This window comes from Melitaea cinxia, chromosome 14 (genome assembly GCF_905220565.1).
Source record: "Melitaea cinxia chromosome 14, ilMelCinx1.1, whole genome shotgun sequence".
NCBI classification, from domain to species: Eukaryota; Metazoa; Arthropoda; class Insecta; order Lepidoptera; family Nymphalidae; genus Melitaea; species Melitaea cinxia.
This window is the reverse complement of record NC_059407.1, coordinates 14,367,190-14,489,085: the sequence shown is the minus strand read 5'-3', so window position 1 is coordinate 14,489,085 and position 121,896 is coordinate 14,367,190. Positions and strand designations below refer to the sequence as shown.

Genomic DNA, 121,896 nt, shown 5'->3' with positions numbered 1-121,896 from the left:
ATGATGATATATGCGGCAACTGCAAGCTCTGATCTTTCTCCTACACGGGGAAAGAGACCTGTGCTCAGCAGTGGGATATTACAGGCTGAAGCGAAATAATTTCAACCATAAACTATCTCAATTTTATCACTCCCAATTGGTACAAACCATAGTTTTTAGACACATATTTTAACTTCCTTATTCTATTTGATAAATTAGATATTTATAATTCCCAGTTAACTTGTAACCTAGAACTATTCCAAGGTATTTAATTAGAGTTCCTAGAATCGGTCTGTTTTTGAGAAGCGACGAGAATTTTCGAAACCGGGATTTCCCGGTTTTTCAAACTTCCGGTTCTTTTTAATTTTTGTTGCCAGGAGTGGGGATAGAGGCCGCGACTGCTATTATCTCGAATAGGATAAAACTTAGAATGTTTAAAAAAATGCTACAGATTTATATAAGTACCTAAAAATACACTCACAGTGAGTGAATTAAACAGGAAGTTACCAAACGACCAAGAAATTATAAAAGGAAGCCATGACAACTTACTTACAAGGCCACCCACGTGACTTCATTCGCTTTAATGGTTTCTGTTGCTTAAGTGAGTCTTAGTGTGACCCTAATTTATGAAAAGTTTTACAAGTATAACGTTGATATTAAGTTTTATTGCATTTTTTTTAAATATCTATACAATACACACACGATCGTCTGTTCCTAAAGTAAGAAACTTAATGCTTGTGTTATAGGTGTATATATATTATACCCAGACTCGGGGTGGGAATCGAACCCACAACCCTCGGAGCAGAAAGCACGGGTCACTACAAACTGCGCCAACGGGCGAATATTTTGAAAGCTTTTTTGACAACCTTAACTAGAAACAATTACTGGTTTTAATTATTTATTGTTTATGTAAAGATGATTGAATAAAATATCATTCCTTGTTTGTTTGAATATTTAAAATTTATTATTATTGCTTGCAATGCACAGAGATGAGATATTAAGATAACTTATTACAAATTTTAATCGTATTTATTTTTAAAATAATGAACGTTTGTAGTGAATTAAGATACTGTATGCTTATTTTCTTAGAGGCTGAAAGAGGGAGAAAAAAATATATTATTACTCAGTTAGAAAGAGACTGCGCTTAGGACAGTGCCTCGCAAAGTTTGTTCTCCACAGATTGTTGTAGTATTAATTTATTTATATTTTATTGTACACCACAACTACAATTTAAACATTAAACACATTTAAAGAAAATTACTGACAGTTACAGACTGTGAAGTACAATGGGCGGACTTATGGCTATTTAGACATTTTTTGCCGTTAGATTAATCTCCGACGTTTCTTCTACATGGGGAAATAGTTGGATGCCCACCAGTATGATATAACAGGCTGAATTAATACAGATGTTTACGGAGGTGTTTGTATATCGAATCCATTAGAAGAAGCTCTGATCCTTCTCCTATATGGGGAAAGAGACTTATGCCCAGTAGTAGGATGATACTGGCTGAATCGATAAATAATTTATTTATGTATTTAATGTTTTTCATAATATCCCAGAGATAACTAAGGAGAAGTTTGAGGACCATTGGGTAAGGTTTTGTAGTGTGGAAGACGTAAATTTCTCTTTATCGTCGTGTTCCGGCGTTATGAGAGCTTTACCGTAAAAAGGTAATTGATTATAATCACTTAGCGTCAGGAATGGTCTTTGATTAAGTCGTAATAATAAGTCGCAAATATTGTTATTGCTTTTGAAATGAAATGCAGGAATGTAGCATATTTCTTTATTACAAACCTCAAATTAAAAATAATTGTTAATGAAAAAATAAATATAAAAAAAAACTAGGTACAAATTCCAAAACCATAAAAAAATTGTTAGAGGAAAAAATGTCGGTGATGGAAATAATTAATGAACAAACTTATATAGGCAAATATATAAAAATATACACATACATACGTACATAACTATATGCATAACATCAATTTGTGTATTAATTTGGTATAGTTAATTGTCTGTCTGAAGGTTGTGTCAGGAAGTACCAGTCCGAATTGGAAAATTCTTATCTACGAGTAAATAACTCTTTTATTAGGGAAGGTCACGTCACGGTACGGTCACACTAAGGTTACCCTAACTCGATTAATCTCTTTCATGTGTCAAAATCATACCCGACATGTTATCTATTGCCTGACACCGTGGCTGTAGGGCAATATTTTCGCAATACGGGTGCCTTTGCTATTTTCGATTATTGTGATAATAACTTTTTACTTAATTTATCTGTAAAAATAATAGTATTTTGATTATAAAAATGTTAACAAACAAATGGTTGTTACAAAGTTAAACAAGATAAAGTGGGACTGTTCTGCCGTTTAGCGAACATCACTGAAAAACTTTATCTGGACGATATTCCATTTTTATTTTAAACTATAGGTATAGACTGTTGAGCTGCGATAACATAATGATGATTTGCGGATACAGCATAAGTGCCCCATACGGACTCCTGAAACAAGATACGAATTCTAGTGGAGGCTGTTGAGTGTTAGGCGTTTAACTTATGAAATATTATATATCATATATATTATATATCAAAAAAATTTAGTAAACTTGAGTTAATTACATTAAATGATAGACAACACGCGTATTGTAACATGGTACTTTTGTAGGCTGTATTAGCAGAAGACAAAACAAGTCCTTAAGGCTTCTTTCATCTCTATTAATAAGCTAAAACTGTTGGATTCTTAGGTCTCTACCTAATTAAAATTATGATTAATAATTGTGTTTGCTAGCAAACGAAAAAAAAATCGACTTCAATTACATCGACAAGTAATACAAGTAGGTAGACGAAAAAATAGTCAAGTAAATACGCATTATCAAAGATTACTCCAAAAGTTGTAATCAGATCTCGATAAAATTTAAATGTGACCACATGATAAACATCGGCGTTCGATTAAATTAAAAATTATCAAAATCAGTACAGGGATATCTCCTTTCCAACAAAAAAGAATTATCAAAATCGGTTCATAAACGACGAAGTTATCCCCGAACATACATATAATTACGTTCAAATTGAGAAACCTCCACTTTTTTGGAACTCGATTAAAAAATATAAGATAGATTTAATTAGGTTTTTGACGATGTTTAAGTAAAATTTCATAAACTTCTACTTGTTAAATATTTTTTGATAACTTAATCAGTGACTCAAATCAGGCTATAAGTAGGTTCATCACTCAGCCATTTCAACAAAAGAAAATCAGGTATTTTGTTAAAAAAATTATCGTTGTCACAAATTTCCTTTTAACAATTGACAATAATACATTGTAGCTAAATATAAAACATTGTTAATTTATATTTGAATACAAATTCTAAATATTGACGAGAAATTTAAGAAACGAAACCTACGATTTTCAACGTTTTATCCGCCGGAGTTATTATTTGTATTGTTAGACTTAAGGTACCTTTGAATATGGACCATTAACCTTTTATAATAGAATGATTTTCCCACTGAGAATAAGCATTGGATTATTGTTATAATTTCATAAGGGTCACAAAAATTACGATTGATGTACGCTCTTATATTATGTTAGTTTGTGGAAGTGTCTTATGTTGTTTGTATATATTATTAAATAAGGAAAAAAATACACACAGACATCGCTCTTGTGCAGTGGTGCGTGCACTGTGTGGGCGCTTACACGCCGGCGACGGCGGCTTCGAATTCATTATTATTATTATATTAGTGTTATTATTTTTGGATTGATAATGGTATTTGTACAAATATTTTTTCCGATCTGGTTGTCTGTTCTTGTGTGTCTCCCTATTGTGCCTCCGAAAGAACGTTAAGCAGTGGGTCCCGTTTGTTATCATAGATACTTGATAGCGACCGTAACTTATAGTAGCTAATATATCCCACCAACCTCTAGTGGATCAGCGTTGTAGATTAAGCTCCAACCCTCCTCCTACATAGAAAAAGAGGCCTATGCCCAGTAGTGGGAAATTACAGACTGAATTGAAAAAAGAAACAGACACAAAAATTTAATTTTTTTTTGTAGTTATTGTAGTGCCTAATCTTCTATGGGTTAAAAGCATTTGTTGATGATGGAAAAAAGCATTACACATTAATTAGAAATATATAAAATTTACTAATAAGAGCTACAGTGCTCTATTAAATAAAACAGGAATATCACACCTCCAGAATGAAATAATGATACATTTCCTCTATAAACACGTTGCGTTGCTCACACCTCACTCTTTTCAAAGGACTAGGCATTCTGGTTACTGTTATAGTGTTTAAACTTTTTAAAATTATACAAAACTAGCTTTTGCGCGCGACTTCGTCGACTCGAGGAAGTTGACAAACATCTGAGCCATGTGATTCCCGTGCCCCAATCAACGTGGCCCGATTTTCGTTTCGTCACGGTTTTGTATCCCCATTTTAGCATTGAAGTCTTCCATAACAACGTTGTAGATGGCCAAAGTGGTCCCATCCATTGCCCTTGTAATATCATCATACAAGGCTTCGAGTTCATCGTCAGCGTGTGTCGAGGTCGGCGCATATTCATGCACTACTTTCAGGGAGTACTTGTCAGCGGACAAACAGATTTTTGTAATAATTCGGATGTGTTGTGTTTGTGCTGTGTGTTTCCGTATTTTCGATATAGAATTTCTTCTTTTTGGGAGGCGATAAATATGAGACAGTAAATTATTTATTTTTTAAATTACTTAGAATTTAATAAGTAAACAGTGAATTAAATTAATTAATATAGAAGTACGCAATGCAACTGCCTTTATGGTAATATAACGTTTCAAATTGAGCTCTGATGCAGATAAGGGTGTGGTTAAGATCTCGTTTGAGTACAAACTTATCTCCATAACAACACAACTCAAATATATCAGTGTAGCTGTCACCTGTGACATTTTACGTATATATAGGAACTAAGTGGAGTAATTCATCTTTAGGTAAATGTCGCTTTCATTACATTCAGTACTCATTGAGGGAGGCCACACCAAGAATTATTTTGTCTGGAAAAGTATCTCGAGTAGGAGATCACAGCTAAATAATAGTTTTCTCAAGTAGTATTGTGCTTCTCTATTGAGTAAGGTTTTCTATGTTGAATATGCCGGAGTTTTGGGATAGGGTCGCGTAACACGTGTGGGTAAGGCGCTTGCAATGTTCCTAGTGTTGGTAGGTAGGTAGTATGATTGGTGTCCGCTTACTATCATGTGGTCCTAACGGTTATATACCACCACCTTTATAGTTCAAAATATACTCAATTCTCATTCGCTTAGTGTATTCGACAATGTACATTTTAGGTGATAAACATATAATCTTAGAATCATTAAAGGTTCTTTTTGGGACAATAAAGGTGAAGGACAGAAAAAGTTTTGTTTATTTCATAATCTTATATAGTTATAAGGGGGGGGGGGGGGGATTAAGGGGGTTAATAACATATATGGCAAAACAAGCTAGTTATATTATAATATAATATATAATTGACAAATTTGTATATATATATATATATATATATATATATATATATATATATATATATATATATATATATATATATATATATATATATATATATATATATATATATATATATATATATATCACCAGGTCGGCAAACAAGCGTACGGCTCACCTGATGGTAAGAGATTACAGATTACCGTAGCTTATAGATGCCTTCAATACCAGAAGCATCGAAAGCGCGTTGCCGACCCAATCCCCAATCCTCCCCCAGGAGCTCTGGTCACCTTACTCACCAACAGGAACACAATACTGCTTGAAAACAATATTATTTAGCTGTGGTATTCTGTAAGGTCGAGGTACTACCCCAGTCGGGCTGCTCCATATTTTGAGCAGGAAATTCCTGCTGTGCGCTACCGCAGTTAAATAATAAAATATAGTTAACTTATTTATATACCTACTAAATATTTTTTGCTACAGGTATTTTAATAAATAAAAAAGTGTTTCTTATCTCCGATACGCGACAGGAGTTTACTCTTTATAAAATAAAAAATATTGCGATGACTTTTTTAAGTAAAACTTCTTTACGTACGCTTGACTGGTGAGTAAACTGGTGAATGCGTGACGAGAGCGTTACGTAAAGTGTGATCGGGCGAGGCGAGTGTAAGTTGAGAGGGAGATATAAGTTAGTGAAGATAGAAAGAGAGAGAGTTACGTTTCGTATATTACTGTAGGCGCAACTAAAGAAGTTTTACTTCAGTCGTGTGGTCTAAAGCACATTCGTTTTTTTTCGCATAACACGCGCTTTATATTACTTCTTAAGGTGTAAATTGCAAATAATAATTAAAATAATCCGTAAAGTAAATTAGAGCTATTTCTATCTAAGTTAGAGGGTTGACTAATGTAATAAACTCGGTGATGTTTACAAACACAGCATAATAGTTACCTCTTGACAAGTGGTTGACCCAGTGGTTATTATTGATTCAGAATAGGTCCGTTCCAAACCGCAAATGATAATTTAAATCGGATTTCAGTAACATGTGAGGTGAAATTGTATTGGTTTTATTAATGACATTTTACATAATGTAATGTCATTAAATGATACAGTCATGTTCATGTTTTTAATGTTTAAGCTTACAGCAGTTTCTGTAATTTGTTATGACTCCATGTTATAATATAGATGTGGAAAGATGTGTTTGTTTGTTTATTTAAAACTTAAGGTTATGATGATGAATGTGAATTAATATACACCGTTTTATAAACAATAAAAAACTAAAATGAAGTCTAAACGTAACGATAATACTTAGTCGTTCATAATAAGGTAAAGGTTCATAACAGTCAACTTTACTTTTGATTCAAAATGCATGTAAATAATATATAAGAATTTTTAATATCATAACAAAAATCGACCGTTCCTTTTCGATTTATAAATAGTAATGCGTATTTATTTCTCTTTTTTTCGTCGACCTACGTTGTATTATACCGAATAAATATTCGTTTTTTTTCATTTGTTAAACACAATTATTATTAAATATAATAGGGAACAGAGGTAAAGTTACATTAGTTAGTGGAGTAGGCAATAGTGAGTGTAGTTTCGTGTTAAAATATAAACATTATCGCTTTAAGTTAGAAAAATTCTTAAATTAAATGTCGGGGCAACTCTAATTAAAACTGGGTAAACAACCCCTATCGTAACGAGGCTTCACGACATGGAGGTTTGACGACTCTCTTGCGATATATTTCTTTACTTTGTAAACACCGTTGAAGAGTTTTTTTTTAATTTTTACCAACGAATTGAACATGCAGTGTGGCTTAAAACAAATTTCAGTGTTACGAAATAAAAATGAGAATCTATATTTTTTATACAAGACAACACAAAGATGACAAAAACGTTTACGACAGTAAAATTAATAAAAAAGTAACGTAACGATAAATGACTATATGGCTCTCACTTAGCATAAGAAGTGGTCTATTAGTATAGTGCTGTTCTCTCATGAAACCATCTTTTTAATATTTATAAAATTAGAATGGCACCAAACAAAGTAATTTAAATACGAAATTACACTATATTATTAAATTCAATATATATATACACCAACCCGCCTGCCTAGCGTGGTGACTATGGGCAAAACACATGACACCCTATTTTTGGCGTGAATTTTTGGAGGCCTATGTCCAGCAGTGGATTGTGATAGGCTGAAATGATGGTGATGATGATATATATATGTAGATAAAAACATAATAACCAGAGGCGACTGGAGACATTTTTTGATGCGGGTTCACAAAAAATCACCGAAAAACTTGAGCTTAGCATTTATTTTATTTTTACAGAAAAGCCATTCCGTCTACATTTTTTATTAAGTGCAATGTCAAAGTAAAGTAATAAAAATTAGAATTTTTCGCAAAAAGTATTTTATAAGAAAATAATTGAATTTTCTCGTAAATAGAAAAAAAAATGACTTCAATTTATTATTATTGACACGTTGTAATACAACGTATGTAGTCGAAAAAATATCCAAGTGAATACGCACTACTAGGGATAACTCAAGAAGTACTTATCAGATTTTGATCAAATTTAAATGGGACAGTACAACAATCATTTATTAATTGAAAATTAATAAAAGAATCATTAAAATACAATACAATACAATTATACTTTATATAACCAGAAACAATACACGTAACATAAAATATGCATGAAAAAATAGTAAAAAAAAAGAAATGTACAAAAGGCGGTCTTATCGGTAAAATGACCAAAAAAGTTAAAAGACATGAAAAATTAAGTCGAATTGGATTCAGTTAAGTTCAATTCAGTCGAATTAAGTCTGTTAATATACAAATATTTCAAAAACAAACCCCACGAACTATAAGCCTAGAATAATATTCCTATAGCCTGGCGTATACAGTATATAGATACCTTGCAATTGACAACTGACACATCGATACGAGCGTATTGGGCACTCTCTGATGATTTATTATCATATAGATTAAATGACCTGCTAGATTTGTTTATGAATAATGCAACAAACGTATAAGTAGACATGGCTTGTGTTTGATTATTTTTGTGTAATATTTTGTTAAATTTAGTTTTATATCTGCTTTAAATTTCACGTTAGATTAACCTGTTGACGCAGTTAGCAGAAACCCAGCTTTCTGCTTCAAGGGTTGCGGATTTTATTCTGTGTATGGTTGCAATATTTTTTTCTTTAAAAAGAATATGTATTTACATCAGTTGGCCACAATCTCAACACAGGCTTTGTTGCTATAACCAAGAACAGACGACCTTGAAAACAAAATGTCTCTTATTTTTTTTCTAAAACAAAAAAAAAAAACTTTGTTGGTAGTATTTCGAATGAGAGACGCTACAAGTTTCATAGAACGTTAAAGTTTTGATGACACATATTCTGTGAATACCGCATAGAAATTGTTTGGTACATAAATAAGACTCGGTTTCAAGAGTGTGTATCTTAATTATTTAAAACTTCATATGAACGGAAAACGCAGGTGTATTTCTGTTTTGATATTCTAATTATTTTAATGAAGCAAATAATTGAATATCATTATTTCATTTGACTTTTAAATAATATTAAAATTAATTAAGTATTCATGTTACTAAGTAATGATTTACCTTCACCCAATTAAAGTATCTTTTACCAGCCCTATTTTTGGACCCACTCGTTGTATTTTTTTAAATGCATTTAATCCCTATTAATTAGTAAAAATATTGTGTAATACGCATACAAAAGCAGACAATTTAAAAACATTCTCTTTTCTCTTTGACGATTAGCAGGAAAGTGGACATAGGGTGCCAATCAAACCACCAATTGCAAATTCATGCGACGTTTCGATCCTTTATTGGACCATCATCAGGCATCTTCACATACAGTAGTCAATAGACATCTCCCTGTCAAAGCTCCTTCACTATGTAAGATTCTAAACCCAAATACATTATATATTATTTTTAAGTTATGTTTTAAACTGTAATCTATAAATTTTGAAAATTTAAACTAAAACATTTGAATTTAATAGGTAACAATATGCACAATTTTAAGTTATTAAGTTTTTGGTTTTTACAATTTCAAGGCATCAAATTCTCCGAACTTGACTATTGAACTGCATCTTTACATATGTTCATTAAATCTATAATTTTTTCTTCCTATTTTGGTTCCTTTAATTTATATTATTTCTACCCACATGTATTTTTCTTCAATGTTATATATTATTTTATTATTAATCATTTCAATTCTTAAGATTTAAAAAATATTAGTCATTTCTTATAAAATTATGTCATTTAAAATTGGATAGTTACAAAATTATTTTTTTATATTATTAATTTACATTAAAATTTCTATTTTGTCGTTATTACTCTTTACATTTACATCTTGTTCTCAAATTTTTTGTATTCTCGTGTATATAGTAGAATCAATACATCTTTTGTGATTGTTAAATTACATCCTCCAATTAGTTTTTAATTTTAAATTAGTTAACGGCCGAAAAACACGTCACTTCACATGGATGTCACAACTGTCAAAAAAAAAAAAAAACTTCTCTTTTCTCCTTCTTTTCATAAATGTTCCTCTTCTGTTAATTTAGAAAAGAAGAGAAGATAAGGAAGCTTCATTTTCACTACTCTTTTATAAATTGGTTTATATAGTACTAGTTTTGTAACAATTAAGTTACTATCACTACGTATTTAATTACTTAACCATGCAAAAGAGCGACACACACAAAAATACTGATAGCGGCAGTCACTGTCTTAAGACATATAAAATAAACCCCTTGTTTACAAGTACTACGCTCCAAGATTGGTATAATGAGAAAAGCGAACGATAGCTACGAGTATCAGAGCCGGTTACGATGTTTGTTTAGGAAAATTAACATGTACGATTTATGTCAATAGCAGTACCAAATACGCGATTTGAACAAATATTGGTTGAGGTTACCCTTGTGATGTAAAATAATAAGGGTAAATGATACCACAAATAACACAGAAATACTAATATTTGATATCATTGGTTGTAAACATCATTTTATTAACTGCGGAATACATTTATAATATTGAAATGGAGATTTTGAATTCGGCGAAGTTTTATTGTACCACTAATAAATAGAGTTTAATAAGCTTAATTCTGTTTTGGATTATATTGTATCATAATCATCTGTATAACACCATTGTTTAAAAAAAATGTTTTTAGCTCTATTACATAAACGTACAGGCTTACTTTCAAACTTCTGTGATCCTCATGATTCTAGTCAGTGGGCCAGCTTACAACGGTCTTAAACAAAAGAAACGCAAAAATGTTATATTTGTGATATTGTAACTGGGAAATTGAGTATCTTCAGAATAGAAAATAATAATACTTAAAGAAAACGATGTCATTGACATAGAAAACGTGATAATTAATTTTGTACTGTCGTAAAGATAAATACATATAAGACATGAGTTATACTCATATAAAATTACAGCTTTGTGGTATAAATATTTGAATTACAAAACTTAATTAACTGTAACGGTTCTTGTTGCAATAGTAAATGTATGATTGCAAAAAAGAAAGATGATTATATACTGACAATAAATATTTTTATAAAACATAAAAACTATAGAAATGTAATTAACATATAAAGACTTAGTATAATTTTTTTATTTTTATACAACTAGGTCGGCAATCAAGCGTAGGGCTCACTTGATGGTAAGCGATTACCGTAGCCCATAGACGTCTGCAACACCAGAAGCATCGCGTGGCCGTTGGCCGCAACCCCAATTCCCCCCAGGATAATAATATTCGTAATTAATTTTAATTAAATTTTTTCCTCAAATACTCATAAACTATAAATAAAGTGTTACGTAGCTGGCTTTATCTTTAATTTATTGTTATGACTTATATCGCGAAATATTCCTTGCATGTTTAAGCGTTGTTAACATTCATGCGACATCCACCTGATACTTGCGTGTTTTTATTATGACAGACTGTTCGAAGGCATAATTAAATCCCTACTAATATATTAAAAGCGAAAGGAATTTTGTGTATTACGATTTTAAGTCTAAACGCAGTAAAGAGATAGACTGGACTTTGTGAAAGACATAGAATTTTAACCATAAAAAAATGAAATAGGGGATGAATATTTGTTTGCAATTTTAGCATTGAAGTTAGTGTGTTATTTACAGTCAAAAAAGAGTATCTTATCAAATTAAAAAAGGCTCATTTGAAATATTATTTTAGATCACAGCTAAATAATACTGCTCTCAAGCAGTGCTGTATTCCTGTTGGTGAGTAGGGTGACCAGAGCTCCTGGGGGAATCGGGGATAGGGTCGGCAACGCGCTTGCGATACTTCTGTTGTTGCAGATATAAGATAGAGTAATCGCTTACCATCAGGTGAGCCGTACGCTTGTTTGCCGACCTAGTAATATATAAAAAAAAGTTTTCCATATGGATGAACACAAAGGAAAAATTTAGATACTATTAATTCTCAATATTGTATAGTTTACTAACAGCTAACTTTCCTTTTTCTAAAGAAATCACCATTAAAATAAAAAAATCAAAAATGTATGGTATGTTAGTGTTCTTAATAATTGAACGAATGAAAAAGGTTTTTTAACAGGTTTTGGTTCACTTCAGTATTGGTTTTTCTAGATAGATCTTTGCTCTAAACCAATGTTGGTATAAGTCACACAGAACTGTAACTTTAACTGAGGTAGGGCACAGCAGGAAATTTACCGCTCAAAATTCGGAGCAGCCCGACTGGGGAAGTACCTTACAGAAGATCACAGCTAAATAATATTGCTTTCAAGCAGTGTTATGGTCCTGTGATGAGTAAGATGACCAGAGTTCATGGGGAGAGTGGGGATAAGGTCGTATCGCACTTAAGCTACGCTAATCGCTTACCATCATATGAGCTGTAAGCTTGTTTATCGACCTAGTTGTATAAAAAGATACAGATGATTTAACACAGTCAGACAGTGTGAGGATTTTTTTTTTTGATAAAATATTTGGATCTGAAATAATCACTCAATACAGTAATCAAATTTTATTGTCAATCTGTTTATTTACAATAAACACTAGTTACATTTATCAATGACTATACAATGTCTATTTGATATTAAAAAGAACCGCCGTAGACTACAAAACTTTCTATTTCTACCTAAAAAACTTAGGTAACACATGTTAAAAAAGTATCGTCGTAATGTTTTATACAGGATGTTACAATATCCAAACCTTACCAATTTTGGATATAATACTGTTACATAAAATGGAATAGTCAAAATTAAATTAATTTGAAGGCATTTGTCAAACACATTTGTAGTACATACGCATACTAGCTGTATCCCGCGGTTTTACAGGAATTAATTCGAGGAAATAAATAGACTATAGTCTTCCTCGGTTAATGGAATATCCAAGAGAATAAGAATTTTTCAATTCGAAGCTCCTGAGATTAGCGCGCTTAAACAAGTTTTTCAGCTTTATATGTAATATTCAAAATAAAAGTTTGTAGTATACGGAGGTTATTAGAAATTACACTTAAAATATCTAAATACAGTTTGCAATGACTACTTATGTTTCATTGGTTTTCGTATCGAGCACTTTGTTTATTTTAAATGAAAATTGTTTAACCTCGCCTTTGATTATATGATATATATATTTTTGACTATTTGCACATTTAATGATATCAGATTGCAATAGTTAGTTTTAAGTTAAGACTGCTTTTGTATATGTTACCAGTTCTAAGTACATTTATAAAATATTGCATTCCTCTTTCAAATTGATTACCCTCAGAACAGGTTATTGTAATGACCATAATAGGAGTATAAAATAATGACCCCAATAGAGAATAAGTCATAAAACCTTTAATAGCAGTTAAAATAATAATAATCATACATGTAATTCCACTGATTAAAAGATTTTTTTTTATTTGCCTTGTAACGATTTTTATGTTAAATAAAGTTATTTTTATTTATTTATTTTACATAAATGTTAGATTTCCATCCGCCAACCTGCACTGGAGCAGCGTGGTGGATTCTGATCCTTCTTCTACGTGGGGAAAAAGAGGGCTAAGTCCAGCAGTGGGATATTACAGGCTGAAGCGTGAATTTTTAAGTTTAATTGCTTATATTTATTACTATTGCATTTATGTAGTGCTCGATACTTTGAGTAATAAATAAATTCATTACACTCATTTGATACGCCGTAATCGGGTAAAAGTAAACATTTTTTTTATCGTAGCTTATTATTCATTATTTTAAATTCGAAATTTTATTACGATTAAATATTCACATTTATCGAGGTTATATTAATTTAATAAGTTTTATTTGAACGTTTTTTTATCCGATTATTATTTATTTTTAATGTATACATATTCAAAATCTATGTATGTATTATTTGGTCTTCATTAAAATAGCTAAGATATGATTATAAACACGTTAACACAATGAAAATACACACATTTATATATTTACTATACGGTTCGTTATACATAGCATATCTATAATATAATACACATTATTCGACATTGTGCGTATGTATAATCATTGATTTGAAAAAAAATTGAAAGTTCCATTTTTAAAATATACAATTTTTTTAAAACTCAATTAAATTAAAACTTTATGTTGACAAAACTTTTTTTAATCATTTTTATATGTTACATACATAGAATATATTTTATACATTAAATAGTCTTTATTTAGCACAGAAAGGAAAGTACTTCAAAAAACTGAGAAGTTCGTAGCATCACGTAGCAAGGTCTACGCGACATGTCGTAGACTCGTAGATGGACAACTTCTACAATTGTAACTATTTACCTTAGTCAATGATTATACAGACACCCGAACTACATTAAACATTGAGTAATATAAAATTTGAATATATTTTAAAGAAAATACACAAAAAGACATAAAATACACAAAATAAAAATTTAAATAACAATGGTATTATAACTTTAACACATTACATAGGTAAACATTTCGAAGCCTTCTCTTTTATGTAGGTATTAAACATTAATTTTAATAATAAAAGGCACTGTTTCTAATAATTTAATTATGATAATTTTATTACAGGAGTTTCCCATTCAGAAAGTTTAGCGAAATTGATCACATTTTTTTAAAGTTTAGGGTAGTTAGAAAAAATTAGAAAAAGTTGGAACGACTGTACTGTCAAAAGTATCGCATACACCTAAGTGCCATTGAACCTTTTACTTGACGTCAGAGGTCACGAAAAATTTTCGTGTAAAACCCTTCATTCTCTAACTTCAAAAGAAAATGCTAAAAGGAAAATTAAATAAATTTCCAAGAGCGCCAAAAGAAAGTAGTGATTCCAAATGTAAATTTTTATTTATTTCTCACTACACCCGACCTGAACGGGCTCTCACGTAGGTGATACATATAAAGGTGATACATATAAATTATGTAGTGAATAACGTATTTGAAAACATGTCAAATTAGTGAAAAATATCTGAAGGATTCTTTAAGTCTTCTGGGTACGGTATGCATTTTGGCGAATTTTTCGTCAAATTCCTATACCATGATAATACCTTGTTTTTTGTGTACTTACGAAATTGGTGTTTCGAAGGATTCGATTAGATCGAAATTTCTAGACGTTTAAATATACATACATACAAAACGGGTACTAATACTTACAAACAACATGACACTACTAGACACCGAATACGAAATACGTAAACTACATTAATTTCATCAAATCCTTAAGTGCGTACGCAAAATTATATACATTTATATATTATTTAATAAATTTTATAAATTAACTATTAATATCAAATATACTTTAATATACTTACCTATATATGCGATTCTTTACCCAATAGTAACTCAATACTTATAAATATATCAGGAAACAGTTTTCAAGAAAGGTCATCACAAAATGATTTATTTTTAAGAATTTTTTTTTGGACTTATATGAGTTTGATTTAATGTAATTTCCTTTACATTATTGTATTTAAAATGTTGTCATAGATGGAATTGGAGAAAAGTATAAACTATTTTCATAAATTAGTTCCTAATATTTCATATGGTTTAATCGTTACTATTTAACATTTTTAAATAGTGAATATTTTTTATAAAATTTAGAAATCATAAATTAATAAATTAAATGTAACCTTCAAAATGTATTTACGAATTTGTGTTATTGAATTTATTTTTTAATTTCGTAATAACCAGACAAAAATTATTCGTAACAAATTTTAAAATCTAAAATCTCTACATATTTGCGTTTTATAGCAATCACTTAATTTATTATTTATAATAATGGTCCAATAACATTATATTAAAATATGAACGTATTCTATGTTATGTGACGCTAAACATGTATACAGGGGAAAATACGATTTTCTTACAACTATTTTTGAATTAAAATTACAATTTTCTTCAAAAACTTGGCACATACAACTAGTATTACAAAGTATTATTTGGCATTATGATAAGGATACAAAGGTGCTATGTTGTTTTGAATTACGTAAAAAAACTATTTTTAATTTGTTCAATTTTATAATTTTTTTGTAACTTGCTACATTTATTAACTGAAAATTGACTGAAATATAAGAAAGAGAATATAACTTTGGTCGAAACAAAGTTTTAAAACGTATTAAAAATTAATAAAAAAAAAAACGCATTTACAGACCAATAACTTAAAACATACGTATATGCCACTAGTTTTAATAGTGTTGTATATGTAACAATAAAGTTGACATGTATAACGAAAGTTATATACGATGAGACATTAACAGTACGGTAGTTGCAGTTTTTAAAAATCAATCCGCTTTTTTACAATTTTCCGCTGGATTTTATAACGACGAGTGCCAACAATGTCAAAATATACTCATATCAATCACGCCTTTTAATGAATAAAATATGTAGCATTTTATTTCAATCGAATTGTAATAAAATCATATGGGTTCACGCCATTTTTGGCGCGAACTTGTGGATGTCCAGCAGTGGACTATACTAGGCTGAAGTGATGATGATGATGATGAATTGTAATCATAAACAACATTGCACCGAACTTAACCTAAAATTACACAAAAGTCACCCGCGTCGAATTGTCCCTTACACAAACACGGGCCCTTCACTTTCCACTCACAGGACATTTAAATTTTCACAGTTTTTGAACTTCGAATCTTCTTTACCGAATATCCACGTTAACATCTGCCTCGCCTTCATACTCGCTCGTACGACGCCTCGGGATTTGTACCAGTGTGCGGGGGAGGATTCCCTGCCACCGTCGGCGGAGTACTGTTGTCGTTTCAGACGTATTTGATTTAGAATACCGACGAGTAACTCGTCGACGTTGTGATTTATACCCACAGATACTTCGATGAACTTCGCTTTATATGTACAAGCGAGGCATTTGCCGTCTGTAGACAAAAAACAATAAAAGATTAACTAAAGATAATATTTGCGGCTTTCCACTCGAAGCGGACAGCTGAAAAATGTTGATGTTTCCGATTTTAGTAATTTTCGAATATGTTATACCTATTTATGTTATATTAATACATATGTGTAATATTATTATAGTATATTGTCTAAATAACGAGAATTAGTCTTTAAATTGTCGAGTAACCAGCAGGACCGCTCCACTGTAAGTGCCAATATTAGCTATTTAAAAGTTATTTTAAAATAAATGAATGCCCCATTTAAAAAAATTACAGAGTTATCTGACTTTGTAAATATAAAAGAAATATTAAAAAAGAAAATAAAAAATAGAAATAAAAAAATATTAAATATTAAATGTGTTTAAAGATATTACTTATGATAATATTAAAAAAGAGAGGATAGTTGTCAATTTAAAAAATGTGTGTGTACCTATGTACGCACGTAAGAAGTTTATTTATACTTAATTGGCTAGTTAATTTTGATAGTCAACGAAGAAGTTAGCAACGGAAAGTTAGCTAGCTGATGAAGTACATAAGAACACATGCACTTTTTTATTAAGGTTTTATTCCTTATTATTGTTAAAGATATTTTATAGCAGAAAATAGGTTTTATATTTTCTAGTTTACTTATTTTTTTAAAAAGCTTAAATAAAACTACGTTAAGTAACGTAAATTAAAGTAACAAGTTCTCGCAAGTTATATTACTTACCAGTGTTATACACTCTATAGAAACCTTTAAATATCTAAGATTTTATTTTTGTGTTACCCACATTAGGAATTCTAAACATTTTTTTTTTTTTTTTTTTTTTTTAATATCATATCAAAAATTGACCGCTCCAGCGGGGTTCGAACCCGCGTCTCCGACGTACCGTGTCGGCGCTCTAGCCAATTAAGCTATGGAACGATACACCCGCTCGAGCGAAATTTTCGATATGATAATTTTAAATTACGGTTTAAGCGAACCGTGGCGCCGTCTATAGTGAGCTCTTTACAGAAACCCGTAACTATTCAAAGTTTCATATTACAATGAAAATCTTTGACAGGAGACGACACCGTGCTATTTTTAATATCTAAGATTTTATTTTTGTGTTACCCACATTAGGAATTCTAAACATTTTTTTTTTTTTTTTTTGAATATCATATCAAAAATTGACCGCTCCAGCGGGGTTCGAACCCGCGTCTCCGACGTACCGTGTCGGCGCTCTAGCCAATTAAGCTATGGAACGATACACCCGCTCGAGCGAAATTTTCGATATGATAATTTTAAATTACGGTTTAAGCGAACCGTGGCGCCGTCTATAGTGAGCTCTTTACAGAAACCCGTAACTATTCAAAGTTTCATATTACAATGAAAATCTTTGACAGGAGACGACACCGTGCTATTTTTAATATCTAAGATTTTATTTTTGTGTTACCCACATTAGGAATTCTAAACATTTTTTTTTTTTTTTTTTGAATATCATATCAAAAATTGACCGCTCCAGCGGGGTTCGAACCCGCGTCTCCGACGTACCGTGTCGGCGCTCTAGCCAATTAAGCTATGGAACGATACACCCGCTCGAGCGAAATTTTCGATATGATAATTTTAAATTACGGTTTAAGCGAACCGTGGCGCCGTCTATAGTGAGCTCTTTACAGAAACCCGTAACTATTCAAAGTTTCATATTACAATGAAAATCTTTGACAGGAGACGACACCGTGCTATTTTTAATATCTAAGATTTTATTTTTGTGTTACCCACATTAGGAATTCTAAACATTTTTTTTTTTTTTTTTTTTGAATATCATATCAAAAATTGACCGCTCCAGCGGGGTTCGAACCCGCGTCTCCGACGTACCGTGTCGGCGCTCTAGCCAATTAAGCTATGGAACGATACACCCGCTCGAGCGAAATTTTCGATATGATAATTTTAAATTACGGTTTAAGCGAACCGTGGCGCCGTCTATAGTGAGCTCTTTACAGAAACCCGTAACTATTCAAAGTTTCATATTACAATGAAAATCTTTGACAGGAGACGACACCGTGCTATTTTTAATATCTAAGATTTTATTTTTGTGTTACCCACATTAGGAATTCTAAACATTTTTTTTTTTTTTTTTTTTGAATATCATATCAAAAATTGACCGCTCCAGCGGGGTTCGAACCCGCGTCTCCGACGTACCGTGTCGGCGCTCTAGCCAATTAAGCTATGGAACGATACACCCGCTCGAGCGAAATTTTCGATATGATAATTTTAAATTACGGTTTAAGCGAACCGATTGATATGACCATTGATATGATATTCAAAAAAAAAAAAAAAAAAAATGTTTAGAATTCCTAATGTGGGTAACACAAAAATAAAATCTTAGATATTAAAAATAGCACGGTGTCGTCTCCTGTCAAAGATTTTCATTGTAATATGAAACTTTGAATAGTTACGGGTTTCTGTAAAGAGCTCACTATAGACGGCGCCACGGTTCGCTTAAACCGTAATTTAAAATTATCATATCGAAAATTTCGCTCGAGCGGGTGTATCGTTCCATAGCTTAATTGGCTAGAGCGCCGACACGGTACGTCGGAGACGCGGGTTCGAACCCCGCTGGAGCGGTCAATTTTTGATATGATATTCAAAAAAAAAAAAAAAAATGTTTAGAATTCCTAATGTGGGTAACACAAAAATAAAATCTTAGATATTAAAAATAGCACGGTGTCGTCTCCTGTCAAAGATTTTCATTGTAATATGAAACTTTGAATAGTTACGGGTTTCTGTAAAGAGCTCACTATAGACGGCGCCACGGTTCGCTTAAACCGTAATTTAAAATTATCATATCGAAAATTTCGCTCGAGCGGGTGTATCGTTCCATAGCTTAATTGGCTAGAGCGCCGACACGGTACGTCGGAGACGCGGGTTCGAACCCCGCTGGAGCGGTCAATTTTTGATATGATATTCAAAAAAAAAAAAAAAAAAATGTTTAGAATTCCTAATGTGGGTAACACAAAAATAAAATCTTAGATATTAAAAATAGCACGGTGTCGTCTCCTGTCAAAGATTTTCATTGTAATATGAAACTTTGAATAGTTACGGGTTTCTGTAAAGAGCTCACTATAGACGGCGCCACGGTTCGCTTAAACCGTAATTTAAAATTATCATATCGAAAATTTCGCTCGAGCGGGTGTATCGTTCCATAGCTTAATTGGCTAGAGCGCCGACACGGTACGTCGGAGACGCGGGTTCGAACCCCGCTGGAGCGGTCAATTTTTGATATGATATTCAAAAAAAAAAAAAAAAAAACCTTTAAATAATTCATTTTATAAAACCTATTTTATATTTAATTCTAAAAACTTTTATAAATATAAATTACGTTGTCAATTACAGATCTTAAGGATGATGGTTTCTTAGGTAATACATTTTAGTATTTAATAAAATTGTATTTTTTTTTTCTTTATTTTTGGTGCTTTAGATAATTATAATGGAATGTATTCATGTCAAAAACTCAGTTTAAATTCACTATTGACGTTATTTAATGAGACTCATTATAGAAATATTTAAAATACTTGACAGATGATTGATTAGCATAATTAATAACTTTTGTATTTAAAATAAACAAAATACAAGATATTATGATAAGAAGTGCAACAATAACAACACAACGTTTAACAATGAATTGTATTTTTAGAAAATAATATCTATCAAAACCTTTTAGATATTTAGTCTAAAATAAATGCTACAAATATTTATATACATACACTCACACACATAAATATTGAAATAAAATGAAATATTTTGAACATTACCTTGAGTAGACACGGCTCTACTCCGCGCTAAATCAATTTTGTTTCCAACCAGCAACGCTGGGCGGGCTCTTAGCATGTCACTGTCTATGAGTCTCGCCAACTCCTGCTCTGCTTTCTGGAACGAAGCTTTGTCCACCACAGAGTATATAACTACGAACGCGTCTGGTGGTTCCGAGCGATCAATTTCTTCCTACGAAAGAACAAAATGAAATATTAGTAACTGAATTAGACCTATTTTACTAATATTTTTAATTTTATAAAACGTAGTATATTTTGACAACAATTCTGAGGCAAGTAGCGCTGCAAGCAGTCTTCTTAACTGCATATATGTCGTGTCATCATAGACAGGTGATATATATATATATATATATATATATATATATATATATATATATATATATATATATATATTTAGAAGTTATCTGGCGACTCTCATCGTCAGTAGAGTAGTGGGATGGATTAAGCTTCAAACCTTGTTCAATATGGAGAACAACTTGTACAATATGGAGAAGAGCGTTTTGCCAAGCAATAGGACAAACCAGGCTGATTATGTTAAGGTTAGTTCAATTTTGTATGCTATTAACATTTTTGACCCGCAAAGATGAATAATAAACAAATACGTTTAACGTACAAACACGGTCGTCTGTTTCTAAGGTAGGCAATCAAATGACCGTATTTTAGAAAAAAGCTTGATATAGTTACATTTTTTTTGATAAATATATACTTATGTAACACATACGCATGATAAAAGATATCCACAACGCCCCCCCCCCAAACAAAATCATTGAGTTTACTCGCAAAAAATCGACTTCAAATATTCAAGTACTACAACGTAGGAACACGAGTCATCAGATCTCAATCAAATTTAAATGGAAACAAGACCAGTGTCGGCTTTCGATTAAAATAAGAATTATCAAAATCGATACGCCTAGTGAAAAGTTATGCGGTATAATACAACGTAAGTCGACTAAAATAGTCAAGTAAATACAAATTATTAGACATAACTCATAAGTGCATGTCAGATCTCAAAAAATACACCAAAATGGAAATTAAATTTGGACCCTTTCGATTATAAAAAAGTCATCGAAATCGGTCCACCCAGTCAAGGTAACATAAAAAAATGCAATCGAATTAAGAACTTCCTCCTTTTTTGGAAGTCGATTCAAAAAGGGAGTAAGTCATAAAAATACAATTAAAAATATTTTATTTTATTATTGAAGTGGACTAAATCATATCCGGACTTATGTATGAAGTTATGTACGTGTTGAAAGTGATATTAACTCGAGTAAGTTAGTGAGTGACATTCAATTTACGGGTAGAATGATTTAATACAAAGTCTCAACTGTGTTTCAAGTTTAGAACACTGGAAATAGTGCGGTTATACAAAGAGAGGTGGCGTAAATCAGGCGACCTTCGTCCAAAACACGTGAATCCTGATTTACGAATAATATGCTATGATGAAACTTTGGAAACGACGAAATAATTCAATTGTGACCGGTTGAATGAGTTCTCGAATTGAGAGTGATATAGATATTTAGAAAATACGGGTGGGTATATTTATTATATTTATGTTGTATAAAAAGAAATAAAACAGAATACCAGATTATAATAAAATGGAAACAGAAAACCGAGGTCGGGCACAGCAGGAAATTTCCTAGACACACCTTGACCTTACAGAAGATAACAGCTAAATAATACGGTTTTCAAGCAGTCTGGTGTTCCTGTTGGTGAGTAAGGTGACCAGAGCTCGTGGGGGAATTGTGGATAGGGTTGGCAACGCGCTTGCGATGCTTCTGGTGTTGCAGGTGTCTATAAGCTACGGTAATCGCTTAACATCAGGTGAGCCGTACGCTTGTGTGCCGACCTAGTTGTATAATAATAAAAATGAAATAAAATAATGATAAAAAAATATATATGTATATAAGTTAAAGGTATAATGTTTGATTGATTTTTTTAACTAAAATTATTACGTACGTACTTTCATTTATATTCGTATTATATAGTTTATAGTTTTGACAAGCCCATTGGCGCAGTTTGTAGTGACCCTGCTTTCTGCTCCGGGGTCTGTGTAAACTTTTTGCATTTTTGTCTGTAATTATGGTAGTATAGTTCTTTAGCTATTACGTTATTATTTCTTGCACTGTGTTCCCCGCTATATGACACTCTCTCTCATGACCATTGGTTGACTGGAAGAGATCTCTTCTAGACATAAGTCCACCTTTGCCATCAACTTTATGTATAATTTTTCTGTACATTATTTTTAGTGCAATAAAGTATATAATAAATATGGTTGCATTTTACATTAATGCTACAAAATTGATTTGAATGAAACTTGGTACGATTGAAATCTATATCATGAACCAGAACATTTCATATCTTAATATATATAAATCTCGTGTCACAATGTTTGTCCGCGATGAACTCTTAAACTACTTAACCGATTTTAATCAAATTTGCACACCGTGTGCAGTTTGATCCAACTTGAAAGATAGGGTATATTTTGTTTTGATATATGTAATTATTATATTTAAGAAAAAAAATAAGGCGATACGAAGTTTGCCAGGTCAGCTAGTATATCATAAAATCAAAGTGTACAAACAAAGTCAGTAAGTAAACAAGTACAGTTTGAATGGAAAAAATCCATTAGTATTTTTTCCTAACTTTTCATTTTGTAGGTTTTTCTTCTTACACAATACAAAATGTTAAATTACTTAAACTATAAAAATGAAAAATACATTTAAACCATAAGAATTTCTAAACTAAAGAGAAGAAAAAAATAAACAAAGCTTGTAGTGCACTTCAATCTAAAAGAAAAAAGTCAACTGACTAGGTACGACGTAAAAATGTTTATAAATTATAATTTCCTTAACAAGTCTACTGACATTAAAGTACCGTTATACTTTGGTCTTGATTTTTTTGTGTCTAAATGAACTTTTAATATTCTTTGGTCTGAGCTAAAATCGTGTTTTCACTTGAGCGAAATTAGTTCAGTTAATTAGAATCCTTGACGTGAAATACGGCGCTAATAGAATCCAACTTATACTGACCTATCAGAGATATGCAATTTAGTGACGTTTAGAGGTTTCGTTAGTTTGGAAAATAACTTAAGTAACTGAAGGAGCGTTTTTTTATCTGTACCCGAGGAACCAAACTAATTTTACTTAAAAACTCGCAACACACCTTAGGCTTCTGCGTACACATCGGCTACGAATGGCGGTAATCAAGTTTCACAGTTTTGGTTGATTACGCTCACAAGGTTTTTTTTTATTTCGATAAAAATTGTTAAATAAAAAAATGATTAATTGAATGTAAATTATGGCGGTAATAATCGCTAAGGTCGAAGGCGTTCGCTGGCCGAGTTGTTTATATGTAGCGCGCAGATGCTTCAGGGACCGTGAGTGACTGCGTTCAGCGTTGAAAAATTTCTTCACGAAATAGTTTCCTTTACTCTTAATTTTACAAACTACTCTATAAGTACAGTATTTTACAAAAAACCTTGGTTACCCTTTTAGAGCGACACAACTTAATAACGTGTAGTGAAAGTGAGTTTGGTCGAGTACTAATTATTTTCTATTATTTTGTTGAGAATCTTTTTAATGTGAATAAATTTATGTGTGTCAAATAAAAATATTTTGTATGTATACACTTTACGGTTTTCATTTCCTTTTCCATAGACACTGTAGTACATTTTAGAATTAAAAGCTTCTAGAAATCTAGTTCGAATATTGAACGAAAATATTTTATGTATCATTCAAACTCGTTTGGAAGTTAAGTTGTTGTTGTTTTAAAATTTATCCCCAATAGGGAAAGGCATTTGGAAGTTAAGGCATGACGCGCGGCCAAGATAAAAATTGACAGATTAAATATAAAAAATTAAAATAAAAAAGTACTGATTATTTATAGATCGTTTTACATTTTTTTTAACAAGGTTCAATCTTTTGTAGTTTTTACGTATAACATAACTTATTAAAAATATTGTACAACTCATAAAAAAAACTTAAGTACAAAATAAAAACAAAATAATGATTTGAACATTTAAAATACTGATTCGTATTCAACGACGCTTTCGTCGACTGCTCCTCAACGGTTTTGATTAGAACGTACAAAGCTTTGTTTCTTTAAAAATTTCAACAGCTTCGAATCGACTGTACATAAAATATTTGAATAAAGGGACAATGTTATACAAAACAGTAAGTGAAGGTTTATAGAATTATTTCGATACCCGATCGTGTGTGTTCAGCGTTAGTTAAATATGACATTTAGTTGTCAATTTGGGAAAAAAATACGTTGTAAATGTCATAGGTAATGAATACACAATAGGGATTGTGTGTCTAATAGATACAGATAAAAATAATACAATACAACAAACAATTGAACTGAATAGAGATTGTAGGGTGCGGTCGAAAATGCAACCTCAATAAAATTTTAAGGACTATTGAATTAATTTTATAGTCCATAAATATATATACATATCACGAAAATATACTTTAATTAACATAAATTTTTTTTTGAAATAATTCATTATATATTTGTGAACAGATAATAAATTTGTGTAAAAATTACTGTAAATTCGAGAAATCTGAAAGTCTAATGTCTTAATTGTTGAGACTTACAAATCACGGGTAATTTTCAAAATAAATTTAGGGCTAAATTTCGTATTATTAATTGTTATCCTTATAATAGTTACAGGAGCCGCGAAAGTCTTTATGAAAATCATTCGCATAGATGTAATTTAAAAAAAAGTGCTGTTAAATATTATTATTCAAAACTGTCCTCTGTTTAATTTTTTTACTGTTTATGATGTACTGTATTATGATTAATTGAACCCATTACAAATTGGTCAACTAAAAGATTTGTTAATTTGAGATTATAAACTACACTGGTTGACTAACATTTATTTTAAAACAACTATCTATTAATATATTTACAAGTTGTAAAATAATTAATATAAGCTACAGAAAAGAAGTATATAAAAAATAAACCTCTATGCTATCTTGTCATGAAATTCCAGAAGTATCTTAGAATTTCTAGTATGATTATCTAATGACCTTTTACTTAGGTTGAAGTTAAGCGTTAAAGAAAGGTCTTAAATATTTAGTCACACTTGAATGGTTATGAAAACTCGGAACTGTTTTGATCCAATTGTTCAATGAACTGCACTGAATCGACTGTTGCCTAAATATACGTTTTACGGCTTAAGAATTTATTTTGCAAAGAAAAAAAGAATATAATTTATTTTAATTATTAAATAAAACAGGATAAAGATTAATATTACATGTTTTATACTGGCGGTACATTAAAATACAGAACCATTGGTAAGCTCATAATTTAAATTAATAATGTACGAGTAAGTCCGTCATAGGCTGTGTACATTTATTTGCGTTGAATAATTACGTAATATTTTCATTTTGATTGACTTCAAAAGGAGTATAGGTTTTACAATTCGACTGTGCTTTTTTATGTGCGTTACGTCATAACTTTTTACTGGTTGTATCATTTAAATTTAAATTATTCCTTATAATGCGTATTTGACTTTTAATTGACCACGATTATGATGTTCCCATTTTGATACTAAATATTTATACTTGTTGATATAAAATAAAGTCAGCTTTCCTTTTGTTTGAAAAAAATCAAATACTTCATTTGTCTTAGTCGTGCGATATAAATGTTATTTATAAGTTGTGTTATAGGTTACTATGTTGCTAATATTTTTATTAAGTTACTAGCTGTGTCTGCGATTTCGTCCGCGTGGAATTTAATAAAAAGTATCTGCTTAGTTCGCAGAGTCATAAAATAAATAAATTTCTAAAATAAAAGTAGCCTAAGTTACTACTTATCAACTCAGCTATCTGACAGCTCAGAATCTTCCTTTGGAATCAATATTTGTAAACAGATAACAACACAATACTTTTACATATACGGGACTCCGCCAGTTACACTGAAATAGACGACTGGCTGTTTCAATATAAAGTTGATAAAACTTCTCGGGTCATATTGAAATTTTGTTTCATTTATTAATTTAGCCTATAACGTCCTCTGGTAAGTCTCTTTCATAAAAGAAGTTTAATCCAACATGCTATAACACTGAAGTTAACAGATATATTTTCAACTACGAGTAACGATCAGAATCTTAATATGATCTAGTGATTATATATACTTAACAACAAAATACTGGCAGCGACTACTCCGGCGCTTATTTCAAACGCTCATAAATATTAATGATGAAAATGAAATATTAACTCGTAATTACCATATCGAAAATGGAAAATTTAATAACGAAATCTTCGTGATTTAATAAGGAAATTAATGGAATAATAACAAATATTAATTATGCGTGTATTGGAAGAAAAACCGAAAACACGTAATATGAAAAATGTAATATTATGTATTAGATTTTTGATTGTTTAGATTCCATTAATTTTTCCATCTATACAAATAAATAAAATTGTAGTGTCTGTTTGTAACATTAAAATAACCGCTTTTTACTTAATGTATATGGATATGGTATGGTATACAAATATGATATATGGATTGGTATATGTACCGTGTATATATGTGTATACATATACCAAAATAGAATTTTTTAATATTTTTGTATGCGTGTCTGTCTGTCTGTTTGTTTCGGCTAATCTCTGAGACGGCTCGATCAATTTTGACGGGACTTTAACTGGCAGATAGCTAATGTAATAAGGAGTAACTTAGACTATTTTTATTTTGGAAATTTATTTATTTTTTAACTCTGCGAACTGAACAATATTTTTTTTAATTCCACGCGGACGAGTCGCGGCCACTGCTTGTAATAGTTTAAAAAAAGCAGGAAAACAAACAACTCACTCATTGTTTGTTTGTGTTATTTTGGAAATACTCCTTACACTATTTCAAAGACCAAAGAAAAAAATGTAAGAAACAGCATAATAAGAGTACTATGATATAATTCATAATATTAGTTTTTAAGCTTTCACGGGCACTATTAACAATAACTTTTTATGTGACATTCATTTTTAAATTCCCGCTATTTGGACGACACTACAGACCCCATTATCAAGGATGACAATCGAGGTTGTAAGTTTCAAAACGACAATCACGAAGCGCCCGTAGAAGTATAAGTGTTAATAGTGACCGAGGAAGATTAAAAACTTGTGTTTTATGAGTTGTAACGAGGATAGTGTCGCGTGAGTCGAGTAGTGTTTCAGAATAAAAGTGATCATGTTTACCTTAACGCTTGTGCAGTTAACAAAGTAAAGTTCAGATTCTTCGTTATTCAGCATTATGGATACCTTTTGTTCTGTGCTGTCAATATCTGTAAAGAATGAAAAATGTATTTTTATTATGTGTAGATGATACAAAATATAATATTTTTTTTTATACAACTAGGTCGTCAAACAATCTTAGGGCTCACCTAATGGTAAGCGATTACCGTAGCTTATAGACACTACAAGCATCGCAAGAGCTTTGCCGATCCTACCCTCAATCCCTCCGAGGAGCTTTGGTCACCTTACTTATCATAGGGACATAACGCTGCTTTAAAGAAGTATTATTTAGCTGTGATCTTCTGTAATTTTGAGGTGCTTCGTCAGTCGTGCTGCTCCAGATTTTGAGCAGGATAATTCCTGCCAAACCACAATTAACATACAAAGAAAACGATGATGGTATGTACCAGTTATTCTCAATCGTGTTTGGAGCAATTTTTTTTGAAGAAGGTGCATTTAAGATACGTAGTGAGAAATAATAGCTTTAATTGGTAGTAGTAAGTTCATAATAACTTGAATTTAACTTAAAGTTAAATTTTATTTTCGTAATATTATCTGGTAAGTAAAAATTACTAAAATAATTTTTTTTTTCAAAAATAACCCATTGAAATTCTGAACCTTACCTAACTAATAATAGTTCAGCTTGGCAAATAAAGCTACATCAAGCGTCCTGTAAATAAGAGGGAGTTTATTCCATGCTTTGGTATATTTACAGGCCGCCTCAGTAAAGTAATTTTATGAGAAGTATTTTCTATACATAATATATTTATATGTATAATATATTTATACAACCCGCATTGGAACAGCGTTGTGGATTAAGCTCTGATTCTTTTCCTACATGGGGAAAGCAGCCTATGGCCAGCAGTGAGATATTACAGAATGAAGCGAGTATATTTAAATTTATATACAAATACATATATAATTATGCATATGCGATTATTATTAAAGGAAAACTAGCTATACTCTTGCGAATGATTTGCAGTAATAAGTATAATAATTATCACTTTACAAAATTACAAAAAAACTATTTATACGTGAGTTGATTTGAAATTAAATAAAAACTCAATCATAAGCCAAAATGATGATGTTGTTTCAAAATGAAAGCCGTCATATATAAAAATTTAGAAAAAAAAGCGATGATAATTTTTTTTTGTTGTTGATGCCGGTAGAACAAGCAATTACCGGCTCCAACGATTTTCTTGAAATTTAGTATGTAGGGGATTTCGGGGGAGATAAATAAATCTAGCTAGGATTCATTTTTAGAAAATGTCGTTTTATCCCAGTTTTTGGACAATGCAAAAATTGCTACAATATCGTTAGAATACGAAGATAAATTTCGCACATTTTAATAAAGTTCTAATAGCTCAGGTGGGAAATCGGCCGGTCGGGATCGACCGAGAAGACCACGGTTTAAATCCTCAAATTTCCAGATCAATTATTATTTTTTCTTTTTTTTTCTCATTGCACTCGTTATTTTTTATTTAAATAACCGGTTCATATTTTTTATTATCATGTCGGAAAATATTATTCATATTTTATCAATATGTAATTCGTATTTAAATGTGATTCCCAAAACACACGATTTACTAAAAAATACCGATCTAAGCTCGGTCACTCAGGTACTATAATTTATATGGAGTAATTGTGAGGCTTTTTCTAAAAAGGAAGGCAAACATCTTAACCTTAGCGTATTAATATATATGATATTTGTTTCTTCTTTTGTTCTAATAGATGAACTTAAAAACTACTGGACTGATTATAAAGATTCTTTTATATATAAAAGATACATATAATCACAATTATTCGGAACGCCGGCTACCTCCTTTTGGGCTCGCCAGAGCTCAGCTCTGCTTAGTTCAGCGGACAGTTCATTGCTAGAAACTGTCCGCGTTCTTATTGACTGTATATAGTGATTGTTGAGTGAAGTGCTATAATATTGTGTAATGTGTGTAAATCAACACTTCCCGTACGCCTTTACGCCCACTATATGAATCACAATAACACGATGAAAGTCAATAATGAAAATAATGATGCTGCTACGATATATTAGTAAATATTTTAATACGTATAATACATATATAAAAACGCACATATATAAATTAAATTACTAAGCACGGCAGTTATGACATTTTGAGCGACGTATAATGCTTTTTAAGACGTTGCTTAAAACAAACTTGCGTTGGAGCTTGTCTCATTGAATACGAATGAGAGTTTCACGGGCAGACATTGAATTCAAAATATTTGTAATAAATTGTTAATAAAAATGTATGATAAAATGCAATTGTAAAATTCGAAATATTTTTGCTGTCCCTATTTATTTGTCTTCAAATTTAACCCATGAATTAAGTTCTAAACCCTCTCCTCCTACACGGAGAAAAAGATCTATGCCGAGCAGTGGGAAACACTGGCTAAATCTCGTATTAATAGCTCGTATCATAGGTCCAATTATGTACTTTGTAGAAACTTGGAATTCGACAAAAAGTCGTTTTATGACATTTAATTCTTATCTTAATAATAAAATTATTGTTTATTTAAATTAATTAATTAATAACAAAAGTCATTACATAGTATAAAACGAAGTCACTAAGACCTCGCGAAAGAAGAAACAGCCCGCTGTCTGTATGTTTAAAACTACGCAACGGATTTTGATGCGGTTTTCTTTAGTAAATTGAGCGATTCTAGAGGAAGGTTTATATGTATAATAAGTATATCATATAGGAGAAGAACAATAATAGTTTTTGCACCCGTGCGAAGTCAGGGCGGGTGGCTAGTATAAATTGAAATTATTAATAATTTTATTCAAAAATATGACGCACTAATATATTAGCCAGCCGTTATTGCGGAACACTCGACATTCGATATCAGTGGCGTCTAATCTTTTAATAAATGATTTTAATATATACCGGTGCTTATGTTCATAATTTGATTAAGTTATTGCATATGAAGCAAGCCTCGGAGAGCACGTTAAGCCGTCGGTCCCGGTTGTTATCATGTACACTTGATAGCGATCGTTACTCATAGTAGGGAATATATTCAACTATATTCAACCCGCATTGGAGCAGCGTGGTGGACTAAGCTTTGATCCTTCTCCTACATGGGGAAAGAGGCCTATGCCAGCAATGGTATACTACAGGCTGAAGCGATATGCAGCAAAATGAAGATTTAATAAAAAAATGTTGTACGTTAAATGATACTGTTTTTAAATCCAAAATCTAAAAGTACGCTAATATTTATAAATTTAGTGACTTAGTTTGCCTTGCTATTCAGTCACCTGGGAAATTTTATAGGATGAAATATCGTGTGTAACGGACAACTAATGTGGTTTAGTGGTAAAGGTATATAACATTTAAAATGGGATAGTGCTTAAATACAATAATATATTTATAAGGAGTAGCTATTTATTCTTATTTAATAATTCATTTTTATGATGAAATAGAGAGACTTACTTACATACGCCGTCCTAAGTTGTGAACGGTTACGTTACGTTTTCTGAAATTTCCACCTTACTCACCACAACGCTGCTTGAAAGCAGTATTATTTATCTGTGATCTTCTGTAAGGTTGAGGTACTACCCCAGTCAAGCTCCACCATATTTTGAGCAGGTAATTTCCTACTGGCATTCCCTTAATTAGTAAGTAATTTTCTTTCATGTGAACCTTGTCCTGACAGAAAAAAAACACAAAGAAAAAATAATTATCCAATTTGGTGTGAGGTGTGTTTTTATATATTTATATTTACATAGAATTTGTTTTTTATTTTATTTTTGTATATTGAGTCGCTCTTGAAAAGTCATAATAGTTTCACATCAGCACGAAAAGAAGCAAAGACACTCAAAGTCGACAGACGTCTTACAATTAAAATTAAAGCTTCTGTTGGTATGGAGGTACAGACACGTAATTGATTGATGCTGAGTGAAATCTCAACCCAACGGTTGAATTTAGCTCAAGATTTCGATTAGAACTCAGTGCAATATCACTTCCATGCAGTTTCGAGCTTTAAAAGCATTCTAGGATTCAGTAATCAACTATAGATGGAAAAAATTATATCTTTAATAGTACGAGTATATGGCAATTTAAAATTTAACATGAATCTATAATTGTTAACTAATAAATAACTTGTATCTCCGTATATTGTTATTAACCAGTGTGACCTCATTCCTGCATACGTATATCAGTCATCTGTTACCTAAACCATCGACATTACGTCGCTTAACTTAGGAACTGATGACCGTAGATGGCGAATGCTAGCGCGACCCCATCTCGCCCTACCCAGGAGGATGACTGCTAACACGTGGTGGTTTTTAGTCAGTAGGAGTCTGATATAAACCTCTGGCGCCCCCACGCTGGAGGGTATTCATGATGGATTTTCGCCACGTAAAAAAACCGTGTATATTAAATATTAAAATTAAATATTGCTATAATTTCACCTTTGGATTAGCATCGTATACCAATAATTGATCCGACCCGAAACTAGTCCACAGTTCGAATTTCCAAGTCATAGTCATGTTATACTAGTTAGCTAGTCTTAGTTTGTTAGACTAAGTTGTAAGTTATAAGGCGGGATTGTATAACAAAACACAGAGTAGTTATTTTATTAAATATGAGAGCTTTAACTTATACACGTATTAAAGGTGTAATTAAATTATAATCGTTAAGCTAAATAGTGTTATTTTTAACCTCAAAACTTTAACTATGAATATCTTCATAACCATGGGGTTCCGCAAGGTGGGAGTGTTATTGGGAGTAGCCTAGTTCCCCATCTCTTTCCTCCACCCCTCAAAATTTCATAATTCCACGGTCCATAATCTAGATTTTAACGAATTATAACGGTAACGTCTATAAATAATGTATAATTCATACTCCCAGCCCCCATAAGAATCTTGTGTCGGTTAGTTATAAGGGTAAATTTAGTAGAACTATGTTAAGTTAAAGCCCAGTGACCTTGAGTTTTGTTTTCCTATTTCCGGCGACATATTTTACATATTTTTTAAAGAAAATGTTTCACTTGGTTACACTAAACGAGTTATATATAGAGTTAACGTAAAACCAATTTGAAATACTGACAGAGTTTAACAGCTATTGTGACAGATTTGAACAATCGACGCCATGGTTTTCCCTCTATGAGTCACTTACGTCTACCCTCGATTAATCAAGTGGTAGGGTGACATTTAATTCGTGAAAATGTCATAGGTTAGTAGCACTAGTGATATGTCGTGTTTCTGACCGTTGATTTATTGTACACCTTGGAGAATTAATTCGATTTCTATACATTTTTACTAACCTTTGTTCTTGTACAAATTGGAAAGGGTGTCTAAATTGTTGCATTAAAAACACTGTAACATATTCAATAAAAATTTATATTACATTTTACTAATTTAAAATACCTACAGAAAGACATCAAATTTAATGAAGTTTTGTTTTTAATTTTAAAAGCGATATGATAATACTAAAAAATTAGTATTATTTGTTTAAATCGCTTTTACAAAAATCACTATTATCTATTTTTCAAGTTTACTACTAAATAAACGGTATAAAATTCGTGATATGAAATAAATAAGGCAGTGAAAACGTGTAAAACCAACAAACAACGCTGAGCAGTGTCGCTGAGAATTATATTTTAACATTTACTGCACAATTACGAATAGCAAGGGAGAATTTACGTTTTTATTTTAGAGTTTTAATTAAAATCAAGATCAAAAACAACTTTATTCAAATAGGCTTCGAAAGACCTTTCGAATCGCCATTTTACAAATTAAAATTTTAAATTATCAATTATTTTTTTAAAAGTAAAGCCACTACCAATTCGGAATGTAAATTTTTACAGATTAGATACTATTAAACGAAGAAACTATGCTATTTTAATTTGTCACTAGCAATACCCGTGCGAATATTTCGCTCTAAATAAGTAAAAAAATTACCGACTGTCAATCATGTTGAAATGTGTTGTTCAAAGTTAAAGCCGTCATATTATATATAATTTTAATAATTAATTAATTTAAAAAAACAAAAGCAGTAATAATTTTTTTTAGTTGTGGATGCCGGTAAAGCAAGCAGTCTTATACTATTAAACTAGCAATTCTTGTATACATATATATAATCTGAATCTCGGAAACGGCTCCAACGATTTTCATGAAATTTAGTATGCAGGTAATTTCGGGGGAGATAAATAAATCTAGCTAGGATTTATTTTTAGAAAATGTCGTTTTATCCCAGTTTTTAGACAATGAAAAAAATACCGTTAGAATACGAAGGTAAATTTCGCAACTGTCAGTAAAGTTGTAATAGCTCAGGTGGGGAATCGACCGACCGAAAAGACCATGCTTCAAATCATCGGTCGATTATTATTTTTTCTTTTTTTTTTCTAATTGCACTTGTTATTTTTTATTTAATAATATATGTCAAATTTAAAAATATTATTCATATTTTATCATTATTATTATTTTTTTTTTTTTTTGATTTCTTATATTTATTTATATTTTTTATCATTGTCGGTAAAAAAATAGTATTCATATTTTATAAATAATGATTTCTAAGAAACACGATTTACTAAAAATACCGAGCTAAGCTCGGACACCCAGGTACTTATCTATAAAATGACATATAATTTATATCGAGTAATTGTGAGGTTTTGTTCTAAAAAGGGAGGCAAACATCTTAACCTTAGCGTATTAATATATATGGTGATAATTTGATTCAATTGATAGAAAATTTTATTTTAAAATATCCTTTTAATAATCCTTAAGGAGTAAACGACCAGTTACGTGTCGGAGCACACACAGACATCATTTTTTTAAATATAAATTATATATTTTATTATTTTTTACATCCAAACATTTTATAAAAGTTTTAATATTTATGTATGAACAAAATTACAAAAAAAGTCGAAATGTTTTTATAGCGTGACTAATTACATATTACAATTTCCTTCCATGAGCAGGCTTTTAAAGGCAACACGCACAAATTCAAACTAGCCAGGACGTTGAATTGTTGACTACATCATCGGCTGATACTCGTGTGTAAACAAAACATAAGTTCCATGGATTTCTAATACCCAAGATCTTGTACTACGACAAAGAAGTGACAGCCATGATCGATTTAAGATAATATCAGGCTTTATAATATAAGTACAGTTTTATATACTCTTACTACGATTTAAGAGTCAAACGTCTCTGAATAAATGTACATTATTTTCGTTCCCTGAAGATTTCTTATTATTACTATTATTTATTACCAAAATGAGGTAAATTTGTTAGTGTGTTTTTTACCTGTCACTACGAAAACAACAGAGTAACACTTGTAATCTTACGATATGTATTGATATTATCTGAAAGATTTGATACGTAAAATTCTATGTCTTTGGCTGTATCTTTTTCATATGTATGTTGAAAGAGAGATATCATTTTAGTAGATACTTATTACTTTATAATTCTTTACAAATTGCTCAACTTATATTCTATCAAGTATACTTTCAATGAAATATTAGATTTACTAATTAACTAAATTTCATATTCATAAAATCTTCTTATATACGCTTGACGACTATCTTGAAATAAAAATGAAAGTACATGAGATATAAAATATGAGATCTGAAACATTAAATAAATAAATATTGCGTAGTTTTGTCTGTCGATTCACTTACTACAATTTTTTACGAATAGATCGAGAACATAGTGCAAAACGCTAAGGTATATACGTACATATAAAAAATATAAAGGCATAGGTGATACGGCTCTATTGATGGTAAGTGATTATCGTAGCCTATAGACACCTTCAACATGAGAAGCATCGCAAGCGCGTTGTTGACCTTACCCTGAGGTAGGGCACAGCAGGAATTTCTTGCTCAAAATATGGAGCAGCCCGACTGGGGTAGTACCTCGATCTTACAGAAGATCACAGCTAAATACTACTGCTTTCAAGCAGTATTGTGTTCCTGTTGGTGAGTAAGGGGACCAGAGCTCCTGGGGGATTGGGGATTGGGTCGGCAACGCGCTTGCGATGCTTCTGGTGTTGCAGACGTCTATAAGCTACGGTAATCGCTTACCATCAGGTGAGCCGTACGCTTGTTTGCCGACTAGTGATATAAAAAAAAAAAAAAAAACTCAAACCCCCAGGAGCTCTGGTCACTTTACTCACCAACAGGAACACAACACTGCTTGAATCTTGATTGATTGATCTTCTGGTAAGGTCTCGGTACTACCCCGATTGGACTGCTTTCAGATTTTAAGCGCAATGTTTCCTGCTTTGTCCTACCTCAGTTAAACGATGTACAAATACCTCCTTTTAAGTGTGATAATGAAATTTATTTACATTTTTTTTTAGAAAGTGCCATATACATATCATAACATTTAGTTTACTTTCTTTTCTTACGATTTAGCTTTTACGACATGAATAAAGCTTAATGAGCACGTGCGTCTGTGTGTAACGAAATCTCTCACGATTCCCTTCAGTCCTCCTTGATTGGGTTAATTCAATTCAACCCTTTGAATATTCATATTAACTTGTAACGAGCCCGTTATACATTCATTTAGCCCTTTTGGCTTTACCCAGTTTTTTATTTATAAGCCGACTGTCAACTGAGCCATCGTGTCAGTCGTCAAGTTTCCTATTTTCTGCTTACGAAATATTTGTCAAATTAATGGATTAGTTTCGGCGATAGATACGTTTCAAAAATAATATACAAAAACATATTTTATTCATATTTTATTTTAAGTTCCGAGAAACAGAAACAATTCGCCTAAGTCTTGGTGTAATATTTGTATTTATATATTTAATATATGTATTATTTCTATGTATACGCTACAGTCTGTAAGATCACACTACCGGGCCTATTTGCCCATGTAGGAGAAGGATCAGAGCTTAATCCACCACACTGCTTCAATGCGGGTTGGCGGATATATTCCCTACTATGAGTAAAGATCGCTATCAGGTGTACACGATAACAACCGAGACCGACGGCTTAACGTACTCTCCGAGGCACGATGGGGAGACCCACAAGGACTGCACAAACACCCAGACCACGGCAAACACCCAATACAAATGTTAGTCATGTGCGGGGATCGAACCCGCAACCGCCAGCGCAACAGGTACAATCCATGGCAAATTTTATTAAAAATAAATTATTTATTATTGAAATCTAAATCTTTCCGCTAATCAATTCGATTGTATTTTTTTTATATCTCAGAACCTTTGACTGGATAGACCCATTTCGACGATTATTTTTCGACCGAAAGGTGGTACATGTCATGTAGTCCCATTTAAATTAAATTCAGATCTAACAAGTTCTATTTGAGTTATATTTAATAATGCGTATTTATCAACCTACTACGTTGTATTACGTACTGTGTGGCTAAGGTACTAAAGAATATAGCCACCCCCTCTCTTCCCGTGGGTGTCGTAAGAGGCGACTAAGGGATAACACAGTTCCACTACCACCTTGGAACTTAAAAAGCCGACCGGCGGCGGGATAACCATCCAACGGCTGGCTTTGAAATACACAGGCCGAAGCGTCTTCGATGCGACAAAGCCAGTACTGCGGTCACCAACCCGCCTGCCCAGCGTGGTGACTATGGGCAAAACACCGGACCGAACCAGCTGATCAGGATGAGATGAGATTTCCTGATCTGGACCTGATCAGGATGAGATAAGATTTCCTGATCGGGTCCAGACCAATCATCTGCGTTACATGCCTTATCTAATGCTGATCAGGCATGCCTGGTCCGGTCCTTCTCAGGAAGTCGAAAAAATTTCTACTCGGGCACATAGCACGTCAATTTATCTAAGTAATGTAGACAAAAGATTAAATTACGGATTTTATACAAATCCAGTAAATTATAAATTGGATTTCTATATGGATTGTTTTATGTCTCAAATTGTATGTTTTTTTTTAAATTAATTTTTGTTTCTTATCTTTCAAATTCTCATAGAACAGATATTTACTCACAATAACATTTAAATCTTCATATAATTATAACAATGTCACAATGTTTAAAACTTTTAAAATAGATACTTAAAATGAAAGTAATATACAAAAGGAAACGTTATTTTTGGCGTAAACTTGTGGAGGCCTATGTCCAACAGTGGACTGTATAGGCTGTAATGATAATGATGACGTTGTATTATACCGCATAACTTTTTACTACCGATTTTGATGATTTTTTCATTAATTGAAAGCTGATCATTTTTTGTAGTTCCATTTTAATTTGATTGAGGTCTGATCACCACTTTTTTATTAATCTTTAATAGCGCGTATTTACTTGACAATTTTTTCATCTACCTACGTTGTATTACTTGTCTATGTAATTGAAGTCGTTTTTTTTTAATTTGCGATATAATTATTGACTATAATATCCATTAACACTTTTATATTGGATAACATGAAAATGAAATTGATGGAATATCACATAACATCAATAAATAAAATGAAATAAATACAAGTATTAATCAGTCTAACACAAATTACATAAATTTTTAGGGTTAGACACGGGGTGTTTTTTAATATTCTTTATTTTTTTTAAACAAAAATGTTTGACCTGCACAACGATTCAGCTTTTATAAACCACATTAAAAAAAAAAACTCTTCTCCAATGCTTGTAAACTGAATTTAGAAATCTATTAAAATGTTAAAAAATAAAGTAAATCATAACTGTATTACCAATCAAAAATTTTAACAAATCATTTCAAAATACTGAAGCTATTCCTTTGTACTTAATTACACATATACTATATTATTAATGTCTGTATTAAAAATAATAAAAAAAAAACAAACATGTGTAGCAGTAAGCCCATTTTTATGTCTGTTTTATTGATTTTAGGTGACATTGTGACAGCAGAATCAATTATGGAGACATTCACAGTAATAAACGACTGGCGTCAATTGGTTTAATGATTGTAACGAGATTCTTAAATGTGTGGACTATGTTGTTGAAGTAATCTATGAAATAAAAAACAAAGTTGTTGTACATGTAATTAATACATACAAATTATATATATTTTGACTAAGTTAAGGTTGCACATAACACTGGGTATATTATCTAAGTTTGTAATGTAACCAAAAATTATTGTTTGATTTTTTTTTTTGCTACCTTAACTTTCTTTTATTATTGTCGAGTTTTTTTTAAATTAATTTGTATTATTATTTTTGTAAATGACATTATTTTGACTTTCGTTAAGTGTGTATATCACCTTATGACGAAATAAATGTTTTCATTTCATTTCATTTATATGCTTACAATTGTCCTCGTGGTTTAAGATCCGAACTGGACATGATCTTCACTTACCTCTCTTCACTCATTACGTATTTACAATACATCATATATAAATCATGAACTAAATTTTCATAAGCTTTATACTGTTGAGGACGCGTTGGCACAATAGTCACAGCACTGTTTTGTGGCTGTTGCGCTAGCGGTTAACGGGTTTGATATCTGCAAACCGTTGTATTGGCCATACAGATGTTTGCCGTGGTCTGGGTGTTTGTGCTTGTGTATTGTGTGTGTTTCTGGAGTCCCAACACAAGGAGATAATCTTAGTGGAATCCGTTGAGAGTAAGGCGTTAATATTTTTGTTAGTTGGTATAGAATTTTTTTTAAATTAATTGTAGCCTAGCCGGGAATTTTTCAGACTTTTGCGACTTATTTTTTAATATACTAAAGCAAATGTAAAATAGTTTTCATGTATTAAATAAGTCGGTAAAGTACGTCTGTAGTTCGAATCTCCTACTATCCTACTATACTAACCTAATATCGAACAATAAACAGCAGTTTTAACGCACTTTGTGCCCCATTTAATGCCAACAACAACCAGCTCTTCGCAATACGTGCCCCAGCCCATTGACATTTCAGTTTTGTGTTTGTTCTTCTAATTTCCTTCGAAATTCTTCTTATACTTTATTTAGATTTAGAAAGATACGGTGAGTATCCGATGCCCATTGTGTGAACTGCTTGATATAAGCCCGTAATTTAGGAAACACGTTTCAAAATTTCAAGTACCTATATTTACAGTTAGTTATATTGATGTGCTTGTATGTTTTTTTTTAAATTGACACAATAGTCAGGTTCTAGTTAGGCAACTTAATGCATGTATTTTTATGTAGCAGACGATTGATGTACTTATTCATATATGTTTTTTAAGTAATGTCTATATTATTATTACATCCAGATTCCGGGTGGGGATTGACCCCACCAACTGGAGCAGAAAATCGGAAGGTTTTTCTATTAACTTCGCTAACGGACCAGACTATATGTATGTATTTGACAAGAAGATATCAGGATGGAATCTTCTAATGTAATATTGAATCCAGGATTAAAAATTAACCATATACAACCCTTTTTTATAGAAACAGCAAACTATTAACTTAAATTTAAAGATTTTATTAAAAAATAAATAAATAGATAAAGCTTATTATTCGGTGCAGGATTACATAGTTGATAAATATGTGTGGACTTAGTGACGCTGTATTTTATATAACTTGTTACTAATTTTGTACCAAAACACAGTTTATATATTATTTTTCAAAGGAGTAACTGCGGAGTTTCTTGCCGATTCTTCTCCGCAGAATCTACATTCCGAATCGGTGGTAGCTTTACTTTTACAATAATAAAAATTTTAATTGGTAAAATGACGATTCGAAAATGCTCTTGGGCCTATTTGAATAAAGCTGTTTTTGATTTTGATTTTGATTTTTATGATTTGTACATTATTTTTAGAAACATTTTAACGAAAATGTCTACGAAAATACACCGAATAAATAAATTGTCTCAATTTATTCGTTTAACAAAAAATGTCATATGAGGATATTGCAGAACCTAATAAAATACACGTTCACTTGCCTCGCCACTGCCTTCAAGTTTTTCCCTTTTCACCCCCTTAAGGAATTCGACATTTTGACAGATTATATATTTATTTCATTTAATTCCTGTGGATTTAGGTCCAATTTGTGTCCGCAGTTATACCCGCGTTAATTTGAAGAAAAAATGTACTAAAACATAATGTAGCCTATAGCTTTCCTTGGAGAATGGACTATCCAAAACAAATATAATTTTTCAACTCTTTGTCTTTCTAATATTAGTTCCGATAGGGTATATAATTTACAATAGTCAATATAATATAGGAAGTTGGCAAGGGCGAACTTATCTCTAAAAGAGATCTCTTCTAGTCAATCCACTATGTGGGGTGTATTTATTGCTCGTAATTAGTGCTGTATTCCGATGTTAAGTAAGGTATCTATTAGCTAGAGCCCTTGAAGATACGGTTTATACTAGAGATGGTATGGTTGACAGGGTCAACTATTACGGGCTACGGTAAACATTTACCATCCATACACATGTTTGGTTATAGCCAGTGCCAGCCCTAGTGATACAAAAATAGGCAGGTATATCTATCATTAACTTTTATAATGGTTATTTAATCCTAATATTGCTCGGTAAATTAAATACTTCATTAAATACCTATATAAATTAATAAAACAAATACAATATGAACATAGAAATGCTGTATACATATATATAATTTATTTATTTATTCTTAATGTACACCGAAATACAGACACATATAAAGAAAGATATAATACAACATGTACAAAGGCGATCTTATCGCTAAATAGCGATTTCTTCCAGATAGACTTTTGGGTACTGGACACGATACAGTAGCAGCGGTTAGAAGTGTGCACAAATTAAGGAGGAAAAATCAATAATAAATAGATAAAAACTACGATATGATAGACTTACATAATTATTAAAGAAAAAAAAAAAACATATAAATAAGTAAATATTTTAGTATATAATATATAATATACATATACACACATATATAGACACACACATAAATATATACATATATGTACACATAAAGTAAACTACAAATTTAAATCAATCTAAAAGTAGAAAGAGTAATTATTAATTGATATAATAATTACTCTTTCAACAGTTATAGAATATCATATCTAAATCAAATTTATAAATTAGTATCTAATTCAACATAATTTCTTATGCGCGTTGTATCTAAATAGAAAAACAAAAATATTAAGCTATAAGTGCGTGGTAATATTAATAAATTGCTTGTAAGTACGCTCATTCTTCATTTGACTTTCATAATATAAAATAAAAAATATATACAGAATAAATTTTTCCTTGATTAATAAGCCTGTTCAGCCTCTTGGGAATCGTCCTGGCTGGTAAATTGCCTTGGACAACTTCTTTAAAGTAGATTTATTTGAGTAAAGACTGTTTTGTATTTTAGGCTGTAATTTCGAAAATCAGCATTTCCCCTCAGTAATCAAACAAAAGAAAATCTGTTCGTATAGTCGAGGTTAGTTAGATTGCTATACCATTTTCAACGCTATTTTCACAGATAAAGTTGTTTGTTTATAAATAAGTCCTATGTTAATCCTATATCTTTATACATCTTATATAGTTGTTAATCCTATTTTTCTATATGTGTGTTATATATGTGATTAAGATTTCTTTATATTATCTGTGGCAATAGTTTGTCGTCTGTGCTAAAGTTCCTTATTGTGTCAAATCAGTATATAAATAAACGTTATACCGTGTACTCGTTGTTTGATTTATCAATGTGTATGTATGTATATATGTTTTTATGTATTTATAATTCTATTTATATATCTATTTGCACAATCCCGCACTTTCGTACTATAATCTCCTTTTACCTGAGGTTTTTTGGAAGAGATTGCTTAAAGCAATAAGACCGCCTTTGCATGCTATCATTGTAACTCCTTTTTGTTTAATTTTATTTCTGTACTATTGTTTTTTTTTCCTTACTACGTAAAAGTGATTGATTATATGTAAGCATGAAGTAATAAATAAATAAGAACTAACATCTTGATTAATGTATTCAAATGTCTAGAATATAAAGGTTTGGTGACAAAATTGCCGCATAGCTCAAAAGGTTCGCGTCGTTTATCTCGGCCAGCTGGACCGAAAGTTATATCGTTCTGTACCCAAAGGGTGCGTACGGAAGCTTATTAAAGTTCCAGGGCCCGCCATCTGTCACAGGGCTGTCTTTTTGAAGAATTTGAAAATTTTGCTTATATAAGGGACGTGTTCTTTTTTCAATGTGCTTTAGTTCGATAAAAATAATGTATTTTTAACCGATTTCAAAAAAGGAGGAGGTTACTCAATTGGACGGTATATGTATATATATATATATATATATATATGTATATATATATATATATATGTATATATATATATATATATATATATATATATATATATATATATATATATATATATATATATATATATATATATATGTCTAACGTATGCTTTGGGCCACATTGTGATTTTTTAATATAGTCTTAAGATAAGCCTCATAATTAACATATGTTCATATGTTAACGTATGAACAAATATTTTCGATTATATAACAATTCATATACTATAACGATAGTTTGAGGACTCATCAAAATATGGTATACTTTGGGAACTGTCTCTAAAATATACATCTTACATTTTATCAGCAATCATGTACTATAATATAACCATACGGTTTGAGGACTCATCAAAATTTATTTTATTATTTATTTTTTTATTTAATTACAATTTGATTCTTTACAAATAAAATTAAAGTTTTTAAATATTACGGTGATCAGAGCTGACAAACACATGCTTTTTTTATTATTTACAATTCAAATAAATTATTTAAACTACTTACACGCACATACTTAACTACGTTAAATCGAAGTTTTTATTGATTGATAATTCCTAGAAATCATAAAATGTATCACAAAATAACATTAAACATATTCTATTAAAACACATATAAAATAAATCAAAATCAGATGGCCTTTTTATCTAATTTAGAACGAAAATCTAGCTGAAACCACAGATATACAGATTTGAAGACAAAATTATTCACCGTATAACAAATATACTTTTTTTCCGACTCTCATCAATGTTGATGCGGGTCTGATGCCTATGCTAGGTATAAAATACCTGTATTACAGGTCATCAGTCTCGCACAATCAAAATTTCGCATACAATGCGACTGTCCCCACAATATACTGTAGTATGTATATAGGTATATATGAGTATACTTTGGGAACTGTCTCTAAAATATACATCTTATATTTTATCAACATAATCATAATTATCATCATTATAATATAAGAATGGTATGAGGACTCAATAGCACACAATATACTACATGGGGATACCCGCAATATACTGTAATATGTACACAGAGCCGCGCTGACCCCTCACAGCGCCTTTTGCAAAATCTATGAAGCGCCTTATTTTTCACGAATCTTCATGTTTCAACTTATTTTTTTTTTTAGATTTGTTAATTTTGACCGAAATAAATTTTTCCAGTTTCATATATACTTAGATAATATTTTCCTAAATGTGTAAAACTATTTTGCTTCCGCTTGCCAATTACTGCGATAAATAAAACACGGATTAAATTTTTACACACTTATTTGTGGTGTTATATGTAATTGTATATCTACTTAGACATGAATAACAAAATAGCTGACTTTTGTCTAATAATGCTAAATTTACTATTACGCTTGCTATGTTTAAAAAAAACAAGAGTAAAATGTGTAAGAATATAAACATACTTAAATTATATTATTTCCACTCTTTTCGCTTTTTATTTGCGATATCTATACACGGTCACCAACCCGCCTGCCCAGCGTGGTGACTATGGGCAACACACATGAGCTCGAGCCATTTTTGGCTCGAACTTGTGGAGGCCTATGTCCAACAGTGGACTGCAATAGGCTGAAATCATGATGATGATGATGATGATACAAATAAAAATGAGTGTTGCTTAGCGTTATAACTCGAGAATGGCTCGACCAATTCAGTTACTTTATTTTTTTGTATAATATCTTCCATAAGGTCCACGGAAGGTTTAAATGGTAAAAAAACAAAATTGATTAATTTTTAGTATTAACTTTTGACAGAACGAAGTCTGTCCGAGGACCTCCGAGGACGTCCTTACCTAATAGTTTCGTGTTTGTCTATATGGTCCAATATTTCTTCCTCTATGGATATTGTTGCTAAATTTGTTAATCTTTCTTGGCTTATTGTTGAGTGCAGATAATTTTTTATAAGTTTTAAACGACGTCAATAGGCGACAAGAAAGCCGTACCACAAAAATATTAATTAAATAAAATTATTTTAAAAAAATATTTCTAATATTTTAATTCAACATATCTCAAAACAGAATATCCCAGCAACATTTGAGTATAAAAACAAGTCTTTTAGAAACACGTACTTAGAAACGAAATAAAAACATGCATTCTTATTTCACGTAAATAATAAACAAAGCGCCGAATTCGTCCTATACATATTTATTACGTAAGAATCTAAAGGAAAAATTAATACACGTTTTGTTTGTTTTAATTTTAATTTTTATTTGTACTTACAAAGGTGCTAATAATTTTTATTTTTGGTAGTATGTACCTACCTACCTAATAAACTTTTGTTTTGAATTATTCATCTTTTCCTACACAAGATTTTCATTCCAGAGGCCAAAAAAAGAAACAAATAAAAGACTATTCACACACTTCAGTAATACGAAACTTCAATAATAATAATTCAATTACTATTTAACTACAATATTAAAATCATCAATGCAATAACGAGTGTTGTTTACGCAAACAAGTGACGACTAGTCCACAAGCGGGGATTTCCCCGGGGCCGCAGTACGGGTGGCGTGGGTTCGTTGCCATGGAAATGGAAATTATTATCGTATAGCTAGGTTTAATTATATAAGTATCCGAGTGAACCTCGGCAATCGAGGGGTTGTCCGCAATTTTTTAAGGTATAATCTAAACTCACTATCACGTACTCTGCATTTGTGTATTGATAAGCCATACCTAATTATTACTAATGACAGGTCTCATTCGCACACGATATATTAGGTATACGCGTAAGATCGATCGCTAGGCGCGCGCGCGGGAAGATGGACGCGCTACGTCATACGAACCTAGTAGGGTACCTACTTTCGGTAGTGAAAAATAAATTATAAAATTTTGATAAAAATTAAAATTTATGTAGAAATACACTTAAATACGCACTGGATAGGCGGATGAGTTCAATTATTTTTATTTTCAAAACGTCGTCGCGTCGGGGGACTACTAAGTGAGAAAAACAGGTGTAGTCGCAGATTGCAACATAAGACTTTATAAAGTGTACATAATAAGACCGTGCAAACTATTTTTTCCAAATGTCACTTTTACTTACTATTAACTGAGGTAGGGCACAGCAAGAATTTCTTGCTCAAAATATGGAGCAGCCCGACTGGGGAAGTACCTCGACCTTACAGAAGATCACAGCTAAATAATATTGCTTTCAAGCAGTATTGTGTTCCTGTTGATGAGTAAGGTGACGAGAGCTCCTGGGGGGAATTGGGGATTGGGTCGGCAACGCGCTTGCGATGCTTCTGGTGTTGCAGGTGTCTATAAGCTACGGTAATTCTCTTACCATCCGGTGAGCCGTACGCTTGTTTGCCGAACTAGTGATATCATCATCATCATCATTACAACCTATACAGTCCACTGCTGGACATAGGCCTCCACAAGTTTACGCTAAAAATAACGTGAACTCATGTGTTTTGCCCATAGTCATCATGCTGGGCAGGCGGGTTGGTGACCGTAGGGCTGGCTTTGTCGCACCGAAGACGCTGCTGCCCGTTTTCGGCCTGTGTATTTCAAAGCCAGCAGTTTGATGGTTATCCCGCCACCGGTCGGCTTTTTAAGTTCCAAGGTGGATAGTGAAACTGTGATGTCCCTTAGTCGCCTCTTACGACACCCACGGGAAGAGAGGGGGTGGCTAAATTCTTTAGTACCGTAGCCACACAGTACATTACCGTAGCCACACAGTAGAACTAGTGATATAAAAATAAATAATTGTGTTTGCTCGCAAACGAAAAAAAACTGACTTCAATGACATCGACGAGTAATACAACGTAGATGGACGAAAAAATAGTTAAGTAACTACACGTTATCAAAGATTACTCAAAAAGTAGTTGTCAGATCTCAATAAAATTTATATGTGACATAGCAAACATCAGCTTTCTATTAAATTAAAAATTATTAAAATCGGTACACCCGGTAAAAAGTTATTGCGGATTTTCAAGAGTTTCCCTCGATTTCTCTGGGATCCCATCATCAGATCCTGGTTTCCTTATCATGGTACTAAACTAGGGATATCTTCTTTCCAACAAAAAAAGAATTATCAAAATCGGCACATCCAGTAGAAAGTTATGCGGTATAATACAACGTAGGTCGACGAAAAAAGTGTCAAGTAAAAACGCATTATTAGATATAACTCGAAAAGTAGTTGTTAGATCTCAAATAAGTTTAAATGGGACCAATTAACACACACCAACTTTCGATTAAAAAAAAATTTGTCGAAATCGGTCCACACGGTCAAAAGTTCTGATGTAACATACATAAAAAAAATACAGTCGAATTGAGAACCTCCTCCTTTTTTGGAAGTCGGTTAAAAAAACTTACTCTGAAGCTGAACACGCGTTTGTAAAATACTTGTTAATTTTTTTATTATAGCGAAGGTCACATCGAGCGGGTGACGTCGTCGGTATCTAACCCGTCATTGAATAATATTTTCGCGTGCATTTTTAATGCATACATACTACTGATAGATATTTATCTATGGTTATACCTATATATATTGTTTTCGATAAGTTACAAGTTTATTAGAATAATTTTTTGAGTGATGATTCGAAAGGTTCATTTATAACAAAACGTTCATTTATTTTTATTATTCAATAAATTTCGTTATGTATGTATCTTATTTCTTTACATGAAATAAATATCGTTTAATGGAATTAATTGTAATATAAGTATCTTCATTCCTAGGGAGAAGTTCCTGAGAATAAAACCTTGATAACTCAATTTGTCGATTTTTTTTTTGGCATCTTTTAAAACAATGGAATCATAAATTTTGTTATTAAAAATTCCGATTAATTAAATAACGAAAAATACATTTAATAAATTGATTACTAAATAAGTAATAGTTCTTCATACAACAAATTTACGCGTCAGCTTCATAATGTTACAACTTTTGTTTCCTTTTCGTCCCCGTTCAATACCGTAAGAAATTCAAGCCATTGAAAAAGCGTTTTCATCGGTATATGACTTATCAATTACAGTCTTTCATTGAAAATAGATATTGAGATATTGTGTGAATAGATCAAATAATGGTGGAGTGTATGTCGTAAAGAAAATCGATGGACTTATCAATGTTTGCAATAGGAACGCTATCTAAAGATTGCCGTATATAGTCGAGTGCGACTTACAGTATACGTTAAATATCATGAGCCAGATGACTCCAGATGGTATTCGAATAGTAGAGATAATTTAAGGATAGTCCCCGAATCATACTCTTAAGGGGATCCCAGAAAAATTCGGCCGTTTTCATGTGCTATAAAGTATACGTTAAAGTTACGTTAAAAATATCAAATAAATATATGTTGTAACTCGGATTCAGTTTATTAATGTTGCTGTAAGATAATTGTATAAAACTCTCTAAATAAAGAGAAAAAATTTGTTTACCTGGACCTCCTTTCGCGTACAAAAATCGTGTAGGATTTCTAATTTTACTACTTACAATAGTGAATATTTTTTTATTAATTAAGAATCCTGTACTTAATAATTCTACAGAAGGGTTTTTTATTAAGTGCAGTATTTTATTAGAAAATCGTAAAAATATAATTTCTGGTTATTTGCCGGGCGACGGACGGCCCGCGGCAGACGGCCAGAGGCCTTTGTACGAACTTGTGTCGCTCGCAATCGCACGCTGCTCTTGCTTACGCGCAAATCTATTTACTTTTTTAATCCAAGATAGGCATGAAGATGTAACAGACAGACAGACTTACTGCTGAATTTTGCAATTGTATTTACTTCAAATAAAAAAATAATTTAAATTATTAATTTTGAGCTATGTAAATAAATGTAAAGCTGCTTAGTTTGTGGTCTAAGATCCGAAACTAAAGTCGATCTTCACCGAGCCGATAATAGAATAAAACATAAATTTAGTATATCTTTACAAATAAAATTGGAGTGTCTGTTTGTAATATTAAAATAACCGCTTTTTACTAAATGCATATGGATGTATACACGATACATACACAAAAATATCATTTTGAAAATTTTTGTCTGTCTATATGTCTGTTTGTTCCGGCTAATTTCTGAAACGGCTAGTCCGATTCTGACGGGACTTTCACTGGCAGATAGCTGATATAGTAAGGAGTAACTTAGGCTACTTTTATTTTAGAAATTTATTTATTTTATAACTGCGAACTGAACAACTAGTAATTAATATAATTTTATAGCCTAAATGATCGACACGACAAGAAGAAAATTAAATAATAATTATGGATGATCACAACTTGTACGCAAGCTCTTGGTCTAGGAAACGGATCAATCGCATGTCCTAGTAGTACAAGCTAGAGCCAGTAGATGGCCGAGTTTAATAACCTTTACGTAACACTGATCAGTTGAAGTGCGGGTGGGTGGGGTGTGGCAAAGTCTAAATGCTCAAGGTCATTGAGAAGGGGGAGCCTCTTAATAGGAAAGAGTACTTGAAAGACTTCTGAAAAATAGGTATTTGAATAAAATGTAAATGTCTCGCTGTATGCCGTCGCCACACCCCGAGACAAGAAAGGGATAGCTGCAGCTCAGACCGTTATAGGTAGGTAGATAATTATTGATCAAAACAAAATTTCGAAATTCAATTATTTCCTCCCCAAAACATGCCCATTTTTATGTAACTAAAAAAACCTTCGGCTATGCCTATGTTCTCGGGTTTTTGTAAATACGCATTATTTTTTAATGAGTGTCTGAAAATGTATAAAATAATTGTATTTGCTCGCAAACGAAAAAAAACCAACTTCAATTACATCGACAAGTACGCGGTATCAAAGATTACTCAAAAATTAGTAATCAGATCTCGATAAAATTTATATTTGACCAAATGATAAACATCAGCTTTCGATTAAATTAAAAATTATCAAAATATGGATTACCCAGTAAAACGTTATACGGATTTTCCAGAGTTTCCCTCGATTTCTCTGGGATTCCATCATCAGATCCTAGTTTCCTTATCATGGTACCAAATTAGAAATATCTCCTTTCCAACGAAAAAAGAATAATCAGAATTGGTACATCCAGTAAAAAGTTATGCAGTATAATATAACGTAGGTCGAGGAAAATAGCGTCAAGTAAAAACGCATTATTAGATATAGCTCGAAAAGTAGTTGTTAGATCTCAAATAAATTTAAATAGGACCAAATGACGCAAACCACCTTTCGATTAAAAAAAAATTGTCGAAATCAGGTCACCCAGTCAAAAGTTCTGAAGTAACATACATAAAAAAAATACTTTTTTGGAATTCGGTTAAAAATAGGCAATATTTCTAGTTTTTGAAGACTCTTACTCCCTATGATGATGAAAGCATGGTTATGAAAGTTAATGGTTTTACGTTACAAGAATATTTGATCTAGTGTCATTATCCGGGGAGAAAACAGTCGACTACGTTTGTATGGAGAAAGAACCGATAAATTAGATAAATTAGAAGCTGTCCCCAAACCATAGGCTAGATATGAAAATGTTTTGAAACCATACTCCAAAGTATACAAATGTCCCCTAACCATACGTCCGCTCGAAAAACTGTCGGCAAAACATACGTTATGCCTATACTTATGCATATAAACATATGGAAATCGCGAATCTCAAACTGTAATAAATTTTCAATGTCCTTGAGCCGAAAACACGAATAATTGCGAACATACGTCGTTTTCGCTTTGGAGATTTTTTTTTTTACATTTTTAGAGTTAGCTTTCGCTCAGAAAACTATTGGCAACAAGAAAAAAATAATTTGGAAAATCTAAATATGGGCGACTCCTGACGCTAATTTGTTTATACGAAACTTTTTTGCGTTCATTACTCACACAGAAGCAAGAAGAAGAACATAATACACCGTGAGTGTTTTTAATGCCAACGCGATTGTCGGAGTAATCATAATATTTCTACCTACTCTATCCCTATATACTTTATCTATTAAAGTCTTTTATTGAAAATAGATATTGTTTATTTATAAAATATTAGTGGAGTGTATGTCGAAGATAAAATCTGTGAACCCATCAAGGGTGGCAATAGAAACTATCTTGTTACGTATATTGTTGAGTGCGACTTACAGTATACTTTATATGTGAATAAAAATGTCTCCAAACTATACCTTCCAGGTTTTCAAGTAGAAGAGATAATTTGAGGACAGTCCGCAAACTATACTTCCCTATAAACTGTCCCCAAACCATACGCTTAATATAAAGATACTTTGAGGACTGTCCGCAAATTATACTTCCCTATAAACTGTCCCCAAACCATACGCTTAATATAAAGATACTTTGAAACCAGTCTCCAAAGTATACAAATGTCCCCACACCATACGTCCGCTCGAAAAACTGTCTGCAAACCATACGTTATGCATATATATATATATATATATATATATATATATATTTGTTATGTATGTTCGGGGATAACTTCATCGTTTATGATCGGATTTTGATAATACTATTTTTGTTGGAAAGGAGATATCCTAGGTGTGGTACCATACTAAGGAAAGCAGGATCTTATGATGGGTTCCAGAGAAATCGAGGGAAACCCTTAAAAATCCGCATAACTTTTTAATGGGTGTACCGATTTTGATGATTTTTAATTTATTCGAAAGCCGATGTTTATCATATATAATTACAAATTTTGGAGTAATATTTTGATAATGCCTATACTTGACTATTTTTTCGTCGTTGTATTACTTGTCGATGTAATTGAAGTCGGTTTTTTTCGTTTGCCAGCAAACACAATTATTAAAAATTACATTGCATCTATAACGGATATCTCGCATCTCTTAATATAAATACTCATCATTATCACTTCAGCCTATCGCAGTCTACTGATGGATATAGGCCTCCACAAGTTCGCGCCAAACATGGCGTAAATTCATGTGTGTTGCCCATAGTCACCATGCTGGGTTGGTGGGGGTAGGGTTAGCTTTGTCGCACCGAAAACGCTGCGTCTTAATATTAATTGTAGTATTTATATTGCTGTGTGGTTACGGCAGTAAAGAATATCGCCAAACCCTCTCTTCCCGTAGGTGTCTTAAGAGGCGACTAAGGGATAATACAGTTCCACAACCACCTTGGGACTTATAAAGCCGACCGATGGCGGGGTAACCATCCAACTGCGGGCTTTGAAATACACAGGCCCGAAGACGCTGCGTCTTCGGCCTGTCACACAGCAATATAAATACTACAATTATTATTTGTGCTTTTGTAGTAGTTAATAGCAGAATGATTCTCAAAAGCGCAGTGTAAGTCTCGTCAATAATTGAATATATCAGACTATTGCCAGTAATAGGTATGCGTATAATACTAGTAAAATCAAGGCAATATATCTTTCTTTTCAGAAATAAGAATTACCAACGAAAGCAGGAAACTATTCATTTAACTCCTAAACAGAAAATGAAGAGACTAAATTGAGATAACTTTTTCATACGAATAATTACACATTCGATTATACACCATATCCCTAAAGAAATAAGGTATAATATACTTTAGCGGAAATTGTCAAAATTCAATCAGCTTTTCCTGCGTTCAGTGACATTTCGCCGACGGTCCAAATCTCTCGAGACAGCCCTATGATGAGGTCTTATTGAGTTTATTATAAATGAAGAGTGTTCTTTTGTATCATGTCATTGACAAAACTTTTAACTTACTACAATATGGTTGTAAAAGTATAAAAAAAGTAGAGAATAGTTAACTATTTTTATTGTTTGTTGAACTCATAAACTTATTTAAAACTTTGCACAAATGACTTAAGTTTCAAGCGATAGTTAGGGGAATCCTTATCTACGCGAGCGGTCGATTTGATGACGCCTTTTAAGGGTATGCCTGAGGCTAGAGTCTCCTTTCGTGTGATTTCAACAGTTGTAAAAGGAAATTACTACATAAATAAATAAAAAATATCTTAAAATATAGATAACAAAAAATATAGAAATGATTCTTTTTCCTACGGCTTAGTGCTTATTTTATTTAAATAGTAATACCCGTGCGAATAACGTTCTAAATAAGTAAAAAAATTACCAAATCATGTTTACGTTGTTGTTATAGCCGTTATATATATAATTTTACTGATTAATTAATTTACAAAACAAAAACAATATAACAAATTTTTTAGTTGTTGATGCCGGTAGAGCAAGAAATTATCTATAAAATGATATATAATTTATGGGGAGTGATTGTGAGGTTTTTTATAAAAAGGGAGGCAAAAAACCTTAACGTATTAATATAAATGGTTTTATTTTATTTTATTTTATTAGGAAAGCATAAAGTGATATATTTTAACAATAGCTTAAAAAAATATCTAAGTACCGTTTAGTTGCTTTCTCAACTACAAATCTATTATGTTTGAATGCTTTAAAACAATCACAAATATCCATCATGAAATTAACAAGTAAAAAAATGTATTATAATCAAAGTTTTTTTTTTCATCGGATAAATAGATCCAAATCAAACCCAACTAAGAAATGTGAAGTAAGAAAAAAAAGCGAGTTTGATTTGACCACTCACGACTGAAGTAAAACTTTTTTAGCAATAGGCTTGCACAATAGGCCTGCACTGTGTCTTAGATATACGAAACGTAGCTGGCTATGAGAGAAATAGAGAAAGTAAATGTGTGCTCGTACTTCTCTCTCTTGCTCCGTTCGCCTCACCTGATGACACTTCTCGTAACGCTCGTCACGCATTCACCAGCTTACTCCACAAGTCAAGAGTGCGTAAAAAAAGTTTTACTTCAAAAAATTTCATTATGAAAAAATCTATTAAGATTAGGAGCCCTAGAGGAATAAATAAGGGCAATAATGGGGTGGAAAAATCTCTGGGCCAGATTGTTTTCGCCTCGCGTGTTAACCTTTATCAACCTAATTTACTTTCTTAAGGCCATCTGTTAACAAAAATTGAGTACGAACAGCGAATTTAAATCAATAATCGACTTTTTGATCACAATGAAATGTGTTTTGTTTCATAAAATTAGGAGTTAAGATTTCGACTAAAAACCATGTATTGTGCTGTAAATAATGGATTTTTTTTTAATTTACAACATCCACGGGCTTTTAGTTGCCTATGCTATTTTTACTACATACAAATTTTTTTTTTATATACGGCGAGTCTTTAATTTTTTTTTCAATAGTTAACTTCAGACCAGCAGTTCTAAAACTATCTAGAATTGCTAGAATGGTCCGACGCTCACAGCTTTTAGTTGTTATTCAGATAATAAATATGCAATAAATATATCAAACATATAATAAATATATTAAAAATATAATAAATCCACGAAATATAATAAACTAGCGGACCTAGCAGACGTTGTCCTGCCCGAAAAACAGCTACCAAATTTGATTGCTTACATACCGATAGCAGCGCCACCTACCAGGTCCGATTCAGATAAAAACTACCCTATCTCCCAAGTTGGACCAAATTACAGATGCTTACAAAATTTGATAAAAATTGTTTCAATAGTTTTGGAGTTTATCGCTTACATACATCGTGAAACGAAATTTATATATATGTAATATAGATATACTAAATATACAATATTTAGTAAATAATAGTTTACAAGCTACTACTTCTTAAAATAAGAATATTGGCTTTGGGCGTGTAAGCGTTATACGTACAACACGAAAAAAAAAACAAAAATAATTTTAGATTCTAGCCAGTATTGACTGGGATTGGCGCGTTCAAATAAACGATCTCTTCAGCTTTGTGATATTGGTATAGATCACTAGCTACTCCAATAAATGTTGTACAGAGTGCCTAGTACGAGTTTTGTTCACAGAAACGCGTTTATACGTGAAGATTATTTTGTATGGGAATTTAAATAGTGCAGCCTAGACGATAAAGAATAGAATACGATGCAATCGGTACAGTGTCATCTAACGGCAAACGCGAGAACTAGGTTACAATGTTTAAATCCCGAATTTCCCATACAAAATGAAGTAAAAATTTACGCTCGTTATTGCGAGGTGGATTAAACAAAACTCGCACTTAGGCACTCAGGTTTCCAAACCGCCAAAAGTGTGACGTTAAAATGATCGTTACGTTACTTGACATTTACCAATTTATTGTGCAATTATTTTAATTTTTCATATGAGAAGCTCTCCAACACGTAATATATACATGGTCATAGTAAGAAATTTATATATTCTGAATGAATATAAAACTTATATAAATTTAGTAGTAAAAACTGCTACTGCTATTAAAAAACACCGTCACGGTCAACTAACGCCACTAACAGAATACAAACACAAATGACCCGATTACGAAAAATATCCCCGGGTTCGATCTCGCAACTGATTGCGCAACAACCAATGGCCAACTCATAGTCGATCAATTGTTAATTAATCGTAAATTTCAGGTAATAAAACATAAGAAGAAGCCATAATGAAAGTTTGAAAAATGAACTCCGTTATACGTGCGCTTAATTAATAAAAAAAGGTAATAAAACTTTGGTTTTATATAATTCGCAAGCGAACTCGGTATCCTGTGGCTTTAATTAACAGTCGGTTATTTTAAAAGAGTAATTAAAAATTGAAAGCGGCGAGATTTGATAGGCTCTTATCTGGACTTATTAATTGAATTATTTATAACGAATTGTTGAGTTCGTTGATGGTTACATGGTTTTGTAATTAAAATGGCGATTGCGTCATCTTGTTTAATTAACTGAAGTTAACTGGTTATTTGTGTGGATAAAAGCATTTTTTTTATACTTCAAGAGTGGCAAACAAGCATACGGTCCACTCGATGATAAACAGTTACCGCAGCCTAAAGATGTTTGCCATCGCAAGCGCGTTGTCGAACCTACCCCCGAACCTCCTCAGAAACTCTTGCCACCTTACTCACCACAGGAACAAAACACTACTTTAAAGCTAGAGAGCAGGTAAGCAGAGACTGAGGTATACTTTCCCAGTCGGTCTGCTGAAAATATTGAAGACGATATTTCTAGCTATGCCCAGCCTCAACAAAACTAAAGTATAACTGGAGGTGGATAAGAGTTTAATTCACCGCGTTGCTGCAATGTAACTTGGTGGTTAATTTTAGTACCAAAAAGACCATTTATGTGCTTACAGCATGGCGAGGACACCTACGAACTCAAACATCCAGATCAGAAGCAAATATTTATAACCAATCTGCTCCGATCGTAAATTGAACCAGTAAAAGTCTGTGTTTATGAATGTTTAAATAAACGCTTCACACTCAACAGCCCCAGTAGTATTTTCTCCTGTATCGGGGGTCCGGAAACACACACAATATACAAGCACAAACGACAAACATCTATATAGCGAATACAAATGTCTGTCGTGAGCGGGGATCGAACCCGTGACCGCCAAAGCAATAACCAGTGCTGTGCCCGCTACGCAAACGTGTCATCGTTTCTCAGTTTTAAATCAAAATGACTCTTTAAATACATTACTGCTTAGCGGTTATGCTATTCAATATTTAATATATGGCTAATTGGCTATGTTCTAAATCAATACCATGTGGTTATACTCGTACATACAATACATATTGAATATACCCACGTAAGAGGCATAGACAAATTCCAAGTGACGTAAACAGGGTTACCATTGTTTACACTGAAAACATTAAGATGCTTTTAAATGCATTTTATTGAGTTACGTTTTAATGAGGCAACAGGAAGTATCCATCTCAAAATCTGGAGGCGAAGACTTGACAACGACCATAATACTACTCAAGTAGTTGAGTGTACCTGCGGTGTGTGTGATAGGTAGGACTCCTAAAAAGATACGCTCTGCTGACAGCAAGGCTAGGGTTGACAACGTGAATGATAACTTCCAGTGTTGCGGACATACATACTGCATAGGTGACCGCTTTCAATGAGGTAAACCGTAGGCTAGTTTTCCACTATTATTGTATGAAAAATAACAATAAACGACGTGTAATATGATCAATGAAAACAGTGATCAAATATAGCCTACACGTATCTTCAATAAATAGGTTATTTTAGACAAAAACAAAGCTGTGACTTAGTGACCGCACATATAATCTTATATTATATGCGTCGACCTTTATATTATATAGTCATAATTCACGCTATTAGTACCTATTTTATTAAATTATATTATTTAGTAAAACGATTGTCTGATTTCGTATTATTATTTATTATACACCTGAATCCAACCATAACCTAAGAAAACAAAAGAGAAACAAGCAGTTTTCAGTTTACAATAGTTTTTTAAATATTCGTTGCACGGTTAATGTTAAAGGTATTTAACATGGATCTTAATTTGACTATTAATTTAATTAACGCGATAAAATATCCAAATTGCAATGAAAATTTCCACCTTACATGTCAATTGTAAAGATTTATTTTATAGAAAGATTTATTGTTCAGAAATCCGTTTCGACGTTGATTACTTTAGAAACGTGTGGGGATTCCGTTTATTTGTGTTCGTTTTTATCTTAAAGAACAGATAATTGTTAGAAATTTCTTGAAGATATATTTTTTGAGATGTATTTTATAAGAAACGCAGGAGAGTAGATTACGATGTATGTTAGGTCTACAAATTTTAATAATAATAATTATAATAATAATAATACTCTTTATTATACACCATTAAAAGAAACAACAAAAAAAAAAACATAAAATGAAAGATGTACAAAGGCGTTCTTATCGCTGAAAGAGTGATCTCTTCCAGACTACCTTTGGGTATAGGATACGAAATAGAAACTGCAGTTAGGAAGTAAACAAATAATCGGTGTGCGAATTAGAATATTTGAACAAATTTTATTATTTTGTACGATTTTTTTTTATTTTTGTGTTACCTACACATTCGGTCCCTTAGACCGAATATAAAATCATAATGTAAAAAATTCGATGTAGCCGATACATCGTTCTATAGCTTAATTAGCTAGAACACCGACACGGTCAGTCAGAGATGCAGGTTCGATCCCCGCTGGAACGGTCGATTTTTGATATGATATCAAAAAATGTTTAAATTTTATTATTGTTTAATTGGGTTTTGTGTTTTTTTAAGCTAATTAGTCATATGTTGGTTTTTAAGATTCACAATTTCTATAAATTAATCTATTAAAACCAGGATCTAATAACAACCGCTTTGGTGTAGTGCTACGTGTGCCGTGTACACGTTTAAACATCGACGGTTTGCGGGTTCGATGCTCGCTCGTATGTAAAGATATATTATTGAGCATAAATATTTCATAAAAAATGCTATATGTAATTAATATTCTCCAAGGATATTAGTTTATTTTAATTTAACTGTTCTAAAATATCGAAATACGGAAACTGCACAAACAAAACATCCTTTCTTCGTGGTATTTGTAATAATAGAACAATATACAAACAACTGCTCTGGTGTAGCGCTACGTGTATGTGCCTAAAACACCGGCGGTTTGTATTTATACGAATATTTCTTTCCAGTTTGGGGTTTGTCTTTGTGGGTCTCCACAACGTACCTTGGAGAGTTCGTTAAGCTATCGGTTCCGGTTGTTTTAATATACACCTGATAATGATCGTTATTCATAGGGAATATATCCGCCAACCCGCAGCAGAGCAGCGTGGTGGAGATTAAGCTCTGATCCTTCTTCTACGCAAAGAAAGAGGCCTTTACCCAGCAGAGGGATATTACAAGCTGAATCGTTATCGTATCTTTAATGTATTAAATTTTCAATGAACAGATAAATGAAATAACAACATAATTACACAAGTATTTATCTTATTCAATTCAATTTCTTATTCATTTCAATGACTAGCCCGTTCGCGTCGGCGCAGTTTGTAGTGACCCTGCTTTCTGCTCCGGGGGTTGTGGGTTCGATTCCCACCCCGAATCTGGGTGTAGTATATATATTTACTGATGAATTTATATATGACTTATTTTTAAGTATGTTTATCGAAAAAAAAAATATGTAGCTGTACCAGTCGGCTGTTACCTATAACACAAGCATTAAGTTGGTTACTTTAGGAACAGACGACCGTGTGTGTATTGTGTACATAATTATTTATTTATTTATTAAAACTATCATTCCGTTTCTTATATTTAGCATTAGCTGGAACATACAACTGTTGCTAAGGGCCTGGTTTACCAGTTATGGATAAAGTTTATCTTGAAAATAAGTTACGATTAGACTTTAACAGCAGGAGGTAGAGCCAATAGGACCTGTTTTACCTCAGTTAATAAACTACAGCTTTTAGATTCATTTTTGCAGATAGAAATATCTCATAAATACAGTGAAATTCGATAGTGAAAAACAATAAGAATAAGTCAAATCCGAAAAAGGGTAATCGGCCCTATGTCTTTAAAAATTTTAAATGATGTCGTATTCTGAGACACATCTCGATTGTTTGTACTTTATAATATACTAGCTATTACCGCAACTTCGTCCACGTTTTAAAAAAATATTTTTCACTTCGCAGAGTTACAAAATAAATAAATTTCTAAGATAAAATTAGCTTAAGTTACACCTTGTTACATCAGCTGCCAGTGAAAGTCTCGTCAAAATCTGTCGCACTGTTTCAGAGATTAGCCGGAATAAAAAGACAGACGGACAAAAATTGTAAAAAATGTTATTTTGGTATATGTATCGTACATACGTTCATATGCAGTTAGTAAAAATCGGATATTTTAATATTACAAACAGACACTCCAATATTGTTTTCTAACGCCGCTAAGTTTCTTGCCAATTCTTCTCTGCAGAATTTACATTCCGAATAGGTGGTAGCTTTACTTCTACAAATAAAATAATTTATTTTTAAAGTTTTAATTTGTAAAATGACGATTCGAAAGTGCTCTTGGAGCCTATTTGAATAAAGCTGATTTTGATTTTGACTTTGATTTTGATTTTGAATGCTTACGCGAATTTTACTCATTTAAATGAAACAACTGCTCGAGAATCTAAAAAGTTAATAAACCGCGATAAAATCCGAAAAAGTTGTTTCATTTAAAGACACTCCAATTTTATTTATATGTATAGATTCAGTGTACTTTACTAGGCAGTCATAAAACTATCAATCTGAAATCATTTGGCTTTAAGCGCTTGTTACATATGCATAATAACGCATAAATATTTATCAACAAATGGTAATTAGAACGGGTAATTTAGAGCCAGTGGATATTGTATATTTTTGTAGTAAGGATTGCTAGGTAGCCATTTATCTAGTCGTTCCTAACGTTAATATTATTAAGAGAGGAAAGATAAAGGAATCCTTTGTATATTTCCACTACGCTGGAATAATTAACCGCTTCGTTTTGTTTTTATATTGCTACTACGATAGTGGAAAATTTTGTTATCATATTTACTCTCCGCTCGATTAGTTTTTAATTTTTTAATTTTATTCCTTGTATTATATGTATGAAATGTTTGCAGTGTATTTATTTATATTCTTTTAACTGAATTACTTCAAGTGAGGAAGGATTCAAATTTAAAAGAGGAAAGGACGAGGGGAGAAGGGAAAAGGTGTAGGCTTCTAGGGTCAGACTTGTCCCACATTAACATAAACATTTCATGCTTATTTTTTTATGTAAAAAATATGATATAGTCGTCAATTTTTATATGTAATAAGGGTTTAAATGTTTAAAGTAATTTTTTTTATATAACTAGGTCGGCAAACAAGCGTATGATTCACCTGATGATAAGCGATTACCGTATCTTATAGACGTCTCCCTTCCCCCTATGATATACTATATATATCAAATTCGAATTCCCTATGATATACTATATATCAAAGTATTAGCTAATTATATAGGTAAGTATCGAGGCAATTGAAATCACATTATGTTGAGTTATTAATGTAAATACATAACTTGATATTACCATATCTACATGATATAACTTAACCTAGCGAATACATTATCTTATGATAATTTTTGGTTATCCAAAAAGTTTTTTTTTTTGATTCAGCAGATATAGAAATCCCAGTATTCCGATCAACCAACAAACAAACTGTTGCCCATTATTACATCGCTGTAAATAAGCTACGATCTCTGAGATATCGTACAAATATGACGGTTATCTTAAGCTTAACGTCTGGTACGAAGTAATTACTTACTACGGACACAATAAGCTTCATGATTGACGGCATATTATCAAAATCATTAAAATATAACATTGTATGTTGTTTGAAACGTAGCTACAAATGAATGTTGAATAATAATGTGATTTGAATTTAAATGAAAATGTAATGTGTAATGAAAATTGATAAAATCAAATCAAAAATTTCTTTATTCAAGTTGATTTGAAAATCAATTTTATTTTTGTTCGTACTGATTTGCATTTAATGATTGTATTAAACATACAATAGTTTTTAAGGTTATTTGATCATAGACACTCCGAAGTTACTACTTATTCGACATATAGATTTTGCTGAATGGGTAAAGTAATGAGTAAGAAACTGAAAAGTTCCTTTATTTTTTTTACAATAGAAAATCATTAAATCCTATAATATAGAATAATAATGACATTAATAATTAATAAGAGTCATTAGTTCTATATCGTGAATGAAAGATAATTCCACTAAACCTACGAATATTTATTATGCAAATTATATTATCTTCTACAAAGTTGAACAATATTTGTACAATCAATGACGTAAAATTATCTTAACAAGTCGTATTAGATCTACGTGTATATCATTTAATGACATAATTGAAGCCATTATGGTCTAGTATAGTAGTAAAAGCGTAGTAGGTTGAAGCTATCATCATAATAGTAATTATTTGTAATCACTTAAAGTCTAACAACTTTATGTAGATAAGGTAAGTAATTACTAAAGTCAAATGTAAATTATTAATTTAATGGAATCTGTATATTAACAAAAGGTGAAAATTAGTACACTATCAACCTAATTAACCTAACCTATTTAAATATTATAAGAAATTTGACTAAGCTTAATTTGAGTTAGATTTGCTAATATTCGGTAGCAAACACACGTATTTGACTTACAATTCATAGTTTCGAATAAACTGATGTTACTGAAATAATTATGTTTCTTATCTTGGCTTCCCATTGAAGTTTGACAGCCAAGTGTTCACAGTAGATAACATTAACTCCCGGTTATATCAAATCAGTCAAATATGTATTCTATTTTGATATTGCGACAGAGGAATGCACGAGCGATCGTCGTATTTTTAATATTTTTGCCTATATTTACATCACGCAATGTAAATACTACTTTTGTTGTGTTGTACTTTTCTTATTGTAATGAAAATAATGAATTATCGCCAGCATAAACACATTTTTGAAATGTTGTTCATTTACGCCCGGTTTCCGAAAGGCTGATCAATGCAGAAATTAACAAATCATCTGTCAAAACTCTTGTTAAGCATGAAATGAGTTGCTAAAAGCATGGTTAACTACTTAATTTAATCATACTGTCAGTTGACATAACTGTCAAATTTGACTCTGGAATCGTATGTTAACCGCCATTTTGGGTTTCTGAAACGCGAATTAAGCTATAATCATTGATCAAACGTCTGTCAAATACTCGTTCAACTAATCGGTGTATATCGGCGAATTAACTTAAAGAAAACAATTATTTTCTACGTGAAACTACATTTTGGTGCTTTAAAGGTATGTAAAACATATTTATAACCAAGTTTTATATATGTAATGTATGTTTTATCTTATAATAATCTAGATTTTGGTCTTGATAAACTAAAATTTTTTGTTCTTTGTTGTAGCTTACACAGATGTCTATTATTATTACGAAGAAAATACTGGTCAAAGTTCAATAATAAATAAAAACACTTCAGTGTCGGTCATCTCTATTATTGAATCATTTTAATTGTTAAGTTTTAAATTTGATTACTAACAATATATAAATAATAGGGAATTTAAAAGAAAAGGTCATAAAAATATATATCTAAATATACATTTATAGGAACTATTAAAAATACTTATAATTACTTAATAACTAAAATTTGAAACAAGCTATTATAATTATAATTACTTTATCATATTTTCATCTTACTATTTTCTACTAAACTAATGGTTTTTTTTTTTTAAATCAGTCTTCAATATTCTGATAATTTAATTTTTTTTTTTCTAAAGATGCTCTTCGTCTTATTTTCATGATATTGTTTTTTTTTTTAATAATAAATAATATAAATAAATAAATAAATATCTTATAACATACATTTTTTATAAATATACAAAGAAATAATAGATATATAAATATATAAATACAAATATTACACCCAGACTCAGACGGGAATCGAACCCGCAACCCGCGGAACAGAAAGCAGGGCCACTACAAACTGTGCCAACGGGCTAGTCAATTATTGTTTTTAGGAACTATTTCCTTTTATTGTATCTTCCTTAGATGTTTATATGATGCTTTATTAGATGTTTGAGTATTATCATATGTATTAAATAACATCACAACTAACAGTTTCTGTAGGTTTTGATACATCACAAATATATAAAATAATATTTAATTATGTTACATAACCACATGTTACAAACCGAATGTCAAATCAAACTAATCGAGGACTAGCTAATTTTGCTGTGAATGACGTTTCAGCAACTCCAATTGGTTTGACATCCGTTTTAAATCTAACAGCCGATTAGTAGACCTATACTTTGACAAACGTTTCAGAAACCGGGCGTTAGTCAATCACACATATAAGAAAAATATAATTTATAACTAAACCTAACGGTATACTCCGCCTGGCGCCGCGTTGGCGCAACGGTCACAGCCATGGATTATACCTGTTGCGCTGGCGGTTGCGGGTTCGATCCCCACACATGACATACATTTGTATTGGCCATACAGGTGTTTGCCGTGGTCTGGGTGTTTGTGCAGTCCTTGTGGGTCTCCCCACCGTGCCTCGGAGAGCACGTTAAGCCGTCGGTCCCGGTTGTTATCATGTACACCTGATAGCAATCGTTACTCATAGTAGGGAGTATATCCGCCAACCCGCATTAGAGCAGCGTGGTGGATTAAGCTCTGATCCTTCTCCTACATGGGGAAAGAGGCCTATGCCCAGTAGTGGGATATTACAGGCTGAAGCGTAACGGTATACTCATTTCTAATATAAAGTTGGTTGATTTGGTTTCGTTAACAAGCACTTGTTGTTACGCTTTTGCTTAGAAATAAAGCAGTCTTCATTTTAAAACTTATTACAAGTAGCAGTAAGTTAGTTTTTAATAAGTTTTGTGTCGAATAGTAAATGTATTACTTAGTATCCACAAAGAAACACAAATTTGACGAATTTTACTCTTGCGTGGTTGAAAAGGGCAAGTCTTTAGATTAAGACCCGTTGAATAAAAAAAAAAAAATAAAAAAATTAACCTAACCTATTTAAGCTTAAAACTTTACCGTTCATCGGAATAAATTCGTGAGAAAAAAAAAAATAAAAATAAAATAACCCTAACCTATCTAAGCTCAAAATTTAACCGTTTATCGGCATAATTTCGTTACAAAATTAATTCAACGGATCTTAATCTAAAGACTAGCCGTTGAAAAGAATTAAGGTATATTTTTCACATGCCAAGCTGCAAGAAATAGCTAGTAGGTATACTAGAAAAACAGCACAAAGTCTACTAATACTAAGAAAAATCATTGAAAATCATATTATTATTACGAGCTTACCTCTTTGTCTGTCATAGGCGTTGATGCATTCACTGGTCTGAAACTGGCTGATGAGCGCTGTTTTGCCAACTCCTGGCGCACCAACCATGGCAACACGATGACACGCTATTGGTCGGCGTTCTTGAGATTCTGGCGCGGACTGAGCTGGTGATGATGGTGCCAGACTGCCAGAGCGAGATCGGCGTCGTCTGAATGAATCACCTCGGTTCACGATTCCTGTGGAAGGAAATTATTTCTTATTAATATTTAAAGAATTTCATTATTAAATTAAAATCTTTTTTTTTCAATAATGACCCAGTACTAACGGTCTCTCTAGAAATTGTCAATAAGTCTTTTGAATGGTATACCCATCAGTCTTTTAGAGATACGCATTTAGAGAGTAACATTTCAAAAGGAATTCAAATTTTAGTTGCCATAATTAAAGAGGGTGCATATTTCAGGAACATTAAATGGCATAGCGCATGACGCTGCAGTAAAACGGCCTCTTGAATTTGGTACATTTGATGGATATACAAGAACAAGCATTTAATTAAACCCCATCCAAACCACAACAAACCAATTAGAACCAGTAATTTAGGCATAATATAGGTTTATAATTCAAATGAAACGGCAACAAACAACAGTACATTACTATCAGGCAGTTGTTGGATAAATTATTCGCAGGAAAATTATATACACATGAACATGATACAGTGTCAGTGTTGTCAAATAAATTTTTATTGCAAAAGTACATGTTTTGATGCTTGACACTAAAAATGCATCGAGTTGGACGAGGGCGTAAGCTGATTTCATGCTTCGTTTGTTATCTATCCATTCGATTTTCCCTCAACAGTGACAGTGTACAGTGATGGAGTTTTCTATAAGCTTTATGTGCGAACTAAAAACTGACATGTGTTTTTTTAAACACAAAAAATGTTGTTATTTTATCAAACATCGTCGGTGAAAGAACGTTTTATTTCTAGCTGTATTGCATACTCAAACGTTATTATTTAAAGGTATCCATTTCTATGCTACGCACTAATAGCGCTTGGAGAGGTATTATGTTGCTAATTTTACCATTCATACGTATTTTATGTAGCTACGGAAGTATAGAATATAGCCACTCTTCCCGTGGGTGTCAGAAGAGGCGACTAAGAGATAACAAAGTTCCACTATCACCTTAGAATGATTGGAACCTACTATGGCGGGATAAATATTACACTGCTGGCTTTCAAATACACAGACTTAAGACAGACAGCAGCTTCTTCGGCGAAGTAAAGTCAGCCCTGCGATTACAAACCCGCCAACGCTGTGTGGTCACTATTGGCAATACCATATGAGTTTACTGCAGAAATTTATGAATCTAGTTTCTGGCTCTATTCCCGGCTACGGCAGCGGTCACGGTAACGGTGGGGCGGAGGGTGCTAGGAATCACCGGGTTACGGAAGTAAACCACACAACATCTGGCAACGTTTAATGAATGCATTCTACGGCTGGACCATCACCTCACCGAATTTGAAGTAGGACTAAGTCACATTAAGTGAAGCACTCTGATATTGTCTGAAGTCCGAAGAAGGGGCGATGACACGATGACACGATCGTGGACTCCAGGCTTTTGTTCTACTTCTACTAGTGACGATGACCATCCATATCCAAGACCAGCGAACAAGTTATGTTTTATTTATTATGTCTACCTGGACCGTACCATTCAACTACATCGAAATAACTTCAAGAAGGAAGTCGATAGGTGATAGAAAAATCATATCTGTTATTTTAACACTATTAAAAGTCAATAAACCTAAATGAATTAATTAATATCAGCAAAATTAGGCAATCGTGAAAAAAATATCGTAAATTTATTTGTAAAATTTTGTGACTTGAATTTTCGAATTGATAATAATGTAGAAAAATTTGAACCACTTTTCAAACGTTTTGGCATTACACGAATAGCTCCTCTCAACCAAACAGTTTCGACATGTGATGTCAGATTTATTGTTGTGAAATGCTGATGACGTCAATCCTAAACGACTGCGCTCGCGATCTCGCGTGTGATTTAAACTTTGACATGTCCGTTACTCATGTTTATGTTCGTGTTATAGTTCTTTTTTTAGTGCGTTCCGATGTTTCTTTCGTATATTTTATTGAAGAGTTATGGTTTAAACAATGGGCTAGAAATTGTGTTGCGGTCTGGAAGATTAACTTTGGTTATTTTTTATTTTGTTATTGTTATTGTATTCCAATGTTTAGGTTATATATTTATAGATTATTTGTAACCTTATATTTATGTTTGTTATTAAAAAGAAAACCAACTTTAATAACATTGACAAGTAATAAAATAAGACGTGATCAACGTAATATGAAACTAAAGTCATTTCAATACGCATTATTAGCGTTAACCAAAAAACCATTCTTCAGATCTCGCTTAAATGTAAATGGGACCACAAGACAAGCACCAACTTTCCAATTAAAAAAAATTAATCTCTACACCCAATAAAAATCTTTGAAGTAAGACAGATTAAAAAAAATCTGTCAAATTGAAAATTTCCTCCTTTTCTGAAGTCTAAACTGAAAGAAAAAATATTTAATTTGTTAATTAATACCTTTAATTGTTGAGTATTTTTTAGTTATCTATAGTCAGCACCGATCGATAAATAAAATATTAGACTGCTCTAATGAGCTCTAATGGTCTACCGATGTGAGCGCATGGTGGAAAAGTTATCCCATCTTTTTAATTAACGGCTTTTTTCAATACTCTGTCTCTCTCTGAATTTACTAACTAGACATAAAATTTTGATGTCAACTAGTTAGTACCACAGGTGAAGTGAAGGCAACTTTTGTCGCACATTTGAATATCTTTGTTACGTTGAACCCCCATTTGAAGGATAGTAGTTAAAGGGCGATCGTCCTATATACTCGTATACATCCGAATTATTCTACCAGTTGCATGGAATTAATGAAAAGGATTATTTAATGTTACGTTTCCGAATAATTTTCAATTGCATTAATTTTCCAACAATCTTTAAAAAAATCTTTTTTCATTACTTTTTGTCAGGTCCAAACAAACAGGCTGCAAACATTGTAAACAAACACCGGCTTATCAATTGCATGCTCCTTAGTAATTTTTAACAATTAATATCAAAAATTATAATAATATATATTATAACGCCCCCCCCCCCCCTCCATACGATTTACTCCAGTGTCTGTGTTTACTCCAGTGTGTCTATCCTCAAACACACACAATACAGCAGTATTAACATTCAGACCATAGACAGACAGTTTGCAGTGCTGTGACAGTTGCACCAACACATTATCGACATATTATATACGTTGGCGCAGCGGTCACAGCAGTGACTGTTCCGCTGGCGGTCACGGGTTCGATTCCCGCTCACGATAGATATTTGTATTGGCCATATAGATGTTTGTCGTGGTCTGGGCATTTGTGCATGTGTATTGTGTGTGTTTCCGGACCCAAAACAGGAAAAAATCCTACTGGGGGCCGTTGAGTGTGAAGCGTTCATTTATTATATTATTTATTTTATTATATTAATAATAAGAATCAAGGAAGCAAAGCAATTATTAATATAATTGATAGACTTTCGAAGCCAATAACGGAACATCCAGACTTAACTCATCATCATTGAACTATTTTAAGAAACAGACACGAGATAATGTGAGTCACGTTCGATAGACGTAACGGACGATTGAATTTGTGGATATTGACTGTGATCGAAATACGTATTAATAGATTAAAATAATTACATAGTTGTATAGGGATTCATTACACAATAGGAAATTTTATTATATACTATGATCTAGCAAATTTTGTAGTAATATTGTTTTGGAAAATATATCATTTTTTTTAAATTCTTTTGTTGAATCTTTGTTCTAAAACAATGAACACAAAAATAATAGTCTATTTTAGTATTCAGTCATTTGCCAGTTCTGTACCTCAAAAGGTCGGACCCTTATAGGATCACTTTATTGTCCGTTTGTCTGTCAAGACCATTTTTCTCAGGAAAGCGTGAAGGTATCAAGCTAAAGTTCATATCAAATACTCAAGTCTACTGTCCCTTGGAGCTGTGAAAAAATCAAACTTCTAAGCCGACGCAATCAAAAGATACAGCCGTTTATGATGCAAATTTTCGACACTCGCAACTCGCAAGGGAATCAAAATTTACAGGGTACTTTCCGTGAACTCAGAATCTTGAAATTTAGTACGAAGCAACGTTTTATAGCACAAATAACATCATATAATAAAAATATTTTTAATAATTTTGTTTGTACGGAACCCTCGGTGTGCGAGTCCGACTCGCTCTTGTCCGGTTTTTATTATTTTTTCTTCTTTGTCAACAAAATATTTTTGATCAAAAATCAAATATTGTTGTTTAATAAAAATACCGGTTATTGATTAATTTGAACTAATTGTTTAAGCAAATGTATTTCCCAAAAGATATGTATCACACTTCACACACTTCAGCCTATTGAGTGAACTCATGTGTTTTGCCCATAGTCACCACGCTGGGCAGGCGGGTTGGTGACCGCAGGGCTGGCTTTGTCGCACCGAAGACGCTATACTATATAGAGGAATATGCATCGTTTAGTGAGTATTTACCTAATAGTTTCCGCCCTTAACTTCTTTTTACACTTTTAACACAATTTTTGAAGTAGTGATACATTATCGAGTCTTAATACAACACCTTTTGTTTTATTATTTTGAATCAAATTAATTTTTTATTGATTAAATTGTAAAAAAAACTCGGTAGTTTCATTGAAAAAACAAAAATATTCATAACTTTTCGTGCAATGCAGTTATGCCCATACTGTATAAAGATGTTATGTTGGAAATTACCTCCTTTATCTAATCGTTTCGTTTGATCCACGACTTTTGGATCACCCTGTGTCACCGGTGTCACTCGGGTCATAAAGACGAATCTAACGACACCTCAAACGTTAAAATCGTGGAAAATATAGAAATCTACATACATACATAAACTCGAAAAACATAACTCCCTTCCGCAGTCGGGTAGTAAACATAAAAATAAATAAATTAATCACGAAATAAATCAAAAAGTAAAATAACAAAACAACAATGTGTTGTAACGGAACAGTTAACAATAATGTTACAATAACGACTGTTTACGTGCGTTCGTATGCAGTTTTGTTGGTGGTTTCAAATATAGAACAAACGCAAACCAAGGGCTATAACTCGCGGTAAACAGGGTTTGACGTCATGTGGTAAATGCAGCTGGAATACATGTGAATCATGAGAAAATTCGACTTGAGAGGTGTGTCTGATTTCGGTGTTTTATTGATGTCTATAAAGTCATAAAACGAATGACGTTGTTGACCTACACGTGATTGATATTAAAATATTGTTTTTTGTTATGTATATATATAAAGGTGTGTTTCAAAATGTATTGAAGCTAAGGCAATACCAAATTCATATTAAATTCATTTTCTGTACTTGCTTCTTTACTGTGAAATAAACTCCCAGAAAGCCTCCAAAAGAGTGTTTCCTTTGTTTGCTTCAAACGTAAATTATAGGAGCGCTTTATTTCAGAAGTCAATTTACAATCGTCATTTTAAAGAATTAGGTATATATACATATATTACTGCATTGTTAAGTGTGCTGTAGCCCGTGCCTGCATCTTTGGTGAATATTTGTGAAACATAATATTTTTTATTCAATTTTTTTGACAATTACTGTAATATGACGAAGATATATATGATTTTTTGTTTTTACTTGTGACGTCTGTAAATATTGAATCGATTTTAGTAATTTTTTTCACAATAAGATAGATCTTTATCTACGATTAATGAGCTAAAATATACTACAAAATAGTATACGACGTTGAGAAGAACTTTTTTGTTTTATGTGGACCTCAACTTTTTACTGAGTGGACCAATTTTGATAGTTTTTTTTTTATATCGAAAGTTAGTGCTTGTCTGGTGGTCCCATTTACTATCCACTTTAATGGAGATATGTACTTTTTGGGTTATCTTTAATAGTGCGTAATTATGATTATATTATATTATATATATTATATATTAAACCTGAATATTTTTTCGTCTATCTGCGTTGTATAGTCGACATAATTGAAGTCGGTTTTTTTTCACAATTATTAGTGTTGACATCGATATCGATCGGTGCTGACTGTAGATTATTTGTATGATTTTATTTTTGTGTTACCCACACATTAGGAATTCTAAACATTTTTGAATATCATATCAAAAATTGACCGCTCCAGCGGGATTCGAACCCGCGTCTCCGACTGACCGTGTCAGCGCTCTAGCCAATTAAGCTATGGAACGATGTTCCCGCTAGAGCGAAATTTTTGTTATGATGATTTTTTATTTTCGGTTTAAGCGAACCGTGGCGCATTTTTTTAAATATCAAAAATCGACCAACGCGGTCACTCGGAGATGCAGGTTCGATCCCCGCTGGAACGGTCGATGGTTATGATATCAAAAAAAAATCTAGATTATTTATTTATTTATTATTTGCTTGCATAATTATAGTCAAACACTTTTACATAGAAAAACAGTAGAGCAAAAATATAAAATTAAACAAAAATCAGTTGCACTGACAACACGCAAAGGTGGTTTTATTGCTTTAAGCAATCTCGTCCAAACAACCCCAGGTAAAAGGAGATTATTAGTAACAAAATACGGGATTGCGCAAAAATAGATGGATATAGTTAGTTTATCATGTGTACAATAATAGTTAAACACTTGTCAAAGTTAAATTAAGTATTTTAAGTAATAAATAAAAATGTATCGTTAACATTGTTATTATTTTTGCGCTCGATTACCCAAAACGAGTGTCTACGACTACTCACTGGGAATACTCAACCACAACGTATGGTCAGTCAGTCAATTCAGCCTATTGCAGTCCACTGCTGGACATAGCTTCCCCAAGTTCGCGCCAGAAATCACAGTTTTCCGCAATCCGCATCAAGCCTACACCGGCAATCTTACGTACATAGATCGTTGGTCCAACGGACCAGAGGACGTCCCACACTGCGTTTGCCAAGACGCTGTCTCCACTCCACCCGTCTGCTCCAACGGCCATCGGTATCCAACGTATTGTATAAGATTTAAAAATAATAATACTTTTTGTTTTAATGTTTTTTTATTGTTATTTTAGATCAAACTAAGGTGCTCTTAAATAACTAGTACAAATAACTATCTATCTATATAATATCTATCTTCAAGTCATACATTTCTTTACATTTAATGGATATTTTTTTAAATTTTCTGTTTCAAAATAGTATCTGCAAGAGTGACAAGCAGATAAAATCATGTATATAATTTCCGTGGCCGACTTATACTATCTCGAAAGAATAATATCAAAAACGCTGCCTTCGACATTAATTTGAAACCGACTTTAAAAAAAGTAAAAATAAAACTTTATTTGAATTATATTAAGTGAGAAGATTAATAATAACTCACTTTAAAAACTGAGTTGGTATTGTGACTAGATTTCTGACATGTGCTTTTCGAAAGTTCATGATGAATAGACTTTTTACGTTAGGTCCTTAGAATAAAACAGAATTAAGACTATCTCTAGAAATTCATGTATACATGTCATAAAACCTCAAACGGTACAAACTTAAGCTTGAAACGGAAACTTCTAGAATTCCGTATAACTTACACCTGCAATGCGGGTTGAAATAAATTTGTATGCAGCATTTTTGATAAGTCACGAAATACCCATTAGTCAAATTTTCTTCGAATCGGTTCAGATCAATTTTGACTTCAATGATAAAGGTTATATTTGAAATAGCTAATATTAATAAAAGTCTTTTAAAATTTTTTTACAGGCACTTTCCATTTCGATCGAGAGCGGTGGTAATTTAAGTAAATAATATTTTAAAGAAATAAGCTTTTATACATGAGACGTACAGGTGGGATTTTTAGATCCGTGAGACGCCAATTTGTGTGTTAGAACAATACGTTATCTAAGTATATAATATTGTGAGATCGGAGAGCACGTTAAGTTGTCGGTTCCAGTTGCTATCATAAAGACCTGATAGCGATCGTTACTTATAGTAGGAAACATATCCGCCAACCCGAATTTTTGGGGGTCGAAGTTACTCGCGTCCGTAGGATGTACCAAGTCAGGTCTTAACCCTCTTTACCCTACACGTGACCCCTGGGTGGTGCAAAACGAGTAACATACATAGGTGGTAGGCTTCGGCCGTGGCTAGTGTGACCACCCATCGAGCAAAGACGCGCCGCCAAGTGACGCGTCTTGCGACACGACTTGTCGTGCCGTGAGGCGCCTCGCGTTCCGGAACGATGCTCGTAATAGCCAATCATAGGGGTATGGGTATGTACAGTTGCGCTGCGTCTAGTGACAGGATCCTGATCTGCGTAGTCACTGCGCCGGACGTCTCGACCTGGAGGGTAGCGGGATCCGAAGCACGGTGCACCGCTGGCCGACCGCAGGCAGTAGGGGGCCCAACTAGTAGGTTCGCCACCTATGAAAGGCTGCCCCGCCACCTAGCGAAAAATCCAGGGATGGCTTCCATCGTGCCGGTTGGCGACCGGTGAGAGGACCCGATGGCGATTTCCTGGGGGGTTCGGGCGTCCCCGCAGTCTCCAGTCGAGTCTTCTTTAGTGTGGTTTCTGCAAAAATCGTGGAGTCTATAGACGCAGCGCCTCGTACAACTACCATTTCCCCTCCTATTCACCCCTTGACCACAATGAAGAACAAGAAAAAAAGTAAGGTTAAACAGCGGCTGCACCTCCTCTCTCTCAAAGTGCACCTCACCAACATACGAGGATTGCACTCAAATCTCGTTGCAGTCCACCACCACCTGGAGACTGAGAGGCCGCATTTACTTTTTCTTACGGAGACGCAAATTGGTAGCCCAGCAGATGTAACGTACCTGCAGTACCCTGGGTATTCGCTCGAACATAATTTTAAATCTAACGCTGGAGTCTGTATGTTTGCTCGTGATGATGTTTGCTGCCGGCGTCTACGTAACTTAGAGATACCTAACCTTTCCATCATGTGGTGTTTATTGGATACGGGCATGGAGCAGATTGTGTATGCCTGTACCTATCGGTCGCATAGTGGTGATCGGGAGACGACTCGGATGTTCGACTATCTCAGTGAGACGGCTGACATGGTCCAACGTCGGTATCCTGCTGCCCAAATGGTATTTCTGGGGGATTTTAACGCTCACCACCAGGACTGGCTGTTCCCATACCAGAATACCGACCACGCCGGGAGAGAGGCGCTCAAATTTGCTCTGTCGCTAGATCTTACCCAGCTAGTCCAAGAAGCAACACGAGTACCCGACGTTGACGACCATACACCTAATTGTTTGGACCTTCTGTTGACAACTGACCCTGACCGGTCCTCGGTATCAGTTGCAGCTCCCCTGGGCACATCTGATCACTGTGTGGTAAAGTCAGTATCTAACTTTCACCCTCTGGATACAGGTCCTACCGGAACCAGACGTGTGTGGCGATATAAGTCGGCAGATTGGGATGAGATGCGACACTTTTTTGCATCCTACCCTTGGCGGCAGACTTGCTTCTCTTCCAGTGATCCGTCGAGTTGCGAACAAGAAATATCGGAAGTGATACGTCAGGGGATGGAGTACTTCATTCCATTTGCTGATGTATCACTAGATGGCAAGATCCCTAGGTGGTATAATGCAGAATGTGCCGAAGCTGCAGCCCGTAAGGACTCAGCGTTTGCAGCGTGGGCTGAAGCCCGTACCCTTAAATCTCCGGATATAACTACGAGGAAGAGAGCGTTCAACTCTGCTGCCAAGTCCTACAAAAGGGTTCTTAAAAAAGCTCGTTTCAACCGTATTAAACGCATCGGAGCCCAACTAGCTTCCCATCCGCGCGGTAGTAGAGCATTTTGGTCACTCTCCAAGTCGGTTGAAATGAGCTTCTGCCGTCCCTCGCTGCCTCCTCTGCTTAAACCAGATGGATCGCTGGCCTTTACTGCGACAGAAAAGGCTAACCTTTTAGCGAATCTGTTTGCAGAAAATTCGCTCCTTGATGCAGGTAGTGCCTCACCGCCCAGACATCCACCTTGCGACTCTGTTATGTCAGAACTACGCATTCGCCAAACTGAGGTTTTGAGAGTACTCCGTAACTTGGACGTGAGTAAGGCTAGTGGTCCTGACGGGATACCAGCAAGAGTACTTAAACACTGTGCTCCGGAGTTGTCTCCTATTCTCACGCGCTTGTACCGCCTCTCTCTAAAATCTGCTCAAGTCCCTAAAGCATGGAAGATTGCCAACGTACAACCTGTACCTAAAAAAGGTAGTCGTGCCGACCCGGCTAACTATAGACCTATCGCGATCACCTCCATACTGAGTAAAAGTTTGGAGCGTATACTGAATCAAAAGCTCCTAGCATACCTCGAGTTGAATGACCTCCTGTCGGACCAGCAATACGGTTTCCGCCGTAACAGGTCCACGGGGGATCTTTTAGTGTACGCCTCGCACATCTGGGGCGAAGCCTTGGACAAGCACGGAGAAGCGCTAGCTGTCTCACTTGATGTATCGAAGGCATTTGACCGGGTCTGGCATGAGAGCCTATTGAGCAAGCTTTCAGCTTACGGAATACCCCCGAGCTTGTGTGACTGGATATCAGATTTCCTGAGTGGACGATCATTTCGGGTGGTCTTAGATGGCTCCTCGTCTGAGTTGATGGCGGTTAATGCCGGTGTCCCTCAGGGATCAGTTCTCTCTGCAACCCTCTTCTTGATTCACATAAATGACCTCCTCAGGCCCGGTATCTTTGGATACGCGGATGACAGCACTGTTACGGAGAGATACGTGTCCGGTCCCCGAGCTGGTGGGGCTGAAACTCATGAGCATAGAGTGGCCCTGGTTGAACGCATGAATTTGGCTTTGAAAGAGGTATCCGATTGGGGTGACGCCAACCTAGTCAAATTTAATGCTTCCAAAACACAAGCGTGTCTTTTCACTGCTAAACGGAGTCCATTCCCATTAGCCCCAACTTTCCGGGGTGTATCTGTTCCGATCACCGATAGTATTGATCTTCTAGGCATAAATATTTCGTCTAATATGAACTTCGGACAATGCATAGAATCCAAGGCAAAAATTGCTGGTAAGAAACTTGGTATCCTCAATAAAGTCAGGCAGTACTTCACACCGGAACAGCTTCTTACTCTCTACCAAGCACAAGTTCGATCGTGTATGGAGTACTGCAGCCACTTATGGGATGGCTCTGCCAAGTAACAGCTCGCTGCTTTGGATTCTGTGGATCGACGCGCCAGAAGACTCATCGGTGACAAATCGCTGGTTCGCTCTAGACTTCAAGGTCTCGAACATCGGCGCAAGGTTGCCTGTTTGTCGGTATTTTACAGGTTATATTTCGGAGAGTGTGCTCTAGAACTATACAATTTGGTTCCACCATCACCTTTCTACCACCGAACCGCAAGGCATCGCATGAATCTGCACCGCTATGTGGTTGAAATCCCACGATCTCGCACTAAACGATTTGCTTCCTCGTTCCTAATTCGCACCGCTAAAATTTGGAATGCCCTTCCGGCTTCCGTTTTTCCAACGAACTATAACTTAGGTATCTTTAAATCAAGAGTGAATAGGCATCTTCTAGGCAAGCGCGCACCACCTTAGGCTGCATCTTCACTTGACTTCAGGTGAGATCGCAGTCAAGCGCTAGTCTATATATTTAAAAAAAAAAAAAAAAAAAAAAACCCGCAGTGGAGCAGTGTGATGGATGAAGCTCCATTCCTTCTCGTACATGGAGAAAGATGCCTATGTCCAGCAGTGGAATGTTATGTATATTTATTAATTTTAATAAATCGTATGTATACAATTTATGTAATATTGTTTAAACTTTATGTCAAAAGTCGTACACACGATTTAAAGGCGACGGGCGAAAATGGGCCTGAACTTTACGGTCCGTTACATCATTGAAATATTTATCAATATTCGTTTCAAGTTTTTTCATTCCCAATGGCGAAACGATTCGTTATTTTACCATGGGATAGTAAATTGATTAATAAATTGAAACACTTTTGTTTTCCTGTGCCCTAGTATATTTTTCTGTCCTATTGAGACACTTCAAATGTTGCTAGCTGTGAAAAACGAATTATTGGATTACCGATTCGTTTTATTTGTCTTTATTTTTAAGGTTTTTTATTATGTACTTATGTTGCATAATAAAAGTATGCAATGCTATCATGATTTGCAATGGGTATAATGGTTTTATCTAAAAAAAAGAGATTCTAAGTATAAAAAAACGACTACCTTTTTTTTAAGGTGGCAATCGAAGGCGTAAAAACATTAAGTCAGGTGTAAGTCAAGTGTCAAAGCCATTCACTCGTTTTGTTCTCAGCTTGCGGCAGTTATGGCGGCAGTGAATATTTTTGTGTTTTATGCATTTCGTTTGATGTTTTGGTTTTATTTCACGACTTTCGCTACGTTTAACAACAACAGCACAACAACAACACAACGACGTTTTTTACATATTAGTTGACAATTCTCGCAGAGGATGGGACGCCATACGAGCTTATTATTGTAATTGTGTTGTAGGGAGACGAACAGTAAGGTTGCTGTTGCCATGTAATGTCCGTAATATGGTACCTAGGCTGGGCAAGACATCAAGAAAATCTAATAACACCTGCATAATTTTTAGATAACGTTCTAATAATTTATGATGATGAATAAATAAATGTTAAAATAATTAACCATTTTTTATTTAACTCTCCCCTTTATTATTGACAAATGAAAAATAACAAATACAAAGATTCAATTGTAATAAACATGCTTTATCATTGAACCGTAGGTGTCCATAGTCGTGTAATTGTACTTTAAATAACACAAGTACCGAGTGACTATAACGATTTGAGGTTATTTTTTTACTAACCAAAGTCATCTTGTAACTTTTTTCTCCCATGCAGGATTTATGTAAAATGTTCTGTATTCGATAAAGGACTATAGTTTCTATAGAATGACACTAAAATCATCAATGTAACGTTCAGGCCCAACTTTCTATGGACGTTCGCCCGCCTCCTTTACATGTTTCGTATTACATCGTATTTGTTTTTACTGTAAAATAAAATTTAATTTCTTTCTATGTTACCTTCATTCTTTTTTATTCAATATTTTCAATTAAATAATTTCAAAAGCCTACAAAAACTATCAATAAATGTAACAAACTTATCTCAAAGAGTGTTTATTAAGTATCGTATGCAAATTCTATCTTGTTAATATATGCTGTAGTACACATCTATATTGATCAATCACTATGTTTGTCAGTTAGTTGTCAACTTGTAATATGTTAAATGTCTGTGTGTCCGCGTGTAACATGTATTAGATCGTAAACCAATATCAGCTTTATGTGGAGATGGACAAACAATGCGGCCTTTTGATCTTATTGGCTCATGTTTAAAGTAAATTTATAGGGCTTTGAGGTTTGTAATTTCCAGGTATGTTTGATTAAGGAAACTAATTAAATCTCCATCTAAAAATGAGTTTGTAATATATGTTGAAGGAAATCAGCTTTAAAATAATAATAATAATAATAATAATAATAAATTCTTTATTTGACCAAATACTTTACAATTTTATATTCCGCCAAAGTGCGTGAAAGTTTATCGGCGGAATTAATATTTGTCAACATAAATTATACAATATTCAATTTCTTAAAAAAAGAAACTTAAAATAATTTGTCCAAATATGAAATTATAATTTGCAATCAATAATATTCATGCTGCATTACTAGTTAATAAACTATTCTAAAAGTTATCCAGAACTTAACTAAGTCATTATATGTACAATAGCTTTAATTAATATAATAACTTAAAAAAAATAAAAAATAAAAACAACCAGATAGTGTATTAGCTTAAAAGTGCATGTAGTTACTGTCCTTGAGACAACTGTACGAGTACATTCCTCACTTCAGCCTATCTCAGTCCACTGCTGGAGATAGGTCTCCACAAGTTCGCGCCAAAAATGGCGTGAAGTCATGTGTGTTGCCCATAGTCGTGATGACGTGAAGTGTCATCACAATATCAATTGCGATTCTCCATCTACATGTCCATAAACGTCACAAATTATATGAAATACAATCTAAAAGTATAATAAAGTTATCAGAAAGCACGTGTTTTTATTGTTCTGACGTAATGGCCGTGAGATATTCCTGGTTGTAATATTACGACGATGGAATATAAATCATATAAAAATATTACTAATAAATCTAGATGTTTCGTTTATATTTATCTGAAACCAAGGTGGGTTAATGTATGGGTGACCTTAGTAATAGATAATATTAAATAGTGATTGTATTTTTTTTTCTTCTGGAACATTATGGATAAATTAGAATTTATTTAACGAAAGTATTCTTACGTTTGACATACACATATGGTCGTCTGCTGATATAACTAAATTTTGTCAATGAATATACATACAAATAAATACACATATTACACCCAAACTCGGGCGGGGATCACACTCACAACCCATGGAGCAGAAAGCACTGCAAACTGCGCCAATGGGCTTGCCCTTAGTTTTGGGGATAATTATTTTTGGTCACAGATAAGCTAATATAAAAAAAAAACTTTTAACGATCTGTAAACCATAAAAGGTTAACATTAGAACAAAATGACATGACCTCGATGTTTTTATTACGTATTACTTATATTTTAAAATTTATCTTGAAAGAAGATAAGTTATTTCTGATTTTGTTCTTGGCATAGTTTCAGATATAAAATATGATAGCAACGTGCTATTCAGATATATTAAACTTGTAGACTCTCAGGTGTACAAAGAAATTGGTTATATCTAAAGGTACGTGCAGGTACATGCCTGCAGTACGCAAACTGCATATAGGATGACGGAATAAAATACCTGTAAAACAAGTCAAGTTGGCAGCTGCCTTTGATCGTGTGGAAATGAAATTTTGAGTCTATAAGCGAAAATGTAATTTTATTTTAAAACTACTCGCTTGCGCACGACTTAAACGGATGCGACTTTGTAGTAAATGAAACGAGATACGCCTTTCATGAAAACTTTATTAACAGTTTTTATCATACCTACTTAAATTTTCCTTTTCACGTGATTGTCCTCTCCCTCTTTCTTATTAATTAATTTAATTATAGATAATTCATACGATTTATTTTTGTGTCACTCACACATTAGGAAATCCTAAACAATTTTTTAATATCATATCAAAAATCGACCGTTCCAGCGGGATCGAACCTGCATCTCCGACTTACCGTGTCGGTGCTTTAGCCAATTAAGCTATGGAACGATGTACCCGTTAGATCGAAATTTTTGATATGATGATTTTATGTTCGGTCTAAGCGACCGTGGCGCCGTCTATAGTAGTATAATTATAGTTTTTATTGCATTAATTTAGTTGTGTTAAATGAAACAAACTTGTTTAATCAGTGTCACGTATTGTTATTTAGATGTTATTTGTTGTTGGGGTTTATTTCCACATTTTTTTTGGCGTTCGACGATACAAACACAGAGCAAAAATGAATCAGACCTATATTAAAAGTGAAATATTTTGCAGGTTTGCGGAAAAAAAACTTAAAAAATTCTCCGGACATAAGTAGATTCAAAAAAAAAAAATTCTCTATTCCCTAAACCTATTTTACATGTAACAATAGGGATGACGCTAATATTATTATTTTGCATATTATTCATTATAATAATTCAAATTTAAGAACACCCAGCCAGATTGGATACACACATGAACAACGACAAACATTGGCTGCGTGTTTGGTCCATTTGCGGTAATCACTGCGTCAAACAATTGCCTAAGTAAATAAATGCTTCACAGGCGCTCCCGTCTATAATTTAATTAAATAAATGAAAGATAAATTAAAATTAATGTTTCTATGTCTTTGACTGCTAAAATATGGACTGCATAAAATTTATTACTAGGTACGATTTTATTTTTGTGTTACCCACACATTAGGAATTCTAAACATATTTGGATATCATATCAAAAATTGACCGCTCCAGCGGGGATCGAATCCGCGTCTCCAACTGACCGTGTCGGCGCTCTAGCCGATTAAGCTATGGAACGATGTACCCGCTAGATCGAAATTTCTGATATGATGATTTTTATATTCGGTTTAAGCGAACCGTGGCGTCGTCTATAGTGAGTTCTTTACAGAAACCCGTAACTATTCAAAGTTTCATATTACAATGAAAATCTTTGACAGGAGACGACACCATGTTATTTTTAACATGTACGATTTTATTTTTGTGTTACCCACACATTAGGAATTCTAAAAATTTTTGAATATCATATCAAAAATCGACCGCTTCAGCGGGGATCGAAGCCGCGTCTCCGACTGACCGTGTCGGCGCTCTAGCCAATTAAGCTATGGCTATAATATATAAGCTGACGATGTAGCGGAGCTGGAGCCCGCTGGAGCGGTCAATTTTGATATGATATTCAAAAATTTATTACTGGTAATGTTTGAAAAAATAGCTATTTAATGGGTAGGTCACTGTAACAATTTGCTTAAATTCTGGAGAAGCCCGACTGAGAAAGTACCCCAACTTACCAGAATCTCCTGTGGGAGTAAGGTAGACATAGTTTCTTGGAACTCGATATCTTGCCCGTGGGTAGAGTCGGCGATATGCTTGTAATTTCATGGTGTTGCAAGAGTCAATTGGTTGCATTAACCGCTTACTGTCTGACAGGCTATACGGTTGTTTGCCACCCGTAGTATAATTTTTTTTTTAAAGTAGAGAACGTAGTTTCACCACAAATTTTGAGCGATTGCTTGAAATTTAGAAGTATTTTTAAATATTCGTTTTACACAATCATGTGAATAGGATGATATTCTGAATTTTAAATCTTACCTACGTTAAAATTTTATGATTCAACTGTACAGCTTCACGTTACGAGTTGTTTGAAAATTGAAGTTAAACTTTATTACGTAAATACTACTAAAACCTGGAGCAGCTTACAATGTAAAAACTAGTTTAATTTAAGTAAACTATAAAAACATTGTATCGTTTCATTTCGCAAACTTTGCAACAAATATCATACTTATAACCCAGACAGTTTATCAAAATACTCTGAAATAGAAAAATAAATCAGTATAAATAATACTTAATGATTTAGATTTCTTTTACAGTGATTTCAACCATTTTTCGATTAGTCCCTCAATTACAAAAATATGTGGTAGTTTTTATATATCATGTATGTTGGTGCATAGTTGCTAAGACTGAACCGTAACTGAATATTTTTTGAATATATTATCGTCAGGAAAGTAGAGGTTTGTATAAAAGAAAATGAAAATAAAAATCAATATATTACAAAAAGTATATATATATATATATATATATATATATATATATATTATAAGACGCGACGTAGTTCACTTGGTAAGCTTGTATAACAATAAAGATACAATAATTCAAGTACAAGTATAAAAGCGTGTTGGTCGTAATAAAATATTCTTTCCGTTCACATTGAACAGGACATGATTGAACAAGTCGTAATAAGTATGACAGTTCTATTATAGCTGACGGTCAAGGGTTCAATTGCTGTCAAGGAAAATAGTTGTAGATGAAAAGCCGGACAGTTGCGTCACTTTTTAAAAGGGCTGTGTTATTAATGATGTGTACTAATTATTTTTATATGAAAAGTGTATATCAAAACATAGGTTATTGATCTTCTAAAATAGCACATTTTTTTTTTAAATAAAACATATCGTTTTTGAGTAAATCCTGTTTTATTTGACCTCTAAGAAGACGGATACTTGCTGTGGGCGGATATAAGCCCACCGTTAAAATGCTTCATACTTGCCACATGTGACGAGATCCCCCAGGAACTCTGGTCACCTTACTCACCAGAGGAACACAAAAGCTTGAAAGCGGTATTATTTAGCTGCGATCTTTTGTAAGTTTGAGGTTCTTCCCTAGTCTACCTCTACCTACTAGTTCTATTTCAACTAAATCTGCCAATACGTAGTAAAAGAAATTAATTTCAAACACTTCTACGAGTATTCTAGTTCTTCTAGATGTCTTTACTTAATAGTGTTAGGGTTAGCACGTAAATGTTTTATTTGTATCATAAGTAGCTGACCCCGCAAACGTTGTTTTGTCATATGTGTTATTAACCCCATGAATACTACCCCCCTTATAACTTAAGGGAATGAAAATTAGATGCTACCCGATTCTCAGACCTACCCGATATCCACACAAAATTTCATAGAAACCGCTCCAGCCGTTTCGGAGGAGTATTGTAATTGACATTGTGACACGAGAGTTTTATATACAAGACTAGCCGACCCGTGCCTACTTTCTTGGGCGTTAATTATTATTATTTTTGTGATACAAATTTATAGTAAAGCTCGCTCGCATTTCTTCGACTTAATTTACATATACTATTATTTTCACTGATTTTTTTTCAATAACAATAAAATATAGCCTATAGCACTCCTGAATAGGGTAGCTTTCTGTTAGTGAAAGAATTTTCATGATCGAATCAGTAATAACGAAGATTACCTCTCCTACAAACAAACAAAGTTAGAAACTTTATAATATTAGTATAGTTAATAAAATACCTGAATAAAAGTTCAAAATGTTTCTTAAAAATTAGTTTACGTATATCTACGAGTAATAATACTAATATTACAAAGCTGAAAAGTTTGTTTTGTTTATTTACGCTAATTTCAGGCACCGTTGGTTCGAATTAAAAATTTGTTTTTGTGCTGGAGCCTATTTACCAAGGACGTCTATAGGCTATATTTTTTAATGTATAATTAAGGCGCGCGAAACCGCGAGGAACTGTTAGTGTAAAATTTGACAAATATAAAATGTTTGGTTAACGAATCCGATTGTTATCCACTTCAAAATATAGCGGCATGAAACATTATATCAATTAAATTTTTCAAAGTCCTATGCGTATTCGCTTCAGCCTGTAATATCCCACTGCTGGGCATAAGACTCTTTACCCACGTAGGAGAAGGATCAGAGCTTAATCCATCACGCTGCTCCAATGTGGGTTGGCGGTTTTTTAAAAACGTTATACTGTAGATTTTCTTTCAGACTTAATTGTATATAGGTGTTTTATAAGACCAGATCATTTAACAAACAAATTGAATTTCATTATTTATACGAGGTTGCGGCTTAGCTTTTCTTTTTCGTTAAGCCCCTTTTAACTTCATATATCACGTAGCGTACGATCAATCGTGCTTAATAAATAAACTTTCTAACTCTAAATAAATTAATTTCTTTAACATGCACCCACGATCGTCTGATCCTAAAATATGCAAATTAATGCTTATGTTATAGATAACATTCGATTGATATAGATAGCTATGTATATTTTTAATAAATATTTATCTATATAATTAATACGTGAAGCAAAAACTTTGTATAAAAACTCGCAAACTTAGAGTTAATATCGAGAATAAGGGCAGAATGCTTTTACATTTTTTTAAATTATACTTAAAAAATAAAATTAATTCAATACAAAAAAATATTACACACCACCATGTATTTGACACACACACGCATATATTATACTATTTTGTTTAATGTTCAAACTTATAACTTAAATTAATTATGGTTGTATATCGACCTCTGGATGATCACTAGATCACAATTAGTACATATATTACACCCAGACTCAAAATAGAATTGAACTCACAACCCCCGGAGCAGTTAGCAGGATTGCACACTGCGCCAACAGAGTAGTCATATTATATGTATATACTTTACTTTTAGTTTACGCTTCAGCCTGTAATATCCCACTACTGGGCATAGTCCTTTTTCCCCATATAGGAGAAAGATCAGAGCTTACGCTCCAATGCGGGTTGAATATATTCCCTATTATGAGTAACGATCGCTATCAGGTGTAGATGATAACAATCGGGACCGATGAATTAACGTGCTCTCCGAGGCACTATGAGGAGACTCACAAGGACTGCACAAACACCCAGACCACGGCAAACACCTGTATTGGCCAATACAAATGTTTGTCATGTGCGGGGATCGAATCCGCAACCGCCAGCGCAACAGGTACAATCAATCATTCAAATGGTTGTGACCGTTGCACCAACGCGGCATCTTTTAGTTTATAACGTAATAAACCACCTGTAATGTGTAAAATGTTATTATTTAAGTATGACACATATAAGAGTTATGACGTGTATAAATGTTTAATGTATGTAACATGAATCGACAGCCCTTGAGACCATACGCCGTTTACTCTTAGAGTGTAAACTTGTTACAGTTCTAGTGAAGGTAAACGGTTCAGGTAATTACGATTTACGTAAGTATACCCAGAAGTACTTGTATGAATAACGTGGACTTTAAGTTGGAGGAAGCGTAAAGTAAACGGTAAACTTTATGACGTTGTTGTAGTTGTCGCAGTAATTGCGTTGTTAGAGTCAAAAACATATATATATAATTCTCGTGTCGCGGTGTTTGTAGTTAAACTCCTCCGAAACGGATTGACCGATTCTCATGAAATTTCGTGTGCGTCTCGGGTAGGTCTGAGAATCGGCGAATATCTATTTTTCATTCCCCTAAGTTTATAAGGGGGGATTGAGGAGGTTAATTAAATATATGGCAAAACAACGTTTGCGGGGTCAGCTAGTATCTTTATAAATTAAAATGTATTGCCGAAATGTAAGTATATGGCTAGCAAACGATTGCATCAAACTGTTTTTGTTTTGTGTTCATTATGATGAGGAAAAGGTTCGTGAAAAAGATCGTCGGGGCGTTACGGTGACATGTGGAAGGCATCCCGTTGCGCCCCGCTATGACGAAAAGGGCATCGAGGGTTAATAAAAAAAAAATGGTACGTATGCTATGGTACGCGCCTAACAATCGGCGGTTTGCGGGTTCAATTCCCGTTCGGGATAGATATTTGTTATTTTACAAATATTTGTGTGTTAAGAAAAATGTTTGTAAAAAAGAAACTAAAAACTCAAAATTAGAACTCGAAAAATAATATACGGTGGTATGAATTTACCGTGTCAGCGAATTGATGTATATAAATAGATTCAATATAACTATTAACGAGGTAACGAACTCAGTCCCAACTTGTTATTAGGTTAACACATTCATCATATATTCCTCGTCTTCCTTTGTAACTTTCTTGCGTTCCAGTTATTCTCAGCAAAATTTTATAAGCTTGTCTTGAAACCGCAGATAGCTTCAATACCAGAACTGCCAAGATAATGTTAGGTTATTCGTTTTGAGTAAATTATATGTACTACATTATACGAATAAATTGAAAGCTGTTTTTTTTTTGTTCGGTTATATTGTGAAAACGATTGAACCGATCGGTTATTCCTATCTTACTTATACCATAAGATGCAACGTGTTTTGGTGAAGGTTTTAGTATATGATATGTTGGTGTTTAGTTATCGTGTAAAAATATAGACGGAGATAGGTCGTTAGAATACTATAAAATAAAAAAAAGGCTAGGATCAGGTCAGAGGACAGAAATTTTTACAACATACACACACGGTCATCTGTTCCTAAAGTAAGCAACTTAATGCTTGTGTAATAGACTGGCCGACTGGTATAGATACATTTTTTTTCGATAAACATACATATAAATAATACATACATAAATAAACATATATATTACACCCAGACTCGGGTTGGGAATCGAACCCACAACCTCCGGAACCGAAAGCAGGGTCACTAGAAACTGCGCCAATGGGCTAGACAAAAAATGAATACAAAAAAAAAAGAATTATCCAATTGGGTACATGAGTGCAGAAGGTATGCATATGTACGCATATATTTTGATGTATTAGTTAAAGGCTCTAATTATAAAAATAATTTTAACTTTGTCAGTGTCGCCACGAGCTGTCATCGAAACGACTGTACCCTACAGTAATAAATATCAGATATTTATGAACCAATTTGTGTCTTATTCTATCGAAAGAGAGGGATATTTTCTGTCCGCCAAAATGGGTGAATCTAACGAAGAATTCGGCTTAAGTTTAAACTTTACTTTAAAAAAACGACGACTCAAGCAGCGAAAAAAAATTATAGACCTAAAGCTATGTCAGTGACAGTAGCAAAAATTGGTTTAAGAGTTTTCAGTCGAGAAATTTTGATGTCAACGATGCATTTCCCTCTGGTCACCCAATTGCGGATAAACGTGACGACATTTTTGGAAAAGTGGAGCTAGATTGACATTTGAGTAGTTAAGATATACATAGCTGAATATCTGAAATTGACCATAAAGCAGTTTCTACCCATTCGAAAAAAGCTGACTATATATAAAAAAGCTCGACATATGGGTATCACATAAACTCATTATATGAAAACTGATGGACCGTGTACTCATTTGCGATTCTCTCTTAAGAGGTAATGATATCAAACCATTTTTGAAGAGATTGACTACTGGTGATAATCATCGCAGTTTTTTAATGAGAAGTCCCACAAATTCTACAGCATCGAAATCCTGTCACTACCTACGAGGTGGTGGCAAGTTATCGAACAAAATTGTACTTACATATATATTATAATTAATGTAAATACATTTTTTAAATCTTACCTTGAATTTCTATAAAAAAATACGAAGAAATTTTTCCCGACCTAATATTTTTTATAAAAAGAATTTCTGATAGTTGCCAAGAATTAATATTTCACATTCTTCTTTACATTTTATTAATTCCTTTTTCATAGTTTGCTACGTGAACATAGTATTTGATTTTATTATCGTTTAAGGAAAAGTTACTGGAGATTTAAAAGATATTATCATTACACCAGTTTCTTTGAATATTGTAAATAATATACCTTGAAGGTAGTAACTTAATACTTTCTGAAAACTTTCAGGGAAATAAATACCCATTTCATTTTCTTTACAATTAAGCCACAAATTAAATTATTATTTCAAGCTCAACCAGTTTTATATAACCATCATTGTATTTTTCAACTAAAAGTTTAACAAAAGTTTGTCGTAGGGTAGCTATTAAAACAGAACGCCCACACCTGTCACTCTCTAACTACGAAACAAGTGCCTTTGTTAAGAAACGTCGGAAATTATAGAAGATACGAGAACATTAAACGTTTGACGCATATTGTTTGGATGGTGCTTGAATATGTTACATTTGATCCATTTTGGGTATTGTTGTTTGGAAGTTCGTGTTTATAATTTATTTGTATTAAAATAATTATATGTAAATACATAGCATGGGACGGCCTCCGGCCCGTTGGACCGACGAGCTACGTAAGATTGCCGGTGTAGGCTGGATGAGGATTGCGGAAGACCGGGATGTCTGGCGCGAACTTGGGGAGGCCTATGTCCAGCAGTGGACTGCGATAGGCTGAAGTGTGTGTGTGACATAGCATGAAATATCTTGCTTAATATTTGGAAAAGCTAGACTGAAGAAATAACTCAACTTTACAGAAGATCACAGTTAAATAACGCTGTTTTCAAGTGTTGTATTCCAGTGCTGAAGTAAGGTAGCCAGAACTCCTGCAGAGGGTCGACGATAGCGTCAAGAATGTGTTGGCGATTCTTTTGGTGTTGCTGGAGTCCATAACGGTGTCCGCTTATAGGCGGACCGTACGCTTGTTTACAACATTTGTAAAAAAAAAGAAATGTTATGAAACAAAATATTATTTGTTTTTCAAATAGCTAAATATATCTATAAACATGAACAACACAATTATGCAAAATGCGAAATAGCAATCCTACAAGGTAGAAAACTTATTATATGGAGCGGGAAAGTTTCAAGTTTTTCATCTCAATAACTGTATATTCATATGAGACGTTGAAAGAAATAACATCTCTATTTCAGATTTCTTTCTCATTTAAAAATGTATATTCACTTTTATTACATTTCACAAATTTTGCGCTGAAAATTGTTCTAAATGTACAAAATTGCATATCAACTCCTGCAAACGTTACCTTCTGTTACTTTTTCTTCAGTGACATTTAGAAAATTTAATTTATCAACGCAATGTTCTTTTGAATTTTTATGCACTATTTTATTTTTCTTGTATATGGAAGATTGGAAGTTTGTTTGTTCCTTTATGTCACTTCAAGAACTTATTTTATTTGAAATTCTTATTTAATGAATTGACTTTCATATTGATTTTACGTATTGTAGACACACAGACAGTTTACTATTACAATACCACTTAGATGTTTTATTAATATAGTAATTGTCTTCTGGATTATTTAGATTTCTAATATGAAAATCATACACGCTGGTTATATAGGTCAACGAATATATATTTATAGAATTCAACGGAAGGTACAAAATATCTTTTAATTTTTATTTTTAAACGGATTAAAAATCTAACTTTTAAATCTTTTTTATTTTATCTAATCTAATTTTTATTTTATTTTTTAACTGAGGTAGGGCACAGCAGGAATTTCCTGCTCAAAATATGGAGCAGCTCGACTAGGGTAGTACCTCGACCTTACAGAAGATCACAGCAAAATATACTGTTTTCAAGCAATATCGTGTTCTTGTTGGTGAGTAAGGTGAACAGAGCTCCTGGGGGATCTCCATTGGGGATTGGGTCGGCAACGCGCTTGCGATGCTTCTGGTGTTGCAGGCGTCTATAAGCTACGGTAATATCTTACTATCAGGTGAGCCATACGCTTGTTTGTCGACCTAGTGATATAAATAAAATAATTTTTAACAAAAAAAAAACCGACTTCAAAAAGGAAACTAAAAAGTGAAAAATAAATTTACTTAGTACAAAGTAATTCGTATTTTGATTTAGTTAATTAGAAATGAATAAATAAATATTTTATAGTTTTGAAGTCGGTGCCAAGTAAAACAATAACTACTCTAGTATCTACTCGTAAGTTGTATTCAGTTTTCTTTCATAATTTGTTTCATTTGTGGCGACATCTATCGCGCGAAATACGAACGACTACAAACTACGTAATTAGAGAAAACTGACGTATGCTACATCGCGCTATCAGAGTTTTCAAAGTGATTAAGTATATATACAAGATCCCGACAACAACCGTTGGGGCGCAGTAGCCCGCCAGACACAACAATCGTCTGGTCGGAGGATCCTCCCTTTGCGATGGCGGACGAGGAACTGATCATCTTGTTCCTCGCACCCCCAAACTGGTGACCCCGAGCATGAACATCAGCGCAGCCTTCGCAAGCTACGTCATCATGACGTCATCATCACTTGACCCCGAGCATGAACATCAGCGCAACCTTCATCGTCATCATCACTTCCTCAAGCTTTCGAGCAGCGAGTAGCATCCAGCATCTACGGTTTCAGCCAGCCAGCATTTACGGCTACTACGGGTATCCTGACCACCAGCATGCAGCGGACGCGCATTCCTGGTCATCGCCCACAGCCTTCTCAGCGACTTTGGCACAGCACACTGCACTTCGGCCGGTCAGCAAGCAGAGACGCACTTCTCTCCTGGTCGACGCAGCAGCAGCCACTACGCAGCACTGCACCACTCCGACTCACTGGAGCATATGCAGCATCACCGCAGACAGTTCCGACTCACCGTGAACTATGCGGCATCTGGTTCCGACTCACTGGAACATTCCACTGGCCCGGCAAGCATCACAAGATGAATGGACGACATAACCTGCTATCGACCTCCGGTCTCGGAGGGGAGTGATGTGGCGACATCTATCGCGCGAAATACGAACGACTACAAACTACGTAATTAGAGAAAACTGACGTATGCTACATCGCGCTATCAGAGATTTCAAAGTGATTAAGTATATACAAGATCCCGACAACAACCGTTGGGCGTTAGCCCGCCAGACACAACATCCGTCTGGTCGGAGGATCCTCCCTTTTCCTTACACTCCTAAACATTGATTATTAGGTTGAATACTGTTATTATTCTGTTATTGTTTTGACGTATCTAATAATATTTTTTGTACTTGTTTGTTGTGTGTGTGTGTTGTTTGTATTTGTTATTGTAGCCAGGTTGTTGTAGTATTTACTTGGCACCAACTTCAAAATTATAAAATATTTATTTAATCATTTCTGATTAACTAAATCAAAATACGAATTACTTTGTACTAAGTAAATTTATGTTTCACTTTTTAGTTTCCTTTTTGAAGTCGGTTTTTTTTTTGTTAAAAATTATTTTATTTTACAATTTTTAGTGATGGGTAGACCTAACAAGGATGCTTTTTCTTTTATGTCAGGGGTTCGGAAACATACACAATACACAAGCACAAACACCCAGATCATGACAAACATCTATATGGCCAATAAAAATGTCTGTCGTGCGCGGGGATTGAACCCACTAACGCCAGCGCAACAGCTGGTGCTGTGACCGCTGCGCTAACGCGTCGACATACTATGAGTAAAGTTCGCTATCAGGTGTACGTAATAACACCCGGGACTAACAGCCTAGCGTGTTCTCCGAGGCTAGGTTGGGAGAACCACAAGGATTAACAACTAGACCGAAAATAAATATTTGTATAAACATAAATATCCACTCCGAGTGGGAATAGAACCCGCGACCGTCGGTGTTTAGGCGCCGCCGACACGGCACATGCACCATTATATCAAAGCGGTCGTCAAACAGCAAAAGGTAACTGCTGTAAATTGTTGAGAAATTCCCTCTAGTGTCTATGGGTTCCATCATCAAACCTGGTCCTGCGACACAGATAATCACACAGCAGGTAATTGCTATAAATCGTTGAAAAGTTCTCTCGACTATCTTTCGTCTCCATCATCAGACTTTAATGGCACTTGTAACTCATATAGGTGCAAAGTTCTCATCAATAGAAACGAATTAAGTTCAAACAGCAGGTAATTGCTATAAGTCGTTGAAGAGTACCCTCGACTATCTTTCGTCTCCATCATCAGACTGAAATGGCACTTATAACTCATATATATGCATAGTTCTCATCAATAGAAACGAATTAAGTTCAAACAGCAGGTAATTGCTATAAATCGTTAAAGAGTTCCCTCGACTAACTTTTGTCTCCATCATCAGACTGTAATGGCACTTATAACTCATACAGGTGCAAAGTTCTCATCAGTAGAAACGAATTAAGTTCAAAAAGCAGGTAATTGCAATAAATTGTTAAAGAATTCCCTCGACTATCTTTCTTCTCCATCATCAGATCGACTCCAGACCTTTATTAAATAGTAGTGCTTTATAGTACTTAATGAAAACATGGTTAAATTTACTAGTCACCCTTACGATTTTTGAAAGTTTCCCTCGATTTCTCTGGGATCCCATCATCAGATCCTGGTTTCCTTATCATGGTACCAAACTATGAATATCTCCTTTCCAACAAAAAAAGAATTATCAAAATCGGTTCATAAACGAAAAAGTTATCCCCGAACATACATAAAATATATATATATATACGGTCGAATTGAGTAACCTCCTCCTTTTTTTGAAGTCGGTTAAAAAAACAACGTTAAAATAGCGTATTTGGGAAATTGTAACACAAGTTAAGATCTACGATCTGAAATTAACCACAAATGAAACCACTCGTGCACGATGTACCCAGCTATTTCATATTCAAGATAAAGCTTAGTAAATGGGGCGGACCGGAAGATGTCAAGCAGCATCGGAAGTGGATCAAAGGTGGCGAGTGTTGGATCGGGCCTTGTTCGTCGAGACGTTATCAGCTAGAATCGGAAATAGAATGAGAACAAACGGTTGTGACGTTTTCATGTTTTGAGCGATCCAATGTTATTCAGAGACAAATCTATCTACTCGTATCTATACTAATAAACGGAGAACCGGTTTTTTTGTCCGGTTATACTGCGAAAACTACTGAACCAATCGGAATAATATTTAAGATGCAGCGTGTTTCGGACAATGTTTTAGTATTTGATACCTTGGTTATGACTTACCGTGTAAAAAAATGTAAAAAAATATGGACAGATACAAGTCGCTAGTATAATGTGTACCTATAAACGAATATGAATCGCTTAGTTGCTTAACTTAAAAAACGACGGACCGATTCAGCTAATTTTTAGCTTATATCGATTGTTACTCGTAATAATGTAGCTAGAGCTTCTGAGAATATTATAGCTTTATTGACAATAAGAATAGGGATAGGTCAGGCAACATGCTTGTGATTATCCTGTTTTTGCCGATGTCCATATCCTACGATTTTTTCTTGCCATCGGGCAGACCATATATATATATATTTTTTGCTATCTATGTGATCTTCAATTGCACCAAAATTTTATGGACAAGAAAGGAAACGAATCTATACTCCTTTATAAAAAAAACGAGTGCGCATTAGACCACACGACTGAAGTAAAACTTCTTTTGTAATAGGCTTGCACAATAGGCCTGCACGGTGTCTTAGATATACGAAACGTAACTGGCTATGAGAGAAAGAGAGATAGGAAATGTGTTATTACACCTCTCTCTCTTGCTCCGTTCGCCTCGCCTGATTACTTACTCCCGAAGTCACCCCAACTCCTCAATAAAGACGTTATCTCATAAGAATGAAAATATATGTTTCATCAATTTCTCGTGACCAAAGGATTAAATATCAAAAAGAAAATTCAGAGATTTATATTTTATAGACGCTGGGAAGTTAAGTTAGGTTTAGTGTTAAATCTCATAAATAAACCAGAGCAGTGAAAATACTATCGGAATTAGATAATAAGAATGATAGGGTTATATGTAAAGATGTTTAAGGGTTCTGCTACTGGTTCTAATAATTGAGTTGGGCTTGATCCCGACGATAGAACACGAAAATTTATGCAGACACGGTCGAATACGCTGTTATAAAATGCAAAATTTGTATTTAAATTCATCACTTTCTTACAACAAAACAATATAAAGCAAAATTAAGTAATAAAATTGATATGTTGTGATTGTATTATTATATGCTAAGAGAGATCACTATATAGCAATAAGGACACACTTTTTATCATTAAATAATTTGTAAATAGCCTTTTTTGCATGTAATATAGAAAAATTAGTTTTTAGTGTACAATAATGTGTATTATTATTTTTCAAACTTTAGTAATGTGGGGTAACAAATGAGGCTCTGTCCTTTTTCTTTGAGGAAACTTGTCATTATCAGCTTACCAGAGTAAAAGCGCAGACTGTAAATTAAGTAATATTCTGAATTTCAAAAAAATTTATTTTCTTCTATTTACATATTTGACACGATGAGATTTAAGTATCAGCAGTGCGAATCCTATCTTTGAGGAATCATTTCAGATCTAAATTATGCAACCTTATCTTGGCAGAGATAGAGCTTAAGCGGGCAATGTTAGTGTGTACCTCCAATGAAGCAAATAGTGATTGCTGCCACCTGGTGGACACGTCACAGTAAAATTTTAATGTGTTAAAATTAAAAAAATATTTTTTTTTTGCTCTGATAAAAATTTAAATAAAAAGTAATTTTGTTAAAACCTCAATTCATATTTTTTGCGCAACTGTCAAAAATAGGAGTTATTCTTATATATAAAATTCTCGTGTCACAATGTTAGTTAAAATACTCCTCCAAAACGGGTGGACTGATTTTTATGAAATTTTGTGTGCGTCTCGGGTAGGTCTGAGAATCGGCCAACATTTATTTGTCATACCCCTAAGTTATAAGGGGGGGGGGGGGATTAAGAGGGTTAATAACATATACGGCAAAACAAAGTTTGCGGGGTCAGCTAGTTTATATATACATTTACGCGTACGCTTCATAACTTTAAAGGTAACACACATCCGTAAAATGTTACCCTTATCATGGGATTACTTGTATGTCTCTCTGTTTATCAATTGCCCATTTAATGCAAACCTTCTCTTGGGAACGAGTTGAAGGCTAAACATATGAATTATGGAGACCCCGAATTTAAGCGTGTACGGTTTATGTATATTTTTTTTATTAGTAAATTAGAAAATTGAAATAAAAAATTCAAAAGAATATTTTTTTGATTATAAACTTCTGTAATGGATATTTTTAATTTAAAACAATTAATGAAAGACTAAAAAGTTAAGTTGCTGTGTGGCTACGGCGGTGCTGTGTGGCTACGGCACTAAAGAATTTAGCCACCCCGTCTCTTCCCGTGGGTGTCGTAAGAGGCGACTAAGGAATAACAAGGTTCCACAACCACCTTGGAACTTAAGAAGCCGACCGATGGCGGGATAACCATTTTGAAATATACAGGCGAGGACGGGCAGTGAACTCATGTGTTTTGCCCTTACGGGCTAAAGTCCGTAAGGGCAAAACACATGAGTTCACGTTATTTTTGGCGTAAACTTGTGGAGGCCTATGTCCAGCAGTGGACTGTATAGGCTGTAATGAAAAAGTTAGTATGAACTCATAGCAATTAATATTGTCTTGTAACTTATAAAAAAGTGACATGGCTTAAATATATCAGTATATAAAGGCATCAACAAACCACATACGGCTGGACAAATTTTGACGGGAATGTTACTGGCAGATAGCTGGTGTAGTAAGAAGTAACTTAGGCTACTCTAATTTACAAATTTATTTATTTTATAACTCTGCAAACTGAACAATAACTTTTTTGTTAAATTCCACGCGAACGAAGTCGCGGGCACAGCTAGTAGGTACACATATAAAGAAACAACATTTCAGAATGTATCACAGTTACCAAAAAAGGTTTGCTCAGAAATTTTGTCCAACATCGATAAGAAGGGATAAATTCAGGGTAAATGGAATTATGTGAAATAGGTCATTCGTAACCAGAATCTAATCTGTTTATGGGACATCTTACCTCGTAAGTCGTAAGCGAATTTTTCGTAAATTCAGAGGTATAGAGATTATTGATACACGTAACAGTATAGGAAGTTGGGGAGAGGTAACATGTAATGAACATTTGCGTTGTACATGCGGCAAAATAAGACGAGATTTGGATATAAACATAAAACCTGCTTTATATATCTTTAAAAAACAATATAACCATTAATTTATATTTGTTCTTTCATATTTATTTAAGCATTTAAAAATAATGGATTTTGTCCTTTTCCTACGTAAAAAATGAATTTGCACATATTTCTTAAAAGAGGCGCTATAAAAAAAAATCGCATTTAATGCTAAATGAAACTCACACCTTAAATTTTTTACAGAGTTACTGTATGTTTGAAGCGTTTTTATTATTCGGGTAACGCGAATTATCTCTTTCAATACCTGTAACTTTCATACCGACTTTTCCTTACTATTTTCAAAACTGTATGCTTTATTTTAATTAGAATCGACATCGTTTATTCTAGGCTATTCAGTTTAAGGCAGATTACGGAATAGGCGCATTCACATTTTTTTTACAAATATCGCTAACATTAATAGAAAATTCAAAAAACTTTTTTCTTTGTGCTTATGTCACTTATAATATGACAACTAATACTTTCATAAAAAAAAAATACAAAGGCATTATCAAAGTAATAATAAAGTAGATGAATATTTTGTAAACAATCAAAACACTCGAAACGTTATAACACCACAGATAAGAAGTATTTTTCGAAAAATACAATATAATATGTAGATTAGGAGATAGACATATCAATTTGCTTTACAAAGGCAAATTGAGTGTGATTTTTATGGTGTTACAGACGTTTATTGGCTGTGGTAACCGCTAAGTTAGCAGTCGCCATGGGTCATACGCTTTTTCGTCTCATAAGTGGTTTAAAAATGTAAAAAGGTTCCAAACAGATGGTCCACTTGATTATATGTGGTTAAAAATGCTCATAGACTCCTGTGGTATGAGACGAACAATTGCTTAAAATAAAGAGGTTCATTCGACTTTACAAAACTCGTCTCGACTTGACGAAAACTTTTTGGTTAAGTAATAAAAGTATAACTTTATTATTTCAGTCGTGTAGTTTGCGTGTTTTCGAAATCGTACTTTTTACTCGCATTGTAATGATTAAAACTAATTAGTCATAGCATATTTGCAAAAAATATGTTAACTCAAATAAAAAATATACTATAAACTAAAAATGGCAACACACATTTTGATACTTATGTATGTCATAGGGTCCAGGTTATAAATGTGATAAAATGCGTACACCGTACGAACTATAGAGGTGGAAGCATGACAAAGCTTAATATTCCGAAGCCGTGTATTTTTATATTTTGTTACGTCAAGATGGGTGAAGAAGAGAAGTAAGGAAACCATATTTCTAATATACGACAAAGTAGTTCAAGATAAAATCAACAATTAACTAGGGTACTAATCGAACTCAAAATGTTTCAATCAAAAAAATCATAAAACAATAAAATTAGGGCGCCTTAAAAAGTCCAGTGTTTTATTTTTTTTTTATCACTAGGTCGGCAAACAAGCGTACGGCTCAACTGATGGTAAGAGATTACCGTAGCTTATAGACGCCTACAGCACCAGAAACATCGAAAGCGCGTTGCCGACCTAATCCCCAATCCAAAGAGTTCTGGTCACCTTACTCACCACAGGCACACAATACTGCTTGAAAACAGTATTATTTAGCTAGGGTCTTCTGTAAGGTCGAGGTACTACCCCAGTCGGGCTGCTCCATATTTTGAGCAGGAAATTCCTGCTGTACCCTACCTCAGTTATGTGTATAGTGTATTCGAAATATCCACATTTCCAGGGTTAAATATGCACTATACACAATATATACAACATATAATTAAAATATAAGCAAGAATACAAATATAACTTATGGCATAGATGACATACTCGTATATTATGAGCATTTCATCAAGAATTTCCTCACGAAAATTTCTCAGATAGATGACTGAGTTGGCAAGTCATTTTAGGGTACGAAATCCATGCCTGCTTCAAGTTCTACTGCAACTCGATTTGATTTACAAATTAGTGTTTCAAGTCCTGGCTAACACGGAATTTCTGTTTGATATAATACGGATAAGCATTAAATCTAGAGCTTAGACCGTTAACCCTGAGGTATATAGCCTTATTTGCTTTTTTATGATTATTATTATTATTGATTAAATAAATAAATAATAGTATTTTTTGGTTGGTTTAATAGTATATATGGTATATATAGGTAGTAATGGTAATGGTAAATTATTTATCTTTCATGATTTCATGAGAGAGGTGTTTGATGGCATAGGTACTAAAATCTTAAACAATTCTAATCTTACAGATATTCTAGTAGTGTTTTTGGCAGTGACTGGGAGAGTCGGAAAACAAAAAAGTGTGTAAAAATTATTAATATCAATTGTAGTTAATGCATTCATGAAAAAAGTGTAAAAAATTACATATAGAAAAAACTCCGAAAATATTTAAAACACGTGAAAATAAAATGTGCTAATTACCGATGTATAATAAAGGTGTATCTTACGAATAAATTATTGTGGGATTTTATCAGCAGGAGGAAAAACAGGCCCTTAGGAGCTTCTTTATTTCACCCTAATTTATAAACTTTTGTATCCTCATCCAAATACAAACATGAGAAGAATTAATAAGTAAAGCTTTTGTACGTAGGCTTGACTTATTGAGTAAGCTGGTGAATGTGTAATAAAAGCGTTATATACTTTATTGCACTTAACAACAGAATATACAGAAAATGATATATATAGTTGATGGCAAAGGTGGACTTATCCCTAGAAGAGGTTTCTTCCAGTCAACCAATGGTCATGAGAGAGAGTGTCATATAGCGGGGGATACAGTGCAAGAAATAACAATATTGAGAAAATAGTTGAATAATTGTAATGTATTACAAACTTATAAGTATTAATACATACACACATACATATCATACATATATATACATATATATACATACACACATACATACACAAATAAATACATACAAATACATAACATAATAGATAGGTTATATACTTACATATTCTCTAAGTAGATGATTGTAAATTGACTTGAGAAATAAAGTGCTTCTTTAATTTACCTTTGAAGGAAACAAGGGAAGGACTTTTTTGGATACTTTCTGGGAGTTTGTTCCACAGTATAGAGGCGTGTACCGCAAATGAATTAAGTTTGAATTTGGTATTGCACTTTGGTACATCCAGCTTTGTTGTAATGCCAGGGCGCCTGGAACGATTAGGAGAGGGTAGGAAGTGAAAACGGGATCGAAGATAAGAAGGAGAGTTTGGATTACGTAGGATATTAAAGAGAGTAGATAGGATATGCATATCACGGCGAAGGCGAATAGGGAGCCATTTGGTCTGAGCACGGAAGTGAAAGATACGATCAAACTCTCGCAAGCCAAAAATGAAGCGTACTGCGAGATTCTGAAGTCGCTCCAATTTTCTAAGCAGCTCCTCTGTCACATCCAGATAGCATACATCGGCATAGTCAAGGATAGGAAGGGATTGCGCGAGCATATATTTGGTTTTGAAAGGAAGAAAATACTGGAGACGCTTGAGAGAGTGGATCGAGTAATGTATTCTTTTGCTGATTTCATTTATATAAGCTTTCCAAGACAGGTTGCAGTCCATAATAAGGCCCAAATTTCTAACCTTATCAGAGTAAGGGATTGGGACCCCAGAGTAACAGATTTTAGGTACAAATTCCCAGTCAAGTCTGCCTCTTAACCGACTGCTACCAATAATGACGGCTTGTGATTTTGCAGGATTTACTAGCAGACCAAAAGACTCAGCCCAGACCTGAACAGCAGCAAGATCATTATTTAAAATTCCAACAGCCTCATCCAACTCAAGCTGAAGTGTCGGTATATTTATAGATCGTCTGCATACAGATGGAAGGGAGAAGTGATAACACGGGAAACATTATTAATAAAGACAGAAAACAGTAAAGGAGATAATACGCCACCTTGTGGAACGCCAGCAGTGAGGTCCATCAAATACGACGAGCTATCATCGAGAGTCGCACACTGCTGGCGTCCAGAAAGATAAGAGTGAAACCAATCAATAGCTGTGGGTGAAATATTAACAGCTCGCAAGGTACCAAAAAGAATGTCGTAGTCAACGTAAGTCGTCAAAGTAGACTTGGCACTGCTGAAGTCCAGCAGAATCATGGCAGTGAGCTTGGTTTGATCCATCGCACACCGCACATCCTCTGAAACATTCAGCAGCGCTCCCACAGTGCTGTGGGATGGACGGAAACCAGATTGAAAAGGACATATGAGGTTGTAAGAAGAAAGATGGCTGTAAATTTGGCTATGCACGATGGATTCTAGGACTTTGGAGAATAGAGGAAGAATAGAAATAGTACGAAATTGAGAAGGATTAGTAGGATTGGCGGTTTTAGGAAGGGGTATGACTAGGGCTTTCTTCCATAGTGATGGAAAGACATTGCATGTAAGTGAAAAGTTAATAGTGTGTTATTACAGGTGCAATGTCCTCCAACACAGGAAGAATCATGTCGAGGCTGAGGCTATCGCTACCAATAGCCTTTGTTGATATGGAACGGACATGCTTCTTGATAGTTTCTTGTGAGACTGTTTCAAAAGAAAAGAGAGGTAGGTCTGGTGGAACAAGAGTAGATAAAAATGAAAGAGCGTTACGAAAAGTTTGATCGGGTGAAGCGAACGGAAGTTGAGGGGGAAATATAAGTTAGACGGAGCTAAAGAAGTTTTACTTAGTCGTTTGGTCCAAAATACACGCGTTTATATGGCCGTGTTATCTGTTAAATACCATTATAGCTCACATAACTTTATCAGGTGTTAAGGTCCTATTTTAAAAAGACTTTCTTGTTTAATGGTGTCCACAATTAGAAAACATAATAATTGCTTTGCTATTATATGTTGTACGTATGTATATATATATATATATATATATATATATATATATATATATATATATATATATATATATATATATATATATATATATATAGGTACATAGTTTGACAACGTTCTAGAAAGAATGTTATTGATAAAATGCTTGGGTACTTTACAGCTCTGGCAAACCTCCAAGTGTAACAATTTCGTGTAAAACTGCAATTATTCTGAAAATTGAACCGGGTTTACGAATTGTTTTCGTAACGAAATTGTAAAAGATTCTCGTTAGGTAATAAAAGAAACATTGTGGTTGGCTGCTTAATGTATATTTTTGAAGTGAAACAAAAAATACGTAACGATAAAGAAAAAAACACAAATGTATAGGGGAGAATGAGATAGAATACTCGTATATTACTGCTTAAAACACGTAAGAACGCGTTGTGCATGGCGCTTACGACCTTTTTAACGACACTATGATCATCGTCGATAGACCAATCGCACTTCCTACGCCTTTCCAGAAATTTCACTTCTGCCATGTGTGAAATCGCACACACCTTTTTTTACTTTAAATTGATTTTTTTTTATTTTAATAATTTATTACCTATTTTTTGTTGATTAAAAAATTTATGTTACATATAGTTGAGAGGTGAGAACTTAGTATTTATAATCTAATTTACTGATTCGGCGAAATTCATACTGACATCTTTTTTTGTCTTCTTAAATATATCGATTTTTAAAATTCCATTGTACTTTGTCCTGACATTAACGAATACACTAAAAAGAACAGTCGAAATTACTTCGCATATGTAGTAGAACGTACAATTTATTTCTTACTTACAAAAATTAGACACAGCAAAAGAAAAGAACAAAAAAAAAAATTAACAAATAAAATCCACAAAAATAGGAATCTGCTTAGCATGAACAACAATAAGAAAAAAAAGAAAAGAAAAACAACGTATCATTAATAATAATAAAAACATTGAATTCTATACTTCTGACATATTATTTACAGAGCAACTTTCGAGAACTCCACGAACAAGAATTGTGTTTGCTCGCAAATGATAAAAACCGACTTCAATTACATCAACAAGTAATACAACGTAATTAGACGAAGAAAATTACCAAACGCACTTTTCGTCACTACGATTTTTGAGGGTTACCTTCGATTTCTCTAGTATTCCATCCTCAGATCCTGATTTCCTTATCATGGTTCCACACTTGGGATATCACTTTTCCAACAAAAAAAAGAATTTAAAAAATCGGTTCATAAACGAAGAAGTTATCCCCGAACATACATTAAAAAAAAATATACGGTCGATTTGAGTAATATCCTTTTTTTTGAAGTCGGTTAAAAAATGTCTACAAAAGTCTTAAATATGTCAACTACCAAGTTAATTCGGCGATTCATTTTTTTAATAGAGGCATTTCAATTTCTATTGAAGAATATGTAAGTGTAATATTGTTCTGATGAAACTAAAACACCATTACAATAAAAACTTATTAAATTCGAACTTTATGAGTATGAGATAACTTAATATTTGTGCAAACACATCTCGCCTTGGGCGTGAATCTAACTTGCAACCGGTATTAGAGCGGCTATTTGCCGCTACACAATAGCGGTTGTTGCAATGTAAGCGCACAGTTTCACTCTCGTTATTATATACCCTATAACCTTCCCGTTGAAATGGGCTAACGAACACAAAAAGAATTTTTCAACTCGAATCAACATTCCCGCAGATTATCGCGTTCAAACGAATTCTTCAGCTTCATAATACAAGTATAGATTAAATTTATTTAGAAGTTAAATATATATAATTTATTATTTTATTTACGAGGTTTTATATATAAAATTTTCTTATTATTTATAAGTAGCGACAAAGTACTTGTATTTATTTAGATTATGTATTGAATATTCTAAAGAAGTTTACCAACATCGAACTACGTAAATTAAACGTTGTTCGTGTACCAAAAACTTTTCTTTTTAAACCGAAATTTATTAAACAGCAAAATTATAACTAAATAACTAAATCTTAATAAGTTATTTGGTTCCACTAAAACAAAGTTTTTGAAAATTCAATGTAAAATATCAAATTATATTTAATCTCGTTATCCACAAAATGTTAAGACAAGGTGTTTGGTTTCAAAATACTGATGAAAATTTCATTGTAAGCATTCAAAGTACAATGAAATCTTGTAATTTGTTATCAAATAACTTAACTTCGGAGTACGAGAAGGCGGACTTATTGCTTATAATCATTTCCACCAGACCTGCTTCTGAAAGAGTAAATAAATGATAATGATGTTATCACTGTAAATTATAATACTGAAACTTGTGTAAATGTAAATTAGGAGTAGATAAATTGTGAACTAGATCTTTATAAATATACAAGATGCGTCACGCGGTTTCGGCTGAGTAATTCCCGATCCCGAGGGAATGTCGGGACAAAATGCATATGTTTTTGTTTTATTTGATTAATGTTTATTTGAAAGAGTTTCATGGAACATTGTTCCGTTTTATTCTGGAGATGGACGTTATTGCTACAACATAGTTTTTAACCGATTTCAAAAGAGAAGGAAGTTTTTTCTGTATTTTTTTTAATGTTTGTTCGCTCAAATTTTTTATTGGGTAGACCGGTTTCGATTATTCTTTTTTTAATCGAAAGATGGTGTTTGTGTGCGATGCTTCTGTTGTTGCAGCCCTCTATAAGCTACGGTAATCGCGTACCACCAGGTGAACCGTACGTTATTTTGCCGACATAGTTGTATGAAATAATTGTGTTTGCTCGCAAACGAAAAAAAAACCGACTTCAATTACATCGACGAGTAATACAACGTAGATCGACGAAAAAATACTCAAGTAACTGTGCGTTATCAAAGATTACTCAAAAAGTAGTTATCAGATCTCAATGAAATTCATATATGACCACATGACAAACATCAGCTTTCGATTAAATTAAAAATTATTAAAATCGGTACACCCAGTAAAAAGTTATTGCGGATTTTCAAGAAGTTCCCTCGATTTCTCTGGGATCCCATCATCAGATCCTGGTTTCCTTATCATGGTACTAAACTAGGGATATCTTCTTTCCAACAAAAAAAGAATTATCAAAATCGGTACACCCAGTAAAAAGTTATTGCGGATTTTCGAGAGTTTCCCTCGATTTCTCTGGGATTCCATCATCAGATCCAGGTTTCCTTATCATGGTACTAAATTTGGGATATCTCTTTTCTAACAAAAAAAGAATGATCAAAATCGGTACATCCAGTAGAAAGTTATGTGGTATAATACAACGCAGGTCGACGAAAAAAGCGTCAAGTAAAAACGCATTATTAGATATAGCTCGAAAAGTAGTAGTTAGATCTCAAATAAATTTAAATGGGACCAATTGGCACACACCACCTTTCGATTAAAAGAAAATTTGTCGAAATCGCTCCACCCAGTCAAAAGTTCTGATGTAACATACATAAAAAAAAAAAAAAAAAAAAAAATTAGCAACATGTTGCATAAAATACAGCGTCACTAAGTCCACACATCTTTATCAACTATGTAATCCTGCACCGAATAATACGCTTTATCTATTAATTTCTTTCTAAATCTTTATTGTCATGGAGAGTTGAATAAGATAGCCAGAGCTCCCGGCGATGCGCTGTTTATAGCAGTAAGGCCGGCAACTCGGTTACGATGCTTCTGGTGTTACAGGCGTCTGTAGACTACATTGCCCGCTTATCGAAACGAACCATACGTTCTCTTTGTGTCGTAATAGTAATATGAAAAATTCAAGTATTAACAATGTCTTACTATCGATTTTACTATTAGTATTACGATCTTACTAGAATTACTACTATTCTACTAAATATGTATGTAAGAATGGAATTATGATTGATTTTATTTAATGAAATGCCTTACTAGGACTAAAATTGTATTGCTGTCTTAAACGCAGCCACAGCAATTACTTGCTTTGAAGGAATTTATTGATATACTGAGATTTTAATTAACCACAAGTTAATTAATAAACATTAGTCAAATTTAAAACTTTCAAAACATGACAAACATTTGTATTTAACCCGTTGAGTATGAAAATAATTGTGTTTGCACGCAAACGAAAAAAAAACCGACTTCAATTACATTGACAAGTAATACAACGTTGATCGACGAAAAAATAGTCAAGCAATTACGCGTTATCAAAGATTACTCAAAAAGTAGTTATCAGATCTCAATAAAATTTATATGTGACCACATGATAAACATCAACTTTCGATTAAATTAAAAATTATCAAAATCGGTATACCCAGTAAAAAGTTATTACGGATTTTCGAGAGTTTTCCCCGATTCCTCTGGGATCCTATCATCAGATCCTGGTTTCTTTATCACGGTACCAAACTAGGGATATCCCCTTTCCAACAAAAAAAGAATTATCAAAATCGGTACATCCAGTAGAAAGTTATGCGGTATAATACAACGTAGGTCGACGAAAAAAGCGTCAAGTAAAAACGCATTATTAGATATAACTCGAAAAGTAGTTGTTAGATCTCAAATAAATTTAAATAGGACCAATTGGCACACACCACCTTTCGATTAAAACAAAATTTGTCGAAATCGGTCAACCCGGTCAAAAGTTCTGATGTAACATACATAAAAAAAAAAAAAAAAAAAAAAAAAAAAAAAAAAAAAAAAAAAAAAAATACAGTCGAATTGAGAACCTCCTCCTTTTTTGGAAGTCGGTTAAAAAAGGTATGAAAATAAGACTCATATTAAACGATCATTCATTGTGAACGAAATACGAAAACGACGAAATGTGTGGCACATTGAAGGTCGATACTAATATTGCTTGTGATATTACGTTCGTGACTAATATTTTTCCAAAAGCAATCAATTCCAATCAAGCTTAAAAAATCGTATGCCTTACGAGTGGCCTTGTTGAAAAATATATTGAGCAGAAGTTTGAATGTGACTTAAGTTATGAGATTTACTTCTTATAAGAATATTTAAATTCATTTATTTTTAAGAAAGCTTAACAGCAATTACTTCGGCATTATAAATGAGAAATTTTCAATGAACTTTTGTTATTTTTCAACGAAAAGTCACTGAGACGTTTAAAAATAAACTTATAAGTAAATAGCTTAAAATTCAAAATAACATAAAATACATACACACACACACACACAAGCATATATAAATATATTTAGCTCGAGATCTATATGATATATAGCTTATACACTTAACTCTAAGTTATATAATGAGTTTTATAAAAATGTGTTTTTAGTGTAACAATTACTGGTATACCTTTTAAATAAATAAAATAAATAAATAAATTGTTATGTGTTTGGAAATTATGGGAGTGAAACCGCATAATTTTTTACTGTAAAATAAAAATGACCCATGCAATGTTATGCGGTAATTGCTTTACTATCAAATATTCTAACCACATTCTAATACAAATACTATTAGAACATTACACCGTTTCCAGACGATTAATGTGAATCTTTGTGAATTGAGTGAGGGTATTATCAAACAAAAAAAAATATAATAATAATCAAACACGTTCGTGACACTGCGGGGAAAGTCTAGACAAGTTTACGGGAGCGCGAAAGGGCTTTTTAAAAAATATTACAATAATTACACTAAAACTATTTAATTAAAAATAATTAAAAATTACAACGGACACGTCCGAACAGAATTACATGCTCTGGATTAATCCCCGATTTAATTCTAATAAAACTTTCCCAAGACATATGATCCTAAAGCATGAGACAACGTGAGAAATCATTTGTTATTCCTATTCCGCTGATTAGGCATTTACTTCTATTGTTCTCATGCTTTGGTCCAACATAACTGTCTTTTCAATGTTGCTTTTAAAATATTTATATTTATATAAATATATTATGATATACAATTACTCACAGATCGTTTGTTCCTTTGGTAAGAAATTTAATGCTTGTATTTAGGTTACAGCCAATGAAAGCTTTTTTAACCGACTTCCAAAATAGGAGGAGGTTCTCAATTCGATTGTATGATAAGGAAACTAGTATCTGATGATCGGGTCTCAGAGAAATCGAGGGAAACTCTCGAAAATCCACATAACTTTTTACTGAGTGTACCGATTTTAATGATTTTTTATTTAATCGACAGCTGATGTTTATCATGTGGTTACATTTAAATTTCATCGAGATCTGATTACAACTTTTGGAGTAATCTTTGACAATGCGTATTTACTTGACTATTTTTTCGTCTACCTACGTTGTATTACTTGTCGATATAATTGAAGTCGGTTTTTCTTCGTTTGCCTACAAACACAATTATTTTATATTTGTTACTTCAGACCTTTAGACTGGGTGGACCGATTTCGACAAAAAAAAAATTGAATCGAAAGGTGGTGTATGTTATTTGGTCTCACTTAAATTTATTTGAGATCTAACAACTACTTTTCGAGTTATATCTAATAATTCGTTTTTACTTGATTATTTTTCCGTCTACCTACGTTGTATTACTTGTCGATGTAATTGAAGTCATTTTTTTTTTCGTTTGCGAATAAACACAATTATTTTTCTTTTACTTAAAAAAATGTATATCCGCTCGTCTCTCATAGCTTGACACTTACCCAGCTGAGCGTGTATCCCTAAATACTAATAAATTGTTTTAGAACGCTTTGTAACTTATTTATTTACCATTTATATCGGTACTTAAATTACGAAGGCGAGAAATGGGCCTTAAGCGAGACATTCCCGTCAGTAATAATAAAATAACAAGCCGTGGAGCGAGATTGATGCACCGGTATTAATACGCTCATATAGTGCTTTGGGTGATTTCGTTCTTTAACTCAGTTCCGACTCTTATTTCCAACTGTAGATACAGAACGATTGATTCATATGAAAATGTTTAATGGCAGTATATACTTTTTTATTTAGTTTTTTTACTGACCGCCAATTAAAAAAAACTGTACTCTGTGGGTACGGTACTAAAGAATATACCCACCCCCGTGGGTGTCGTAAGAGGCGACTAAGGGATAACACAGTTCCGCTACCACCTTGGAACTTAAGAAGCCGGCGGGTGGCGGGATAGCCATCCAACTGCTGGCTTTGAAATACACAGGCCGAAGACGGGCAGCAGCGTTTTCGGTGCGACAAAGCCAGTACTGCGATCACCAACCCGCCTGCCCAGCGTGGTGACTATGGGCAAAACACATGAGTTCACGTTATTTTTGGCCTAAACTTGTGGAGGTCTATGTCCAGCAGTGGACTGTATAGGCTGTATAGGTAAAAAAAATAGTCGAATTTAAGGGAGGATTTCATGTTTAGTGGCATTCTCTCCTAGTCAACCTTTATTCCGAAAAGAAAGAAGATACGAAGTGTAGACATCTAGTTATAATAATAACACACTAATACTTACTTTCTCCTGCTTATGTTAATTTTCATTGGAGTTAAAGGTCTCTTAACTGGCACAATCTGGCCGTATTATGGTCCATCTGGTTTATACTACACGTGTTTTCTGAAAAATCAAATATTATTGCCTAAAATTGCGAAGGCACTTGAAACTTTATTTGGAAAATATTTTTGTGTAAGTTGGTGTCCAAAAGTAATGAACCTCTTCCCTCCTCTCCACGCCACACCTATAACCTTTTCTCCTCTGTCTCTCTCCTCTCCGCCCAACGTCAAATATTTTTGCCCGTTACAAGTACATACTACACAAGTACACACTGTCTACGGGCTTACGGGCTAGTCAATTCTTGATAAATAAGCACTCCTGCTGGCATGTGAGTTACACTGGGTAATACTTATAAATTACTCGTACAAATAAATGACTTACCCATTCTTACCGAAACAAATCAATATAATTCTTTAGGGCGTCCCTTCCGACTATACACAGTTATATTGGATCGTTCAGAATTTAATCATTTTGAACAAAACAAATGAGGTATATTAACTGAACCTAAACGATTACACCACTGACATTAATTGTCGAAGGTTTGGTCTTTGAACCTTGTCTTTACTTTGCCTTCTTGGAATATCGCACGATTGCTTTGTTTCAATTGAGACTTTTTTTAAATATATAGACTAGCGCTTGACTGCGATCTCACTTGATGGTAAGTGAAGATGCAGCCTATAGATACCCAAGTTATAATTATTTGGAAAAACTGAAGCCGGAAGGGCATTCAAAATTTTTGCGGTGATAGACTATATGCATGTATAACTACTATTATATATATACATGTGTTACATATGTCAATAAAATCGTCTATACACCTAAAAGCGAAATACCAGACAATGGAAAAGCAATTAAACGTCACTACGATTTTCGAAGATTCCACTCGATTTCTCTGGGATACCGTCTTCAGATCCTAGTTTACTTATCATGGTACCATCCTTGGGATATCACCTTTCTAACAAAAAAAAAAAAAATCAGCAAAATCAGTTCATAAACGACGAAGTTATCCGCGAACACACACACATACACACACATATATAAGGTCGAATTGAGAAACCTCCTCCTTTTTTGAAGTCGGTTAATTATGTGCAAATAACTACCACGCGTACGAAGTCACGGGCGGCTGTTAGTTGTTTTATAAAACTCATTTAAGTTTGATATCGATAGATTTTGTTACATACTTTTTGTGATAAAATGTTCTTAATAGATAATTAGATTCAATTCAGCCGTATCCCACTGCGGGGCATAAGCCTCTTTCTCCATGCAGTAGAAGGATTGGAGCCTAATCCACCATGCTGCTACACTTCGATCTGGAGGATTATAGGTAAATATACTGTTTGTTATTGTGTATTTATCTGTTGTTTATTATTTATTTTCATGACGGTACTATTTTTGTACACAGTTACAAGTACGTATGTACTCTAGGAAGAGACTAGTGTCTGAGAAATAGGCTAGGCTTAGTTCAGATGCTAGTACGCATAGAATCAATGCAAAATGTTTATTTTTTTTTTGTTTTTAGGAACTTTGACCATGTACATCATTTTTTATTTCATAAAGATTTTATTTTTCATTACATACGTATTTTAATTTTTAATCTTAATAAAAATCATACTTCAAGTTGTTTTTTTTTTTTTTTTTTAATAATTGCATAGCATCATATCTGTTACGTTTCCACTAATTATAATACAAAAAAACTAATGTAATAAAATTACTAACTAATTGGACTACTAACGTAGTCCACTGCCGAACATAGACCTCCCCAAGTTCGCGTCAGACATCCCGGTTTTCCGCAATCCTCATCCAGCCACCACCGGCAATCTTACGTAAATCGACGGTCCAGCGGGCCCGAGGGCGTCCCACACTGGTAATAAAATTAAATATATATTTATTATATGAGACACAAAATAAAACTACAGTTAGTTTGTTATAACTACAGTTTTAAGCTTCGTTATAACATAATATAAGAAATTAAGATATTTAAATGTATGTTAATTGAATTTATTTCGAGTTAAATTCAATTTCACGCCTACCGTTAAAATGTATGCAAAAGAAAACAGACAATGTGAACTTTTTACATTTTAATTAGAAAAATATTTCGTTTTAAATAGATTTATTTATATCTCAGTGTTATTTTGGTTGCTGGGTTCATTGTATATTTAATTTTATTTTATTGATTTAATTTAGGGATTTGGAGGACGCTAGTTATTAATAGGTTTATAATTGCTTGTCGATTTGATGGTGTAATTGTTACTTCCTTGAAATAATCTAATTTTTGTTAATACTTTTCGGTGATAAACATCATGCAACAATTAAGTAAAAAATAAAAAAATAAAATAAAAAATAAATTTTTCTTTAAACATATCATTTAAGACGCCGCGTTGGCGCATCGGTTGCCAAGCTATGGATTGTACCTGTTGCGCTGGCGGTTGCGGGTTCGATCCCCGCACATGACAAACATTTGTATTGGCCATATAGGTGTTTGCCGCGGTCTGGGTGTTTGTGCAGTCCTTGTGGGTCTCCCCGCCGTGCCTCGGAGAGCACGTTAAGCCGTCGGTCCCGGTTGTTATCATGTACACCTAATAGCGATCGTTACTCATAGTAGAGAATATATCCACCAACCCGCATTGGAGCAGCGTGGTGGATTAAGCTCTGATCTCTGACATGGGGAAAAGAGACCTATGCCCAGTAGTGGGATATTACAGGCTGAAGCGTGCCATATAATTTAATACTAATATTTTGTTAAAAATTACCATTTTAAGTAGTAACCAAAAACCACGATTCAACGTTAGATCTATAGACTATTCTAAGTACATGACAGATTATTTATTGTCTTAAGATATTTTTTTGTAACGTTACTATAATTTCATTGAAAATTAAACACGGCTAGCTATATCATGCGGTTTTACCTGCGTAATTTTGAGAAAAAAGGCTACTAAAATATTATATCGTAGAGTATTCTTCGGGAAATGGACCATCCAACACAAAAATAATTTTTCAATACCAAAGCAGTCGTCTGAGATTAGCGCGTAAAAACAATCTCTTCAACTACATAATATTAGTATATAGATCTTTATTTATATATGTTAATTATCCGCAAACTCTCAATGAAGTAGCGGATTAAGCTTCAACCCTTTTTCTACTATATATCTTTTTTTTATGTCACTAGGTCGACAAACAAGCGTACGGCTCACCTGATGGTAAGCGATTACCGTAGCTTATAGACACCTGCAACACCAGAAGCATCGCAAGCGCGTTGCCGACCCAATCCCCAATCCCCCCAGGAGCTCTGGTCACCTTACTCACCAACAGGAACACAATACTGCTTGAAAACAGTATTATTTTGCTGTGATCTTCTGTAAGGTCGAGGTACTACCCCAGTCGGGCTGCTCCGTATTTTGAGTAGGAAATTCCTGCTGTAATGATCTATGGGGTAACGTCTTAAACCCAGCCATGGAATAGTTAAAAGCTGTTACAATTCAGTTCAAACGCTCTTAAATTAATTCAAAGTAACGGAACAAATATTTGATTTTATTTCTTAATACTCTTTCAATTCGCCCTTTTCAGGTTAACTTCATAAAGAGTATGAAAGGAACAACTTTTTTCCAATATGGTGAAAGTTTGAAAAGGAAGGTAACATTTTCTGGATAAACATCGCGATCGAACCCGCACATTGTATGAAGCGATTTCGTTAATGCCATTTTCTTTTTTAGAATTTCGTCACTGAATTGAGTTGATGCGATAAGATGTACTACACAAGCTTAACCCTATTTTGAGGACAATAATCGTATGAAAATTACGGCGAAATTTTTTTTCATAATTTTTAATTATCTCATTTTTTATATTCAAATTTTTTATTATTGATTTAATGATAAATAACGATAAGCTACACATACTTATAGAAATACCCTTTGATCAACGAACGCGCTATATTTTTCCCTGTATTTTTAAATGTTTTTTATTAGTTTCACCACTATGTTTGTATGTTTCTAACCGACTTCCTTTGGACTTAATTTTGACTTACTTCACTCGTTCAGATTTTTATGCCCAGCAGTCGGATGTTGCAAGCTGAATCATTAGACTTGCTTATTCCAAATTTATGTATAATTTCACGTATGTCATAGTCTAAAAAAGTTCAAAAAGTTTTTTTTGCAACTGTTCAGTAATTATTGGCCCAAACACAGTTACAAGACAATGAGTTATCCTATTATTTTTTTTTAACTCTAAAGAATAAGGCTTTTGATGATAAAACAATACGATTGTAATAAAACGCTTTTTAAACTTTAGCCTTGAGAGAGAAAATAGGGGGTCTATCTTAAAACGTACAATTTGCTAAGAAATTGACATGAATTATTTATAAAGCCTTAAGCTTAGAACTGGTTGTACACCTACACAACTAGTTGAAAATGTATTTCGAAAGGCGTGAAAAATTGTTTGCTATTTCAGTTGCTTTCATAGTAATTTTAAAAGAGTGAAAGATAAGTGTACATGATTGACACCTTTGTCATGGTCAAGTTAAAATGCAATGAATTAGTAAACAAACACTTTAGCGTATCGTAGTCTACTGCTGGACATAGGCCTCCATAAGTCTCCGTCAAAATGGCGTGAACTCATATGTGTTGCCAATAGTAAGCACGCTGTGCAGACGCTGCTCAAATGTCGCTGGCTTTGTCGCACCGAAGACGTTTCTGCCCGTCTTCGGCCTGTGTATTTCAGAGCAAGCAGTTGGATGGTTATGCCGCCATCGGTGGTCTTTAATAGTTCTAAGGTGGTAGTGAAACTGTGTTATCCCTGCATCTTATGGTAAAAGCATTATTCCGATTAGTTCAGCAGTTTTCACAGTATAACCGAACAAAACAACCGGCTCGCCATTTATTAGTTTTATTACTTTAGTTTGTTTCTCAAATAATAATAAAAACTAGTAACAATATAAATTTATAATGTAAGTTGTAATTATTTTTTTATTTAATCAAAAAGTCTGGCTGTTAATACATAATTTGTTTTGTAAAGTATAAGATTTTGATTTAAATCAATAAAGAAGAACATTAAGAGTATATAATATAAATTTTGATATAAATTTTTATGACTTCTACTAAGAAATTTTGCAATAAACATAATGGGACAAATTTGTCGCGGCCACGATTTGAGGGCGGTCGTAATCATCGGCACTTCTAGTGTTAAAATAACTAATACAACGAAACCGGGAAGACAGTTTATCGCTTCAGTTGAAATAAAAACCGTAAAATTTTGTTTGGTACGTTGATACGAAATGGTCATTACAATGATTTGATATAAACAACAGTAAATTGAAACGGTTTATTTTTGTAAGACGATGTTTACGAGATGTTACTTCGGTAAATTTGTGCGTTTTCCCGGCGTGCACGCACGCTTCATTCGCCAGTAGTGTAGGGCGACGATAGCTTTACAACATTTTGGATATTATAATAAACATTGCAATAACCACTTTTTTGCAAAAATGGTTCTAACAAAAGCCGTGAAGAAATTTTTCCATGCGATAATAACGCTCTTGCACTTTTATTATTTTTATTGATTTAGCCATTGGCGTAGTTTGTAGTTGTTGCTGTTACCCCACTTTATGCTCCGAGGGTTTGTGGTTTTAAATCTTTGCATCCGACGTATCTATATAATGTACATTTATTACAACAAAAATATGTAACTATATCGTTCTGATGTTATAAACAGCTTTAAAAGAACAGGAAGTATATATATATATATATATATATATATATATAATACTTATTACTTATAATTTTTTCTATATATAATAAAATTATAAGGTTATAAATAAAAATATATATTACATTGCATTAAATCGAGGTAGAGAAATGAAAACGCATTTATTAACATTTCCGAGACTCGAATGTTACCCTAATAAGGGACCCTTGAATAAAAATATATTTACGAAACTCATTCCAACCTTCGACACAGCACATCGAATGTTTGAATATTTAACAACCAATTATATAAAATATATTTTGTATGAAGTACACAATATAATAGCTACACGCTCCCCCGCATCCTTACCTATTCATTAATACTAATAAGAGAAATATAACATAGACTACGAATGTCTGACTTCACTGTGTCAAGTCAAGAAATACAAGTAATACTTAGTTTTGTTTATGAAATTTGTCTTCGTTTTGTTATGTATGATATTTAATGTATGAAAGGCTACGTAATTTAAAATTTACAAATTTGATTCTTTATGTAAGAATTTGGTTGTTATTGTATAGAATATGTCACTGTTACCGTAGACTGTGGACGTCTGCAATACCAGCTATTGTAAAAATGTAGCCAATCCTAATATCTTCGGAACGCTTGAACAGATTTATGTGAGACTTTCCCTAGAAATTGAGGAGATCTTTGAGCATCATATAGTCAAATTTTTAACCGGATTCCAAAAAAGAGGAGCTTCTCAATTCGATTGTTTTTTTTTTAAATGCACGTTCAATCAGAATTCTTCTAAAAAAATGATTTTATTTAGAACTGGTTTTATTTTGCACCAATACATTGCTATAATGACTGTAAACGGCATACATTACAGCAAAGTCATGAGATTGCAGATACTTTTAAACTAATTAGTTTTAAACTAACTTGCTAACTTGCTTTGCTTCGTTTTAACTAATTTGCTAATAAATACCAAACACTTAGGTGTAACTTTAGGGACATCATAACAATATATTATTAATAATGAAATGTTCCCTGGGAAAGGGGACGGGCGCTTTTGTGGGACGTAACCTGCGTTGACACACTTGCTCCGTCTCATGTCAGGGAAACAGCCTTAGGGAGCCACAGTGGAAAAAGCTGAAACGACTAAACGGCACAAATATTCGTCACTAATTTCAAATTACATCTTTTTGCCGTTTGCAGTCGAAACACTTGGACCTTGGAGTAGCAGTGCTAAATTTTTTTTTAAATGAGATAACTCCTCGCCTTATTGCCTCCACTGGTGACAAGAGGGCTGGTGCATTTTTTGCCTAGAGAATCGGCATAGCGATTCAACGGGGAAATGCTGCCAGCATTCTTGGCACGATTCCACGCGGACATGATTTATACCAAAACTATCTGTAAATATTTAGTTCTTAAGTTGTGAATTGTAAACCCTTATATTTAAGTCAGAATATTGTTATTTCATTATGAAAAACTATTGTTATTCATAATGAAATAACAATATTCTGACTTAAATATAAGAGCGGTCTTATCACTTCTACACGAAATTCTATTATCAAAGTTGTATCGAATTAATTTAATTATGTTTTGTTTTGAGATTATTACATAACAATAATTATTGTGTTAATTATCAACACCATCCTTATTATTATCGAGCTCGTTATTTATTAATTAGTGAACATTCCTTCGGGAAACAATACGCACTGTTAATTTTATTGCTACCGTTACATTTTTAACTATCCCTAAAAAAGAAGGAGATTCTCACTTCGAGTGAATTTTTTACTTGTTTTAGCGACTATGGCGGTACTTTTTTGATCGAAAGCCGGTTCTTGTCAATTTTTCCTATTTAAATTTGAATTAAGATCTGATGAGTTCTTTTTGCCTTATGATGCGTATTTAATCGATTATTCTTTCGATTACCTACGTTACGTTACTTGTCGGTGTAAGTTACAGTCGGTTTTTATTCGTTTGCGAGCAAGCACAATTATTATTCGAAATTATAACAATTTAGCAATATTTATAAGACTTGACTCGTTCTGTATTTAATGAAATGCGTGGTCACTGCATTCTAACTATAGAAATTAAGACATTTTTGAAATAGGGTCAAGAATTACGTCGGCGGTGCGGCAGCGTGCGTTCGTTTATTTTCGGAACCTTTCGGTTCAGTTCGGCTATTTTCGGACGCATATCCAGTTCGGTTTAGTCGGTTTAAAATTGGAAAACACTTAGTTTTGTCTTTGATGTGAAACAAATGTTGTACTCGATGACGTTACATCTTATAACAGACACAGAAATGGCATCATACGGCTATATGATAAATACATTATAGAAAAAGAAATACGATATTTTTAATGAACCTATATTAATGATGAAGATATGTAGTTTTAGTGGCGCTGTATTTTATGCCATGGGAGGACTTCGTCCATCTTTGGTCTGCGATAGGCTAAAGTGATGATGATGAGTGATATGTATTTGTAGTGCGTTTCAGCAAAATTATACTTTACTAATTGTAAATCAATTATCAAATACCACTATAATTTAAATAGGTAACCGATTTTTGTTACCTGTTTTCTATATTAAGAACATGGGATGATAATCGACTATTAGGCCTAAGAGTACTAGTCACAGCGTGATGTCACTTTTGTTATAAAAAAAACCTATAAATATCGAATTACTTTATGTTTCGATGTAGTAGTATAGAACAGTACATTGAGTTATTATGTATTTCTCTCAAATATATATACCTATATACATAATCCTTTGTGTATATGACGTCAATGTAAAGTTCAGTTGACCTGCTTAGCAAGCATCGTAGTACAAATGTTATTAAATATTTAGAGTTAAAGCAATTAGTAATACGGACTAACACAAGTTATTTAAATTATTACATAATAACTACCTACAAAATTTGAAATATTTGCATCCACTGAACTGAACGACAAAAATCATTTAATTCAAAATGACACTATTTTAAAATAAAAAAAAACTATAAATAAAAATAAATAAAAAATTAAATTTAAATTTTTTTTAAACCAAATTATTTAGGAAAAAAATATCAACCATTTAAAGTGTCAAGATAAATATAGACGAATCCTTTTCTAATTTATATTAGTACCAAACCATGCCAGGTGACCAGTCAAGTGTAATCCGCATCTCGGTTCACACTCCATTTCTCCGCGACCTGACCAGCGAGCTAGAAATATGAAACACACAAACATTTTTGACTATCCAGTTGGCGTTTGTAGTTGTCTTGCTTTCGGCTCCGTGGGTTGTGGATTACCGTCTGAGTCTGGATTTAATACTTGTATTTTTTTACACATGTATTATTTGTATCTATATTTACAGTCGTCTAGTACTTATAGCACATATAATATTTTATACACATATATAGTACTAATTTCCCTACCGTAGGAGCAAATGACCGTGTGTGTATGTTATAAGTTATTCATTATTATTTAAACAATTCTGATATCTCGAGAAAATATAATTCCAAAAAAAAAACTATATTAGAATCTCAAAAGAGAGTTTTAAGAGAGAGTATTCAATACCGATAACCGAACAAAAAAAATCGTGATTATCGGTTTTTACAAAAATCGGGTTTTTAGGTTTTTTACGAAACCGGGTTTTACGAAAACAGGTGTCATCACTAGTATCTACTTTTATTTGAAGTCGGTATTAAAAAAAGTAATCATTAATCGTTAATTACCATTAAAATATTTTGTAATATGAATTAATTAATAAGTCTCTTGTAATCATAAAATAATCATGATGGGTAATATTAGGTACCGGGTAATATTAGCAATGCAATTAGCGAAAACAATTTTACGCACGAATATGCTTTTTATCTATATACCGAATAAATAACTGTGTACAGATATAACAGGTTTGTTACTCTCCTTATTATATTAGACTTAATATTATGAATATTTTTATTAGATACGGTATTATATTTACGGTACGGTATACGGTAGGTATTGTATCTTTAGAATTCTATATGTTCGTTAGAAACATAAATTCAGAAAACGACTCGTTTTGCTAACGGTTCGTAAGTAAAACAATCCGTTTTCTGAATTGACACCCGAACATAAGGTACTTTGTACCTGCATACAGCCGAAGTATTGGTCGATTACGCGTTTTACAACAAACATTAAAACTTTATAAATAAGGTATGAAATACGACGTTTTAAAACTAACAACCGTTTCCATAAGACTTTTCCTTATCCCGCTTTATTAGGTGAGAGCAATATCGTGCTCGGAAAACTTGTTTTAACTTGATTCCATTAATGTATCGTTTATTACTTAACCGTTTTCACAATTTATTTTAAAATTGATGTATTTCATAAATTAAAAAAAAAAAAAAACAGTGTTTCGTGTTTGGCAATTTAATAGTACGCAATTTCCACGCATTAGTTGAAGTCGTACCGATCCGCTTTATTCAAAATTTTAATCAATATTAAAATTTTTGATATTAAATCATCCGTAGGCAGAACGGACAGTTTTATGAGTATTAAAAAAACTATTATTGGGATTTGAAATTTGTGTACCAAGAAATTATTATGCATTAAGGCTAAATAAAAACATATACATCATTTAGACACGAAATACCAGCAAACATACAAAAAATATATATGAAAATAGAATTAAATAAGATTTTTCTTACGTGTGTTCTGTAAAATTATGTATTGGTTATTATGGGTTGGTTGGTTGACTGTTAGTCAACCAATTTACTGGTAAAAATTATTAGAATATAAAAAGATCTCATTCTTATAATTGTAATTGTAACTCTTATGATAAGAAAAAGGTGAATTGCGCAGCAAACGAACAATAAAAACCACAGACTCACGTTTTTAATCTAAAGTTAAAAAGTAATGTTTGACCTGCCACGTTGCGTCACAGCTTACCTGAAACAAAAAAAAAAACATTATTTTTAGATTATCTAATTCTAAACTATTCCTTTAATTACGATACTATCTGTGCCTTGTGATTATACTCATGTAAGAATTGAAACTGTGAATTTGTATTTAGAATACCCTGCACATTGATAAGTTTTTTTCTAATAACCACTTTGAGACCCATATTATTAAAATAAAAAAAAATTCCATTTTCAAAAAGTTTTGCCTTTAAACAAACGAAAAATAGGTAATTAATTTAACATTTGTTTGTATCGTTACACACATTATTAAATTGATTAGTAGATTAAGACTTTTGAATCGACCTTTGTGTAAAAAAATTAAAAAAAATGTCATTTAATTTCATTGTTGACGAATTACATCAACAATAATTTATTGGTTATTTATTGTTGTTAATTTTTTTTACTCGTTCGAATTGAAAAATTCTTTTTGTGTTCTATTAAACTATTATTTTATGGGCTATTGCCCATTTACCGAGCAAGGCTATTTTCCTAAGCTATTTTCCCCTCCAATTAACGCGTGTGAAACCGCGGGCTACAGTTAGTATGAGTATAATTTATTATAATTAACAAAACACATTTTCTATTTGAATAAAATAACAATAAACACACATTTGTTATTTGAAGCGGGATTAAAACCGCAAATTATCACAGTATACAGTAGCTCTGAATCAGAAAAAATAATGCAATTATCGCGGTTTTCAACGAACGCTCTCTCTCGTGTGAAGTGAAACAAATTAATGCAAATAATACAAAAAAGTGTTTGTATGTAAACTGTTGAATATATTTTAACATTTAAAACCTCAATGTAGCGAGGATTGTGTTCCAAACATATTATTGCGAACGCGCATATATATACTCGTAAATTGAAAATATTTATTTGTTACCAACTAGCCGATCCAACAGACGTTCGTTTTGCGAACTGCGTTTAAATAAGCGTTGATTTTTAATATATTTGTCACAATTTTTGATATATTTTTAATTTATAATAATTTTTTTTCTTCTATTCTTTAAAAACCCTCTACTAAATATAACAAGGGAAAACTTGAAAAGAAAAGTGAATGAAACCTCTAAATTTGTCAAAATCTCTTTTCTTTTTAATTTGTAGCATGACCAATTAAAGTAGGATTCATTTAACCATAATCATATTTATATTATATACATTTATATTAGCTTTTCTCAAAGTCTATATTTATATCTGTTGATTTAACGTTCCGGGGAAGGCATTTATTCCACTTAAGTGTTCACCGTTTCATTATCAGAATCGAATCGAATAAGTGCATTGCAAACAACATCATACTAATTATTATCGAGGCTATCGAGTCGTACGTCAGTGGGCATGTAAAAGGAGGTTCAATGATTATATCTATATATTAATAAATGGAGAGCCGGTTTTTTTATTCGGTTACTAGCGACCCGCCCCGGCTTCGCACGGGTGCAATGCTGATACTAAATATACTACAGAATGTCTTTATTTATAGTGTGAAGCTAGCTTATAGCATGGTTATTAACATAATAACAACATTCAAATATGCGTCGTTAGATTACACGTTGTTACAGAATGCGTTGAAGAAATAAAGGTTCACTGCTCGTTCCCCGTAGGTGATAGCGTGATAATTTGTAGCCTACATGTTGACCCGACTTCTTAATAATATTCGTGACAAATTTGAAGTAAATCCATGCAGTACTTTTTGAGTTTATCCCGGACATACATACAGACAAACAGACAAATAGACAAATAGACAAACAGACAAAAATTCTAAAAACTATATTTTTGGCTTCGGTATCGATTGTAGATGACACCCCAAGTATTCTTTTAAAAAAATATTCAACGTACAGTTTTGACTTTCCTACCATTTTATTATATGTATAGATACTGTGAAAACTACTGAACCGATCGGAATAATACTTATACCATAAGATGCAGCGTGTTTCGGAGAAAGTTTTAGTACATGATATGTTGGTGATTACTTATCGCGTAAAAAATATGGATGCACAGAGGTCATCAGTTAAATTATAAATGCGGTTTTATCAAAACTAATTAAATCATTTTTATAATACCCAGAGCTTAGAAGACCCTTTATGGAGCCTGGCGTAAAGTTTATTGATTTGAATTGAGTAATATTAATTATTATTTGTCCTATTGCTTGTAGGTATGCAGATATGTAGTTAATGAAAATTTAAAGAAACGTTACTGTTTATCGCTGGAGTAACACAAAACTGTTTGAAAGCAGCGTTATTTAGCTGTCATCTTCTGTAAGGTCGTGGTACTCAAGCAGTCAGGCTGCTCAATTTTGAGCAGGACATTTCCTGCTTTTCCTTACTTCAGTTAAACATAACTAATAATAGCATCAAATATATATGTAAAGAAAAAATATTATTTTCTTTACTTTAAATATTCCCTATATTTATAATTTATATAGACAACATAGGAAACCTTTTTTATTCGGTTTGTTATATCTGGTTGATAGATAAGATTGTCTAGCTGTCACGACGAAACAATTATTGATTAATATTTAAAAGATAGTTATTTAAGAAATTATTTGTGATTTTGGATTCGACACTGGAATTAATAACATTAAATGTCGTTTCTTTTATTACAGGTAAAGTTATGTTATTATGTTTTAATTTATATGAATTTCATGTACCTAAGTAAAGTCAACAAAATAAATCTTTTATTACAGAGAAACTCAATTGTGTTTTAATTGATTGTGTCGTCTAAATCACAAGAAAATTTTATCTTACAAAACGACATTTCTTGTCAAAAAAAAAAAAAAAAAAATAAAAAAATGGAAAAGCTGAAATTTTCATTTCAAGTAAAACCAACGCCAGACGGAAAGTCAAACTATATTGCCATAACCTCAATTTTCACACAAGATGAAAAAGTTTTCCTGGTGCCTGAAGAATATCAAGCAGCATCACTTCACAAACATATCCTAACCTCTAAAGCTTACGCTACAGTGAGAAATTCATTAAAAAAAGACATCAGACTAGAAGTGTGTGGATAAAAACAACAAAAGATATCTTAGAAACATACTTTGATGAAGCTGAGAACATGATTTTTCAAGACCAATTTTTAGAGGAAATTACACAAGGACAGTTGGCTGCTATCAATAAAAATAACTCAGAAGATCCTATGGTGAAAATTTTGGAACAATTGGTTGATGATCAACAAAATAAAGAAAAACAAAGTATTAAAAAACTAGCCGACAAATTTGTAATAGAGAAATTTGATGGAAGAAATATAAGTGCCTCACACTGGATGGAAGTATTTGAAAAAGAATGTGCAAGGTTTGAATTAGTGAAATGTGAAGAGAAAATTGAAATTTTCAGATTATTCCTAGAAAGAACGTGCACTGACTGGTACTCTTCCATGATGATCAAGCATGGTTTTCAATCAAAGTGGTCGGAATGGAAATCAAATTTTTTGCAAACCTATGCTAATAAAGGTTGGAGTACTAGCAAATATGCCTTATCATTCAGATATCAGTCAGGGTCTTTACTAGAATATGCAATAAAAAAAGAGAGGCTTATGCTTGAAATTAGAAAAACAATTGACCACGGGACCCTAATTGACATAATTGCGGCCGGCTTACCAGATTTTATAACGGAAAGGATTAATAAAGAGGAAGTAAAACACACAAGCGACTTATTTAATGAACTTGGAAAGTTAGAACATTTGGTTACAAAGAAGAAATTTATTAAAAAAAAAGAAGATACTAAGCCGGTGAAAGAAAATTGTAGCATCTGCGAGAAGTTAAAGAAAGGAGTGCGCTATCATTCGGAAGATTCATGTTGGTTCAAAACAAGAATTAAT

At 33.1% G+C, this 121,896-nt stretch overlaps 3 protein-coding genes across 3 annotated transcripts in view; 2 read left to right on the top strand and 1 right to left on the bottom strand.

Annotated features, from left to right (window-relative positions):
• Positions 1–16,523: 16,523 nt before the first annotated feature.
• On the bottom strand, positions 16,524–69,413 carry LOC123659428 (ras-related protein Rap-2b). The gene is made up of 5 exons (XM_045594643.1): positions 69,341–69,413; positions 64,513–64,728; positions 27,808–27,893; positions 20,594–20,783; positions 16,524–16,801 (listed from the first exon to the last, which is right to left on the bottom strand). The coding sequence occupies exons 1-5, from the start codon at positions 69,411–69,413 to the stop codon at positions 16,524–16,526; spliced, it is 843 nt and encodes a 280-aa protein (XP_045450599.1).
• A 3,786-nt stretch (positions 69,414–73,199) lies between these two features.
• LOC123659427 lies at positions 73,200–99,060 on the top strand. Its single transcript, XM_045594642.1, has 3 exons — positions 73,200–74,621; positions 98,522–98,755; positions 98,950–99,060. The coding sequence occupies exons 1-3, from the start codon at positions 73,200–73,202 to the stop codon at positions 99,058–99,060; spliced, it is 1,767 nt and encodes a 588-aa protein (XP_045450598.1).
• A 21,380-nt stretch (positions 99,061–120,440) lies between these two features.
• Positions 120,441–121,896, top strand: part of LOC123659597 — a 2,121-nt gene continuing 665 nt past the window's right edge. The window contains exons 1-2 of the mRNA XM_045594804.1: positions 120,441–120,682; positions 120,764–121,896. The exon at positions 120,764–121,896 is cut by the window's right edge and continues 665 nt beyond it. Of these exons, the coding sequence (XP_045450760.1) occupies positions 121,135–121,896 (762 nt within the window). The 5' untranslated portion in view covers positions 120,441–120,682; positions 120,764–121,134. The remainder of the gene's footprint in view (positions 120,683–120,763) is intronic.

Excerpts from the sequence above, each read along its gene's own strand:
- LOC123659428 (XM_045594643.1), bottom strand. The coding sequence starts at position 69,413 with ATGACCCGAGTGACACCGGTGACACAGGGTGATCCAAAAGTCGTGGAT. Across the intron at positions 27,894-64,512 it reads CGCCTATGACAGACAAAGAG|ATATTGACAGCACAGAACAA; the intron begins GTAAGCTCGTAA and ends CATTCTTTACAG. Across the intron at positions 20,784-27,807 it reads TTAACTGCACAAGCGTTAAG|GAAGAAATTGATCGCTCGGA; the intron begins GTAAACATGATC and ends GTTCTTTCGTAG.
- LOC123659427 (XM_045594642.1), top strand. The coding sequence starts at position 73,200 with ATGAAGAACAAGAAAAAAAGTAAGGTTAAACAGCGGCTGCACCTCCTC. Across the intron at positions 74,622-98,521 it reads GAGTACTCCGTAACTTGGAC|GCGAATAGGGAGCCATTTGG; the intron begins GTGAGTAAGGCT and ends ATCACGGCGAAG. Across the intron at positions 98,756-98,949 it reads CGCTTGAGAGAGTGGATCGA|GATTTACTAGCAGACCAAAA; the intron begins GTAATGTATTCT and ends GTGATTTTGCAG.